The 144,179-nt window shown below is 31.0% G+C and overlaps 16 protein-coding genes, 1 long non-coding RNA gene and 3 pseudogenes across 20 annotated transcripts; 10 read left to right on the top strand and 10 right to left on the bottom strand.

Moving 5' to 3' along the window:
- Nucleotides 1-5,170: 5,170 nt before the first annotated feature.
- LOC124928559 (post-GPI attachment to proteins factor 3-like) lies at nucleotides 5,171-28,316 on the top strand. Of its 2 annotated transcripts, XM_047468799.1 has the most exons (6): nucleotides 5,171-5,461; nucleotides 7,395-7,629; nucleotides 7,714-7,816; nucleotides 27,393-27,486; nucleotides 27,633-27,820; nucleotides 27,895-28,316. In XM_047468799.1, the coding sequence occupies exons 1-6, from the start codon at nucleotides 5,358-5,360 to the stop codon at nucleotides 28,182-28,184; spliced, it is 1,014 nt and encodes a 337-aa protein (XP_047324755.1). In that variant the 5' UTR covers nucleotides 5,171-5,357; the 3' UTR covers nucleotides 28,185-28,316. The 2 variants fall into 2 exon arrangements, with proteins under 2 accessions (XP_047324755.1, XP_047324754.1); XM_047468798.1 differs by lacking the exons at nucleotides 27,393-27,486; nucleotides 27,633-27,820; nucleotides 27,895-28,316 and adding exons at nucleotides 8,057-8,244; nucleotides 8,319-8,740 and having other exon boundaries at nucleotides 5,173-5,461; nucleotides 7,714-7,910.
- LOC124928561 lies at nucleotides 8,741-9,907 on the bottom strand (annotated as a pseudogene).
- LOC124931478 lies at nucleotides 21,753-22,400 on the bottom strand (annotated as a pseudogene).
- Nucleotides 28,317-28,321: 5 nt separating the features above from the next.
- On the bottom strand, nucleotides 28,322-29,482 carry LOC124928560 (dehydration-responsive element-binding protein 1E-like). Its single transcript, XM_047468800.1, has one exon. It carries the CDS (start codon nucleotides 29,440-29,442, stop codon nucleotides 28,672-28,674), a length of 771 nt encoding a protein of 256 aa, XP_047324756.1. The 5' UTR covers nucleotides 29,443-29,482; the 3' UTR covers nucleotides 28,322-28,671.
- Nucleotides 29,483-40,482: 11,000 nt separating this feature from the next.
- Nucleotides 40,483-41,352, bottom strand: LOC124932270 (ethylene-responsive transcription factor ERF027-like). The gene has a single exon (XM_047472886.1). It carries the CDS (start codon nucleotides 41,316-41,318, stop codon nucleotides 40,584-40,586), a length of 735 nt encoding a protein of 244 aa, XP_047328842.1. The 5' UTR covers nucleotides 41,319-41,352; the 3' UTR covers nucleotides 40,483-40,583.
- A 3,132-nt stretch (nucleotides 41,353-44,484) lies between these two features.
- Nucleotides 44,485-48,437, top strand: LOC124932439 (serine/arginine-rich splicing factor RS31-like). 2 transcript variants are annotated; one of them, XM_047473065.1, is made up of 6 exons: nucleotides 44,485-44,623; nucleotides 45,178-45,288; nucleotides 46,225-46,337; nucleotides 46,436-46,671; nucleotides 46,800-47,693; nucleotides 48,104-48,437. In XM_047473065.1, the coding sequence occupies exons 2-6, from the start codon at nucleotides 45,183-45,185 to the stop codon at nucleotides 48,153-48,155; spliced, it is 1,401 nt and encodes a 466-aa protein (XP_047329021.1). In that variant the 5' UTR covers nucleotides 44,485-44,623; nucleotides 45,178-45,182; the 3' UTR covers nucleotides 48,156-48,437. The 2 variants fall into 2 exon arrangements, with proteins under 2 accessions (XP_047329021.1, XP_047329022.1); XM_047473066.1 differs by lacking the exons at nucleotides 44,485-44,623; nucleotides 45,178-45,288 and adding an exon at nucleotides 45,299-46,046.
- Nucleotides 48,438-55,400: 6,963 nt separating this feature from the next.
- Nucleotides 55,401-57,060, top strand: LOC124929597 (protein DETOXIFICATION 49-like). The gene has a single exon (XM_047470002.1). The coding sequence runs from the start codon at nucleotides 55,462-55,464 to the stop codon at nucleotides 57,058-57,060; it is 1,599 nt and encodes a 532-aa protein (XP_047325958.1). The 5' UTR covers nucleotides 55,401-55,461.
- Nucleotides 57,061-70,478: 13,418 nt separating this feature from the next.
- LOC124929452 (BAG family molecular chaperone regulator 3) lies at nucleotides 70,479-72,719 on the bottom strand. Its single transcript, XM_047469813.1, has 4 exons — nucleotides 71,806-72,719; nucleotides 71,470-71,726; nucleotides 71,245-71,391; nucleotides 70,479-71,169 (listed from the first exon to the last, which is right to left on the bottom strand). The coding sequence occupies exons 1-4, from the start codon at nucleotides 72,023-72,025 to the stop codon at nucleotides 70,816-70,818; spliced, it is 978 nt and encodes a 325-aa protein (XP_047325769.1). The 5' UTR covers nucleotides 72,026-72,719; the 3' UTR covers nucleotides 70,479-70,815.
- A 10,021-nt stretch (nucleotides 72,720-82,740) lies between these two features.
- On the bottom strand, nucleotides 82,741-84,689 carry LOC124932902 (E3 ubiquitin-protein ligase BIG BROTHER-like). Of its 2 annotated transcripts, XM_047473611.1 has the most exons (8): nucleotides 84,647-84,689; nucleotides 84,239-84,438; nucleotides 83,996-84,167; nucleotides 83,818-83,915; nucleotides 83,676-83,729; nucleotides 83,428-83,597; nucleotides 83,226-83,334; nucleotides 82,741-83,096 (listed from the first exon to the last, which is right to left on the bottom strand). In XM_047473611.1, the coding sequence occupies exons 2-8, from the start codon at nucleotides 84,362-84,364 to the stop codon at nucleotides 83,064-83,066; spliced, it is 762 nt and encodes a 253-aa protein (XP_047329567.1). In that variant the 5' UTR covers nucleotides 84,365-84,438; nucleotides 84,647-84,689; the 3' UTR covers nucleotides 82,741-83,063. The 2 variants fall into 2 exon arrangements, with proteins under 2 accessions (XP_047329567.1, XP_047329566.1); XM_047473610.1 differs by lacking the exon at nucleotides 84,647-84,689 and having other exon boundaries at nucleotides 84,239-84,590.
- A 6,152-nt stretch (nucleotides 84,690-90,841) lies between these two features.
- Nucleotides 90,842-93,981, top strand: LOC124929236 (protein IQ-DOMAIN 23-like). Its single transcript, XM_047469538.1, has 2 exons — nucleotides 90,842-91,430; nucleotides 92,698-93,981. Exons 1-2 carry the CDS (start codon nucleotides 91,062-91,064, stop codon nucleotides 93,730-93,732), a joined length of 1,404 nt encoding a protein of 467 aa, XP_047325494.1. The 5' UTR covers nucleotides 90,842-91,061; the 3' UTR covers nucleotides 93,733-93,981.
- A 293-nt stretch (nucleotides 93,982-94,274) lies between these two features.
- LOC124929596 (putative non-specific lipid-transfer protein 14) lies at nucleotides 94,275-94,628 on the bottom strand. The gene has a single exon (XM_047470001.1). The coding sequence runs from the start codon at nucleotides 94,626-94,628 to the stop codon at nucleotides 94,275-94,277; it is 354 nt and encodes a 117-aa protein (XP_047325957.1).
- Nucleotides 94,629-103,261: 8,633 nt separating this feature from the next.
- LOC124930970 lies at nucleotides 103,262-107,875 on the top strand (annotated as a pseudogene).
- A 1,810-nt stretch (nucleotides 107,876-109,685) lies between these two features.
- On the top strand, nucleotides 109,686-111,184 carry LOC124929467 (protein ROOT PRIMORDIUM DEFECTIVE 1). Its single transcript, XM_047469834.1, has one exon. It carries the CDS (start codon nucleotides 109,726-109,728, stop codon nucleotides 111,067-111,069), a length of 1,344 nt encoding a protein of 447 aa, XP_047325790.1. The 5' UTR covers nucleotides 109,686-109,725; the 3' UTR covers nucleotides 111,070-111,184.
- Nucleotides 111,185-116,528: 5,344 nt separating this feature from the next.
- Nucleotides 116,529-120,579, top strand: LOC124931979 (leucine-rich repeat receptor protein kinase EMS1). Its single transcript, XM_047472572.1, has one exon. The coding sequence runs from the start codon at nucleotides 116,605-116,607 to the stop codon at nucleotides 120,493-120,495; it is 3,891 nt and encodes a 1,296-aa protein (XP_047328528.1). The 5' UTR covers nucleotides 116,529-116,604; the 3' UTR covers nucleotides 120,496-120,579.
- Nucleotides 120,580-121,500: 921 nt separating this feature from the next.
- On the bottom strand, nucleotides 121,501-124,514 carry LOC124931636 (protein phosphatase inhibitor 2-like). Its single transcript, XM_047472150.1, has 5 exons — nucleotides 124,377-124,514; nucleotides 123,513-123,583; nucleotides 122,795-122,907; nucleotides 122,084-122,266; nucleotides 121,501-121,968 (listed from the first exon to the last, which is right to left on the bottom strand). Exons 2-5 carry the CDS (start codon nucleotides 123,515-123,517, stop codon nucleotides 121,742-121,744), a joined length of 528 nt encoding a protein of 175 aa, XP_047328106.1. The 5' UTR covers nucleotides 123,518-123,583; nucleotides 124,377-124,514; the 3' UTR covers nucleotides 121,501-121,741.
- Nucleotides 124,515-127,273: 2,759 nt separating this feature from the next.
- Nucleotides 127,274-128,595, bottom strand: LOC124933026. Its single transcript, XR_007098806.1, has 3 exons — nucleotides 128,439-128,595; nucleotides 128,119-128,250; nucleotides 127,274-127,621 (listed from the first exon to the last, which is right to left on the bottom strand). It is a non-coding gene; the product is annotated as an uncharacterized LOC124933026 (long non-coding RNA).
- Nucleotides 128,596-129,258: 663 nt separating this feature from the next.
- Nucleotides 129,259-132,589, top strand: LOC124930802 (single-strand DNA endonuclease 1). The gene is made up of 13 exons (XM_047471160.1): nucleotides 129,259-129,488; nucleotides 129,633-129,790; nucleotides 129,912-129,973; nucleotides 130,059-130,189; nucleotides 130,261-130,312; nucleotides 130,401-130,473; nucleotides 130,547-130,620; nucleotides 130,694-130,753; nucleotides 130,828-131,078; nucleotides 131,193-131,275; nucleotides 131,393-131,493; nucleotides 131,679-131,812; nucleotides 131,990-132,589. Exons 1-13 carry the CDS (start codon nucleotides 129,421-129,423, stop codon nucleotides 132,483-132,485), a joined length of 1,743 nt encoding a protein of 580 aa, XP_047327116.1. The 5' UTR covers nucleotides 129,259-129,420; the 3' UTR covers nucleotides 132,486-132,589.
- A 3,766-nt stretch (nucleotides 132,590-136,355) lies between these two features.
- On the top strand, nucleotides 136,356-137,718 carry LOC124931150 (WD repeat-containing protein RUP2-like). Its single transcript, XM_047471546.1, has one exon. The coding sequence runs from the start codon at nucleotides 136,418-136,420 to the stop codon at nucleotides 137,606-137,608; it is 1,191 nt and encodes a 396-aa protein (XP_047327502.1). The 5' UTR covers nucleotides 136,356-136,417; the 3' UTR covers nucleotides 137,609-137,718.
- A 1,899-nt stretch (nucleotides 137,719-139,617) lies between these two features.
- On the top strand, nucleotides 139,618-141,558 carry LOC124931686 (pre-mRNA cleavage factor Im 25 kDa subunit 2-like). The gene is made up of 7 exons (XM_047472210.1): nucleotides 139,618-139,792; nucleotides 139,899-139,944; nucleotides 140,616-140,709; nucleotides 140,814-140,887; nucleotides 140,989-141,075; nucleotides 141,201-141,311; nucleotides 141,387-141,558. Exons 1-7 carry the CDS (start codon nucleotides 139,674-139,676, stop codon nucleotides 141,456-141,458), a joined length of 603 nt encoding a protein of 200 aa, XP_047328166.1. The 5' UTR covers nucleotides 139,618-139,673; the 3' UTR covers nucleotides 141,459-141,558.
- Nucleotides 141,559-141,886: 328 nt separating this feature from the next.
- LOC124932780 (transmembrane ascorbate ferrireductase 1-like) lies at nucleotides 141,887-143,848 on the bottom strand. Its single transcript, XM_047473458.1, has 4 exons — nucleotides 143,652-143,848; nucleotides 143,008-143,056; nucleotides 142,740-142,939; nucleotides 141,887-142,355 (listed from the first exon to the last, which is right to left on the bottom strand). Exons 1-4 carry the CDS (start codon nucleotides 143,844-143,846, stop codon nucleotides 142,047-142,049), a joined length of 753 nt encoding a protein of 250 aa, XP_047329414.1. The 5' UTR covers nucleotides 143,847-143,848; the 3' UTR covers nucleotides 141,887-142,046.
- Nucleotides 143,849-144,179: the final 331 nt, after the last annotated feature.

Here is a 144,179-nt window from a genome sequence, read left to right as displayed (position 1 = left end):
CTAAAGGATTCCACAATCTCATAACTCTTGTATCACTCTTTCTCCTATTTTTTTAAAGTTAATTAAGTTAAAATGATATCGTTTTATCCTTTGAAACACTCTGGTACATTAAATTTGGGATAGAGGATTTCATCCACGCACCAAACAGATCGGTTTTATTACACACAAAAAATGATAGATATAATTTTTTTCTGACATCTTACTATCTTACTATCCCCTAGAGCAGTGCCGTTCTTGAAATTTTTTAGGCCTTAGGCGAAAGCACGAAATTGAGGCCCTACGCATAAACTTTAATTGTGTTTCACCATTGATCTTCAATAACCTTCCAATATCTACAAAGATGCAACATAAATTGTCAACGAAAGTGACTTATTCTTGCATTTTTAGATGCAAAATCATTGATAATTGTATCGTAATCAATATATTCCAAAAAATCTTTTTCAATACATAAAATAGCAAATTCATTCAATCTATCTTGAGACATCGAAGATCTTAGATAATTTTTCAATAATTTTAACTTAGAAAAACTTTTTTCGGCAGAAACTACCATAACAGACAATGTTAGTAAAATTCGATATACAATAGAGACATTAGGATAACAATCTATTGACATTACAAAATCAAGAATTTCAGCAGCGGGCATATCTAAACTAAGTAAAACAACTAGCTTTTATTCTTTTAACAAACTTGTCAAGCGCACCACTTTGAGATTTAACAAATTGTTCTTCTAATTTTTTCCTTTTTCGTTTTTCATATCCAGATAAATATTTTTTCGGCGCCATCAAACAAGTAACTATTTTCAAAGATCTTTACGGCTTAACCACACAAATACACAATCTCAAAACAAAACATAAAAATAAATAACAATCAAACTCTAATGTTGAATTTTCACTTTTAATGGTTAAACCTTACCTCAAGGCTCAACCCAGCGAAACAGAGCCACCGTCGAAATTATTTTGTTGTCGGTTTCGTTGTCGGTTTCGTTGTGAGTTTCGTTGTCGGTTTCGTTGTCGATGTAGGATATAGAGACAGAGAGAGACAGACAGTGAGACAGACAATAGGATTTTCAATTTTTTGTTCTGATAGTGTTAGTTTGTTTCTCTATTTGACTATAGAGCCATGAGCCAAAAAATCTAACATAATAAAAAAAAAAATTAAAAAATAAGAAACTAAAAATCCTTACTAATACTTAGCATATATAAAAAAATGGGCCCCTTTGAGGTCCTTGGCCCTAGGTCGTGGCCTAGGCTGCCTACCCCTCCGGGCCGGGCCTAGAGTGAGTTCATGGTGTGCAGACAAAAATTAGGAACAAAACATAAATGGATAAACATATAAGATTTTTTTAGTGTGAAATTGTTGTTATATAAGTAGAACTCTTTTCAATGTTACTTGAGCTAAACTGTCTGGTAAGAATGTTTCATCCCAAATTATGTTTATTATAGATAGTCATTTGTGGGGGAGAGAATTTTGTTAACCCTTTTATGAGAAATAAATATATATTATTGTTAGGGGCCGAATCTATTGTCCCAAGCTATGTCTTCAAATCATGTCACTTCCTCATTCTTAAAAACATTTTAAAATCATATAGAGACAATAACTTTTCATTAAGAGAGAAAATAATTTTAAAGTATTTTTAAGAATGTGACATGTCCCGTACTTCAAAACTGGAAAAAATTACACATTAAATATGGATGTGGAACGGAACCCACATTAATTCTAAAATGAACTAAATTTTGAAATGTAGGACACATAGACATAGAGACAACAGATTTACATCTATAACTCACTGAGTCAAGTGATAATAATGATTCTTAAAAAATCAAAAGTTATGAGTTTAATTCTAATCTAAACATAACTTACTACAATTTAGGTTCATGTTAGTTTTCTACCTTTAATCCAATCGGTTTGCTCTAGTGCAGTAGGATCAAACCAAGAATTAGTACAGAGCTAGATAGTTTAAATTTTTCACTAAAATTTGTTATTATTCTTCCTTCCAATTTTTTTTTTATATTTTAATTTTTTTCACAATTCATTATGGTGTACCTAATTTAGGTTTTCGTTTCATATACCGGTCATTTAAAAAATATGAATAGAAAACGTCGGTTGATGATTCGATAAATAAAACAAATAAAAAAAAACTTACTCCTTCGTACACAAGTAACACAATGATTTGAATTTTTTAATGTATAAATTATAAATGGGTTTGACTGCTCTGTGTGTTTAGCTGTTGTTCAAAAAAACCCCATAGATTATGTCACTTTACTAGTGGTAATTGGTCTAATATTTTATTAACAAATAAAAGTAACAATACATTCAAATCATTTACAAATATAATTAAATTATAACAAGTGTTTTAATGATTATAATTTTTATATTATAACAAGAAGACTTTTTATTTTATTTTATTTTTTTATTTTTTTTCATAAATAACATTAATGTTGATAGAAATTATAATATGGGATAAAAAAATGTGGTCACAAGTAGTTAAAGATATAACCCGCAAACATACTTAATCATTTAACTAGACGCATAACTTACCGTCTGACGCACTCGAACCCGAGACCTCTCAAGGAGGCTGAGGATATCCATATCTTCTTGTGTTTGAGATTTTGTGTTTAACCCATTTTGGTATATATATATATATATATATATATATATATATATATATATATATATATATATATATATATATATATATATATATATATATATATATATATAAAAGAGTGGTTTATGCCAAAACCGTCAAAATTGAGAATTTAAGTAAAATCGTTGGTAAATTTTAACTCGTAAAATCTAGAGTTTAAATTAAAAAAATAATAATTATATATTATTATTATTTATATATATAATTAATTATTTTATACTTAGTCAATTTAAAAAAAATTATATATTTAAATATAAAATTAATAAAAAAAAGTAAATAATACTATAAAAAAAAATTATAGTTACAAAATTAATTATATTAATTAATTTATTTGAATAAATAATATTTTTAATTTTTAAATATAATTTATTTTTTAAACGTAAGATCGTATAAAATTGAAAATCGAAATTATTTATAATTTATAAATCATAAAATTTTGTTATCGTAAATTTAAAATTGTAATAATTACTTAAAATCGTTAATCTCATGTGAAATTGTAAGATTTTAAGAGTGAGCTCGAGATTTTATTAGTCTTGGTATAAGCATGACACTCACATCCATAACTTTTATGTAAAGCGTTTTAGGTGTGAATTAAATATGTGATATTTGGTCATTTAAAATACATTACAATTTTTTTTCTTGATTTAGTTTATACTAAACTTTTTACTTTATTCATTTATATTATTATTGGTTATAAACTTTATTATCATTGTTTATTACTTATATGTTCAACATAATCTATTTTTTTTTTTATCTATTGCATATTTTGTTATTTATTCATAGTTATTTATTTTCATATCATATCAAACAAATCTTCTTATAGACTGTGTTAATTAATTCTGGTTGTCATAATTTGAATTAAGCCCAATATTTGATAAAAATGTTTACTTTTATTAGTTATATTACTAGTTACGATTTAGTGTCGTTTTCAGCGTGACTATATATGCGTGGACGGTGGAACATGGTTTGGTATGTGTCATGTCATGTGGTTTATATCATTGCATCATAGATATTAAGTTATATATAATGTAGCTTAATAATAATATAATATAATTAATTCTTGGGTATCTCAATCTTAGATAAATTAGAACCACGACAAGTCTCATCTCCTAAAATATTTTTCTAAGAAATTATAAATATATTTGTTGATAATATACGAATGAAAAAGAAGTCAAACCCACACCCAAATTTGGTGTCTTACAAGGTAATAACACCAAAATGCACATGAGAATTGAGACCCGGCACCACAAAAGAAGAGTACAAACTAAGCTCTTGATTGATATGAGGTTATTTATTAACCAAGTGATTATTTAAATAATATTGTACTATGTAAGATATAGAAGACAAATTTTTCTACAAAATTCAGAAATCATAGTATTTTTAAATGGGACAATTTCTTAATGCATTTAGAAATTTTTGGTGCAAATCATGAACATACACCAATATCATAAATGATATACTTGATGAAAAATATTAATAAAAATGAGTGAATTACATAATTAATTAATTACCGATTTAAGAGACAAAAAAAATCACGAGTTCAATTTCATCTGAAATTGCTTTGAGTTTAAAGCGGGAAGTCATGACGGTGATGTGTCAAGCTAGCTCTCATTTATTCCCAAATAATAATAATAATTATTATTAATTAATTACAAATTGAGAGTCCTTGTGGTCAATTGAGATTTCAGACATTTTTTTTCAAATTTCACAATTTAGGGCTTCTTGATTTTAAAGTTATACAAAATCAAATATTATTTTAAAGATTTCAAACTCCATTAACTTATTATCTAGTGACATTTATAAATAATTAATTAATAACACTAATTTAACTACCGAATTTTATCGAATTAAGAATTTTGAGTTTTGACTATCAATTTTTTAAAAATTTGATAGTCAAAAACATTAATTCGCTAAAATTTGTTAGTCAAAAACATTAATTTTTTAAAATTATCTTTTATTTATTTATTTATAAATTATAACTGTCACATAAATAATAAGTTAACGTGTTTAAACTATTTAAGTAAAATCACGTTGTTTATAATTTTAAGAATGAGGAGCTCCACATTATAATTTACACATGAAATTCAATTTGACAACCATTAATCGATAAAGTCAAGTAAATATAAAATAAACATTTGAATAAAAGACATATTGCCTTAGATGCAATATTTTTAATGATCACCTCAATTATTCTAACATTCATCAATAAAATTATACTTGGATAATATTTTTGTATCAAGTAAATTAGAATATTCACCAAAATTAATTAGATTATTACCCATACAAATATATATTAAATTGAGAGAAAAGAAAAGTTTCATCAAAATTTTAAAAAAAGTATTGGGACATAAACTACTTTAAAAATATAAAAGTGGGGGCTTGAGTGCGCTTTGAGAAGTTAAGGTGAAACATTGGTACTAACGGTAAAATGAATGGGCTTTAACGACAAGTTAAATAAATAATGGGCGAAAGAAGTCGACGTTTCTTAAATATAAAATAAATAAAATAAAAATGGTATCTGTATCCCCTGACTCTGACTGACTGACTCCTCGCCGTCGCCCATTCGCCCTCACTGAGTTCATTACTTCCCTTCCGGCGGGCCAGAGGATCGATTGATCGATCGATCGATCGATCAATTACTTTTCTTCATTATAGATCTTTCTTTTCTTTCTATCTTCATACAACAAATTCCGTCTCTAATCTATCCTTTATGAATCGGATGGCACAATGTCGATTGTCTTTGCTTCTGTTCTACTCATGTTACCTCGCCGTTGCAATCCACGCAAGTGCTGGCGACGCCGATCCGCTTTACAGGCAAGCTTCTCTTCTCTTTTCTTCTCTTCTCTTCTATACTTTGTTAATATTTCATCGTTGACTACTTCTTCACACTTCGGATGTAAATAATACCGTCGATCTTTTCCTATTTCTTCTTAGTCTATTTACTTGATGCCAGTAATATGAAGCAGTCGCAATTAGTATAAAATGCTTGATAGATAAATGATGCTCTTCCGTCTTGCTGCAATTCTTTATTTGTATTTCCTTCAAAATAATAGGCTTCTTCATTTGTAGAAATTATTGGCACTCTTGATAGCTATGTATTTAGTTTTTCTGTGATATATAGTGGATTGCTATTGGTATAAAATTGACTTGTTGCAAAAGATTCTTCTTCTTCTTCCTAATCAAATCCTTGTAGTATTAAGCCAGATTGCTTGATTAGTTGTGTTACAGTACTTTGTTTCTTTGATTCCTTACAGTTTATAAAGGTGTACTTTATGTCATAATTGATGGTCCCATGCAAATACTGTAGAGTTCTTTCAGTTACTTCATATTCAATTTGGCTAGGTTTGCTTATTGATCTTGAAAATAAACTTGAAACTCCAGCTCAGACGTCCAGTTTAATGAAATTGCATATTGGAATTGATAATGAAATTGCGTATCATAATACCAAATTCCAAGTACAAACATTATAAACTGGCTGAGAAGATGAAGAGGTAAATGGTCCAAGCCAAATTAGAGCGAAGAGAGAATATAACATCACATAGATCCATTCTAAGGAAAGAAAGTTTTAAGAAAATATTATGAAATTTACAACTTTGTGATAATGGAACCACAAGGATTTGCTACTGATGGAAACAAAAAAAAGTATGAAAGATAATTAATGAATCTGCTTCATGGACTCATGCAAGGATCCCCAGGATGATACAATGTAATTGATGGGTTTTTTAATTAGTTAAGTTTCAGGAGGGACCTTCACTTTATGTCAAAGGATCAAGGTAAATATCAATATTGACTCTGTAGGTAACTAAGTGAATGACCTTATCTATATTAGGAGCAATGAGCACATGATGAAGACATTTGCTATTAATAATCTGATGCATTACTTCCTTGGAATAAAAGTAGATCCAGGAAATGTTGACATTTGTTTTCACAAAGAAAAGGATCAAAAGAAGCAGATGCCTATTCTACTAGAGTTTATTTGAAAGCTTGTTATGCATATGAATACTTAACTTTGCACTCATCATGCCCTGGTTGAGGAATTATTTTGTTTGCTTGGTACAATAAGGACTAAAATGAGATCTATCTAGATGACCACTTGCTTATCCAAAGGCTAGAAGCTAGTACCCATATGTCTCAGAATGTCCAGGTCATTACCCTGGAACCTAGATATGTTTTGTTGTTTTAGAACATTTTTTCTCTACCTAGAAGGCTGACTCTGTTACTTGACAATTTATTCCTTAAGCTCTGTTGTGGACTTCTACGATCTGGTAAATCTTTTTATTTTTGACGAGATGGAAGAGAAAATGAAACCTCGGCAATAAATGCCTTATTTCCCGTGATTGCAAAAGATTCTGATTATGTTACTGCATTTGTTGATTGCTTTCAACACTTCCAGGAACATCTTTTGGGAACTAGTTTCTTTCTATGTGTTATTAATTCAAGGTTTGTGGATTGATAAGCCTTAAATGAATCAAGTATTTGGTCATCCAATTATTTACCACTTACCTTGCATATTGAAGTTCCCTCTGATTTGCGGATAAATTTCATTAGTGATGATGGCTGTGTTTATTTGTTAGCCTTATTTCTTATCTTCCCATTATATTCAGTTCAATCTTTGATGTCCTTTCCCCTTATTGGTAACAGTTATTGAGGTTGAGATAGTTTTTTTCTTTCTCTTTTACAGCAACTGTCATTATATTATTGAAGTCTGTTTAACAATGGTTGATTTGTCATGATTTTTTTCTACCAGTAATTGTGTTGAGCAATGTCAGAAAACTGGATGCAAATTCTCTTCTGATGGAAAACCTATGGAAGGCCCTTGGTATCTGCAAGAACCAATGTACCTGCAGTGGAAACAATGGGACTGCCTTAGTGAATGCAGATACAACTGCATGCTTACCCTAGAGAAAAAGAGAAATAGCCTTGGTGGTATGCCTGTCAAATATCATGGAAAGTGGCCGTTCCAACGTGTTTATGGCATGCAGGTTTATTCATATTATATCTTTTCCCATTGTAGTATATATAATAACATGCTGCTTTTGCTTATCTTGAGAAAACATGATCTCTAGGAGCCTGTCTCTGTGGCACTGTCTGCTCTTAATCTTGCCATGCAATTTCATGGTTGGGTATCATTTTTCGTGTTGGTAAACTACAAACTTCCTTTGAGGCCAAATAAGAGTACATACTATGAATACACGGGCTTGTTACATGTTTATGCGATTTTTGCAATGAACTCTTGGTTATGGAGTGCTGTTTTCCATACCAGGTAAGTTTACTCAGCATTTGCTTTCTAATGAATAATTAGGGAGTTAGTTAATAGTAATCAGGTTGAATAGGATGATTTATGTTGGTGTTAAAAGAGGCAAATAGTTTGTGAAGCTTAACAACATTCATTCCGTTTGACTACGACAGAGATGTGGATTTGACAGAGAAGCTAGATTATTCTTCGGCAGTGGCCTTACTTGGGTACTCTCTTCTTCTCGCTGTACTACGAGCATTCAATGTGAGACTTGAGGCTGCCAGGGTAATGGTTGCTGCTCCGATAATTGCATTTGTGACAACCCACATCTTATACTTGAACTTGTACGAACTTGATTATGGTAAGTAAAGCCAGCCTCTTCATTTCTTCTTCTATTACGAATTTATGAGGCTGAGTGATTATAAAATGACACAGGATGGAACATGAAAATCTGCTTGGCTATGGGCATAGCTCAGCTTCTGGTGTGGGGAATCTGGGCGGTCATGAGCCGCCGCCACCCTTCAAGATGGAAGTTATTGGTGGTAGTTATGGGCAGTAGTCTGGCCATGCTTCTTGAGATTTACGACTTCCCTCCTTACGAGGGTTTTGTGGACGCTCACGCCCTTTGGCACGCCACGACGGTTCCCCTGACCTATATATGGTGGAGTTTTATCAAAGACGACGCCCAGTTCTGCACCACAAATCTGATCAAGAAGACCAAATAGTTATTCCTCTTTTTTCTTATTATTGATGATTGATTGATAGGATAAGTAATTCAATGTTCTTGCTATTTTCCACTTGTTTTCTTCATGTATAAATTTGTACTTCTCTATATTCTTCTTCAGTTGATTTTTGATCTCTCATTAATTACTGATCTAATAATTACGAAACTAGTATGGAGATTTGATCCCCTACATTCCTCTTAAAGTACGCAACATATACAACACCTTTATCCAGACCGTACTTATATCATTCAAAATCTATGTATAAGCACGGCCAAGGATAACGCTAGCGTTTGAATTTTCAGCAATCAAACGCTCTTCTTTCTCTCTCACACACACTCACTAGGATCACCTCCTTTTCATGGAGAGCTACTACAAGCTAGTAGTACAAAAGCACACTTATTTTTCACCTAAAAGTCCCACATAGTGACATGTTGACATCACCTACCCACCACGTCAGCTACTACAAATAGAAAAGCACGTTTTCCCCCTAAAAGTTCCATAGTGACACGTTGGCATCACCTTCCACGTCATCCGAATAAGAATGACTGTACTCTCCGACATTATTATAATTGTAGTCATAGTTATAGTTATTATTATTATTATTATAGTAGGAGTTATAAGGCGGTGGGGGCAGCATCATCCCTTCCGCCATATTGGCCATCAATCCCGGCATTCCAAAAACAGCCTCATCATCCACAAACATCTCTGCCGCCGCCGCAGTAACCTCCTCTGGATGATCAGCATTATTCCCAATTATGTTCTCCTCCTCCTCAACATTCACCATTAACATCCCACTACTCGACGGGCGGAATGCCTCAGCCGCCTCCAACGCCGCCCTCTGTATAACCTTCGGGTCGGTGGAATCCGGAATCCTCAGAGTCCGAGCAGAGTCAGCAAAGTTGAGACACGCGGACTTGCCCCTCAAGGCAAGAGCTGCCACGTCATGGGCGCGCGCAGCCATCTCCGCGGTTGGATATGTCCCCAGCCATATCCTCGACTGCTTACTCGGCTCCCGCAGTTCGCAAACCCACTTGCCGGAATCCCTGCGCCTCACTCCTCGGTAAACCGGGTGTCGGGTCTCCCTGAACTTCTTCCTGCCGGCCCGTTTTTTTCGGGTGGCTGGAGGCCAACATGATTTCGTCATGCGAGCCGGAGGTGCCTCCGCCGCCGCCGCCGTCGGAGTTGGGTGACAATGAATCGGAATCAGGGGATTCAAACTGGTGTGAATCGGAGGAGTAGTAGTGAGAGAAGAAGTCCATTGAAAAGAAACGGTTAAAGATTTTCAGTTAAGGAATCTAGTCAAAGTGGACACGCGTTTTTATATCATGAGAAAAAGAAATATATATATATTATAAGGCCTTGTACTTTTTATTTATTTATTTATATTTATTATACGCGAAGAACACGGTTAAGTTTAAAGCGCCAGCCTGGTACAGCTGGCGATTGTGATGGTGGCCCACTACCTATTGTTGCGAGAATACCACGTGTGATTTATTTTACATGCTGACGTGGTTGGCCACTTGGCCTATCTTTAATTTTCATTCTTTGGTCACCAAATCCACACAATAACTTTTATTTTATTTATTTTTTATATGAACCCGCATGTGTAAAAATATTATCAATTCAATTAAAAAAAATAATCTTTCCAATATTATTATATGGCGGTTTGGATTGTTTCTTCAGCGGAGGTAGTCGTTGTAGGGTCTCCTAACACAATATAGTATTAGTATTTTATTGAAAAAATTGAAAAAAATGGATTTTATTATATTGTCAACTATTTTACTTCTTTTGTAAGTTTCGTGTGTCAATGTGGAGGTCAAATTTTGTGTCTTCTTACATCTTTTGACTTTGAGGACTAGTTTCAAACTGCCCTCCCCTTTAAGGCAGAAAATAAAATAGATTAAGATACCTATGTATTATTAAGAGTTATTTTTAAAATATTATTCTTTCATTTTTTTTGAAATATAAAAATTATTTTAGTAATTCAAAATATTCAAAATCCAAACATTTTTTTTATAATTTTTTTTTATAAAAAATACACACTAAAAATCCCTAAATTACCAACATCAAACACGAGTTCTTTTGATTTGTACTTATTTGAAAAAAAAGAATTATGAATTCAAGATCTTATTTAATAAAAAATAAATTATTTAGATTAGATTATTAAAAAAATTATTTAACATTTCAATTATATAAAATAAATTAGGATTCATATAATAATTTTATTCATGATTTGATTGATAATAAAAAAAATCCAAACATTTAAATATTGATTTTATGTTGATTACTCTTAGACCTTGTTAGTTTTTGTTTTTATATGAAATATTAACATAGATTTACGTGTCAATATTTTTTATATTATTTTAAAAAATATATAAAAATATGTTTTAATATTTTGATATTAGTTATAATAATAATAATTAATTTTGATTAAATTTCAAATAACTTTTTTAATTTAAAATAATTAAATTAAAATTTGATTAAAAAATCTTTATTTTAAATGAATTAAAATAATTTATTTAAAAGATTATTTATTTTATAAGAGTCGCTAATTGATTTTTAAAATCATTAAAATTATACGTCCGCAAACGTATAATTGACCAGAGTCTCTTGTAGGTTCGATGTGTGGTGATACCCGGGAAAAATATTTTTGCACTATATTTTCCATACCCGTTAAAGAACGATTTTTACTTTATAAAGTCTTGCCTTTTGAAATTTTGGTTTTATAACGTTTTGTTTAATCAATTATTCTTCATGTCCTAGACATATCACAAGTTTTTCTTGTATTTAAAATTATTGAATAGTATTTAAATGCCGGTACCTAAGATTGATATCGATGATTTGATGAGGAAAATACCTGAAAAATATCAGTTAAAGCATTATGATCTACAAATAAATCACAAACATATCCTTATTAAAATATTTTTTTTGTAAAAATATTCTAAAATTATTTTGAAATCATTTTTTTTAGATTTTAAAAAATGGTTTGGGATTCTAAAATAAAAAAATTAATTTTGAAATTATAAAATTTAAACCAAATAGGCCCTAGGATCGGCCCTCTCGGTCTTGATTGCGATTTTCCTCGGTCGCGAGCTAAAACTCTTGGTTCTAGGTTGAGGTTCCTTGGTCAAGGTGCGGGAGGCTCTCTGTCTGGTGCGGGAGGCTCTCGGTCGGAGTGTGAAGAACTTTCGGTCATAGGTTAGAAATTCTCGGTCGGGTGTGAGATTCTCTGGTCGAGTTGTGAGGAGCTCTAGGTCCTAGGGTAGTAGTCTGAGGTGAGTTTCCTCGGTCGGGTCTAGGGAAGAGTTTGATTTTTTCGGTTCTAGATTGAACCATGGTTGAGCCCTCAGTCGAAGGTCAAGAACATCAAACTAGAGGTTTGATGTTTTAAACTGGGGCTTTAATCCTTTGATTCAAGGACATGAGAAACTTTACCCGGTCCTAGGGATCATTTATAACATCAACATGATGCATCATTCGATCGAAATGATGTCCCACTCAACTAAAACAACTTTGATTAAGAAACATGTTTTTGAGTTTTAAGGTTTGGTGAAGCATAAGAAGCTTGTCAATAGTTTCCTTATGTTTCATATGCTTGAATGAAACCAAAACATTAACACTGCATGTTTATTTTAACCAAATCAAAAAATATATTTTTTTTTATAAAAAAAATAGTTTTTGATCAAACATGATCAGGATGTCTTGGAATTGACTTGAATATATTCAAAACATCATTATAAACATAGTAGAAAGGTTTCTAGAATAGAAATCTGATTTTAGGAAATTTCAAAATCAAATTTTGGTATTTCTGATTTAGGTAGATTGGTTCTGTTTTGTTTTTATAGAAAGCTTACAAATAATCTTAAGATCATTTTCCAATCAAGAAATCAGATAATAAATGAATATATTTAACTAGTCGAACTAAAATGTAAAAATTTCAATTTAAACTTTTAGATTGAATTATAGTATGATTGGAAACTTATTGTGAGTTAGAGACCACTCCTTAACCCTTTTAGAAAATTCCTGAATGTTTGGATTTGAACTTTGCAGCCTTACACAAAATTTTCAAAATTTTAGAAAAGCATGAAGATCTTAAATGACGAATTTTTATTCGGGATTGATTGAGGGCTTGAGGATGGATCTCTTGCTTTCGGTTGATCGACCAAGTGGCTCGGATTCAAAAGACCATTAATGAAATTTTGTTTGATCTTTGGCCAGTTGCCCATATAGGCAATGATGCTGCCTCGGAGTATAGGGGAAATGGTCACCAGAGTAGTGTGATCATTTCACTTTTTGAACGAAGTAAAATGGTGGGAAAATGACAAAGTTCCATCTTTGAAAAATAAAAAGATGAAATTTGTTCTTATCTTTTTTGTCGTCGCAAAGAAGAAGACAAACTAGAAGAAACAATGTCTTTTCGGGCTAAAAAATGAACGCCTGATGCTCCGTCCACTTTTCGCACGCATTTGGACGTTCTGTTGCGTCTGGGCTAATGGCGCTGAAGCGCTAGCTCATTAGTTGATCCAGTGTTGTGCGGAAACATATATCTTTCTTCCGTTGCAGTGGGCTACGCGGTTGGCTAATGAGCGTTGGATGCTCATCTAATTGATTTGAGTTGTGTTGCACTGATCTCTTCTAATTTCGGTTGTAATAGATTTTGACCATTTTCTAGCCTTCGAAGCTTTTTTGAAATTAATTTTTTCAATATCTTTTTGCTCCATTTTCAAATAAATATGACATTTATTTTGCCCATTTATTTATTTTTAATTTTTTTTTTTTATGTTTTTCGGGTTTAATAAATAATTTATTTGAAATGAAATGGATATAACATTTATCCAAAATAATTTATTTTAGTTCCCTTTTATTTTCTTAAAATTATTTTAAGATAAAATGAGTAAAACATTTATTCCAAATTATTTTATTTATTTTTCTTGGTCAATACCTTAATTAACTTAGATTTAATTATTATAAAATTGTGAATTAAAATAATATGATATAAAATTGTGAATTGATAACAATTAAAAAGTATTTAATAATTGTAAATTATTTGTGTTTAATATAACATATCCATCCAAAGAAAGACAAACAAGTTGTAATAAATAAACTGATTGTTAATATACTATTAAAATAATAATAAGAATATACAGGTGCTTAATATAAGTTAGAAGTGGATAATGAAAGATAAAACCATAATAAAGTATTATTATTATTAATGAAACAGTAAACACGCAATCAACAGATTGCATACAACAGGCTATGATAAATTGTTGATTAAAAATGGAGCCAATAATTTGTTGGCAGTTGGCAGTGAAAGATTGAAGTAAATAAGGTTGACAGGTGGCAGTGTGGGGGAGTGTGACGTGGCAAAAACTGACAAAACGGTGCTTTCCATATCGTACGTTGAGAGTCAGTTAAAATCGCATGTACGGTATACATGACAGTTAATCGCTACCAGACAAATAATGGGCTTTTTCCGCGGAAACGTGTGGGACCATGTTTTCTACAAATCTCTTTTATGAGCTGTCTTTTAGACATGACATATTGATAATTATGATTTATGGATAATTCTTTTTTTCACTCTCAAATATTTTCATTTACTTTTTTTTCACTCTCAAATATATTTATTTACTCTTAAAATTATTAATTAATCATGAAAGCTACTGTTCTGCATTTTATTTTATATATATATTTTTTAAATCAAAGATCTACATTATTTCCTTAACAGGTTCAAATAAATTGACACCGATCACTATCTGAACTTTTTTTTGTAAAGTGCTCAGACAATAATAATAAATAAAACTATTTTAAGGTTTCTATAATGACATAAAACACCGAAAATAATTAATACAAACCACTATTGATGGATGAGTGACTATTTTTTTGTTCCAATGTTTTGTACAGAATTTATCATTATAACCTATTAGGATATATCAATTAAATTTAATCCATATTCAATTTTATTAAAAATGTTTTATTTTAAAATGATATGATCTAAAAAAATATGATTCAAGTTTCATTTTTCAGGCTAAGATATTTTGTATATAAAACAAGTTAAAATGTAGAATGTATAATGCAATTTCGTATTTCAAATAATATTGTAGAATGTAGTTAATTTGTTTACAACCGTAATTAATTTCAGTGCTTCATTAGGTGAAGTGATATTGAAAGTTCATTTTTTATGATTGAGGTAATGTGTCTAATCCTCAAAATCTTTTCATTACCAAATGTACATGTATTTATTTGATTAATTAATCTTGTGGTACAAAATTGAAACAAATTAACCTGGTTGTATGAATGTAATGAGTTATTTGAATAACTTTATTATTTTATAACGATTTGAAATATATATGGTAAATTGGATTGTGAGTTATTTGAAAATAAGTCGATCGAGATTAGACGAGGCCTAAGATATTATGATCAAATAATAAATGGCATGGAATGGGTCAGCAAATAATGAAAGGTAGGGGAAGATGGTTTTGTGGGAATGAATGATGGGTAGGTCGTATAATAAGGGATTTGTAGGGACAATTCTCAAGGTAAGTGAAAGTGAAAGCGATCTTTTACCTGTCAAAACCGAGTCTTCTAGTACCCACCCCTCCCCACAAACAATTAATGCATAACAAATATCTTTCTTTCTTCTTTATTTTTTTATACCAAAATTAGGAAAGTAAAAAAAAAACTATATACAGTTTTGATATTTGTAGATTCGGCTAACTAGTTTTCGATCGTTGTGTTGAAAAACCTTACAGCTCTGTAATTGACGTTATTTGTGTCTTAATTTGTTCATCTCATATATATTCTTATTTCACTCTCTCAAATAATACTTACTTTTTCATTAATTATGGATGAAATTAAAAAAAATTATTATCATAGAAGTGAAAATAGAAATCAATCTTAGGCTTTGTTTGACTAGTGTTATTGATGTGAAGCGAATAACATATATAATCACTTCACAGCTATTTTTTATTTACTATCTCGAACCAACCCAAGTGCTAATTCCAATTTCTTCATTCCAAATGTAAACCGAATTTTGAAAACCCAAAGTCAAGACCCGTATATATTGGCGAGTCAAGCGAAACAAGTATTTTACGCCCTTGATATGTCAGCCCGACCCGGTTGGAAGATTGTGACAAAAATAAAACCGCGGTTTACAAACATATAGTTCAGATTAATTAATTAGGTAGATTTATATTTTTTACTTTATATTCATTCTTATTACTATTTTATTTCAATTATTCACTCATTTTTATTAATGGTGTGCATTAAGAATGTCTGAAGGTCCTAAAACAACTTGGAAGAGTGTGAGGAAGACACCCAAGAAATTGGATAAAAGCTACCAAAACCTACTTGCCCAATCCGAATCCTTAAAGCACCGAGGATCGTCTTCTAGAGACCAACCACCTATTGCTGTGGTCCCGATAGCTACTGCTCCCCCAACAGACGAGGATGTTAAGGCTTCGGAGCTCCACGAGTTTATAGAGAGCACGTTTGCTGATATGGTGGATGACGATGAGGCTGAAGACGAGGGTCTCGAGGAGCCTATCGAGGAGGATGACGAGAAGGAGCACGGTTCCACTCCCGACCCATCATCGACAGGTAACTCGTTTACAAATTAGTTAGTGTTTTAATTGATTGACATATCTAATTATGATTTTGATAATTTTGAAGAATCTTCTGCCCGCAAGAGACGGGGGAAGAACAATAATATTGCGCTGTCTAAGAGGGTAGCGGGGACAATGATTCCTCTTACGTTTAGAGAGAAGGATGGGAGGCCAGGCGGTACAGACGTGGGAAGAACACGACGGTCTAGACATGTGGGGTCAATTATCCGGGACCCCGCAGCCGTCTCACACCATTTTCTAAAGTGGAAGGCTTTAAGTGCAGACCAATTGGATTCACTGTGGACTGCTATCAAGGTAATACTTATTACTTGATTATACATTACGTCATTAAATAATTATTTTTAACATTTGGATGTTATATTTTTCAAGTTCCGTTCGAAGCTACTAATGGTGATATTGAGTCTTTTCGAAACACCGGATTGGGACACGCCAATCAGATATGGGATAGATGTCGGTCAGATTTGAACAAAACATATATTCGTGTCCACAAAGGAGACGAGGCGGCGGTACTGGCTAATCCTCCACCAGACTACGATCGAGATGATTGGGAGTTTGTGTGTCGCAACCATTTCTTCACAGAAAAATTTAAGGTACGGTTTCATAATTCAAATAAAAGTTGATATTAATTAATCTAACTTCATTTTTTGTTTCAAATACAGAAAAACAGTCGTACAAATATTATTAACAGGAAGAAGCTGAAATTCCCACATCGAACGAGAAGTAGACCGTTTGCACAAATTGAAGAAGAGTTGGTAAGTACATTATTTGTAATAAATTAATCTAAAGATTGTTATTAATTATATAAATCATTTATTTCAACAGACGATTGAAATGGGACGGGCATCGTCTGTCATTGAAGTATTTAAGAAGACCCGTACCCCAAAACCGACAAAAGAAAACCCAACACCCGTCCCGAACGAACACGTGCAAGAGAAAATTGTAAGTGAATTGAATATGCCTAGTTTTTTATTATAGAAATGATACTTTATTTCAATTGTGCAGGTTGAGATGGAGGAGGTTGTTAGTAACGAACCGGGAATATCAGATTTTGAATTGACGGAGAGGGTGTTCGGACAACAAAAACACGGTGTAGTGTTCGGAATGGGATCAGGCGTCCGGCCCACACACTTTCGCGAGGATCGTCGAAGTGGAAACAGTTCACAGCGAAACAATGAGCGATTGTTAGAAGAGAATCAAATAATGAAGTTAAAGCTGGGGGAACTGGAGAAGAGAGATGAAGAAAGAAGGCGCAGAATGGAAGAAATGCAAGTGGAAAAGGAAGAAATTGTGACAAGAATGGAAAGTGAGAAGTTAGAGATGAACGCAAGAATGGAGAGAATCGAATTGTATATGAAGCAACAACCACCTCCTCCCCCCACAAGCTAAAGTTGTTTCGATTCAAAACATGTTTTCATTAGTAGTTGTGTCAATTTGAATTTATAACAGATTGTTCGGATTATTAGTTTGGTTGCGAATTTTGTAATGATAATGATCATTTAATGTGATCGTTTAATGTATGTGGCATTTCTTTTATTATTGATATATTGGTTTGGCTGAACAAGTTTTAGTTGCGAGGTTTTGGTTGCAAACAAAATAATCCGCACATTTTTAAAAATTTACGGGAAAAAATCCAAAGTAATATTGAAATCTCTAGGTTTTTCTTCAAATGGAAAAACCGAGAGTTATTTGTAAAACTCTCGTTTTTCCACAAAGAGGAAAACCGAAAGTTTTTCAATTACCTTTCGGTTTTACTCTAGGGTATCTAAACCGAAAACTCTACGATATCTCTCGGTAAATGCCCAATTGTTTTTAACGAAAGAGTCAATACCGAGGGATGGCGAGAGTTACCAAAACCTTCGGTAATGTGTCTATACCGAAAGTTATAGAGTCAAAAACCGAGAGTAAAAACTCTCGGTTTTGACCCCTTTTTCACCGGTGGTTGTTTCTTGCACATTACTTTGTTTATTTTTGTTTTGTAAATTTATATATACTATATTTTATTTTTATTTTTTTTTATGTTTGGGTTGCATTCTATTTATTGGTTTTATGCATCTTTTTTCAAAACTTTATTTTCCTATTTATTGATGAATATTTCTCAAAAAAAAAAAAGTAACCAAGCAACTTTAATACACATATAAATCCTGACTTCTTTAATATATATTAATAAGATAGCAAGTTTGGAGGACTCTACATTCTCAATTATTTCTCATAAATGAAAACACCATGACACAACAATAATATAATGACATAAAGAAATATAAATAATAAATAAAATTTAAGCCTAATATAAAAAGCACCCAATTCTTCTTTAATGGCCGGTTCTCTTTGAGTTTTAAAAAAAACTCAACCCAAATCAATTTTCAAATCAATCACTTCTCAACAATCACATCACTAAATTCATTAATCAAAATACTATAATACCCTCTATTTTAAATTATTATTTTTTATTTTACTTATATATATATCAATACCCTTTAAGTCTCCTTATCAAAAATAATCATCACCTCTTCAAAATTATCACCAATCATTATTTATTTTCTCCCTCTAGGTTTTTTAAAAAACTTGAATCCGAACAAGGCCTAAGCCCTCTAGGAAAATAACAATAAAAAAATTGGATTAATTCTCAAGTTTGAAAATTAGATATTTGACCTATAACATACATATATAAACCTTGGCCAATTCTTCAACGTATCAATATTAATCATAATATCAAATTTTGTAATGATAACTCATTTTTAGATTTTGGGCAATTTAGCCTATTTAAATAAGTTTGAGACTATATATTAAGTTGAACACAATAAAAATAACATTTTGGTTGATGAACCCTCCTCATATTCTACTTCTGCGTAGAGAAGGAAAATATATGGAGAGCTTTAGTCCGGCTTATTTTGGGCTAAGAGGCTACCAGCCTACAATGAAGGAAAATTTGAATGAATTTAATTTATTTATTTTATTATTTTGGCGGATGAACCCATCTTTATCTACCTCATCATTGTGAAGTGAAGGAAAATATTTCCGAGTTTTCAAATAAAAAATATATATAATTTAGGGGAGCTTGGTAGGCAATCATGAGGATCGTTTGAGCATCATATCAGCTTGTTTCAAGAAGTATTTTAAACATATGATATGTATAAAATAAACAGTACTCTTTTTTAAAAATCGCAGGACAAGCTATGAGATAATATACCGGTGAGTTTTGGATTGAAAATCACGACCAACGTTTACATGTGAATTGTCCAACTTCAATTGATCGTGCTTTTCACGCATTTATTTTAAGACTTTAAAAGCTTGTTTGGTTTGGGGTTATTTTAAAATCTTAGAGGGAGAAAAAAATAATGATTGGTGATGATTTTGAGGAGGTGATGATTATTTTTGATAAAAAAAAACTTAAAGGGTATTGATATATATAAATAAAATAAAAAATAATAATTTAAAATAGATAATATTTTAGTATTTTGGTTAATGATTTAAGTGATGTGATAGATAAAAAGGGGTGAAGTGATATTTGATTTTGTATGAGTTTTTTTAAAAACCTATACCGAATCAGGCCCAACTTTCAAGGCAATATGTACCCTTAATCAAGACATTATATTCAATTTCTAGTGACCTATACACTCTTATATGTAGTCTTCATTATAATTTCTATGTGTCTGACAATAACGACGGTAAATTATCGTCGTCATTGATGTTTCCCGTCACTAAAAAGTATTAGTGACTGTATACTTGGTTTGTTTAGCCCGGATAGATTTTTTTGATAAAGAATTAACCCGAGAAAATTTCAAATCCCGACTCCGCCGACGCCGCACCTGCATGTGAATGAATAACCACTAGTGATTTGGTTCAATCTCATCCTCAAATGCAATATGTAAATTAATTGATTGTTTTTTACTAACTCAAAAATAATATATTTTTCGGATATTATTAATTTATTTTATTTCTTTTGAAAAGAAAAAAAAGTTTCCAAAATATATAAATGGCGCTAGGGGAATTTGAGCAAATGACCCCACTGATAGGGCACAATAACCAATTGTGCAGGGATAATTTAAATAGCGCTGGTGACCCTCTTTTTTTAATGATAATTGTATTCTTGCGTAACGCAACTCTAGTTGCGTGAAGCAACCAGATTTTTTTTTTCAATTTTTTTTCGTCTCGCGATTGCGTAATGCGACTGGGGCATTTTCGTCCAAAAAAATTTTATAATTAAAATTTTTTGAAAAATAAAAAATTGCGTCACGCAACTGGGACATTTTCGTCCAAAAACAGTAAAAGGGGTCACTAACGCTTTTTTTTTTTTTTATCCTCTGCACTTTTTGTAATTCACCCATTTTTTAGGGTCATCTCCTCAAATTTCCCCAGGGACCATTTAAATTCTGATCCAATGGCGGTCTTGGTAAAGGTGGTGGTGATATATGAAAAAGAAGAAAGGAAGACCCTCCAAAAACAATCATTTTAATTTGTCCCCACTCCATAAAGAGAAAGTGTGAAGAACAAAATCTTATTTTTTACGAAACATGTCTCATTTCCCTCAATCATACAACACATACAGTCAAGGCCTAGTTTGATTCCTTCATATATATACATATATCAGCATTTAATTAATTTTTTAATATATATATATATAAGAGTAAACAAAGATATATAGAAGCTTTAATTTAGTAATTATATGCTGTCGACCTTAAATTACCTGCAATCGAAAATGATGGAATCAAACGTGGTGTTGATGAAACACGGTTGAAACCTTAATTCTTTCTACATCAGGAGCTTTGAAATTGATTTTTTATGGTTTTGTCTTTTAAATAATTAGTTTAAAAGGTTCTTCCCTATGAAAAAATATATATATATCAAAATACAAGTGAATCAAACTATGACTATGCCTTTATATATATATATATATATATATATATATATATATATATATATATATATATATATATATATATATATATATATATATATATATCAGATTCATTATTCAAAAGTGTCAACAACTACCATTATCTTCCAATAAATATTCATCAACAAACAAAAACAAATGACAGCACCTTTTATAATATATTATTATTTTTATTATTATATATATATGTGGGTCATCTTTAATATTTATATTATGTAAAATTTAAGGCTAGAAGATTCTAAACTCTTGGAGAAATGGGCAATATTCTAATATATATATTCACTCAATGTGTCTGAAATGCATCTTGCAAACTTCAGTTGGTCCCAATGCATTGCCAATGAACCAGCAGATTTTATGACACATTATTGTTGAGATTATTTTTTTTTTCATTTTCATTTTTCTTTGTGCTGATATAATATTTTAGAATATTCTTAATATAAAAAACAACAAACAAACACCCAAATGAGTTAATTTTATGGATATAAATCATGATCACATACGAAGCTCAATTAACGAAAATGAAACACACATGATATACAGTAGATGCTGATAGCCATATATATTTTTTGAAAATATATATATAGTGTATATGGGTTTTTAATTGAAATTAATTATGCATATTTTGTTTTTAAGGATAACTCCAAAGATCAGTTTCTTCGCCTGAGTTATCCTGCTGCTGCGGCGGCGTTTGTTCCATTCTGGGAGGGCTCACCAGCATTCCCTCTGCCATATCCTCCAGCAATTTCGGCATATTCAGCAGCCCTTCTTCATCAATAAACTCTTTCCTTGCCTCGTCCACGTCATCAATATCCGGCTTCAAGAGCAGGGTTTCTTCGCCGGCCGCCGCCACCGCCGTCGCCTCCGGTTTCATAAACCTAGTTGCCGCAGCTAAGGAGGCTGCAGCTCGTATATCAATAGCCGAGGGTGAAGCCGGAACAGGGTAGGATCGAAGAGATTCAGGAAAATTGAGTACGACTTCGTTTCCTTTGAGCGCTAGTGCCGCGACGTCGTATGCGGCTGCGGCCATCTCAGGTGTCGGATAAGTGCCAAACCAGATTCGTTTGGTCTTGCGTGGCTGTCGAATCTCGGAAACCCATTTCCCACTTCTCAGTCAGATGCCTCTGTATGTTTGGTGCTTTCCAGAGGCACCGCCGCCGGACGGCGAAGAAATGGCGGCGGACGACGAGGGTGGTAGCGATTTGGATTGTTGAGTTTGAGGAGGAGGGAGTTGTATAGAGAGAGAAGTGTTGGCCTTTGGGTCAGCCCAATTAGGCATTTAATAAAACAAGCAAAACCCTAAGAATGAGGAGAAAACATAGGAAGAAGAAGAGAAGGAGGCAGTAGATCTCTTACATTTTCACCTTCAGGTTTCAATCTCTTGTTATCTTATATCTAGACTAGCTTAAGTCTGAATGAATCTGGTTTCTCTGTTTGTATGTCTCAACTTTGGGTTTAAAATTGAGAAGAACATTTGTATCTGTTTCTTGTTTATAGTGAAATTTGCTGGTTGGCCCCGTGGTTTTTACCCTCCAGGTTGAGAGGGTTTTCCACGTAAATCTGGTGTTGTGTTTGATCTTCTGTTTTTGACTTGGATACCTGTGCATTTACACATCTCACATTGCTAGATTACAGTATAAAAATAATCTTCATTTCAAAATTCCCAACAAGTGGTATCAGAGCTGTTAGGTTTATTTTGAAGAGTGCTTTTGTAAGTTGAGATGGAAGGCAATAGCACAATGATCAGGTTGACAAATAATAACTGGCAGATTTGGAAATCCAAGATGGAGGATATCCTTTACTGTAAAAACTTGTATGAGCTAGTTGAAGGAGATAGTGCAAAGCCAAAAGAGATGGCTGAAGCTGATTGGATAAAACTGAATCGGAAAGCAGTCGGTACAATCAGACAATGGCTTGATGATAGCGTGTACCACCATGTAGCAAGTGAAAAGAGTGCACATGAGTTGTGGAAGATGCTGGAGCCATTGTATGAGCAGAAAACGGCAGGTAACAAAGCGTTTCTGATCCGAAAGTTGGTAAATCTGAAATTCAGAGAAGGTACAGGTGTTGCTGAGCATTTAAACGAGTTTTAGAGCTTGATTAATCAATTATCAAACCTTATTGCTATTGGGATCATTGTCTGACAGTTGGGAGACATTGGTTGTGACAGTTAGTAATGCAGCTCCGAATGGTGTGTTTACTATGAGTATAGTTACTAGCAGCTTGTTCATTGAGGAGACAAGAAGGAAGTCAACTAATACAAATAGTGCACAGGCCCTAGTCACAGAGAACATGGGAAGACCTGAACACCGACAACAATCAAGAGGCCATAGCAAGTCAAGAGGCAGATCAAAATCTAAGGGAAGAGAATGTTATCACTGTGGTAAAGAAGGTCACATGAAGAAAAATTGTAGAGCCTGGAAAAGACTACAAAATGAAGGCAAAAATCAGAAGAAAGATGATGCAAACAGAAATACCACAGCCACAGTAACTGTAGAGGATGTAGTTATTCTTTCTTGTGAAAAGGAACAATATCTGCATGTAGAAGATCACCAAGGAGTTGAGTGGATAGTTGATACAGGTGCTTGCTATCATGCTACACCGAATAAAGAGTTCTTCACCACGTACAAGGTTGGAGATCTTGGTACAGTGAAGATGGGTAATACTAGTCACTCAAGCATTGTGGGTATTGGTGACATTTATTTGCAGACAGAACAGGGGCATCGGTTAAAACTGAAAGATGTGCGCATATTCCTGATTTGCGTCTAAATTTGATATCAGGTGATGCATTGGACAAAGATGGATTCAAGCATTATCTTGGTGGTGGTGAATGGAAACTCAGCAAAGGATCAATGATTGTAGCAAAAGGGAAGTCGTGGCACTCATTGTACAGAACACATGTGAAGGTACTCAAAGATGATCTGAATGCAGTACAAGCTGAAAGCTCTCTAAATCTGTGGCATCAACGCCTTGGCCACATGAGTGAGAAAGGGCTGCGAATTCTGGTGAGGAAACTGCACATCCCCTCAACCAAAGATGATGTTCTGGATCTATGCGACTACTGCCCATTTGGTAAGCAACATCGAGTCTCTTTTAGTCAGACATCAGAAAGAAAACATAATGTGTTAGACTTGATTTATTCTGATGTGTGTGGTCCTTTTGAAGTGGAGTAATTGGGTGGCAATCAATATTTTTTAACATTTATTGATGATGCGTCTAGAAAGGTGTAAGTTTATTTTATAAGAACAAAAGACCAGGTATTCAATTACTTTCAAGAGTTCCATGTCATGGTCTTAAGAGAGACAGACAGTAAGTTGAAATGTCTTCGCTCTGATAACGGGGGAGAGTATACCTCCAAGGAATTTAAAGCATACTGTACCAAATATGGTATTCGACATGAGAAGACAGTGCCTGGAACTCCGCAGCACAATGGTGTGGCTGAGAGAATGAATCGCACCATTGTAGAAAAGGTGAGATGCATGCTGAAGATGGCAAAGTTGCCAAAACAGTTTTGGGGAGAAGCAGTTCGCACAGCCTGCTATCTCATAAACAGGTCGCCATCTGTTCCTTTGAAATTCGAGATACCAGAAACAGTATGGTCTAAGAAGAATGTTTCATACTCACATCTAAGGGTGTTTGGATGCAAAGCATATGTGCATATTCCAAAGGAACAAAGATCCAAGTTGGATGATAAAGCAACTCCATGTATTTTCCTTGGATATGGAAATGAAGAATTTGGGTACAGGTTATGGGACTCAGAAAATAAGAGAATTGTCAGGTGTAGAGATGTTGTGTTCTTTGAAGGTCAGATAGGGATAAGTCCAAAAATCAACGAGAATTCAGAGAGGGTTGATGAGTTCATAGAACTCATACCAGTTCCTTCATATGTACAGTCAGCAGTAACAAATGAAGATGAACATGATGAAGAAGTTACTGAAGAAACTTCTGACATGAATGGTAGTAATGATGATGATATTGTTAATGATGCTTCTATGCAGGGGGAGCAACATCATCAAGTGGAGCCAGAAGAGCCCCCAAGTAAGAAGATCAGAAAAAGAGCACAAACCTTCTAAAAGATACCCTTCTTCAGTGTATATCCTGTTGACAGAAGAAGGAGAGCCAGAAAGTTTTCAGGAGGCACAAGCTCATAAAGACAAAGTTAAGTGGCATGATGCAATGAAAGACGAGATGAAGTCATTGCAAGAAAATGACACATATGAGCTTGTGGAGCTTCCTAAGGGCAGAAAGGCCTTGAGAAATAAATGGGTGTTCAAGCTAAAGAGAGATGAAAATGGAGAACTTATGAAGTACAAAGCCCGACTGGTTGTAAAGGGTTTTGGACAGAAACAGGGCATCGACTTTGAGGAAATTTTCTCACCAGTGGTAAAGATGAATTCCATTCGTGCAGTGTTAGATCTAGTATCTGGCCTAGATCTTGAACTTGAACAACTTGATGTAATAACTGCATTCCTTCATGGTAACCTTGAAGAAGAGATCTATATGGTGCAACCAGAGGGATTTGAAGTGAAAGAAAAAGAGAACATGGTTTGCAAATTGAAGAAGAGTCTATATGGTTTGAAACAAGCCCCGAGACAGTGGTACAAGAAATTTGACTCCTTTATGATGAGTCATGGGTACCAGAAAACCAAGGCAGATCCATGTGTTTTCTTCAAAAGATTTTCTAATGGAAAATTTATAATCCTTTTACTTTATGTTGATGATATGTTGATTGCAGGACAGGATGCTTTGTTTATAGCTATGTTGAAGAAAGAGATGTCCAAGACATTTAAAATGAAAGACATGGGTCAAGCACGTCAGATATTGGGCATGAAGATTACTCGTGATAGAAAGGCTAAGAGACTTTGGTTGTCACAAGAGAAGTACATTGAAAGGATGCTTGAAAGATTCAACATGCAAGGAGCAAAGAAAGTAAGTTGTCCACTTTCTAGCCATTTGAAATTGAGCAAGAAGTTGTGTCCATCAACAGAAAAAGAAAAGGATGAAATGTCAAGTGTGCCATACTCCTCAACTGTAGGGAGTTTGATGTATGCAAAGGTTTGCACTAGGCCAGATATAACTTATGCATTCGGTGTGGTAAGCAGATTCCTTTCTAATCTAGAAAAACAACATTGGGAAGCAGTGAAATGGATTCTTAGATATCTAAGAGGCACTTCCAATTTGTGTTTGAGTTTTGGAAATGGTGAACATGTGCTAGAAGGTTACACTAATTCTGACATGGCTGGAGATCTGGATCACAGAAAATCCACTTCAGGTTATGTGTTTACTTTTGCAGGGGGAGCCGTGTCATGGCAATCCAAATTGCAGAAATGTGTGGCTTTGTCAACCACAGAAGCAGAATACATTGCAGTCACTGAAGCTGGTAAAGAGCTATTGTGGTTGATTAGATTTCTCTTGGAGCTTGGTATGCAACAAAAAGATGCAGTTGTTTTCTGTGATAGCCAGAGTGCTATAGATTTGAGCAAAAATGCTACATATCATTCCAGAACTAAGCATATTGATGTGAGATTTCATTGGTTAAGAGATGCAATAGAAAGCCAACAGATGAAGCTGAAGAAAATTCACACTGATAAGAATTCATCAGACATGTTTACGAAGATAGTTCCAAAAGACAAGTTTGAGCTTTGTTGTCGGCTTGTCGGCGTGAATACGAAGTGATGACTTGAAGATCGGTGTGCCTCTCTCCGTGGGCTAGAGGGGGAGATTGTTGGGCCTTTGGGTCCAGCCCAATTAGGCATTTAATAAAACAAGCAAAACCCTAAGAATGATGCTCATTCTATCACTTCTAGAGAGAGAAGTCATTCTGCAAAGAAGAGAAGAAACAGAGGAGAAGAAACATAGGAAGAAGAAGAGAAGGAGGCAGTAGATCTCTTACATTTTCCCCTTCAGGTTTCAATCTCTTGTTATCTTATATCTAGACTAGCTTAAGTCTGAATGAATCTGGTTTCTCTGTTTGTATGCCTCAACTTTGGGTTTAAAGTTGAGAAGAACATTTGTATTTGTTTCTTGCTTATAGTGAAATTTGCTGGTTGGCCCCGTGGTTTTTTACCCTCCAGGTTGAGAGAGTTTTCCACGTAAATCTGGTGTTGTTTTGTTCTGTGTTTGATCTTCTGTTTTAGACTTGGATAACCTGTGCATTTACCCATCTCACATTGCTAGATTACAGTATAAAAGTAATCTTCATTTCAAAATTCCCAACAAGAAGAGGGATTGGTTTTCGTGTTGGAAAACTACAAACTTCCTTTGAGGCCAAATAAGAGTACATACTATGAATACACGGGCTTGTTACATGTTTATGCGATTTTTGCAATGAACTCTTGGTTATGGAGTGCTGTTTTCCATACCAGGTAAGTTTACTCAGCATTTGCTTTCTAATGAATAATTAGGGAGTTAGTTAATAGTAATCAGGTTGAATAGGATGATTTATGTTGGTGTTAAAAGAGGCAAATAGTTTGTGAAGCTTAACAACATTCATTCCGTTTGACTACGACAGAGATGTGGATTTGACAGAGAAGCTAGATTATTCTTCGGCAGTGGCCTTACTTGGGTACTCTCTTCTTCTCGCTGTACTACGAGCATTCAATGTGAGACTTGAGGCTGCCAGGGTAATGGTTGCTGCTCCGATAATTGCATTTGTGACAACCCACATCTTATACTTGAACTTGTACGAACTTGATTATGGTAAGTAAAGCCAGCCTCTTCATTTCTTCTTCTATTACGAATTTATGAGGCTGAGTGATTATAAAATGACACAGGATGGAACATGAAAATCTGCTTGGCTATGGGCATAGCTCAGCTTCTGGTGTGGGGAATCTGGGCGGTCATGAGCCGCCGCCACCCTTCAAGATGGAAGTTATTGGTGGTAGTTATGGGCAGTAGTCTGGCCATGCTTCTTGAGATTTACGACTTCCCTCCTTACGAGGGTTTTGTGGACGCTCACGCCCTTTGGCACGCCACGACGGTTCCCCTGACCTATATATGGTGGAGTTTTATCAAAGACGACGCCCAGTTCTGCACCACAAATCTGATCAAGAAGACCAAATAGTTATTCCTCTTTTTTCTTATTATTGATGATTGATTGATAGGATAAGTAATTCAATGTTCTTGCTATTTTCCACTTGTTTTCTTCATGTATAAATTTGTACTTCTCTATATTCTTCTTCAGTTGATTTTTGATCTCTCATTAATTACTGATCTAATAATTACGAAACTAGTATGGAGATTTGATCCCCTACATTCCTCTTAAAGTACGCAACATATACAACACCTTTATCCAGACCGTACTTATATCATTCAAAATCTATGTATAAGCACGGCCAAGGATAACGCTAGCGTTTGAATTTTCAGCAATCAAACGCTCTTCTTTCTCTCTCACACACACTCACTAGGATCACCTCCTTTTCATGGAGAGCTACTACAAGCTAGTAGTACAAAAGCACACTTATTTTTCACCTAAAAGTCCCACATAGTGACATGTTGACATCACCTACCCACCACGTCAGCTACTACAAATAGAAAAGCACGTTTTCCCCCTAAAAGTTCCATAGTGACACGTTGGCATCACCTTCCACGTCATCCGAATAAGAATGACTGTACTCTCCGACATTATTATAATTGTAGTCATAGTTATAGTTATTATTATTATTATTATAGTAGGAGTTATAAGGCGGTGGGGGCAGCATCATCCCTTCCGCCATATTGGCCATCAATCCCGGCATTCCAAAAACAGCCTCATCATCCACAAACATCTCTGCCGCCGCCGCAGTAACCTCCTCTGGATGATCAGCATTATTCCCAATTATGTTCTCCTCCTCCTCAACATTCACCATTAACATCCCACTACTCGACGGGCGGAATGCCTCAGCCGCCTCCAACGCCGCCCTCTGTATAACCTTCGGGTCGGTGGAATCCGGAATCCTCAGAGTCCGAGCAGAGTCAGCAAAGTTGAGACACGCGGACTTGCCCCTCAAGGCAAGAGCTGCCACGTCATGGGCGCGCGCAGCCATCTCCGCGGTTGGATATGTCCCCAGCCATATCCTCGACTGCTTACTCGGCTCCCGCAGTTCGCAAACCCACTTGCCGGAATCCCTGCGCCTCACTCCTCGGTAAACCGGGTGTCGGGTCTCCCTGAACTTCTTCCTGCCGGCCCGTTTTTTCGGGTGGCTGGAGGCCAACATGATTTCGTCATGCGAGCCGGAGGTGCCTCCGCCGCCGCCGCCGTCGGAGTTGGGTGACAATGAATCGGAATCAGGGGATTCAAACTGGTGTGAATCGGAGGAGTAGTAGTGAGAGAAGAAGTCCATTGAAAAGAAACGGTTAAAGATTTTCAGTTAAGGAATCTAGTCAAAGTGGACACGCGTTTTTATATCATGAAAAAAAGAAATATATATATATTAAAAGGACCTTGTACCTTTTATTTATTTATATTTATTATAAGCGAACACGGTTAAGTTTAAAGCGCCAGCCTGGATTCATCTACAGCTGGCGATTGCGATGGGCCACTACCTGTTGTTGCAAGATTAACACGTGTGATTTATTTTCATTCTTTCTTTGGCCAGCAAATCCCCACGATAACTTTTATTTTATTTATTTTTTATATGAACCCGCATGTGTAAAAATATTATCAATTTAATTAAAAAAAATTAATCTTTCCAATATTAATATGGACACATTAGATGACGATTGGATTGTTTCTTCTGCGGAGGTAGTAGTCGTAGGGTCTCCTAAGACAATATAGTATTAGTATTTTATTGAAAAAAAAATATATATTTTATTTTATTGTCAACTATTTTACTTCTTTTGTAAGTTCCGTGGGTCAATGTGAGGTCAAATTTTGTGTCCTCTAATGTCTAGTTATTTTCTAACATCTTTTGACTTTTAGGACTAGTTTCAAACTGCTTCCCATTTAAGGCAGAAAATAAAATAGATTAAGATACCTATGTATTATTTAGAGTTATTTTAAAAATATTCTTCTTTCATTTTTTTTTAATTTAAAAATTTGAAATATAAAAATATTATAGTAATTCAAAATATTCAAAATTCAAACATTTTTTTTTGTAATTTTGTTTATAAAAAATACCTACTAAAAACCCTCAAATTACCAACATCAAACGCGATATCTTTTGATTTGGAGTTATTTAAAAAAAATGAATTATGAATTCAAAATCTTATTTAATAAAAAATAAATTATTTAGATTAGATTATTAAAAATTTATTTAGCATTTCAGTTATATAAAATAAATTAGGATTAATATAATAATTTTATTCATGATTTGATTGATAATTAAAAAAATTCAAATATTTAAATTTTGTTTTTATGTTTGTTAGACTTGAAACTTGTTATGTTTTTTTTTTTTTTTAAGATTTATATTAAAAATTTTAAGATTTACGTGTCAAAATACATTTTTAATAAAACAAGTTTTTAAAAGAAGAATAATTAATTTTTATAAAATTTCAAATAATCTTTTAGATTTAAAATAATTAAATTAAAATTTGATTAAAAAATATATATATTTTAAATTAATTAAAAATAATTAATTTATAAAATTATTTATTTGAGAAGAGTAGTTAATTGATTTTTAAAATCATTAAAATTATACGTTTGCAAACGTATTTTTGACCAGAGTCTCTTTTAGGTTCGATGTTTAGTGATACTCGGGAAAGACTTTCGCACTATTCTTAGTACCCGTTAAAGAACGATCTTAACTCTTTCAAGTCTCTACTTTTGAAAAATTTGTTTTATTACGTTTTGTTTAACCAATTATTCTTCAGGTGCTAGACATTATATAAGTTTTTTTGCATTTAAAATTGTGGAATAATATTTAAATGATGTTACCTAAGATTGATGTCGATGATTTGACGAGGAAAATACCGAAAAAGCATTAGTTAAGGCATTATGATCTAAAAATAAATCATAAATAGATCCTTATCAAAATATTTTTTATAAAAATATTTTGAAATCATTTTTATTTTTTCAGATTTTAAGAAAATGGATTGGGATTCCAAAATTTTAAAATAAATTTTAAAATTATAAAAGTTAAACCAAACAGGCCTTAGGACCGCCCTCTCGATCTTGATTACGATTTACTTCGGTCCTGGGCTACAACCCTCGGTCCTGGGTTGAGGTGCAGGAGGCTCTCGGTCGAAGTGTGAAGAGCTTTCAGTCATAGGCTAGGAATTTTGGTCGGGTGTGAGATTCTTCGGTCGAGGTGCGAGTAGCTCTAGGTCTTGGGGCTAGTCTGAGGCTATGTTTCCTCGGTCGGGTCTAAGGAAGGGTTTGATTTTTTTGGTTCTAGATTGAACCCTGGTTGAGCCCTAGGTCGGACGTTAAGAACATCAAACTGGAAGTTTGATATTTTTAATTGGGCTTACTTTGATTCAAGGACATGGGAAACTTCACTCAGTCCTAGGGATAATTTATAACATCAACCTGATGCATCATTCGATCGGGATGATGTCCCACTCAACTCGAACAATTTTGATAAAAAAAATATTTGAGTTTTAAGGTTTGGTGAAGCATAAGGAGCTTGTCAATAACTTCTTTATATTTCATATGGTTGAATAAACCAAAACACAAACACTACATTGCATGTTTGTTTTAATCAAATCAAGAAATGAAATTTTTATTTTTATAAAAAAATTAATTTTTGATCAAACATGATCTGGTTAACTTAAAATTGGCTTGAATATATTCCTAACATCATTAGAAACATATTAAAAAGGTTTTTGGAACCGAAACCCGATTTTCTCATTTTGAGAAATTTCAAAATCAAATTTGGGTATTTCTAATTTAGGTAGATTGGTTCTATTTTGTTTTTATAGAAAGTTTACGAATGATTTTAAGATCGTTTTCTAATAAAAAAAATTAGATAATCAAGGAATATATGAAACTGGTCGAACTGAAATATAAAAATTCAAATTTAAACTTGTAAATTGAATTATAGTATGATTGAAATCTTATTGTGAATTATAGAACATTCCTTAACTCTTTTAGAAAGTTCCTGAATGTTTGGATATGAACTTTGCAGCATTACACGTGGTTTTTAAAATTTCAGAAAAGCTTGAAGATCATCAATGACGTATTTTTGTTTGGGATTGATTGATGGCTTGTGGATGGATTTCTTGCTTTCGGTTGATCGATCAAGTGGCTCGGATTTAGTCAAAAGATCATTAATGATATTTTGTTTGATCTTCGACCAGTTGTTTGTATAGGCAATGATGCTGCCTTAGGGTGTAGAGATAATGATCACTAGAATAGGGTGATCATTTCACTTTTAGAACAAAGTAAAATGATGGAGTAACGACAAAGTTTTATCTTTGAAAAAACAAAGATGAAATTTGTTAGAGCATCTCCAACGCATGACCTGTGCCCGCATTGGACAGTGTGGAAAAGGGCAGGTCATTGGTTTTTTTCATTTTTTGCATTGTAGATAAAAGGAAAAGGAGGGCAGTGCCCTCTATGCCGGTCATGCCCTTTTCTGACTTTTTCATGATTATATAATATAATATATTATATAGTATAGGAATATTAGTTATATATTTAATTATAATATTTTTTTCTACTATTTTTATTTTTAAGTAATATTATAATAACATTAAATAAATATATATTCTAAAGTTTTACTATAAAATAGGAATATTAATTATATATTAAATTATAATAATATTATAATATATTTTAAATTATAAAAATATTTTATATTTTATTATAATATAGAAATATTAGTTATATATTCTCAAATTTTCCTATAATATAGGAATATTAGTTATATATTCTCAAATTTATTCTTATAATGTTTTTAATATTATAATATATTTTAAATTATAAAAATATTTTATATTTCAATTTATTTAATATTAGTTATATATATTTAATTAATAAATATATATTTCAAATAAATTAGTATATTTTTCTATTAATTATATTAACACGTTTTTAAAGTTTAAATTCTTAAATTTTCCTATAATATAGGAATATTAGTTATAATAGTATAAATTAGTTATTTATTTAAAACACCTTTAAATTATTTAGATAAGAGGGCGGGCAGAAGCATTGGAGTGTTTTGCCCAAGTTCAATATGTGCCCGCTTTATGCTGAGGTGGAACATTAATTTGACAAAATAAGAGGGCAGAGGTCATTTGCGCTGCGGATGCTCTTATTATCTTTTTTTCGTCACGGAGAAGAAGACAAACTAGAAGAAACGATCGATGTCATTTCGGGCTAAAAATCGAACGCCTGACGCTCTGTCCGCTTTTCGTCCATGTTTGAACGTTTCGTTGCGTCTGGGCTAATAGCGCTGAAGCGCTCGTTAGTTGATCTAGAGTTGTGAGGAAACATCTTTATTCCGTTGAAGTGGACTGCGCAGTTGGCTGATGAGCGTTTGATGTGAGGTGTGTTGCACTAATCTCTTCTGATTTCGGTTGGATTTTGACCATTTTCTAGTCTTGAAACTTGTCAGAAAATAATTTCTTTCAATCTCTTTTTGTTCCATTTTCAACCTACAAATATATTTTTAATAAATATGACATTTATTTTGTCTATTTATTTTATTTTTATTTTTATATATTTTTGGGGTTTAATAAAAAAAATTATTTGAAATGAAATGGATACAATATTTATCCTAAATTATTTATTTTAATTCTCTTTTATTTTCTTAAAATTAATTTGATAAAAAATAAGTAAAACATTTTTATCTCAAATTATTTTATTTATTTTTCTTGGTCAATACTTTAATTAATTGATATTTAATTATTACAATAATTAATTCAATTAATTATTTAATTATGTTTTGGCCTTAATTTTAATTATTTTAATTTTATTTATTTAAAATAATTTATAAATTGGATAACTAAAATTTCAGTGTTCACAAAATTTTAATTGATTTAATTATTAAAAAATATTTTTAAATTTATAATTAAAATTTAATAAAAGTATTTTAGTTTAATAGATTTGAGAGTTAATACTATATATAGGGCCGGATTGTCTATATTTTTTATTGTCCTAGGTATAGTTTAAAATTTTGATAAAAAATAATGATTTTGGTGAGGTTTGAATCCATAACCAAATAAAAATTATAAAATTTTATATTAAACCACTAAGCTATAATTTTTTTTTGTTTAAAAATACAATAGATTAAAATAAACATCTCAATACTTGAAATAAATGGACTGCCCTAGAGAGCGGGTTGCCCTAGCCCGAGTGCTTATCGGGTTTACCCCAGGGCCGGCTCTGTATATATATAGCATGACATCCCACCACCATGATTTTTACTTCCATCTAAAACGTTTTAAATAAAATTAAAATCGTGACATTTGATCTTTTAAGAATCATTCCTACCACTTGAATTATTTTAAAAAAATTATTAATGAAAAAGTTTAATAGAATAAGTAATTAGATAGTTAAAATGGTAATGTAATAGATATGATTTTTTTATAATAAATTATAGTAAAATTCCTATAAAAAAAATTCACATGAAGACGTGCTCATATAGGCCTTGTTTGAGGAAGGGTTTTTCTGGATTTTGTATAAGTTTTATCAAAAAAACCCTTGTTTGATAAAAATTAGGAAAAAACTGGTTTTTAAAATTTGAAGACTAATTTGTCCTTTGACTTTAGAAGATATGGTGTAGGTGAGAGAATGATGCTTTAGAGATAGAAGATAAAATTAGAGGATAATTTTGATATTTAAATGATAAAATTATTTGATTTGATGGTTGATAAGATGTTTGGGTTTTGGGATAAAAACTTGATTTTATCCCAAAAACCCCTTCATCAAACAAGGCCATAGATGATAGAGACATAGTTATGTTTTTTATTTATAATTAAACATGTCATAATTTTGTTCATGGTTCAAGCTACATTCATGATGTCATGAATCTATAAAAAAAAAATCATGTTTAAAGAAAAAGAAAAAGAAAAAAAAAGGAAAAATAGAAGAGTAAATCCAAATAACTCCAGCCAAGCTCTAATAAAATAATATGATATAAAGTTGCAAATTAATAACAATTAATTGTTAATTATTTGTCTTTAATATAACATATCCATTCAAAGAAAGACAAACAAGTTGTAATAAATAAATTGATGGTTAATATATAATTAAAATAATAATAAGAATATACAGATGCTTAATATATATAGGTTAGAAGTGGATAATGAAAGATAAACCATAATAAAGTATTATTATTATTATTAATGAAACAGTAAACACGCAATCAACAGATTGCATACAACAGGCTATGATAAACTGTTGATTAAAAATGGAGCCAATAATTTGTTGGCAGTTGGCAGTGTAATATTGAAGTAAATATGATTGACAGGTGGCAGTGTGGGGAGTGTGACGTGGCAAAACTGACAAAACGGTGGTGCTTTCCATATCGTACGGTTAGATTCAGTTAAAATCGCAGGTACGGCATACATGACAGTTAATCGCTAACGGACAAATAATGGGCTTTTTCCGCGGAAACGTGTGGGACCATGTTTTCTAAAAAAACTCTTTTATGAGCTGTCTGTTTTGGAGTTTCACCTCATCTTTCTAGACATATTATTGATAATTAATGATTTATGGATAATTCTTTTTTTCACTAATTTACTTTTTTTTTTCCACTCTCAAATATATTTATTTACTTTCAAAATTATTAATTAATCATGAAAGCTACTGTTCTGCATTTTATTTTATATTTTTTTTAAATCAAAGATCTACATTATTTCCTTAACAGGTTCAAATAAATTGACACCGATCACTATCAATTGAACTTTTTTTTTAAGGTTCTCAGCCAATAATAATAAATAAAATTCTATAAAGACATAAAACACCTAAAATAATTAATACAAACCATTATTGATGGTTGAGTGACTATTTTTTTTCAATGTTTAATTTGTATCGCTTCATTATATATATATCACAGAATTTAACATACTGATCTAATAAGATATATAAATTAAATTTAACACAGATAACACTTTTTTTTGAGATCTTATGAAATCTCGAGAAGGGTTGACTCCTTGAGAAATTGGGTTCGTCGACAAACCAACACCAACCCGGATCAAGACTTTATTAAAAATATTTAAAGTTAAAATGATAAGATTTAATATATATATATATATATATATATATATATGATTCAAGTTTCATTTTTTCAGGTTAATATATTTTGTATATTTTTTTTTTTTTTGTAAAATTGAAGAAGAACTAGAATGATACCCCACCGTCATGACTTTTGCTTAAACTTAAAAAGTTTTCAAATACAATCGAACCCGTGACATTTTGGTCTCTTAAGTCGACTTTTACCACTATACTACCTTGATGGGTAAGATATTTTGTATATAAAACAAATTAAAATGATAAACATTGTTTGTCTTGTGGACAATGCAATTTCGTATTTCAAATATTGTAAATGTAGTTTGTATACAACCATAATTAATTTCAGTGCTTCAATGGGTTAAAGTGATATTGAAAGTTCATTTTATGATTGAGGTAATGTGTCTTATCCTCAAAATTGTATTTATTTGATTAATTTTGTGGTACAAAATTGAAACAAATTTGGTTATATGAATGTAATGGGTTATTTGAATAACTTTATTATTTGAAACAAAGGTATATAATTATATTACGATTTGAACTATATATATGTGGTAAATTGATTGGTGAGTTATTTGAAAATAATTTAAAATAACCCAGATTAGACAAGGCCTAAGATATTATTATTATTATTATCAAATATATATATAGGCATGGAATGGGTCAGCAAATAATGAAAGGTAGGTGAGGATGGTTTTGTGGGAAAGAATGATGGATGGGTCTTATAATAAGGGATTTGTAAGGACAATTCTCAAGGTAAGGTAAGGTAAGTGAAACTGAAAGCGATCTTTTACCTATCAAAACCGAGTCTTCTAGTGCCCACTGTCCACCCCTCCCCACAAACAATTAATGCATAAAAAATATCTTTCTTTCTTTTTTTTTCTTTTTTTTAAGTTGTGTTGAAAAACCTTACAAGCTTGAAGCTCCGTAATTGGAAATAGAAATCAATGTTAGTCCTTGTTTGACCTAGTGTTGTTGGAGTGAAGTGAATAACATAATCACTTCACAACTATTTTTTACGGATTAAATAGTATCTTGAACCAACTCAAGTGCTAATTCCATGATTTCTTCGTATTAACTAATACCGGAGTCACCTCAATCTCGATATCTTCAATAATTCCCTTTATACATTTACATGTCTCAAACCAAACCAAACCGAGCTGAATCAATTCAGATCTTATTAAGTCGCGTAATGTTTTGATCTCTGATTACGACCTTGCTTCCTTATCTTTTCGAATCATTTTACTCAAACTAGTTTGTCTATTTACCATGTCATTACTTTTAACACGTCCCTTGAGCTCTATCCAATCCCCTTCGGTATGAAGTAGGTTCGATCCAAATTATCTAATCCCCTTGGTATGAGGTAGGTCATGTGCAAGGGTTATATATTGGGGAGACTCAAGTTGAGTTTGTAAGATTTTTTTGTCTATAAAAAGTGATTATTAAATTTGGTTATTTTTATGAATCATCTTATTCCAAAAAATAGGAAATCATTCGATGGCATGGCACGACAACACCATAATTTTGAGCTCCGTCTTGTGACATTGAATGAGGTGAGGACTTGATCATCTATAAGGAAAAATAATATCCCTATATATTGTGTTAGTGTGACTCGATAAGATGATGGACTTGGACAAAAGAAAAGAGAACAAATTTCCCATCAATAAAATGGAATAATTTCATTCACTATCCCATTGAATATTATTACTTGTCAAATATAGAATAAATTAATATGTTTCTCTTTCTTTTTACAAAGAGAATTGTTCCTAGAAAACCAAGTCAACTAATTTTACTTAAGTCAACTAATCTTACTTAAAACGAAAAGAATTGTTCCAAGTAATCCAAGTTAACCCATTTAATTACTAACAGGAGATAATATTTTTTTTTTCGAGATTTCATGTAACTAGGTTGTTTATGCCGTCGTTTATATTGTAAATATTCACATAAGTATAGGACACATTCCTGGTTGTTGTTTCTTGCACCTTCCTTTGTTTATTTTTGTTTTGTTATACTATATTCTATTTTTAATTTTTTATGTTTGGGTTGCATTCTATTTATTAGTTTTATGCATCTTTTTTCAAAACTTCTTTTCCTAATTATTGATGAATATTTCTTAAAAAAAAGCGTAACCAAGCAACTTTAATACACATAAATCCTGACTTCTTTAATATTAATAAGATAGCAAGTTTGGAGGACTCTCTATTCTCAATTATTTCTCATATATGAAAAAACCATGACACAACAATAATATAATGACACAAAGAAATATAAATAATAAATAAAATTTAAGCCTAATATAAAAAGCACACAATTCTTCTGCAAGCCCTAGGAAAAATAACAATAAAAAAAATTGGATTAATTTTGAAAATTAGATATATATATATATATATATATATATATATATATATATATATATATATATATATATATTATATATATATATATATATATATAAACCTTGGCAAATTCTTCAACCAAGGTATCAATATTTATATATAATATCAATTTTTTAATGGTATCTCATTTTTAGATGTTGGGCAATTTAGGGTATTTAAATAAGTTTGGGACTATATTAAGTTGAACACAATAAAATATTAGGGAAAATATAAAAATAACATTTTGGTGGATGAACCCTAGCTCCTCATATTCTACTTCTTCCTCCACGGTGAAGGAAAATATGTGAGAGCTTTTAGAGACTTATTTTGGGCTAAGAGGCTACCAGCCTACCATCAAGGAAAATTTAAATGAATTTAAAAAACTTAGAGACTGAATTAAGTTGAACACAATAAAAAATTTAATATTTTGGCGGATGAACCCATATTTACCTACTTCCTCATCGTGAAGGAAAATATTTCCGAGCTTTCGAGGTCAAAAACATATATTTATAGAGGAGTTTGGTAGACAATCATGTGAATTGTTCAAGCATCATGCCTTGTTTCAAGAAGTTTTTTAAACATGTGATATGTATAAAAATAAACAGTACTCTTTCCTCCAAATCCCGGGAAGCCATGAGATTAAAATACGGGTGAGTTGTGGATTAAAAATCATGACGAACGTTTTCATGTGAATTGTCCAACTTCAACCATTCGTGCTTTCCAGCATGGACTTCAACTTTCGAGGCAATATATGTACCCCTTAATCGAGACATTGCACGATCATATTGAGTTTCTAGTGACCACTCTTAAATGTATAGTCTTCATTCTCCTTTTTAAGAGTCCTCAACTATAACAACTTTTAATGTGAATGAATCAACACCTAATGATTTGATTCAATCTCATCCTCAAATGCAATATGTAAATTAATTGATAGTTTTTTATATAATTTTTCTGATATTTTTTTTTGGAAAGTAAAAAAAAAGTTCCAAATTATATAAATGGCACCAGGGCTCGGGACCACATCAAATGTGAGCTGCTGCTATCGGGGTCGTGGTAAAGGTGGTGGTGGTGATATATGAAAAAGAAGAAAGGAAGGCCCTCCAATACAATCATTCTAATTTGTCCCCATTCCAGAAAGAGAAAGTGTGAATTAGAACAAAATCTTATATTTTAGGAAATATGTCTCATTTCCCTCAATCATACAATACTACATACAGCCAAGGCCTAGTTTGATTCCTTCATATATATCAGCATTTAATTACTTTTTTATTATCAAAAGACATATATGTAAGCTTTAATTTATTAATTATATACTGTCGACCTTAAATTACCTGCAATCGAAAATAATGGAATCAAACGTGGTCTCAATATACAACGCAGCCGATGTCGGTTGAAACTTCTTTCTACACCAGGAGCTTTGAAGTTGGTTTTTGATGGTTTTGTCTTTTAAATAATTAGCTTAAAAGGTTCTTCCCTTTGAAAATACAAGTGAAACAAACTATGACTGTGTCTAGTGCCTTTATATATATATATCAGATTCATTATTCAAAAGTGTCAACAACTACCATTAATATCTTCCAATAATTATTCATCAACAAACAAAAACAAATGACAACACCTTTTATAATATAATACATTATTATATATAATGGGTCATCTTTAATATTTATATTATGTAAATTTAAGGCTAGAAGATTCTAAACTCTCAGAGAAATTGGCCATACTATTATATAATATTCATCTGAAAATGCACTGTTCAAATTTCAATTGGTCTCATATTTTGGAATACTTTTATAAAAAATAAAAACACCCAAATTAGCTAATTTTATGGATATAAATCATGATCACATACAGAGCTAAATCAACAAAAAATGAAACACACAGGGATAGTAGATGCTGCTAGCCATATATATTATATATATATATATTTTTTATTTGGAAAATATATATAGTATATATGGGTTAAATGAAATAAAATATGCATATTTTGTCGTTAAGGATAACTCCAAAAATCAGTTTCTTCGCCTGAGTTATCCTGCTGCTGCTGCGGCGGCGGCGTTTGTTCCATTCTGGGAGGGCTGACCAGCATTCCCTCTGCCATATCCTCCAGCAATTTCGGCATATTCAGCAGCGCCTCTTCATCAATAAACTCTTTCCTCGCCTCGTCCACGTCATCAATATCCGGCTTCAAGAGCAGGGTTTCTTCGCCGGCCACCACCGCCGCCGCCGCCGCCTCCAGTTTCATAAGCCTAGTTGCCGCCGCTAAGGAGGCTGCAGCGCGTATATCAATAGCCGAGGGTGAAGCCGGAACAGGGTAGGATCGAAGAGATTCAGGAAAGTTGAGTACGGCTTCGTTTCCTTTGAGCGCCAGTGCCGCGACGTCGTATGCGGCGGCGGCCATCTCAGGTGTGGGATAAGTGCCAAGCCATATTCTCTTGGTCATGCGTGGCTGCCGAATCTCGGAAACCCATTTCCCACTTCTCAGTCGGATGCCTCTGTATGTTTGGTGCTTTCCAGAGGCACCGCTTCCGGACGGCGAGGAAATGGCGGCGGACGGCGAGGGTGGTAGCGATTTGGATTGTTGAGTTTGAGGAGGAGGAGGAGGAGGGAGTTGTATAGAGAGAGAAGAGGGATTGTTTTGTTCGGAGGAAGAGGACAGAGTCTTATTATTAACTTCCAAGGGAATGGGTGGTTGATCGATTGGGCGTACGTTAGCAGGGTCTGCCATGCATAGTGTTAAATTGAGCCTGAAGAGAGATCTGAGAATGGATAAGGGTTTAAGGAGGAAGGGGGGGGGTTTAGTTTTGGTTTTTAAGGAGAAAATGAAAGTAACGGAAAAAGCGTGGGAAAATCGTGGCAACTGTAGGAGTGGGGGCCTTCCTGCCTGCCTTATGAGTAGTAATGGCTAAATAAGTATGATAAGATAGATAGATATATAGATGGGTGCGCACACGTTCCATTTCCAACCTCCAAAGCGCAAGCTAGCAATTAGCTGTTGCCTGCTCATCCATCCACGTCAGCATCATCAATTCTCTAACACATGGACTAATTCCTCATTTCTCTTTTATAACATATTAATCTAACTTGTCTTTATTTCATTTTTCATTTGTATCTTTCTTATTGATCTCTCCGCAATATTCCAAACAAGCTATACTCCTAATTCAAAAAAATTAATTAAATCTTATTATATTATATTTAAAAAGTATAACTTCAAAACAAATTCTAAAATAAGTACCTATTATCAAGTTATTTTCTCCTTTTCCATGTGTCAAGCTTAAGCTTATAGTATGGGTTACCTGAATCTTACAATTTGCTACCCAAAATAATGACCCAAAATAATGATGTGTGATAATTTTGAGAATTTGATATATTTTTGTTAAAATTATTTAAATGATATTGATATAGAATAATAGAATAAAAAATAATAATTTAAAATAAAGAGTATTTTAATATTTTGATTAATGGATTGAATGATGTAATTGATGAGACAAGGAACAAAATAATATTTGAGTGATTTGAGTTATTTAAATAACTCAAACCGAACAGTCTTTGGAGGTTCTCTATTTTTTAAGGCTTTTTTTATAACGTATCAGGACGAGTAAGTCAACGAATTCAGGTTTTTTCATTGGGATTGAGCATGGACGAGCCTCGACTGGGCCCTTACTCGATATTTCATAAACTAAGAATATGCATTTCCGGAATTAAAAGTTAAGGGCATGTTAGGATTTTAAGTTTCATAAGATCGTTTATGATTTTTCCGGCTAACAAAATCAAGTGCCAAAGTTTAATTTTCCGGTTTAAACTACTTATTTATCTAAAGGAGTGAATTTATATGAGAATTATTCATTCTTACATAATTTATGTTTAAACCATACTTAATATACCTTTAACATATTTAATCAACTAAATTATATAAAAAATAATAATTTATTACGATAAAATTCTTAATTTCTTTAATTTGATTTAAAATATATAAAATAAGAAAATAAGAAAATAAACATTTAGAAAATAATGTTTAATGCTTTTAATAGTAAATAAGTTTTTTTAGAATTTTTTTTTTATGTTGTATGACAGACATATTAACATAACATTAAACCAATTAAATTGTGTTATTTTTGTTAATGATAATATAAATTATTATATTTAATCAATCTAATATAAAATATAGCTAATAAAATAATAAAAAATAATAAATTTATTTATTTTTTACTTAGGTACCTCAAACTCCATATCCTTTTCAAAGACTATTCGATCTAAATACATTAACACAAACTTAAGTCTTTACTTAAGTCTTTATTAGATGTATTTTCATAAAAAAAAAAAAACGGCTTGTTTATAAAGGGTTTTATAAGATGATTTAAATTGTATAGCAAATAAAAGTGTAATAATTTTATATTTTTATTTAATTGATGAACTATTGATATTTTGACAAATATTGCGTCTAATAAAGTTAATTAATTTATTTCAAATATGTGATATGAATTGAAAATATAATTATTTGATGCAGGCTTTTCAAATAACCACATTTGTAATTTTGTTTGTTTTGGTTACCAACCGAACGAGCTCTATTGTCGAAAAAGGCGTTAAGCAGTCTCATAATACTAGGGGTGTAAACGAGCCAAGACGAGTTTAAACTAGCCCTGACTTGAGTTCGACTCGACTCGTTTTTTATTGGCTCTGCTCGATCGAACTTTGAATATTAAGGTCGAACTCGACTCGATCATATAATCAAAGGCTTGAGTTCGGCTCAAAAGACTCGAATTTAAATATATTTATATATTAATTTCTTTTATTAAAAAAACCATAATGGAAGTCGAGAGTTCATTCATCGGACCGTACAACCCTCAACATATTTTTTTGGTTTTACGCCTTAACTCTTCTTCAGCTAAGACTTGGTTCACGTAAAAATGACTTATTTGTTCTCATAAATTACACGTAGAATACTTAAGGGAGTTATTTATGTTCAAACAAGCTTGAGAAGAATATTTTTAAGTCGTCTATTGTACTTGAGATGAACTTAAAAATTTATTAGACTTTATTATGTTTATTTTAAAAAATAAAATACTTTAGGGTAAAATAAAAATAATTTTATATCTTATATAATATAATATATCGAAATATATTAAATAATATTACAATATAATTATATTTTGATATAATTTTCAAAAATTATGTTTTTACAATTAAATTAATATCAAATATATTTATTTCCTTATAACTTATAATTATTATATAATATATTTTTTAATTTATAAATATTATTTTAGTATATCTTGATAAATATTTTTATAGTGAAATAAAAATAGTTTTATATATTATAAAATATAATACATTAAGATTAAATATATTAAATAATATTACAGTATAATTATTTTAATTTAATTTTTAAAAATTATATTTATGTAATTAAATTAATACTAAATTTATTTATTTTCTTATAAATATTATATAACATATATTTTTTAATTTATAAATATATTTTGGGAAGGCTTGTAAACAATATATTCATAAATAGTTTTTTTAGGTATGTTTTAAATTTTGATCAAAAAATAAAATATAATAATTTTTTTATATGATTAGGTTCGAAAAAAGTAACGAGTCATCGAGTGAGTCTTATCTAAGCTCGAATTCGAATCTTAAACGAGCTGACTCGAGGTCGACTCTAATTCAATTTTGATCGAGCTCGAATTGAGCTTTGACCGAGTCACGGCTCGGCACCCCTACATAATACTAGAGAACTAACTTATTTATTAAATTAATTTTTATTGAAATATAAATTAAAATATTAATTATAATATTAAATTGATTTTGATTTTATTTATTATTTTATAAAATAAAAAATAAAACAACCCTAATTCAAACAAGTTGGCATTAGAAATGAATCCTCGAGGCCTGAGCGGCTCACATCCTATGTGAATAAAGGAAAACAGAGAAGATTGTATATCTCTTTGATATATAGGTCTTTTCTCACTCTCTCTCTCTCCAAAATCATCTAAGCCTTCGCCTGCAAGTAGGGCTTCCGGCATTGGAAAGGTAAGTGCAAGATCCATTCCTCTCTCAACATTATTGAAAACATTTGCTTTGCATTTCACGCGATTCATTTGTTTCTCGATGAAACGAGACAGAAATCTGTTCAAAATCATCTCTCCTGTTTCATATGGATCGGAATTACCGACTTAACAATTGCCGCTTCCTTCCTTCTGCTATCTGATTTGTTTAATTACATTTCCTTTGTTTTTCTTGATGCAATATTTCTATAATTTAAGACGATGAATTAAATGTTCTGTCTGGAGTCTGTTTTGCGGGCGAGATTAGTAGATTGCCTTTTGTTTAACATGCAACATGAAATTTAGGTTTAAATTTAGAAATTTATATATCGATGGAGTATGATTGTGTGTTAATCATTTCTTGCAAACAGATATACATACCTCTCCTGCTTTTTGTCACTGATATCTCTAATTCATTGATTGGGACATTTGAGGAGGCTTCTTCTTTTCAGATATTTTAGCATTTGGAAAAAAGGATATGAGCTGCCATGTTTTCTGTACTTGCATCTCTCAACAAGATGTTTTATGTTTGTATAATAGGTGAAATGAGGCCAATTTTCTGTGGAAACTTTGAGTTTGAGGCGCGCCAATCTGACCTAGAAAGACTTTTCAGAAAATATGGGAAGGTTGATAGGTTGGACATGAAGTCTGGTAATTTTAATCCATTCCTTTTGTAATCTTTATTTTAGTTTGTTGTTTCAATTGTTAGTTGTTTTGCACATACAATGGAAAATTCAATAAGCTCTAGCAAATATTGGTCTCCCTTGATGTAGCATCCTCCGTCAGAAGTTACCTTGATGACAAGCAATCTTAATCATTACCGCAGTTTGGGAATAGATGAACTCGATACCATTATCAACTAGATGTGGATGTAGTCGAGGATGGCTCAGTTAACTCAAGCTGTGGCAAATACTTCACGTATTTTAAATACAAGGCATAACTTGCAATCATACACATGAACTAATTTAACCATTGGTGTCACTTTCTACTAAAGGTGGAAGCTATTGGTGGTTTCATGGCAGCTCTTGCGTTTTGAGTGGGGCGTCAGGAAAAAAACATATATATTTCTGTAGTAAAACCCCCATACTCAATTAATTCTTTGGCGCAGGAATCCATGGAACTTCCTCACTTCCTGGTTGATGGACTGGACCTTCTATGCATTGCCTGGCTATGATGAACTTCTTTTTCTCTTGATCATCCCAGGAAGAGCCACTATGAATCAATGTGGCATCACAATCCCACATTTTCCTCAGACACTATTGCACTTCTCATACCTCATGTTTTTAGCTCAGACTTCATTTTGTTGGACATTTACCAACATGCAGCCGAATATATGCAGAATGAACCTCTGTTTTCGTTTATCTAGCATGAATTCCAAATGTGCTCTTGTTCCTTGACCACCACTTAAGGTCTGTCGCTGAATCTGCGCAGAATCAGTTTTTCTATTCACTAGAATTTTTATAATCCTAGTTTTCAGGAATAGAAGCATGCGCCATTTGATATGAGAGTTAGAGTTATTTTTGCTTGATTAATCTTAGGAAATGTAGTTATATTGTAATTGAGATTTGCTTCTCTTTTGGTGCACAGGGTATGCTTTTGTGTATATGGAAGATGAGAGGGATGCACATGATGCCATTCGGGGGCTGGATCAAATTGAATTTGGTAGAAAGGGTCGCCGTCTTCGTGTTGAGTGGACAAAGGTAATTTTTAATTTTTTTGCTCATTTTACTTGATGATTTGCTTTTAGTCCTGTTGTATACCTCTTACACCAGTTACCCCTTCAATGCCTATTGTTTAGGAAGAACGTTCTAACAGGAGACCTGTGAGTTCAAGGAAACCATCATCAAATCCAAGACCATCAAAGACCTTGTTTGTAATTAATTTTGATCCGTATCAGACCAGGTCAAGGGACTTGGAGAGGCACTTTGACAGGTATGGAAAAGTGTTGAATGTGAGGATTAGAAGGAATTTTGCATTCATCCAGTATGAAGAACAAGAGGATGCCACCAGGGCATTGGAAGCTACCAATTTAAGGTTCCTTTCCAATCCATACCTTTCTATCTAATTAATACTGTGGATTAAGCTTTATCTTTTTTCTTTGTGAGATCAATGTACGTCCTTTAAATTTTTGGTTCCCATTGTTCTTTTGTTGTATTGAGCAGTAAGTTGATGGATAGAGTTATTTCTGTGGAATATGCTGGCAAGGATGATGACCAAAGGAAAAATGGTAGCAGTCCTGACAGAGGTCGTGATAGGTCGCCAGGAAGAAGAGATTACAGGGGAGGGCGATCTCCAAGCCCCTACAGAAGAGTAAGAGCCAGTCCTAGTTATGGCCGAGCCCGAAGCCCAAATCAAGGTGAAAGGGCAAGTCCTGATTATGGTCATCGTCGCAGTTCTAATGGTTACCATAAATCAAAGGACAATGATTACCATGGTCGTAGTCCTCTTAGAGGGGGGAGGCTTAGTCCCAACAGTAAAGATGACGAAGCTGCTCCAAGAGAGAATAGTCGCAGCCTAAGCCTGAAAAGGGAGAGAAGTAGAAGCCCTTTAAGAAGGGGGAGGCTAAGTCCTAATGATAATGGTGTTGAACTTGCTCCGAGAGAGAATAGTCTTATCCTAAGCCCAAAAAGGGAGAGAAGCAGAAGTCCTCCAAGAAGAGGGAGGCCTAGTCTTAAATATAATGATGATGAACCTGCTCCGAGAGAGAATAATCTTATCCTAAGTCCAAAAAGGGTGAGAAGCAGAAGCCCTCCAAGAAGAGGGAGACCTAGTCTTAAATATAATGATGATGAACCTGCTCCAAGAGAGAATAGTCGTAGCCTAAGCCCGAAAAGGGAGAGAAGCAGAAGCCCTCTAAGAGGGGGGAGGCTTAGTCCTAATGATAATGATGATGAACCTGCTCCAAGAGAGAATATTCGCAGCCTAAGCCCGAAAATGGAGAGAGACAGAATCCCTAATGACAGTCATCAAAGTCCTAGCCCAGATTCAAGAATTGAAATGAGGACAAGCCCTACCGATTATGGAGCAGCTAGTCCGGAGGCAGTTGGATACAGGAGGTAAGAGTCCTTTTCTTGTCATTTTGCGCAATGGTTTCTATGTATACAGTAGTAATATAATTAATAATTTAGATTTTATACCAAGGCCTTGTTTGATTGGGACTTATTTAAATAACCAGGTGGTTATTTTCAAATAACCTCCCGTGTGATGTCTATTATCATGAACAAATTATTATTAATTTTTAAATAGAAGGTATTTTGGTTGATGATTTGAATGATGAGAAATTGAGTTATTAGGAAATAATTCCACATAATCCACACCAAACAAGGACCAAATTATTCATTTTGTTATGCATATGAAGGTCAGTCTGTCTGTCTAAACTTTGCTTTGGCAGCAGTTATTTCATCTACTTAATCTTCTAAAAAAAACCAATCTTGCCTAATGGGTTTTAGTCTTACTGATGGTGCAGTCAGTCTCCGGTGGAGGAGGAGCGTGAGGAGCGTGAACGTTCTCAATCTTGATGGGGCTGGAGAAGGAAGGAAGGAAGGAAAGATTGGCTGTTGTTATTTTAGTGGATAATCATTGTTTCATATGATGGCTCAATCTCTTGGAAATGGAATATTATTAGATATATTGGTATTTGGAACTTATGCATTTGGGATATTGTTTGGTGCAAAATATCTCCAACTGTTGTCTCATTTTCAATTAAATAGTCTGTTTGCTTCCTAAGTATTGGATTATATAGACTGGTGTAACTTGAAGAATTGTTTAAAGATTTAGCTCAACATAAGATTTTATGGTTTGTTTCCTATGAGTTTTGCTTTTGGTATTGAAATTTCCTTTTATGGTTGCATAGGTTATCTATATTTTTGTTTTAGCACTTCACAGTTAATTTGGATCCCTTATTAAATATTGATTTATTTATACTCACCAACTTCTTGTTCTAAATGTCTTTTGACTATGATTCCCAGAAATGTTTGTTTAGCTCGATGACTAGTTGTGTTGTGCCTAACTGTGAGTTGCCAAAGTATGATGTCTTTTTATGAAAATCCAGAAGTTCAGCATTACTCCTGCGCCATTGAAACCAACTCGGGTCAGACTGAGTCGGTTCATTAAATATGTGTTATTTAAAATTATTCTAACATTATGTTATGTATCTTCGTTGGGTTGATTCTTGAAACTGTGACTTCTAGGTTTTGATTATCAATGAGATGATGGTACTAGTTATTTTACAAGAATAAATTATCATATTTTTTTCAAATACTTCTATGGCCACCAATATAGACTAAACTGAGTCAAAAATTTGTGTGTTTTGTTTTACTAAACAATTCGAACTAGTGCAGTGCAGTTTGGTAGTGTAATCGCTAATTTATTTTCTTTCCTTCTTCAGTTTCAGTCACTATTACTATCACAAAAGGTTATTCATCTCGTTCTATATTCCTTCTTCATTCTTACCTGCATGCCGACTTAAAAATCAGTTTTGGATTAGTTCTTGTCGAGTTGTTTTAAAGTATTTTTAAGTTTAACTATGCAATATAACCTATTATTCCCAATAAATAAATTTTCCTTAATTTTAACCAAATCTTTTAACTTGTTAATTATTATTTTTTTTATATGTGAATATAAGGTTGACGATGCATAAATAAATTTAGATTTGTTCAAGTATATATAGATTTCTCCATTTAATATGCATTACTTTTATATTAACTAGGAAGATTCTCATGCGATACACACGAATAAAAATATATGGTTACAAAGTCCCGTGTTTATCAAATTTGGTGTTGAATTTAAAATATAAAGTGTTATTATCCTAATTGGTTAAAAAGATGTATTTGTTTGGTTAGGTTGCGAGTTCAAAACACACCTATAACTTTTTTTAATTTTATTTTTAACCGTTTTACGTTTATGGCGGGTCAACCAAAAATTCGATCCAAATATCCATTTACTCTCACATGTATATCCAAATTAACCACAACTCTCGACCCGGCAATCCTAACACTTTCAAAATTAAGCATCATTATATATATATTGATTAGTTAGTTAAAAATGTTTTGCGTTCATCAAATTTGATGTTGAATTTAAAATATAATGTGTTATTAGCCTAGTTGATTAAAGAGTTGTACTTGCTTTTGTTAAGTTGCGAGTTCGAAACATACTTATAACATTTTTAATTTTATTTTCAATTGTTTATGGACGGGTCAACTCAAAATCCGACACAAGTATCCATTTACTCTCACATATGTATTCAAATTAACCCAATTCTCGATCCGACAATCCGGATACTTTCAAAATCAAGCATCATCCTATATATATATATTATTTTATATTTTAAATTTTATAACATACAATTTTGTCTAATCTGGTTGCCCTAAACAATATTTTTTTATTATAAATGTTGACCCAGAAAAAAAGAAGGAGAGGGAAATGAAAAAAAATGAGAAAAGTTTTTTATTTTTTAATTTAAGTCATTAGATTGTTCTAGCCCATGGGCTTTCATTCTGGTTTACAAAATGATATTTCATGGTCTTATAAAGATTATGTAATGTTTATTAGCTTATTTAATAGTTCAGTCAAGTGTTTAATTATATAACAATTTTTTCATTTACTTGTTTTTGATAATTTTTATTTTACAAACAAAATATGACTAACTATCCAATTTGATTATAAATATAAATTTTTGTATATTTAAATTAAAATTGTAAAAATCCAAAGACAACTCCCTTAGTCAATTGGTCATATTATTATTTTATTGTGGTTGAGTTGAATAACAAAAAATTTTTCTTAAAAAAATATTTATTTATTATATATTATTGGGATTTAAAAAATAATATTTATTGAGAAAGAGTTGTTCTAACTATATTTATTATATATAATTAAGAATTTTAAGAAAACAATTTTTTAACCGATTGTTATTTTGAGGTAATGGTTTAAGTAAAATCGATAAACCAAATAATCAATTAGAAATAATTGTTGGCGAATGAATAATATTTGCCGTATTGACCGAATTAATTTTTAAACCGAACAAACCAACCCTATTAATAAATCGAAATCAACTACTTACCCCTAGTTTGATACTCGAACTTGTATGGTTTTCAATAAATGAGGCTTGAACTTCAAATTGCGATTATTATGCTCGAACTATCATAATTTTAACCATTTAAAATTTTGTCTCAAACAAACTAAACATCTTTACTCATAATTTTGTGTGAAATTTAAATAAATTCTCAAATTTTTTATTCTGTAAATAAAATGATATTTTTATTTTAAAAAATTAGTCTTTCAGTTAATCAAAACAATATGTTTTACAAAGTTGACAAAACCTATTTGAATTTGATTAACTATTTAAAATTTTGTCTCAAACAATTACTACTAATTAATTTTGTGTGACATTTAAAGGAAATTCTTAATTTTTCAATTCTGTAAATAAAATGATATTTATATTTTTTTTAAATGAGTCTTTCAATTAATCAAAACAATATGTTTTACAAAGTTGCTGAAACCTATTTGAATTTAAAATCAAAGACAATTTCACAAATAGAATGAATTTACAAGAAGGGACATTCGGTCAACAATGTTATAATACATTCTCTTTAATCTAAATATTTTCTTTATAGATGTAATAAATTATTTTTTTTCAAAAATAACACTAGTAAAAAATAAAAAAGTTATCGAGGATAAAACTTAAAATAATTAAAAACAAATCGATCTATATATAACAAATCAAAGTTCAAGTCTCATTTCAATAAAAATAACTCAAATTCGAACTTCAAATATCAATCTACCTTTTGTTTTTCTATGTATTATCTCTCTTTTATCATACAAAAGTTCTCTTCATCATAGAAAAATAAGTTAACTCAAAAGCATTAAGAAAAATGTTTCTTTTCTAGGTGAAACAATTTAAAAAATATATAACTAATTAGTTGTCAACCTAACATAGAAAAAGTTAAATACTTAAATATTATGCCCTAGATTAGTTCACTATCCTTAGATTAACACAACAAAGACTCACTTCTTATCACCACCAAAGCATAGTCCAAGATATTATAACATTCCAAAGATTTGTACCAGCTGCAAATCTAGCTCATGATTAGCTTGAAAATAGAGCTTGTTTTCACTAGGAAGTTAATGTCTTTTTTTATATATATATATTAAAACCACTTCAATTTAAAGAATGTCATAACAATGAGACGTGGAGTTAGTATTTTCAAAAAAATAAAATTTTGTTAATAAAATAAAATGTCAAAAACTGCAAATGAATAAGCAATATGGTTCTTAACAAGCCAATCCTAATATTATTTAGAAACAAACACTGTTATTAAAAGAGATACACTTTATTTTGTTGGTAATTTAAATTACAAGAGCTATGTAGTTTGTCCTAGAATATCCAAATGAGAGACTAATTAACATTGGTCACACTAGGTTTACAATTTGGAGATATGTATTAGACTGTGGGTTAAGACAACATAAGACAAAGATTAAGTAACAAGAAAGACAAGGATATATGAGTAAGCCTATGATCCAAACAAGATTTCATTACTACATTTGGATTTATATTAAACCAAAGACAATTTATATTTGGTTTTATACAAGATGTTAAGATAGTAAATTCTATCCTTATTAAGATTTTTTTATATATCTTTGTATTTTTTTTTTTAAATAAAGGTCTTATTTGTGTGATTTGTAGGATTTTAACTCTAGTTAAATAATAAAATTATTTGTAAACAAGTTTTTTATTTGTCAAAAAAAAGTTGCTCGGTAAATATATTTTTATTTTCATCTATTTCAATTACACCTCTTAATTTTAACAAATATTAACAAAATTATTTATATTTTTTACTTTAACAATTTAAAAAAATTATTATGAATGTAAATTTGTGATAATGATGAATTTGACAAAATAATATTTTTTTTAAATAATATTATTGATTTAAAATAATTTTGGATAAAATAATTATATAAAGTTGAGATTTATAAAAAATATATATATATACAATAAAGCTAAAATAAATCATGCCTAATACTAGGGTGACAATTTGTTATGTTCGAAAAAGTTAAAATAAACTAGTGCACCTAGCGAATGTATTTCATGCAGATTGAAAGAAAAATGATTATAACAAGTTTATTCTTTTAGTTCTCATAGTAAAAGTACTACAACAATACTAGTGTTATACTTGCACATTATATAATCCAAGTCCTTATACTGTTTTCTGAGAAATGTTTTAAGCACGGCATACCCTTGAGCCTTGACGTCTTATCGTATTCTTGCATATTGTATCCCTTGAAGTCCTAAATCTTATTTATGTCTATTGTTTCTATTCAAAAACTAATTTCAATTGTTTTTTATTGGAAACATTAATATATATATATATATATATATATATATATATATATTATATTTTTTTGGGAAATAACATTCTAAAATCTAAAATTACTAAGTTTAATAAATGACCAGTTATGTTTAATTATTATAATTTCATTATTACAGACTTAAATTATAATTATATAAATATTAAAAGTGTTATATCATTATTAATAGAAAATATTTAATATTATTAAATTTAAAATCATAAAATTAGTTATATGGAAAATTGACTTTTATAAATTGTCACGCCATATATCTGAAATTTCGAGAGAATAGTACATCCTATTGGGTTACACCGCTCGCATTTATTTCTAAACACGATCGATCACAATAGTGTCTTGTGTCAAACATTCCATTTGTCAAACTATACACATTGTAATTGAATTTGAGAAGAAAAAAAATGAAATTTTACAAAACCATTTTTTATCATCAAATTATGAAAGGCGTAAATCAGATTTTACAAAATAGTTATGTAGGACAAAATTATCATAATGATTGAGTTTATCATTCAATTAATTTATTGAAAATAAAGTACAAAATTGTTTGAAAGTTAAATTAAGCATTTTTGAATGGTTTCATTACACATTTTTTTTTGTAAACTAAATAAATTTGTTTAAAAAGATTAATAGATAATAATTTTATTATTTTGTTAAACTTAAACATAGTTGTCCGATTATAATTAGTGATATTATTGTTAGATATTTACATGTTGTCTTATTATAATTCGTAATATTTATTGTTAGATATATATAGAGTTGTCTGTATTATTAACACCGTTTCACATCGACAGTGTCGTACAGATGTCATCCAGATGAGAGGACACCACACCACTGTAATAAGAGGACACCACACCACTGTAATCTGTAATCGGTGTAAAATTAGGACTAATGAATGATCCATTTTTATTCACATAGCTTAATGAAACATTCTTTTCTTAGCCCTACATTGCGGCGCTGCTGCTCTGTTTTTATCAGAACTCTGTTTTTATCAGAACCTCCATCTATCGGTTGGATCTATCTGTCTATTTATAGTTCAGACTTATCCATCTATCTATATATAGATCAGACAGTAATTTATATTTTGGAAGATTCAAGAATAGTATTTTACTATAGTTTATCCTCTTTCAAATAAGTTGTTCTTAATTAAATTTAGAACTCAATTTTTCGAATTCAAACTCTTTCCAATTTAATCTCTTTCTTGATTGACTAATATTTCTTCCAAATTAACAAGTTTAAATCAACATAATCAATAGACTTAAAACATTAAAATTGATTTTCGCTATAGATTAAAATTTATGAAAAGTAAAAATAATTTTTTTTTTTATTTTAATTTTTAATTTTATAAATTTTATAAATACAATTATATAACCAACTCTTGATGAATAATTATGTAGCAATAAATTCTGAATATTAATTTTGTATAGCCAAATTAATTGAATTATATGTTCAACTAAATTATAAAAACATTCATGCATGTTTCATTCATCACCATTTTTTTAATTAATGTGTCATGCACTTTTATATATACTCATAGCCTCACATGATACTTTTTTTTAACAGAAATTAAGTATTCTATTAATGGACCTATCTAATTTAGTTTAACAAAAAAAAAATAGTCCATCCATTTAAAAAAGTTATTTTTTTTTATTTAAGACTTAAAATTTTATTAATTTAAAATTAATGAGTGGTCAGATTTATATAAATTCTCACCATTTTAAATTTATTATATTAAAATATTAGGAGCTTATAAATTATTTAAACTTTACAAATTTATTAGAATAAAGTGAATTTATATTTATATATTTAAATAATTATTACTTTTTAAATAAATTAATATAATTAATTTTATAATTATTATTATTATTAAAATTTGATTAATTATATATACAAATAATAATAATAATAATATATAACTAATAATTTTTTATCACTACTATTCAACCTTATAATTCAAAAGATTATAATTGTTTTTATGACAAGCTTATCTTATTTTTATCTCAAAGAAAACAAAAGCTCACATGAATAACATAGTTTGAAGCAATGACCTGAATTCCTTTCCATGTTTTAAGTTATTTCATTTTAATTTAATTTAATTTATACATTTATAAGTATTTATATATATGGTACTGTTTTTTGAATTTAAATATTGACATTAGATAAATGTAATTTTTTTTTTTTTACACTTTAGGTTTCTAGTGAATTATTATATATTTTTCTATCACCGAACAAAAAAGCCAATATCAAACAAGCTCTAGTCTGTTCTGTATGTCCATATGATGATAGGCATCACTCATGAATAGGATTAATTGAGTAAATAAATAGAATTAAAGAAGTAAACCAAACCGCTTCATAGTTCGTCCTTTATATAAGATGAGATGAAACATTTGATCTTTCCTTAAAACATCAATCCAGAAATTCTCTCCTTTTTCATTCTCTCTCTCTAAAAACAGAGAATAGGCCGAAAGAATGTGCCAACAACATGCCTCACCTCTCCCCTGCAAATGCGGTCTAGACCATCCATACCTTATCGCAGTTAAGGAAACAGATCAATCCGACATGTTCCAACTTTTGATCCCCAAAAACCCAACATCCCACCAACAAGAACCACTCTTGATCAGCCCAACTTTGCTAGCTCTCAGAGAAGCCAAATCTATTGCACAAATCGCCTTGCCCATGATTCTCACCGGTCTCCTTCTCTATTGCCGCTCCATGATCTCTATGCTCTTCCTCGGCCGACTCGGCCACTTAGCCCTAGCCGGCGGTTCACTAGCTCTGGGTTTTGCAAACATCACCGGATACTCTGTTCTCTCCGGTTTAGCCATGGGAATGGAGCCCATATGCGGCCAAGCATTCGGAGCTAAGAAATTCTCCCTTATTGGCATTTCTCTACAAAGAACTGTTCTTTTGCTCCTCTTAACTTCTTTCCCGATCGCATTTCTCTGGATTAATATGAAGACAATCCTTTTGTTTTTCGGACAAAAGGAATCGATTGCGATTGAAGCCCAATCTTACCTGTTTTTCTCTCTACCCGACTTGCTTGCTCAATCTCTGCTTCACCCACTGCGAATTTACCTTCGTACCCAATCCATAACTCTCCCTCTCTCCTTCAGCGCTTCCATGGCGACCTTTCTTCACGTACCCATTAACTATTATCTCGTAATTCACCTTGGAATGGGTACAAGGGGTGTCGCGTTAAGCTCTGTTTTATTCAACTTCAACATGGTAGGATTCTTAATAGCCTATATACTCATCTCCCGGATGTACAAGAAGACTTGGACGGGATTATCGATGCAATGCTTTAAAGAATGGAAATCTCTCCTCTGTCTTTCCATTCCCAGCTGTATTTCCGTTTGCCTTGAATGGTGGTGGTACGAAATCATGATTCTTTTATGCGGGTTGTTAGCGAATCCAGAGGCCAACGTCGCATCTATGGGGATTCTCATCCAAACGACGTCGTTAATTTACATATTCCCGTCTTCTCTTAGCTTCAGCGTTTCGACCAGAGTTGGGAACGAGCTTGGTGCCGGAGAGCCGGAGAAGGCGAAACGGGCTGCTACTATTGGTCTCTATTACAGTCTCGTGTTTGGATTATGTTCCCTGTTTTTCACGATAATGGTTCGGGGAATGTGGGCGATGATGTTTACAAATGACGGGGATATAATTGCTTTGACGAAGATGGTTCTGCCGATAATCGGGTTGTGTGAATTGGGGAATTCACCGCAGACGACTGTTTGTGGGGTTTTGAGAGGGACGGCGAGGCCGGCGGTGGGAGCTAATATAAACTTGGGGTGTTTTTATGGGGTGGGTATGCCGGTGGCGGTGGGACTGGGATTTTTCTTGGGGTTTGAAATGGAGGGATTATGGCTAGGGCTTTTGGCGGCGGAGATGGCTTGCGCCGCCGCGATGTTGGTGGTGTTGTGTCGGACCGATTGGGAGATTCAGGCAGGTAGAGCGAGAGAACTCACCGGAGGAGGAGGAGGAGGAGGTAATACAGATGGAGGAAGAGAGGAAGGTGATATCAACAAAGACTCTTGTTTTTCTTCAGACCAGCTTGATTTAGTTTAATTAGTAAGTAGAATCAATAATTAATCCTTTTTTTTTTTAACTCCCTACATGTACATCTAGAAAAAAAAAGGGTGTTTTTTTGTTGTTGTTACTTCATGTTTTTTTTCTTCTTAGTACTATATAGGTAGTAACTAGTTTTGGTAATCAAGATGTCTTAAATTTAGAGTTACTACTTTAAATGCAGGTAAAAATGTCTTTAATTACCGGGTTACTTGATATTCATTATATTTGTTTATGTTGAATGATGCAAGGAAGAATGATTCATATACAAAATTATTTAGAAAATAAAAGTAATTAAAAGATTAATTTTATATTTGAATCTGTTGAAAACATAAAAAGAGAGATTATTTAATTAAACGGATACATTGTCTTGACATCTTTATTAAAAATAATCAATTTAAGATGTTTAAGAAAGGTTAAATAGTAACTTTAACGTGTTGAATTAAGTTTGAAAATTGAATTTTAATTGAGCTAACGCATAGGCACTGCCGGCAAACGACTTGGTCCCTCCATTCCACATCTTTATTTTCTCATGGGATGTTAAATTTATTAATGACGTCATTCAATATTTTAAAGAGAAAAAATATAGATTTAATAGTGTTTAATATATAGCTTGATGTCATTCTGTTCTTCTACCTCATCTAGATCACAAAAAGAGGTTTTCTTGCATGCACGGCTGTCCGAGGTTCGAGTAACATTGGGTCTATACATTTTTTTTTTAAATAATATAGAAATTTATATTATTTTAATGTTAAAATAAATAAAAATAATTTGACTTGTTAGTTATATTATTTTTTAACCTTGTTAATATATGCGAAGGATATAAATTTTGAGATACATTTTTATAAGAAAAAAATATTTATTAATGTTTTTACATAGTTTTCTAGTTCGGAAGGAGGTGACGCTAGACTAATACATATGTTACATCACCTTTGGTGACTTTTCTAAATCGGTTAATACTCAAAATATTATAATAAAAGTAGAAATCTTCGTGTAAATATATAAGATAATCTAATTAGAAAAGATGAAAAAAAAACTTTCATTGCTCCTAAGTTTGTCAAGCTATATCTAACTAGTAAAAGAATCATTCATCTAACAACTTCTATTCTCCTTCCCTCTTCTAACATAGGGACGGGATATGAAGATTGGTCTCTTTCGTCTAATGATAAGGTCATCGTCTTTTCATATAGAAGACAATGAAATGGTCCAGGTCCTGGTCCTTGTAGTTTCTTTTGTCTACATCCTTATTAAGAATATGAATTATGATTTATTTTTTTAAGATTTATTCAATATGATATAAATAATAATAATAGTTTAAGTATAATGACAAAATAAATAAAAACTGTATAAGTACCTTTGGTTATCTTTCACTGTAGTTTTTAATGTTTATAAATATATATATATATATATTTTTAAAAAGGTTAGGTCTCATAAAACCCTTAAACAAACATCTTAAAGCACATATATATCAAATTATAAATTTGTACAAGTGCTTTTAAAGGTAGAACAAAGTGGATGCGATGGTCCCACTGTACATGAATGATAAGCAGGTGCACTTTTCTTTACAATTGATTTTAATTTTGGGTTATTAGAAAATTAATTTGTTTAATATAAAATTATATTATATAGATTAAATAATTAAAATATTATTAATTTATTTATAACTAATTATTATTTTGTTACAAAATAATTTTTAAGGGATTAAATGTCACATATATGAATATATTATTAATAATTCGTCTTTTAAAATATCATATAGAATTAAAATAATTTTAATTATGATTTAAATAATGATATTAAAAAATGACAGTGGATCAAATAGTATGTTTTCTAAAACCTAATGACCTGGAGACTTAAACTTATCCAACCACTCAAAAACTTCTACTTATAAAAATTAATATCAGTTAAACTATTAATCAAATTTAAACATGTTATATTTTTTAGAAAACATATCTATTTATTATATATCTACAGTAATAATATACATTTTACTAAACATTTATTTTAATATAATTTACATCAAACAAAATTATTTTAAAATGATTTAATTATTCAAATAACCTTCTAAAACAATATATAATGTCTTATAAATAATCTCAAATAACTCACTTAATGAAAATCTCATAAATTAGCTAATTGTTTTTTACAAAATCAACAACACAAATTGTCTCTTCTTTGTACGTACCTCAATTCAAATTAAAAAAAAAAAAAAAAAAAAAGAGCTTCAATTTGTATAGTTTACATATTTAGTATTATGTTTCAGCTAAATGTTCCACTTAGAAGATAACAAAAACAATAAGCCATTATTTTCTACAAACCTTCCACATTAGCAGCCCGATCTATGTTTCCTAACTAACTGTTCTCGACATGACCCAATGAATCTCGACAAATTCCATATGTTACGGCCTGACAATGTAAAAGGAACCGACTCCAAATTCTTGCAACACATGCTGACCATAATGAACCTCTTCTTCGTACACCCTGTCATCCATGAAATTTCGGTCATAAATTCATCCTTAAACACAAATGATCTATACTATATATGTATCACAAATTTATAAAAAAAAAAAAAAATAGTAGGACATAAAACTCCAATGAACAATCACATTCATCCCCCGAAATATGTGAAGCAATAGTAGATTATCCTTTTTTGATTTTTCAAAAATGCCAACAATGTATCTCGATCGATCCTACGTATGTAACCACATGCACCTCAGCTAAGCTAATGTAATGAAAATGACAACTAGATCCGAATCAATCTAATCAGATATATTGTTGTTATTCCTAAAAGATCTTCTATTCTTTTAAATCACACTATCAAATAATTGGTGAAATCTGATAATAGCAAAGATTCACTCATTCCACGTTAGGATCGAACTCTCTACATGGTTTCAAATCTTGTGGCACATGATATATTAGCAATGAAATAGAAGATGGCTTAAGCGAAAGACATACATATATATATATATTTATAAATAAAAATTAGCTAGCTAGATATGTACTAATTAGAATTTTAAAATAGAACATTGTTGCAGTGGTACTTGTAATGAGAGAAAATATTGAATAATGATATTTGTTTAGTATTTCCGTACGATTAATGAGAGATTAATTAATTACAAATGGAGGGTTTTGTGAGGCGAGGGATTAAGATTATAATGAAGTAAAGGGATCACTATTAACCCACATTTGGAGCTCTTGGGACATATGAGGAGACGAGTCAACCCTAAGGAAGGAACAGCTAATATACCCACATTTAATTGGAGATCTTGGGAGTTGGGACATCATCAAATCAAATTAATACTAATTTTATTGATATTTGTGACTAATCCCCCTGATTCTATATTATATAACCAATTAATTAAATCTTAGTTTGATATTACGAGAACAAGACTTCTCCTAAGAAACAGTTTGACTAATTAATCAATCTCAATAAATTTTTGTATCTATATATACTATGAAATTTATTTAATAAGCAAAATAGAACATCGACAAACCGTCTTATTTCATGCAGCCTATCGGGCAACGAAGAATCAACAAAGGATTATATATATATATGATAATCATTTATAGGATTATCATCACACAAAAATAAACTAACTAAATAAAGAAGTATAATGTCAATGATATTCAACATGATGTATACACACAAAGCAGATAGAGAATCACGCTTGATTATTTGCCAACCAATCCTTGCATTTTCAACCACAATTATTTATTTAGTATATATACTTGTCAAAGAGTATTTAATGATTCACTAATGCTTATTTATGGATAGTGGATATAAATAATTAATACATATATTGAATCAATTTAATTTCATAAAAAGCACATAGTTTAAAAATGACCTAAGCAACAAAAGACAAATATACATATAAAATAAATATAAAGGAGAACATTTTCGCGTCACATCTGTCTTCGCCACTCAAAAAGACCATTTCTCTTCTTACTTTATCATTCGTTCTAACTTATATATTTAAGTAGATCTACAATGAAACATGCACGTGGCTAGAGTACACAACACTTTAACTTGCACCTCAATTAATACGGTAAAGATGAAGCTCTAAATTATTCGGCTCAATTGGCTCATATTTGTAAAGATATCTGGTTACTCTCAAGTAAGATAACTCACCATGATTGCTTCGATCCATCTAAAAACTCTATAGTGTCATGTTATTTTGTAGTGTCTAACAAAAGTACTCGAGACGCATTAATGTAATGATATCATGGGTACATCTTTATGTACAATTTGAACATTTATAGAAACAACACTTTTGGATTAATGTCACAGCTTTCTAACCTCATTTTTTTTCTTATTCTTATTTTCCGTTCTGATTTATCTTTTTAAATTATAATGTTATTGGTATTATTCTACTATCAATTAAGAAACAATGTGGAGAAAAGAAAGAAGATGTGAATTCATAACCAATTAATTAATATACTAAACAATATAAATATATATAAATTGGTTCAATAATTGGTTTATATATATAATTATTTGCATTGTTTATGATTTGGCTTATAATGACTTTTTGGAGCTCTTTAAGGTGAAGATTCTGTAAAAGGGGTTACCTTTTCATGAACACGATCAACCATGAATGAATATTCTTTAATGTTGTTTTTGTTGTATGAAGCAAAGAGTATAAATATTTCATGTTGCTTACAAGATTGTTTTATTCACTTAAATTGTTTTTTAAATGTGATGGTAGTAGCTATATGGTGGAACATTAGAGAATTTGGCTCTACTAGGCCTGCAAATTAGTGAATTAAAAGGACAATGTAAAATCATACTTAATTTCAACCAATCAAATTGTAACATGTTCCATCCTAGGAATAATTCAGAATATACATTCATATATAAATACAGATTCGATCGATCTTGTTTATGATATGGATATAATATTCCCTAAACACAACCCTTTGAGGGATCGATCAATACAAACTAAATTGTTTAATCTTTGGTTAGACTAAACTTTCCAAAATACAATTAATAGAACAAGTTATGGAGGTGATTAGAATTGTATGACATTTTAATTACGTCTCTAATTAATATGAAATATTAAATTTTATTTATAAGATGAAAAGTTGGATTATTGAATCTAGATTTATATTATAGGAAAAATGATCTTCCTTCTTACAATTATAATCCTACCTCTTGAATAATTGGAGAGGCATATTTCCATTGAGGCCCTTTAGGACTAATCTGGGGCCTCATTTACCTAATTTTTTTCATTGACTATTTTTTATCTATGTCGACAGACAGAAAGGATCCCAGTTCAATTCAAAGGTACATTATGTTTACTATTTTTAATTTGCATGTTTAGTGTACTAAGCTTAATTATAATCACATCATCAACTTAGTTCGATAATAGAATCTTATTTAAAAATAAATAAATGCCGATCTCGTGTTCAAATTGCACTAATAATAATGCTTAATTTGATTTAAATGCTTGGATTTTGAAGGTGAAAATTGTGCTACCTCACTTTATAAAATAAACCATATATAATCATAATTCTTTTAATAATAACATGTTACAAGATCTCATTAAAAATAGACTAATAAATACCAACAAAATTATAATTCTCTTTATGGAATGATGACATTTTTATGGAGAAACTTCACTCCTTCAAACAACAACAAATTTTAAATTATTCCAACTAAGATTTTATTAAAAGAAAAAATTGGATTAATATTTAGAATTTGTTATAAAATCCCTGATACATTCTTAATAGGAGATCATTAGAGATATAAGATTGAAAAAGCAATGGTTATTATTTTCTTATTTGGATTATCAACTTTTTAACCATTGAAAAAACAATGGTTATTCTACATAATTTTTTAGTGACTTATTTGACTGTCAAATTTTCATAGAGGTTGGTAGAAGACGTTTTTGACTAATTCACGACTTAATTAATTATTATAATTCGGGATAAATTAAGGAATTAAAGTTGGAGTGAGCTTAAAATAAATTGTGACGGACTTAAAAAAATATAAAAGAGAAATTATGAATTAATAAAAGTATAAATGAACATATAGTTTGTCTTTTGTTTTGTGAATTTGTTAAACAAATGTTAAATTAAATTGAAAACAATTAATTATGTAAAATTACTGCCATACAAAATATATATATACTTGCTCTAGTTATAATAACTTTGTATGTATACTAGAAAACTTTATACATTGTTTTTAATTTTATAATATTTAAATTATCGTGCCATATATTTTAATCAGTTAGACTAATCACTTTCTCGTTTTATTGCTGGTCTTTAATTATTTTTATTTATTTTTATAAAAAATAAAATGGTGCTGTTCCAGTGAGAAAGCACGCCAATATTGCTGCCGCCCCTCAAGCAGAAATAGATAGATATTATTATGTTAACATACGCGGCGCCTATATATTTATTTTTTTAATAAAGAAGGTAGTAATACAATCAAAATGAGCTAAGTGATTACGTGGCAGAATACTTCAACTGGATTTTCATAAACATGATTAATTAAATCAATAACTAACCAATTAAGATTGGAAAAGATGGTCCCCTCACAATTACCTCTAGCTAGCTAAGACCTTACAAAAATAAAAATAAAAAAACTAGTTATTTCTTCATTAATAGAGACAGCGAAACAAACAGTCGGCACATAATAAACAACATAAGTCCCTCATTCCTGTCCTTTTCATTACATAGATCAATAAATCTCAACTTATGCATTTCTTTTATAAAGTTTGTAATATTCTGTTTAAAACAATCCCAAGTCGACATGCATGCTACTAATTAAAGATATGTTATAAGTAAGAGTTCCCACCTTAGAACAAACTCAAGTCGACAATGTTACTAATTAAATATATATATATATAACCTTATTATTAGCTAGTTCACATCTATAATTACTAATTTCTTTTTTTAATTAATATTTTTATTTTTTTATTATTTTAGCCTAATGAGAGATCAATTAAAGAATGCTTAAAACGATGTCACAATATTAATAAGTTAGAAATTTATTTTATTAGAATATTAGTTGTTTTTAAATTAAAAATTAAAGTATATTTTTATTTAATCATTATCAATATTATCTTTGAAAGATAAAATATAATGGTATATGTGAGTCAGAATTTGAAGGATTGAGAAATTATGGTTCGAATTGAGAGTGTAATTGTTAGTCACGAAATTAATATTACGAGAAGTCGATTGGGAAAGACCAAAAGTAAGGATAAAATCGGAACAAAATGATTGAAATGAAGTCTAATGAGAGATAGTTAGAGATTGTTTAAAACTTTAAAGTGAGATCACAAATAAGTTGAAGTTTATTTTGATGGAATATTATTTTTTTTTTAAATTAAATTTTTAACTATATTTTTGTTTTATCGTTTTATAACTATTTTTTTATATATAAAATAAGATATTTTATAAAAAAATTATTAATTAACTAACATGTTAATGAACCCGAATATTAGTAATAGCTAGCGAGGGTAAAATGTCATTACAAAATGTTCGAAGTGAAATAATGAGTAATATAAGATTAATTAAGACATATTTGAAGTAAAATAACGAATAATATGAGATTAATTAAGAAGTGTTTAAAGTGAAGTCACAAGATTAGTAAATTTTGAATTTATTTTGGATAGTAAAAAAATGATCAATATCATTTTCTAAATAAGAAATGAAAGAGTGTTTTTTACTAATTCTTTCTAAAAATAAAAAATTTAATTATTTTTTATTTAATATATTTATATATAAATAATATTTTATTTACATTTTTACTAGTGCAAACAAACTGTGTATGCCAATTATATTAAAGATTTTAGTAATATGCTCTTCCACAATTGACTAATTTGATTATACAAAAAAAAAAAATATTAATTATTGTAGTTGTTTGATCTTGAGTTTTTTGAGATTTAAAAAATAAATTATTCTAATTTGATTTATATTTTGAGAAAATGTAGAAAAAACTAAAATAGAATGCATAAAAGGAGGTCCATTATAGAGTGCTGGAATGCCAATCAACATGAGATACGTATCATCTGAGCAAGGACATTTATTCCACGTGGCACATTCAGAATCGTCAGATCGCCTCAACAATATATTGTAATATGAATGTACGGTAATGGGATGTGATGTAACTAATGTAGTAAAAGAACAAATATGCGTGCAGACTGCATATGCATAATATTATTTATACAAGGCTTGTTAGGTTTTTATTTGTTTTTTTTAATAATTAAATATCAGTTCATTGATTAAAATATTAAAATATGCTTTATTTATTTAAAATATATATTTTATGCATAACATATTTATACATTTTAAACAATTCAAGATTTATTAAAAAATTCAGTGCCGAACAAGCTGTAAGGGATGGATGATAGTGCGAGCGGGGGTCAGAGGCAACATTAAGGGCGAATGAATGGTGGTCAGACTGGACTGGAGAGAATCATCATTCATTCTTATCTCTTCTTCTTCATATTTACAGGTTAAAAATATAAGTCGTCGAATCTGGCCAAGTTAATTTATTATTAGTTGTTTGAGATGCAACCATTATTTGTATCAAGTTTGGATTGAAAAGGGTTCATAATTAATCAGCCAGGAAATTAGTGGGTGTTGCAATATGCACTATTAATAATTAGTGAAAAAACTAATTATGTTTTTGTTTCTTGCCAAAAATGGAATTAATGTCATCTGTCATCTTCATGATGAGCATATTGATCACCTCTCCTCGTATAGTTTAAACCATATTATATATCATTTTGAATAAAAGAAGAAAAAAAAAGTATATATGAAATCCGGGATACATGTTAAATATTATTGATCTCCAATATCCACTAATTATAATATGTCAAGAAATGCATGGTTATATATATGGGGAAAAGTCTTCACTTGACAAGATGTTTGCCTATATTATGTTTAGTACCGGCCCCTTTTTTCTCATAAAATGCCAAGGAAGAAGAATTCATCAAATACATTAATTAGAAATTGCTTGTGACCTAGCTAGCACTCATCAACAAATGTTGTGAGGTCCATTTTTACTACTCTTTCTCTAATAAATGAAGTACCTAGGCCCTAATTGCTGGGTACGTAGGGTCTAGGAATATATCTCCATATTATTGATTCCAAAATTAATTTGTCTCATTGCATATCTTTGTTTTTTCTTCTTAAAACAAATGTGTTTTTTATTTATTTTGTTTGAATATGTAAGTTATTTGAGTTTTAATTGATTAAATAAAATTTATATTTAAAATGTTTTAAGTTGAGGTGAAAGTAAATAATACTAGCTAGCTTCTTATATTAAAAAAAAAAAGAATTGGTTGAATTATTCTAATTCTTTTCATATTTAAAATTTATAAAAAAATAAAGTATTTGAGTTTTAATTAGTTGAATAAATTTACAATTAAATTGCCTTAAATTAAAAGGGATGTTATAGTTTATGATTCAACTTCCTTTATTAAAAAATAATTTGTTGAATTATTATAATATTGTTTTGTATTTAAAATTTATAAAAAAAAAGTAATTTTATTTGAGTTTTAATTTGTTAATTAAATTAACACTTAAAATGTATTAAGTTAGAGTGGAGGTAATAATTGTGGGATCCTTTTAACTTCTTGTATCTTGTATTAGAGGGAAAAAAATAATTGGTTGAGTTATTATAATATTGTTTTGTATTTAAAAATTATAAAAATAAAAATAAAAAAAAAGTAAGTTTTATTTGAGTTTTAATTTGTTAATTAAATTAACACTTAAAATGTATTAAGTTAGAATGGAGATAATAATTGTGGGATCCTCTTAACTTCTTATATTAGAAAAAAAAAATGGTTGAGTTATTATAATATTGTTTTGTATTTAAAATTTATAAAAAAATAAAATATAAGTTATGTGAGTTTTAATTAGTTGAATTAAATTCACACTTAAAATTAAAATGTATTAAGTTAGAATGGAAATAATAATTGTAGGATCTTGTTAACTTCTTATATTAGGGAAAAAAAACAATTAGTTGAGTTATTATAATATTGTTTTGTATTTAAAATTTATAAAAAATAAAATAAAATATAAATTATGTGAGTTTTAATTAGTTAAATTAAATTCACACTTAAAATGTTTTAATGTTGTAAGTTAGAGTGGAAAGTAACAGTAGACTTTTTATATTAAAAAATAAAAAAGAGTTTGTTGTATTATTATAATATTTTTTATATTTAAAATTTATAAAAAAATATTTAATTTATTTGAGTAGTAATTGGTTGAATTAAATCCTTACTTAAAAACTTTTTATGAATCCACACTGATGTTGAGCTTTACCAACAATATGATTTATTTTACAGCAGTTAAAATTCATAATTGTAAAGAATAGACTTCTTTATAGGCAAATTTATTTCTTTACAGTCAGTCATCCTTATCAGGTTTAAAAAATAAGGCCATGTTAGATTATGTTTATTCTTTTAATTTAACCATAAGTTTACTTAAATTTTAGAGCTTTATTCTTCACCTATTGTTTCACTATAGCAAGGTTTTGTTGAAATATCGTCTGTGACTGTTTTTTTTTTTTTTTTTTTTTTAACACAATTTCATCTATTTTTTTATCAATCATATTATTTTAATTCATTAAATAAAATATTAAAATACATATTATTTTAAAAATTATATTTTACCATTATATATTACTCCATTCTAAATATTTTTATAAAAAAAAACACCCCTTTAAAATTATTAACACTCAATAATTTTAAAATAAAACAAGATTTTTTTTATAACGTTGGGTATCGCTCCTCCTTAAACGCATAGTTCGCAAATCTACTCAACCAATTTATTAGATGAGCGAAACTTGTCGTCTGACGGACTCGAACTCGGGATCTCAGAGAGGCTGACCTGGGGTATTTACCTCTTTTTTCCGCTAGACTAGAAAAGAGGATAACAAGATTCATTTAAATAACTCAAAACGAAATAGTGTTTATTTATTAATGTATTAACGACAGTTTTTAGTTTCATTGTTAATAATCTGTTATTATAGACATTCTTTGTTACAGTTGATAATATAAAGAAATTGATGAATTTTAACCAAGATGATTTTTCAGTAGTAAAAAGATCATCATTAATAATTAATATGCTTTTACTCGTATAAGATTGTAAATAGTATATTAACGAGAACATAGTAACAAAAGGAAAAAATCAGTGTCTGCATGAACTTTATGCATATGAGATCACCTTCATATAGAAATTTAAGATTTAATTAATATAATTAGTTTGGAGGTAGGACTTCATGCATGTTTCTTAATTACATGGTTTATTTTTATGGGGGATTATTCTCCCAATATTTTTGTTTCATATACATTTAACCCTTTGTTATTTATTTATTAGCAATTAAAATAGCATCAATAAAAAAATAAAATATCAAAATAATATTTCAGTAGCAAATGTACTAAATGCATGGGAAGATGCACTAATCTCACCTCAATAATTTATTATTAATTTATGCACAGATGAGAGAGTTGTAAAGTTGCCGGCAATTAAATAATGGAAACGCGTTCATCTAATTAATTAATTACTTTAGTAAAATGTGATCAAACTATCAATTCATTTATAAGTACGAAACTAATTAAGATTAGATTCTCATTTAAAACTTCACTAAGTTAAAGTGGAGGGTTTTTCTAAAACACACACAAAAAAAAACTTATTTATTAATTATTAGAAAAATGTTATCAATCCACTTAAGGACCAAATAGTACTATTTTTTTATTAATAATATCTTAAAATCAAGTAAAAGTGCTCTAATTTCTTTAAAAAAAACTCCTCTTAATAATAAATTATGGATTTGAAAATATATTATAAAAAAAAATAATTGCGATCGACATAGAAATTATTTGAGAAGAATGGGCTGCTTTAGGTTTAATTTATAGATTTTGTATGGGTACATTATTAAAGCCCAAAATATATCCTTCTCTCTCGGCCCATTATAGGGAGGGAGAAAATCCCGCGTAAAGGAGACTTGCCCATTTAAATTCAGAACTGATCTCCGAAATTCTCTCCGATTCTCCGTCGCTGAATGCTTCTTTCTCGATAAAGATCTGTATCTCTGCCTTGATCGTGCATGCTGTGACGAAATTGCGATCCACTCAATTTCCTTTCTCTACAAGGTATAACTTCACCTGCGATCATCTGTTCATCTGTTTTTCCTTTCAGCTTAACAATTTTGTTCTATATATGAAATCATGTAAACGGAACCTCCAATGTATGCATAACTATTCACTTACGAAAAGCAGTTAATGAAAAGCTTAGCAAAAATGCATCCAATATAGAAGTAAACGGATCTAAGATGTAGTTTCGATAGTGTTATCTAAGATTATATGTGGATTTCGTAGCTATTTGCAGATTGTCTGAAATGATAATATTCAGAAATCCTCGACCTACTTTTGTTCGTCTTCTGTGAAATATCATGGAACTTCATCTACAACTACAAGTGGAGTATATATAGTTGTGGATCTGCCAGATAAAATTATTCAGTTCAATCATATAAATTCGGATATGGATTTTGTTTTTTCAGTGAAAGAAACTATGCTAGATCACAATTTGCTTATCTGTTGTAAAGTAAATTCCTGATGAAAGATTCCGAACTACTGCTTCAATAGAACATGACACTAGTTATATTGTATTTCAGAATATTTCACTATCTTCTAAACCTTAGAGTAACCTAATCTTATGGATATTCTTTTTCAGAATTTCTGGAGGCTTATATAACCTGTCAGTATCATGATCAGTCGACTCTCTTTATAGGTACGCATTTCATTATCTGTTTATTCTGCAATTTCCACAGATTATGCTATTATAGTATATTAAGACATATCAAAATGAAGAATCTAGTTCTTAGATTCAGATATCAGATTTCTCCTTTTATCAGATTGGTTCACTAGAAAATGAAGAATGGTCTAGGTTCAAAGATTAGAAAACCAGATTTCATTTCATTCAAATATTCTAACAAGTTCTTATGAAGTATGAGTTTAAAGATGACACCTAACAAATAGTTTTGGAGTTCGGTAGTTAGAATAGAACTTCACTAGAAAGAATTAAATAATGCACCGCCTTTATGTCTCAGCACAAGTTCATTAATTTAAATGCATCATCATGTCTTCTCATCATCATTTTAGTGGGTTAGTTAGAGCTGATTACAACCTTTTCCTTCCCCAATTTGTCCTTTTCGTCTGCTTGAATAAGACACATTAAGGGAGCTAAAAAGATTACCAATCATTGTACTGCCTCTACTAATTTAACTCTAGATAACCTATAAAAGCAAGATTTTTACATTTAAGCTAAGTAAATAATAAAACTACTAATTTCATAATAAATCAAAGTGATTTTTGAGAAGAAAATCAACACCAAATAAGGCCTTAGTGTCAGAAACAACATCAAATCCGGACAGACAGAAGTAGAAAGTAAGAGAATTTAGGTTCACATAAAAAGTGCACTACTATTTAAAGTGGTATAAACTAACAATTCACCAGTCTCTTAGCTGGAATCATACATGGCAATGACATAAATGAAACTGACAGAAAAATGAAGTAAGAAGAAGAAAGTATACTAATCCTAATAGACTATCCCAATTCACTTATTTCTGGACTCAAATGGCACAGATAAAGGGGATACTAACAATATCTAAATACAGAAAAGAATGGAGAATAAGCAACAAACCAAATTGGAGGAAAACAAAGCAAAACACTCATCCACGCCCCACCACTATCAGAAAGAACATAACAGAACAGAACAAATCCTTATCTCACAGGTTACTCAAAGCAAATCCCAATTGAATTTCTGGGAATGTGATGAGTTCGATGAGGTTGAATGGACTGGAATTAGAGGTGGCATCGAATCAAATGTCTCCCATTGCGTTGTTATAACGACAGGACCAGATGATGAATTTCTTTGTGGCTGTTTTTGCTGATGATAAGGTGGTGAAGGTGAAGGTGCAGGTGCAGGTTTCAGAGGCGAATGCCCAATTGAACGCCTTGTTTGCTGTTGTTGATTGTATTGCAATGGCGATGGAGGCTGTTGATTTTCATTGGCACCATCTAAACTAGATGGCATTGAGTTCTTTGTCTTCAATACATCTAGAGTCTCCACAAAATTCTGCACTCTTTTCACCTTTAGATTAAGAAAGCAATTTTAGCAGGTTTCATATATATACCGAACCCAGGAACAAAACAATAAAGTAAGTACCTGCATTTTTCTCTGAAGCTTAACATCCCCATCTGCTGTTATTCCATCCAATTTAAGCAGTTGATTCATCAACTGCTCAATCACATTCACCACATTCTTCTCTGGAACTCTCCCACCTTTAGAGATGACTAATTCTAGAGCTGACACCTATAAATTCCAATCACAAACCTTGAAATTCTGAATAAAATTTGACCCATGAAGGAGATTCAGTTGTAAATTCTATACCTGCCCCGCAAGCCTGTCGACCTCTAGGCTGATCTCAGAGATTGATTTGAAAGCCTTCTCCATTATAGCGTTCTTCCTCATCTCAAGGTACCTTTTTTCCTGGCTAATAGGATCCTCAATCACGACGAGCTTTGATTTTTCCTTAACACCAACAACGTCGAGGAAAGTGTTGTTGTCCCTCTCCTTGTCTTTGAATAATATCTTCTGCTCCTGGTGGTGCAATCCCGTCGGTGCAGACAACATCTTCTTCAATTCCCCTGAAATTCAGAGAGACAATGAGGAAAACAATTCGATTATTTTTAAAATGGAGTTGGAAATAGCTGTAGAAAGCTCTACCGAAGGTTGCTTGAGAGCTGATGTTGACTTCGTGGTAAATCGACCCGTATTTAACCCGAACCCGAATATTTGGTGGTGGTACGCGGTCCTTGTGTGAATCTGTCCTCTTCTGGACCAGCATTCCTCCAGGTCTCATTTCCCAAGCGCCGTCGCGTTCGCCGCCGGTGGAATTGCTGTTAATTGGCGACGGGACTGTCGTTCTGGTTGTCATCTCCATCATCTTCTTCTTCGAGTTTTTTTTTATTTTGTGTGGAGAAAAAAAAAGGGTTTGGTTGGCCGACTTTAGATCAAGACTTTGACCGTCGTCACGGGATCTACAGAATAATCGGATAAATCCACAGTAATCTCAGACAAAGCCAGTTTGACCCATATCCTAGTTATGGCTCTCTCGAACGCCAAGTCAGTAGACTCTTGTCCTCCACACAACCACGCGTGGGTAGAGAGGAAATCTTTAGCAATTCGTACACAGTTGAGAGAGAAAGGACAGCTGTGCTACCACACAAAAATGCTTCTTGTAAAATGAAAGGATCGGACAGGCGATTCGTTTAAAATGTTAATCGGCAAGGAAGTCGAAGAAAATTCGGATCACCTTTAATCCTAGCTAGCTAGCTAGCTAGCTGTAAGCAGCGAACCAAAAAAGCCGCCAAATCCTCCAAAAATGACTGAATCAGAACGACCTTAATCCAGAGATTTAGCCAATGAAATATACGCCGGAAAATGAATGTCCTGAGATCGGAACACCCGACCTCAAGAAAAGGGAGAATCTGAACTTTTTCTCTCTCTTCCCGCTTCTGAAGAAAACTCACGAGAAAGAGAGAGAGAAAGAGAAACTTCAAATGAATAAACTAAATGGACAGCGAACAGAACAAGGAACAGGGATCGCTACCACATGTATGAACATATGATAAAAAAGAACTCCCTTAGAAAGAGATCGGTACTTAAGTAGAGGCATATATAAGGGTATTTTTTTTTTTTGGTTAGAGCAACAAAACCAGTAGATTTTTATTTTATTTTTGCATATTCTAAATTGATTCCATATTACATTGAAAGCCGCCAAGTAGTTGTCTTCACAAGTTATAATAGTGAATTTGTGCAATTCCCGGACCACAAAGGGGAGAAGAAGTGAGGGGTGTTTTAGTCATTCGAGCTTAATCCAATCATTGTCAACTTATTATTAATGAGCAGCGTTAATGTATGGTGTTATGGGAAGTAATATTAGGTATCTAGTATAGCTAAGCTAGGATTAATTATATAAAGTTTAGTCAGCGACCAAAAGAAGAACCCTCTCTCCTCCTCCCTGTAGAAATTAGGAACCTGCCTCCATAACCGGTGGTGCATCCAAATCGGCCGCTCACATGGTTCGGTCATTTTTACACGTGTTACTACTTTTACGTTTCTAAGTCATTTTCTTCCAGCTTTCATTTCTTGCCCTAAAATGAATTGCCACCCTTTTTTTCCTCACATAATTAATTACCAGTTGATTTTATTATGAAATGTCACCTCACATGGTTCCATTTCATCTACTTTTTTTTAATACTTAAAGCTTCTTCATTTTTATATATAAATTATTTGAAATCTAACTATTAATTGTTATTTTTTTATAAATTATTTCAAAAATTAACATTACAAAATAGATGAATAAAATATTGTCATATATTTAGAGCACTGTTTTGATTTCGGAGAAGGGTTTTTGGTTTCTTTCCTCATGAAGTTTTAATGTGTATTTGTGCTCTTTGCTTATATAACTCATGACATATTATCATATATGAAATGACTTAATTGTACATCTTATTCTAGCTTTAACATAGTCAATGTGATATCTCGTTTAGAGCTACCACATTGATTTCAGCCAAAATAGCTAGAATCAAGGTATTCAAGAGTGGCCTGTTTGCTTTTATTATTAAAACTCTCTAATTCCTTTCATTTTAACTAGCTATTTACTATTTAGTGCACTAAATAATAATCAAAATGAGTTTCCAGCCAATGGATTCACACATGTGTGAGAATTTTAAATTATCTTAGGCATAACCCAATAAAGAATTAGCACGCATAATAAGGATAATATAATAATATGTCATATTTGATCCTTGAGACCAAGACAACACAACTCTCATTGCTGATCAATTGTCATTTTTTTACTAATCCTTACAATTTCAGACATTTTTGCCCTTGGTAAATACTTATATTTTTAAGAGCATAATGCTTGCTAAGGTTTCTAAACCACATCATAATACATTAACATTATATTAATACATTTGACTAAGTAATTTTTGTTAATTTATGATAAAATTTTAATTACATTTTTCTAATTTAACTTAAAATATATAAAGGGAAATAAAATATATATATATATATGTGAATAATGATATATGCAAAAATTTATATGTGAAAAATATAATTATCTTTTTCTTTTGTCTTTTTTTCTCTTAAGAAAATGATAAAGAAAAGAATTTAGAAGAATTAATGAAAAAAGAAATAACATGATGATGTAATCTAATTGATTGACAAGTATAAAAATTATCTTTCTTTTCTCACCTCATAATTTTCTTTTTTTCTTTTTTTCTTTTTTTCTCTCATAATTTCCTTTTCATATCACTCTCCTCTAAATTTTTTATTTTTCTTTATTTATAAATAGTGAATTCTCTCTCTCATTTCTTCTTTTCATCTCTCTCCCATAACAATAAAAAAAAATTAACTAAATAAAATTGCAAATAAATACCTTGTCTAAATAATTATGTTCTAAAATATATTAATAAATTTAATAAATTTATCAACTTTATTCCAGCTTTAGGTGTTTTAAAATAGTGTCAGTGTTACATAAAATATCTTAACAATATTAAGTTTGATATATGAAAATTCTAAATAAAAAATAATGTGCTACAATAATAAAATATACTCATATTCTAATACAAGTCTAACAAATTAAATTTACACAAATATGCGTTAATATTAAAGTAGCTAAAGTAAGAGAAATGTGTTTCATAACATTGACCACCAACAAAAGATAAATAAAAAATAAAATTAGTTAGATGTGAGATAAATACAAATAATATTATTCTTATAAATCTTACAATAGAATAAATTAAATCTTTTTCGAGTCTAGGCATGTTTTCTCATAATTTTTTCAACCACATATTATACGTCCTCGTGAGTGTATCATTTATTTATAGAATACGGACACTTTTTTAAACTTTTCGTCGTTTTGAGATATTAGTGATATATATATTTTTTCAACCATTGAGCCATATTGATGGCTCAAGATTAATAGCAATCATTTTTTCATTCACATATTTTAAAATTCAACTAATAGAGAATCCCAAGTTGTTGAATCTCATTTATCAAAAAAATGAAAGTTTTATGTCGATGTCTTTCTTACTCATGTTTCACATTTTTTCGCAATCGATCAATAAAATAGTTTTTAGAATCTCAATCACTCCCTTCATTATCAACACAGATAAAAATATGTGTGCAGAAAATATCTTGAAACTCAAACATTTTTTTGTAATGGTTCTTTATTTGTTGCTAAATATTTAGTTAGTTTTTAAAATTGGAATATGTCTTATCCAACTAAACTAGTTCAAGTAGAAAAAAGGATTCCTAAAAGATCAAATTTCTTTCTATTCCCACGAAAAGTGTAAGATATGATTATTTGGGTCAGGCTAGATTACTGAAAAGAAATTAAAAGTAAATAATCAAAAGAAGAAAAAAGAATTGGATTGTCTTCCTTTGTGTATAAATTTGGTTAGAACAAATATTTGAGAGGTATAGTGAAGCAATTTAGTGGTGGTCTACACAATACAATTATGAGCTAGCACCTACCGCCACAATGGAATATTGTTTGATTTAAGGCCGCGTGTTTTTAGCATGCCTATATATTTTATAAATAATAAGAATAATATTTTTATTAATATACTTTGCGTCTGTCTGTCTATACGCGTTTAGCAAAGGCTTTAATGTAATTTGCTTAATTAATTAAACATAAACATAATTGTTCCCGTTTCACTACGTACTCTTGCCTGATGGAATGGAATGTCGAATGTCCTTTAATAAGGGCACGCGGATTAGTATGAATCTCCATTGTTGGATGATTCGTCCTGAATCAGGCCCCTTCCTCCACTCCCTTTAAAAGGCACACAACTCTCATCCGTTGGATCATCATGCAACTTTTTATTGATGTCCCTTTAAAAATAGGTTTAACAGTTTGTTTCAATAATAATAGTATAGAATATTTGACTAATTAAAAAAGGAAAATAGAATGCAGTGAATAAAAGGATAGAGGTAGGGTAGGTGTAGGGGCCACTTATTTCGAAGCCTCTACCATGGCATGGCATGGCATGGCATGCAATGCATAGATGAGAGTCTTTGCTTGCAAGTGCCTTTAGTATGTATATATGTCAGGAAAGTAAACATGGGGTTGGTTCATTAGATGGTCCAATAAAAAAAGTTGCAGAGATTTATGTTTTCACATCTGGGTTATATTTATTACTTTTTCAGTTCTCCCTAGATTTTTTTCACCCAACAAACAAACAAACAAACAAACGAATAAGCAGTGCCACCGACAATTTTGAATTTTCTGACTTAAGATTGATTAGACCACAGGGCACTATATGTGATCTATCACCGTACACGTGGTTTAATCACAGTCGTAGGTCGGTCTTTGTTTAATTACTGTGGTTGTGGCCGGAATTAATCAATATTCTCTGCGTTGGTGTTTTATAAGTAGAAAGCGATGGCACAACAACAACTACGTACTTAACACTTGTGCACTACTAAGTAAGGAAATTAAGAGTTAAGACAATAGGGTCTCATGCAATTACTATTGATTGAACTCATTAATTTAATTAAAGTAAATTATCCTGTTAAAATCTATTTACAAATATATATAAATTAATTTAATGATAATATGATTAATTCAATGTACATTATTTGGTACAAAGGAGCCGACATAAGTACAAAACTCTGTGTACAATATTACAATAGTTAGGTTTGGGGAGCGAGATGGAGATCGCCTTTGTCGGTTTTTAATTCTAATATATATATTAAAATTAATGGCAATATTACTCAATGAGGTACCCACTTTTAACAGTCCCCTCTTCTCTTTAAATTACATTATCATTATACATTCATGTCCCATTTTTGTAATTTAAAATACTTGTGTGATGAGCCACATTTATGAATTTATATTATTTCTTCAAATATAATGTCATTATTTTGTATCAAAAGGCATATAATATACATTCACATTAAAAAATATATATGATATTTCAGCTCTATTTTGCCACTATTTAGTAAAGTTAAAGTTGGCTAAACATCATGCATGTTAATTGAACTAATTTTGATTATTTTTGGTTGCACAATCATCAAATTGATCAACCTCTAACATGTATTAGGGTGTATATATATTTGACTCTCTTGTAAAATCTAGAGAAAATATGAAAAATATTAACAAATGAAGATAGAAATCAATTGATCGAATCCAAGAAATAGATGGAACTAACTAGTTTAAATTCTAATCTTATTTAAAACATCTTAAGTTAAAGTGAAGATTATATTGTGTGGGGTTATATTAGTTTATTACAGTAACAAAAAAAAATAGTTAAACTACTTGTTCATTTACAATAGTATAAGACAATTTAAAAAATATTAAATTATAATCACATGTCCTAATAATTATATTTTAAATAAGAGATTGGTAATGATATTTTTTTCATTAATTAGTGAATGTCACTTTTGTCTTGTAATCTCTTTTTATTGATATCTTTTAAATTTCGTTATTAATTATTTTAATTGCATAACTATTTTGGATGGAGACCTAAGCAACAAATCTAAATAATAGGATCCTTAGGCCATTAACAAATTAATGTACGTGGCAATGTCCTTCAATGTTTAATTAAAATTATATTTAATTAATACAATAATTCATAATCCTATATATTATAACAAAAAAATTAAACACCTCTTTATCTCTCTTTGGGTTCTAAGCTCGTCTTAAACCATTAAATTAAGTAAATATTTTATGGAGGTTCATAAATTATTAATGTATGCGACCACTGGTTTTTTAATATTATTAATTGACTAATAAAATGACATGTTAACAAACCCTAATCTTATCTAATATTATTAACACTAATGGACAACTTCATTATTGTTAGGTTAGATAGTTTTATTTACTATTTTTTTTTTCTTGGTAAAAGAAATAGAAATCATCTTCTTCTTTAAAATAATAATAATAATAATAATAATAATAATGAAATCACATGAAAGAGGTCAACTTAGCAAATCAAGATAAAAGAATAGTTGAAACTTCAATCTAAAATTGATATACTCAATAATTCTCTTGTAATGGATTACAATTTTATGAAAATGAAGAATTTTTTTATTTTTGACTCTTAAAAATAATCATTATAAAAGAGTGGGTGACAATGAGAAAGTTTAAGAAAAACAATCAATATAAATGAAAGCAACAAAATAACAAAAAGACAAGTACTGAAACCAATGAAAAATAACCAAATTAATAGACCGACAAAATTACAAAACTATCCTTGAGCTTTTCCAAAAGATGGAATATATCACCTACCAGAGATAGAACAACTTTTTCAATTGATATTAAAGTTAAAAAATTGACCATACAAAACTCCTATTAACTTGTTCTTAATTGTGTATATTTTAGATGTTTCAAATGATGATGAACTTAATAAATTAGGTTATTTCGGTGAATGAAATATAGCATACCATCCACATGTCCAAAATATTTTTTACAAAGATGTAGTGAATAAATTAATTAATGAGATGCTACTATATATATAAAAACGTTAAAAACATGAAATATTCCCTCAAGATGAAGATACATTTTTTTTCTCAACATCTCATGGATTGTAAAATTTTATCACACATTACTCAATAAAAATATTTAAAAAAAAGTCTTAGCATTGCAGATCACGCCTCAAGTAAATGAAAACATACTTCACAATTTACACAATATTTATTATTCCATCAAAACTATAAAAGACAATAACATATTTGTCACATACATATAATTGATTTGATTGACAATATGTCAAAAACTACATACCATTCATATAATTATTTGATTGACAATATGAAAAAATACGAAAAAAAAAATAGAATCCTCCAAAACAAATAATTAGTTTAAAATCTTTATCTGAAAAGAGTGGTTTAAGTCTAGGATTGCTCAAATGTTTTTTTTTTTATTTAATTTAAACTTGTTCATTATTGTTGGGGGAGATTATGATAGTTATATTTTCTAGGTTTAATAATCGGTTAGGCAATGGGTTTATGTTTTTTCTTTTTTTTCTTTACTATCATACTTGTATTGTTGTGTTGAAATCACTCTCATCATCTTCTTAATTCTTATTGTATTTTTAACCTCTTATAAAATAGCCAAGAATATTTAAAAAAATCCTCTTCATTAATTATCATTCCCTAATTTGCCGATGTCTTCTTAATTAGTCGACTTTAGTGAAATATGAAAGATAAAAGGAACTAGTGGACATTTGAAAATTAAGTTTTACCAATTTAAATGTGAAAACTTGTATTGAAAATTATCCAAAGTCATAACTAATACAAAAGACTCGTGACATATATATACAAAGAATCAGATTTGAGAGATTATTATAATTATTTTTCCGACTATAGACAAAGGTAAAAAAAAATAGCAAGCTGCATCCCAAGATGTTTGTTGGGCACAAATTTTTTTTTTTGAGTTACATAATTTGGGGCTTATTAGAATTTTCATTTAAATAAAAACTTAGCTTCCATGAATGAAATATTGTCTTGTATAAATTAATAGCTAAAGTAAAAATAACTTTATTTAAAAATTTAAGACTCATATGTAATTTATATTTTTCATTTCATTAAAAATGTCCTAAAATAGGAAAACGATATAATTATGTTCGTTTGGAAAAAACAATATTTGTCTCAGTATTCAAAATTTTTAAATTGAAATTCATCAATTATATTGCAATGTTAAGAATAATACATAAAATAAATCTAAGTATTTTCTATGGGTGAATATTGTTATCACTCCAACTCCAACCTAATACATAATTTTTTTTCATACATCTACAATAATATTGTTGTTGAGATCTATTATTTTCTTTTGAAAGACTTAGAAAAACAAAATGCAAGAAATTAGAAAGAAAAAACAGAGAAACTAAATGCACATTAAATAAATTAAACAGAGTGAGTGATGGGAGGCTGTATAGTCAATTTGTCATAAATGTTTCTGGCAAATAATTATATTTTTATTTTTTTTGAGTGATGAAGAAAATATGAAAATGGTCCCCCATATTATAAATATTGATGGTTAGGAGTTTCTTAACTATCTATCACGAATTCTGATATTTTTACTTACTTTGATTTCTGTGGTCCATCATTCTTAAGTGTCTCTTTGCATGTCCCTTTACTCCAACTCTAAAACCATTTCAAATATGTCATTTTTTAACTTTTCAATGTATCATACATATGTTACTTCACTTTCATACCAAAATAAAATAAAATAAAATAAAATGAGCTGACTCTAGTGTATTTGTATTGTATTGAACTTAATAGTTTGAGATGATTGAATTCAATTTTGATTTTCAGTATATATTTTTGTGGCTTATTCAGATGATCTTTTAATAACACATAAATTTATTAAAAAAACAAAAGTAACAATAATAATTGAGAAAGAAAATGCATGTTTGACTAAGTCTAATTAAGAACACTTAAGAAAATGAGAAAAAAAAGCTCACTTAAACGTATATACTTGTACAACTAGCTCACTTAGACGTAGGTACTAATAAAAAATCATTTAAACATATGTACTATCAAAAATTGGCTCATTTAGCCTCTTTTAATAACCATGGTTAACTTTTATTTTTAAATTTATATATTTATTAATTAATTATTAATATATTTTCTCTCTCTTTCTTTTTCATTAATTAAATTAGATAATTTATTTTATTCTTAAATTTTTTATTATTTTAATATTAATTTCTCTTTTATATTTCATTTTTTTTATTAGTTTTTATTTCTCATATTTCTTAAATTCTCATTTTTTTTTAAAAAAATTTAATAATTTATTTATGAATTTTATGTTTTACTGTAATATTTTTATGAATGATTTTTTTCTTATTTATTTTAATATAATAAAAATGAAAAAGAGTTTTTTCTTATTTAGTTTAATATAAATAAAAATAAAATTAATAATTTTTTATTTAATTTTTATTCACGACTTATATTAGTAGTAAATGAATTGTTTTGTCTAATATTTGGTTATTACTCTTTTAGTCTTTTAGTGTTTGATGAATGAGTTTTTATTATTATTCAATTCTTAGTTATTAATTAATTTATTTTTGTGTTTGAAGGATTTTTATTGTTGAAAGAATTTTCATTGTTATATTCAATTATTGGGATCAAACAATTTTAAAATAATTAATGTGAATGTAAAAAATATATATAAAAAAAAGAATAAATATAGAGTTAAAATAATTAATGATGAATACTTATATATATATATATATAAAATAAAATTAAAATAATTAATCATAAATACACATATAAAAATAATAAAAAATTATAAATAAAAATAAAAATAAAGATTCATTTATTAGTAATAAATGAAATAATAAATGAAAAGGAAAGAGAGAAAAAATATATTAATATTTAATTAATAATTATATAAATTTAAAAATAAAAGTTAACCATAGTTTAAAAGAGACTAAATGAGCCAATTTTTTATAGTATGTACGTTTAAATGACTTTTTATTAGTACATACATTTAAGTGAGCTAGTTGTACAAGTACATTCATTTAAGTGAGCTTTTTTCCTAAGGAAATGTATAATGTTAGACCGTAAATCTTATAACTTGATTAGGTTGAAATCAACATTTTTTTGTATGACCGTGTTTATTTTTCAAGTGAGGTAAGTATATGGTTTGGGTTATTTTAGTTTCTATCTCAAATGGATCAACATCCAATACTAATACTACATCCTTTCATTTATTATTATACTTAAATCATCAACTAAAATATCAAAATAAAAATATATTTTATTTTTTAAAAAAATATTTTTTATTATATATTTATCCATTTAAATGTAGTTTTATTTAAATAACCTATTTTTTAATAATTCAAAAGTAATAAAGTATTTAAAAACAACCTATAAGCTGGATTCATTTATCATGACATACAATGATCAGTAATTTTATTTATTTTAAAATGTCATCATTAATCCAAAACAAACAAGACCAAGCCTTTCTTGAAAGCCAAAATTATTTTTTCTAAAAATCACAAAATAAAATTATCTGGTAAAAATTCTTCATCCATTTATTTTTATTGACTGATCTACAAAATTATATAAAAAAACATTATATAATTCTAACTTACAAAAAAGTTCAATGGAATTTGTTATATACTCATCCAAAAAGTATTTATAATGGTTCAAACTTAGGATATGTATGATCAATGTATATTGAGTGAGGGCAAATATGCTCGTATTTTTGTAAATGATTTTGTATTTTTATATTTTAAATCATTTTATATTCAATTGTATAATAATAATAATATATTATAATAATTTTGTATAAATTGTCGATTTTACGAATTTATAAGAATAAATACTTTAAATGGACCAAAATTGATAATTTATCACCGATTTACAACCCATTTTTATTTCCGACGTGGGCTTCCGTGTTTAAATTAGGTGACGACTGTGGAGTGTGGGATAGCATTGAGCCTTAATTTTTGTAGGCTCCTTTAGAGTCTTTAGAGTAGAGTAGTAATTTGGGCCTCTATATACTATGGGCCTTTTGTATTTTAGGTTTATAAATAACCCGTAAGAGCGCGACTCCAAATTGGTTATTATGATCATTAATTAACTTGTCTTTCTTTTTCTCATAATCATATTTAAAACGGAGAGGAGTGAGTAAAAATAAAAAATAATAAATAATTTGATAAATAAAACTTAAATCTAAGAGAGCTATCTATCGATATATATGTATGCCATCAATTTCCATGGTCATTGTCATTAGGAATGTGTATTAATAAAAAAAACAAGGAATTCAATAATACAAAATGTTTAGCATCAACATAAGCACTATATGAGAAGAAATATATATCATGGAGTTATTTTTAGTAGACTACAATGATAATAATATAAAACAAACAAAACAAATCAAATCTAGTTAGATCCATGTACAAAATATTTTGGGTCATCCAGACTACAAAGTCTTATTGGTAAATATGATGGCATTGCTCCTAGTGAATCTCCCGCTTACAAAGAGGGCAGTTCTGCATTTTGATTTAGAAAAAATAAAAATATTTTCAGTTAATGTACAATTAATTAAAATACCCTTCGTGTTACTTCAAATAAATATAATACAAGCTAGGCTTAATATATAATGGGGGTATGATACGTACCTTTCTTTTCATGAGCCAAGTATTGATACAATGGGTATGATACAAATGTTTACAAGGTAAAATTGTAAGCTTCTCTCCTTCTTTGTACGCCATGCAACATATAGGGCAACTGTTTAACAAAAACATCATAATTAATTAATGTCCCAAAATAAAAATAAAAAAAAAAAACAGGAGGATTGTCGATTATTGTTAATGTGTTTACTCTTTTTCTTTTTCTTCTTCTTCCTTTTCCTTAGTTTGTTTCTTGAATAACCAACGTCCGCCACCACCAGAGGAGGAGCTGCCAAACTTGGTTGTTTTGAGTTTGGATATGGCCTTTTTTGATAGTCCTCTGTTCTCTGTACCTACAGCTTCCCCAAGTGATTGCAGTTCCTAACAAAAACAACAACCAAAATTCAATTCAATTCAATTCATTCTTTCTTATAATATTATTATTATTATTATTATTACCTCATAACTCATGTTATCTGGATCAATACCATCTTCACCGACATGATCTGCACCCTGTGTATTCACAACAGAAATTAATTTTGACTTAATAATATGCATATATAAACAAAATCAATTCTAAGGGCTAGCTGTTCTGAATTACAACAGTGGCAGCCGTTTGTTGTTCTTCTTCTTCTGGGTGGTGGTGGTGGTGGTGGTGGACATGGTTATTTGGTTCTTGTGAAGGGCCATTTTCATGTTCTGAAGAATTATTTATTAGATAAAATTGAGAGTGATGTTAATTAATATTTATTTATGGGATTTAATTAGCTAGGGTTTACCAGTAGAAGAAGAAGAATATAGACTAAAATGTTCAAGTTGATTCTCCATATCCTGCAATGCTATAGCTAAAGCTTCATCCAAAGCTAGTTGTGAATCAATCAATTCATCGTTTTTGTTTAATTTTGTGCTGCTGCTGCTCTCAATTCCTTTCAGTGATTGGTACACACTTTCCTGTTCCATCCATTCATTCATTCATTATCATAGCCATTCATTCAAATTTCAACATACAGAAAAACACTTACCTGATGCTCTAAGAGTTCATCGTAATCAAGATCTCCATATTCAGGGCAAAGCTCCATCATCTTCTCCAAAACACCGGGAGGGATACCATTAGCATTAGAAGGCCCACCACCACCATTCCTCATCATTCACTACCTTACTAATTACTTAATTAGATCCCTAGTCAGAACCTTAATAATTTCTCCGTAAGTAATCGATGAATCTGAGAGATCAAATACTCATGAAATTAACAGAAGATATTATATATTTGGATATAGAATCTTTTATTAGCCATGCAAAGATCATAAATATTGATATGATTTAATATTGCCAAATCCATCGTATCATCGTCAAATCATGATTTCATTTAACAGAAATATATTATTAATAATATTGGTAAAAACAATTGATAATTATAAGTAAACTCTAACCTTTAAAGAGGTGTTTCGCAGCAGCAGAAGAAGAAGATGGGTGGATGAAGAAACACAGAGATATTATTATTATTATTATAAAGGAGTTGACGGTCTTTGTTTAAATGATATTTGCTCGTCCATGAAAAGGATGGCTTTTGTCGACTTTCCTCTCAATTTCATTATATATTATGATTATTATTATACAAAATATTTGGGTCTTTAGATTCCATGCTTCTTTCTTTCTTTTTTCTTTACACTAAGATTTTCTACTTTGACCGCGCAGACTCAAACTAACTGGTGGACTTTCAATACATATATATATAACTCATCACTAAATCATTTATAAATACAAATTAATTATTAATAATTTATATACTAGTGGATCATAAAAGTATACACAAACAAAGGGAACCCACTCCATTTATTAATTAATTAATTAATTAATTAATGGGAAATGTTGACTTTTCAATTGCAGCACTTTTGATTAGACTAAAAACCTAACAAAGATTTTTCAAACTTCTCCTTTTATATGGTCGTTTTCAACAAATAAATTTAAAAATGCCAAATATATATATAATTAACTTATAACCTTAGTAAAAAAATTAGACAGAAAAACAGCATGTAAATTTTTGGGTGGTTAACATGACCTCTTTAAATTAAAATATTTTTAATGTGTTAATATTAATAGGTTATAAATATCCCTTAAAAAATTGAAATGATAGAATAATGCGCATTTAATTAGCCTACATTTAAATCTACTGGTCGTCTAGAGGAAGATTAGGTTAAAAATTGTTGAATAATCAATTAATACACAAGCTAGTCCATGTTTACATGATGTATATGAGAAACAACCCAATTCTTCAAAAATTTATAAAAACAAGATGATGGGCTAGTTTGATTATGATTTTAAGTCTTAATTAATTAAAAACAATGTTAGACTAATTCTAGTGAATATGTGTATAAATAAAAACAAAAGTACCTGAGCATTTAATGTGAATAATAATTAAAATATAAAAAAATAAGTTGAAACTATTAAGAACTAGTATGTATCTCGTGCATTTGCACGAGTAATATTATAAAAAATCATGAAAAAAATTATTACGGTAAAAATATTTATGGACGGGTCAACCCACAATCCGACTCAAATATTTATTACTCTCACATATATATATTCAAATTAATCACAGCTCTCGACTCGACAATCCGAACACTTTAAAAATTAAGTATCATTATATATATAGATTAGTTAGTTAAAAAGTTGAACTTATATTGTTAAAATGTTCCGCGTTCATCACGTTTGATGTTGAATTTAAAATATAAAGTGTTATTAGCCTAGTTAGTTAAAAGGTTTACTTGTTTTGCTAGGTTGCAAGTTTGAACCATACCTATAGCATTCTTAATGTTATTTTTAACCGTTTTAAGTTTATGAGCTGGTCAACCCACAATCCGACCCAAGTATCTATTTACTCTCACATATATATCCAAATTAACCACAGCTCTCGACCCCGACAATCTGAACACTTTAAAAATTAAGCAGCATTATATATATATATATATATATATATATATATATATATATATATATATATATATATATATATATATATATATATATATATCATTTACACTAAAAAATAGTGATTGAAATAACTTAGTTGTCTCTCATTTCAATTTAAAATATTTGAATTATAAATCAAATTTAATAACTTTTCTTTAAAAACCATTCTTGTCACACTATCTTAACGGCTTAACTTAAATATTAATTATCATACATGTAGAAATGTTTAACAAATAAAATAGAACTAATAAGATCAAATAAACTAACCTAATAATTTGCACCCATATATTTACTATGTCAATTCAATCATAATATTCATGTTTAAAAGATTGATTATTTTATATTGACTCAAATTATTTTTATAGTTAATAGTTTACATTTGATACAATTAATATTTAAGATTCATTTTTATTAAATAAGTTCAAACTTAATTTGAATGGTGTAATTATCACATTTTTAATAATTTAAAATTATATTGAACATAAGTAACACATTTTCTTATTTTAGCCATATATATATATTTGTTATGTATCTAAATAAAACAATATTAAAAAACTAAAATAAAGAATAAAAGATTTTACCTTACAAAAATCATACCATTCGTGTTAAAAAAAATAAATACAATCTAATATTGTTGTTTGAGGATAGTGTGTTATTGTGCTATAAATGAAAAAACAGGCTGACATTGTACTAACTAATGGTAGATTGGGCTCAAAACTAGTGATCCACGTCACAAATTGTAGTACACCATGTCACCACCTATAAAAGCTTAAAAATAAATTAAAAAAGAAAAATAATAATATTTTTATAAATACAATTATTAAAAAAAAAAAGATTTATCCGACTTACCGGATTCAATTCAGTGACTACCAACTGAACTAAGGTTGGATTATATTTAAATTTTTATTTATAAATTATATAAGTAATAATTTTACATTTTTACCTAAATATGTTTTTTTTTCAAGGTCTCAACAACATAATTAAGCCATCAATCACAAATCCGAATAAGAAAAAAAACAAGATAATGAAAAACAGGAATAAAAGAAAAAAATAATGATAATTTAACAAAATAATAGAAGAACTATAAGCAGGAGTAATTATTTGAAGTTGCCCTCTAAGCCCATTAATTGGCCCACCGTCCCGGCCCGATATAGGCACGTGTGAACAGGCTCTATTAGGCTCAATTATTTTTTACTGTTGAGCACACCTTGGACGGACATGATTGTCTCACCACCAACTAGCTTAATATACAACCTCAATTAGAGATTCAGTTTAGATTTTTTATTTATTTATTAATTTATAATAAAAACATATCTAAAAACAAGTAGAAAAAAAAAATAATATTTAATTCATAATTTTATTAAATTGATTATTAAAGGAATATGAAAAATCTTAGCTTCTTAGTTGGATTTGAGTTTGGACAAAATTAAATTTCATTTTTTTTTTATTTTTTAAAATTTTATTAGGGTAGTAATTTATATTAAATAATATTTTAATTTCTTTGACTATGTATATAATAACAAATTTAATAGTATTAGTTCATTCAAATTCAACTTCACTATAATTAAAAATATTTTTAAACATGTCCAATATAAGTTTACATTGAAACCGAATGAGATGTTTATGCATAAAAAGTAATATGATTAATAATTATGTTGAAGTGATCAGTGATGTTCAATTGCTGGTATGATTGAAAGCCGAAAGGAAGAAGAACAGTTGGCTCATGTGTTTTCAATTAAATGTTGATTTTAATTGAAGAATTAAATTTGTATCATGATGCATGACAAATTATGGCCAATATTATCATAGATTGCACCACGATTGATGTAATTATGGGACTTTTGATGTACATAGTGATTAATGATTAATAGTTGATTTTAATTATAGGAAAAATTCATGATTAAGTAACTGTTTATGATTGGACTACTTGCATCTTAACTGTAAAGTGCAAAGACTATATATCTATAGTACTTATTAATTAATTATTGAATACTTAAATCTTAATTACTGTTTCAGGATAAAGTATTCAACTCCACAAGATTCTCCTCATAATTACTTATCAACTACAAAATCTCAATATTAACATATAATTTTTTAATATGTTTGTTTAAATGCTTATACTAATACTACAATGTAAGTGTTTTTATTTTATAAACAACAAAATAGAATAATGAAATGAAAATATGGTTTATAATTTTGTCCAAAATAAGTAAATTATTTTTCTTTGTATTTTGATTAAATTGGAAGTGGCTAACCACATTAATATATTGAAAGGATCTATCACTTTAATGTGACTTTCAATTAAATTTGACATTACATAGTTTGGTTTTGCTTTAGAATCATTGATGTTAGTTTTTTTTTCTTAAAAGATAAACTAAAATGCTAATTAAATTTTATTCCTTAAAAGAACTCGTTTATCATGATTAATTTTATTAATATATTTTAAATTATTTGATTTTTTTTATAATTTCCCTCACACCAATATCATTATAATCATTACATCAATATATTAATTAATATACCAAAATATCAACATTTTATTAAATTAAAAATATTTATCTTAAACAAATTTTAAATATTTTTTTTTTATTAGATAGTATTTTTGTTGTCAAAATCTATTAAAATCCTTAAAATACTTAAATTTGAAAAGATGTTTTCACGAGATATTTGAATCGAGTTCGATAAAAAGCTCGTTTGAGCTCGTTCATTAGTCTTAACGAGCCGAACTCGAGCTCGTTTAAAAGTTTAAAAATTTAAAGTAGTCAAGTTAGATCTTCTAGATATTCGACTCAACATCTCGCAAACATATTTGTTTAAAACCTCATTATATATTTATTAATAAATTGTATTTAATAACACCAAATAAAGATAAAACTATTCATTTAAAGTGAATCATTCTTCAAAGTTGTAAATGATCTTTTAACAAGCTCAAAACAATTCTTAGTATAGCTCGAACCGTTTATGAGCCCAACTAAATACACAAGCCGAATTCAAGCTCTAATATAAAAGTTTAATCCGAACTCGAATATAGGTTAAATGAGTCGAGTTCAAGCATGAAACTGTTTTACTTGGTTCTGACTCGTTTAACTCCTAGATAGACTATAAACTTGTTTAATAGTATGTTCTTTAAGATTTTTATACATTATTTTTAGAGATCAATAATAAAACAATGAAAATATTTTTTTAGTTTTTAATTATTTAAATTATAATAATATTTTTTATTTAAAATTCGTTAAAAAAATAAAGTAAATAAATATATATAGTATTTTTTAGAGGAGTGATAGAGAGAGGGAATTTGGTGAGAGAATGACTTGGCATCACATTTCATTTAGAAAATGTAAAAGTGAGAGAAAAATTATTTGATTTTTTCAGAATGCCAAGTCATTCCTCACCAAATTCCCTCACCTAATAATTTCTCTATTTTTTATTAATTAAATGGTTCAAATAAAATATAATCTTAATTTTTATTTATTTATTTTTGTAAAATGTTTAAAAAATTCAACCATTCGAGTTTTAAGAGTTGGTTTGATTTGGGCCAGTAGAAAATTTTGTTGAATTTTAAAAACTATATTGTTCTAAAAAAAATATATTATTTGAATTAATTATTATAAGAATATTTTGTATTTGAAATTAAAATTAAAATTTTACAAAAATAATGTAAACATATTTTGATTCAAAGATAAATATTTGGATAGTTGAAAAAAAGTATGATATGATAAACAAGTTTTGAGTAAAAAAATAAAATCAAACTAGCTCTAAATCCAAAGGCAAAAGCACTTTCTCCTTTAATTTTGGGGTATGAAAGAGTATTATTAATTTATTATTCCCTTGATTAAATTATAATCAGCATGCTTAAGAGTGAGGAGGATCTCTAATGAATAGCTAAATTATAACTAGGGTCCACTAATATTATATATATCTGTATTCTTCAATTTAATTTCATTCCCTCACTTTCACACTCCTTTATAATTAATAGAGAAATTAATTTATTCTCCATATATATTTTTACAGCTAAAAAAAATAAGGTCCATTTTATCAAAAGTTCTGAGCTGCCATCAATATACATAGACATTAACTTTTTAATGGCGAAAAATATAAATGACCGACACTAGCATAATTTGCAATATTTTAATTTTTGTTTTTTACATTTTAAAGTTAAGTTATTGTCAATCACACTATTTATAAATTAAAATATACTTGCTCACATCATAATCTAAGTACAAGATAGGCCCGATGTATTCAAACGGATAGGGACCATTCCAATAGTGTACCGGTAGATGAAAGTTTTTTTTACTATAATAATAGTTTGTTTGGGCAATATAATCATATATTAAATGTTAAATTATTGATTGTAAGTAACTAATTATAAATGAATAGAATTGCAATGTGTTATGTTCTGTTCTTATACAAAAATAAATATTATAGTAAAAAAAAAACAAATATTAGTTTGATGTAATTATTTATCTTAGGTACAAAACATTTCATTATTTTGTCTTTCTCATTGATAGAGTGACTTGGTGTATAGTAAAGAAAAAGAAATTGGGTGGTGTGTATAAATAATAAAAAATGCAATTTTTTATTTTTATTTATAATAATTATTATTTATTGTCATATCACTCTCTCTTGAGCTTATAATATCTATCTATCTCCAACTACCTCCACCTTCCTTCCATACAAATCTTCAGAGAAAGAGAGAGAGGGAAAGAGAGAGATTAGTGTGTGTTTGTGCGTGTATATTTGTATGAGATTTCCATTTCTTGTTCAATTTGGAGTCAAACATTGAGCTTTTGAGGTGGTTTTATAGAATGGAATTGCCGACAAAACCTGCCAATTGCAACGTATCTTCTATTTCGTCAATCGTTCGGCAATGACAGTATGGGTAAGACTTCGAGGTGGTTCCGTGCAGTTTTTGGAGTTAGCAAGTCCAAGGATAAGAAGGATCGGTCCAATTGCAGATCCTCTGACGGGAATGACGAAGATTTGTATCGGATTCCGTATCCAGAACCAATGGACGCCAACAAGCACGCCATAGCGGTGGCAGCGGCCACGGCGGCTGTTGCGGAGGCTGCTCTCGCGGCGGCGCAGGCTGCGGCTGAGGTCGTGAGGCTCACGAGTGGAGGCGGCGGCGGCGGCGGTGGTAGTGGAGTAGGGAATCGATTGGCGGCGATTGCGCATGCCAGAGGTTTTGACCGTAGGAGAGAATGGGCTGCTATCAAGATTCAATCCGCATTTCGAACTTATCTGGTGAGTCAATGTTCAATTCAGCAGTAATTCCATCTCAAATTTAGGTTAATAAAAGGTCCTTTTGAGTCAAATTAACCTACCTTTTTGCTCACTTAATTTCTAGGCTCTGCGTCTCATTTTTATCATCTTGAAAACCTTAGTTTGTCAAGAGATGCAAAGCTTCAAAAGCCCTAATTTGAACAATTTGTAGTCTGCTGCTTTTGAAGCCGCATCGTGTTCCTTACTACAAGTTTAAGGAGTTGATTTCCATTTTCACAGCTTAATTTCGACAAACCAAGTTGCAAATTTGATAAAAAAAATTAATACATTGTTTGGGAAGTCTCGATTCTTGTAGATGGTACAGCTAGTATATCATAAAGAGGCACTCATTTTATTACCAAAAAGGTGAAAATAAGCTTTTCAAAGGCATAATTCAGAGTGCCCTATAAGTCTCTGAAAAAGGAAACAAATTTGACTGGTGTTTGCAATTTTTCTTTCATAGAAGCTACCTACCACACATCATGTCATCATGAAATTGAATTGGCTTGAGTTTGTCTAAATCTATTAGTTAGTGGCATGTCAATATCTATGGAGGGTTAATCACTCTACCTATTCTTGATCAGTGAATTCTTGATAAACTCTCTTCTCTTTTCTAGAAACTGCAACTTTGAAGGAAAATGAAGAAATGCCATCTTTGATTTAGTTTTTAAACACTTATATGAACGAATTTGGATCCAGATTCGGAACCGACAATTAATTGTTGAATCTGGGTGACATTAAACATAGATACACCCTGTTTCTAAACATAATTCCGTCTGGATCCACATATGGATGAGAAAAATGATAGAAGTGGTGTTTGGAAATGAAGTCTAGCCTACTTAGTTAAAAAGCATGCAATGCATCCCCCTTTGTATTATTTACTTAATTCATCCATTTGGACACACTTTCTGGATCTGAATCCATTTGGATTCACCAGGTAAGAAACCGTAATAAATTTCTGAATCTTCTATTTTTGGACGTGATCTCATATAGATTCACATCTTGATAGGATAAAGTGTTTCCAAAGAAATTTATTTAGGATTTCTCGTTTGGATTCAGATCCAGATCCAAAAAGTGTTTCAGAATGGGTCAACCAACTAAAATCTGGGGTTTGAACCCCTAACAGATATCTGCTTGTACAATTTGTCTTGAAGTTCTTCAGCATATTTGCATTTTGACATTGATAATTGATTATTGTTGTTGCTGCTGTTTTTGAATTATTTGAAAAAAATAAAAATAAAAATTGAAGGCCAGGAGAGCTCTTAGGGCACTAAAAGGATTGGTTAAGCTGCAAGCATTGGTTAGAGGTCACATTGTAAGAAAGCAAAGTGCAGACATGCTTCGGCGCATGCAAGCCATGGCTCGAATTCAGGCCTTAGCCTGTGCAAATAGGGCTCAGGTGACGTCGCACTACACGCATCCTCCCATCAACAAGGGTTCTTACCGTTCCCAAAAGCCTAGAAGTCAATCAAAAGCAAACATGAAGGACATGACTGACTCAGAAAGAACAAATTTAAGTTCAAATTGGTTGGACCGATGGATGCAAGAGTGTACATGGAACAAAAACAGAGACGTCTCGTCTCTAACCGGTCGAACCGAGGAGGAGAAGAGCGACAAGATCCTTGAAGTGGACACTTGGAGACCTCACTTGAACAACAACGGCACTAGAACCTTCCAAGCTCCACAAGAAACGAGTCAATGGAATTACCACTCTTCATCTAGACACTATCAGAAGACAAACTCCATTAAACTTCCAAATGAAAAGGATGAAGCAGCAGCAGCTGGGGGACTGGTTTCCGAGAGCCCAGAACCGTATTCAGCTTCATCTAGACCGGGCAGCAGTGGGAGTCGAAAAGGCGGGCCATTTACTCCGGCAAGAAGTGAATGTTCGAGAAGTGTGTTTAGCGAGTACTGCATGGTCCACCCGAATTACATGTCGTACACAGAATCCTCGCGTGCAAAAGTGAGATCCCAGAGTGCTCCGAGGCAAAGAAGCAGCCAATTTGAAAAACCGAGTCCAGGGAAGAGGTATGTTGTTCAGAATCAGAATCAGGGTTACTGGGAGACAGACTCTGTTTCGGAGAAAGAGTCCTCTCTACAAGAGAATTTCAGTAGCAGAGCTTATCCGGGATCAGGCAGATTGGAGAACAGGCTTGAGATGATGTCATACGAAGCAAACAACAAAACAGCTAGCGCTGCTTCTGCTGCTGCAACAATAATCAGGAATGGTTCTGGATATGGCTATGGCAATGGCTATGGTTATGACTATGGGAGCCGGAATTGATGGAGTTGAGTTTCGCCGTCCTCATCTTGGTTGTGTGTGGATTCAGTGTTGTGTGAATACGATCAGTTATTATAGTATTAGTTCGAGTCTTTTCGAATGAATGCTGACTTTGTTGCTTTTGGTTTTTGTTTTGCCGTGCTTTGTTTTTCCGTGCTTTGTTTTGTGTGTATAAATATAACCAGTAGTACTGTTGAAGTGTTATGGTTTGATTTTTGTTTAATAAAATTAAAATAAGTCTGGCTTGCTTGCTTGCTTGCATGCATGATTAAATATAGCTAAAGATTATTTATGGGTTAATTATAACTGAAGATGGGATGGGATGGGAGAAAGGTCCATCGTCTTAAATTATTATTAGTATACAATAAGATAAACTAGTGGTGCTGCCGATGATGGTACAGGTATTTGAGTTTGATTCTGTTTCTTCCTTCACCACACGACCATATATCTATGTCTGAACGCTGCGGTTGAAGAGAAGAAGTAAAGTTATATAAAAATGAAATGGTATATATTGAAAAGGAAAGAAGGTAGTTAAATATTACTTACTAGTTGCAGTCGGTGTTGGGTGCAATGATGAAGCCTAGAGAAACGCCGCAGAAACCGGGCAAGGTAGCGATGGCGGTGGCGTTGGGATTGTAAACAGTAATGAGGCCCATCAAGCAACGGCAGATGGACTGGCGGTCGTGTCTGGAAGTGGCGAGGGTGTTGATGCTACCGACAGCCTGACAGCATGGGGTGCCAGGGATGGGGTCAGGGGACCCATAACTCACGAAGGTGGAGCATGCTGATATGAACGCCGTCACCGTGTTGCAATCTACGCTCCCCCTTGCCGATGCTATACAACCAACTCCGATCATTATCACCAACACTACCAACTTTCTCATCTGTTGCTTCATCATTTTGTACCTCTCTACGTATTGCATATAATGCACCAAAACTGGTGCCCATTTATCGCTGCTGCGGCTGCTGCTGTCACTCCAAGTTCATGAGGGCTCATAGGAGTGGGTGAAAAATGCCAAATCAATGTCCATGGCCATTATCACAAATCAAATGTAAAATAATAATTCACAATTTTTATTATTACTTTAAATATATGTAACATTTGTTTATTAATTAAAATATTTTAACTTTACTTTTATCAAATATATTATAATAATTTAATCAACTGAAATTTAAATAACTTATTTTTTATCAAAAAAAAAAAAATTATAATAATTTTTTTTTTAAATAACATTTTCAATGGACAAAAAATAAGTTGGTATTGCACAAGTTATAAATACTCAAATAAATTTGATTATAAATGGTATAGCAATTCACAATAATTACACAATTTGTTTCAAATGTTATGAATAACCTAATTAATACATAAATTAATTATTAAGATAAAACTAGAGTAATCAAGGATGAATAAGGTATACTCTATTCATATATACTTTGTTATTTATTTGGTCTTAAAATATAATTAAATTTGCGCCCAAATAAAAAAAAAAACTTAATTAAACAAGGTTTGGAGTTTGGACTATTGGGAACCAAAAGGCCAGGCCCAACTCGTCTCTATTCAAGAACAACCTAGATCATTTTTATGTATTCTTATTTAACGCTATATATTTAATTTAATATAATTTTTAATATTATGTTAAGCTCGAAACAATAATTTAGTTTTCCGAGTTTTTGATATCAAGAATCGGGTTATTGATAATTGAGACCGAGTTTGAAATTTTATACTCAAGCGCAGCGGATATAATGTGAGAAGAGAATTCGAGGTTAAGGAGAGAAGACCAAATGTGAGAAGAGAATACTACTAGAATACACCTATTAGTCCAAGATAAATGTTCAAGACCGAGAGAATAATTTAGAGTAACAACTTTCACAAACTTTCATTCATAGGCCAAAAAAGTGGGGTGGGCATCAGCATTTATAGCGGCTGAATTATCCAAGAGTACTCGGTTACAAACTTGTTACAACAACTTCAAAATAACAGAATTCGGTTTGAGAGAAATATAAGAGAATGGAAACAAAACAGAATTATTAAACAAAATATATAATCTAGCCCATGTGCACACTAAGACCGAGAAAAGGGTGCTGGAATTATTCTAGGACCGAGACCTTAATTTGTAGACCCTAACATTATCTCCCCCTTCAAAGTTCGTCGCCCTCGACGAAAAAGACCGTGGACTAGTCAGTTTTTAATGCGCATTCTCAAAACTTCAAGAAAGACTATTGCTTCGGTTGAACTTCAGCAAGGGTCGCAGCAAAGGACTGGACTTCTTAAAAAACTTTCGGCAGAATCGTTTCAATAGTGGAGCTGGTCGGGTCCTTGTAGTCTTTTGCACTGCCGGGTCACTCGCTATTCCGCCCATGTAAGAAATTTCTGTGCACCCAAAGTCGAGTTTTTCGTTGTTTAGATCTGAACTTTGTTGCTGCAATGTCGCCAAGACTTGGAGCAAATATATAAAACTTCTTCAAGTTTTGATTATACTCTATAGTGTCATCAAAAATTCAAGCCAAGTCTTTTTCCCGAACCAGCATAACAGGGGCAGCGAAAGAGCCATAGCTTCTAATTATTCTCCTAACTTGTTGTCGGTCTTCGGGTTGCTGGAATAGAGCATTGAACACTTCAAATAGTTCCTGGAGATCTTCAGGAATATCTTCCAAGATCATTGTCGCGAGGTAAACAGTTTGGCTTTCATGCTGACTATTTATTTGCACTTTGGCAGCAACACTACGTTCTTCCAAAGTTTTTTCCAGCTGGTTGCCATGCATTAGAGTGACCTGCGACCGAGGAATTCCCTTTAGGACCGTGGTTCTGCTTTGCTTCTCATAAGAAAGGGTCAGTTTTTCGAAGTTCCAAGATGAGGGACCTAAAGTAATCAGCAATTTAATGCCCAGCACAATATCATATCCGTCCATGGAAATTACCTTCATTTCTGTTTGATAGTCATTGCCTTCCATCGACCATTTCAAGTATTTGCAAATGCTAGAGCATAAAACATTGAATCCATCAACCACTCTAACCGATTGCACCTGGGTTTCCATGTTTTTGTGGTCTATTTTCTCCAAAATCCTGCTATTGATAAAATTGTGGGTGCTTCCTGTATCGATCAAGATCACTATCAGCAAGTTCTCGACTTTTCCAAAAATCTGTAGAGTTTGAAAAGTTTTAGAACCGGTCAATGCATGTAAGGATATGACTGGTTCTTCCCCTGCCCCGAGCAACAAATGTATATCATCAAAAACAGGTTTTTGAACGGGTTCTTGGTCTTCTTGATGATTGGCCGAGACCATGAATAACTTTGATTTACACCTATGGTTTGGTTGTCATTTTTCATTGCAAGTGTAGCATAGGCTCTTCTTTCTCTTTTCATTCATTGAGACCGGGTCTAATTGTTTAATGTGGCCCTGGTTTGTACTTGAAGAGGACCCATATGATGAATTATTGATGTTAGTATTGGTGCTCGGCCAGACTGTGTTAATATTGGATGGTTTGGGCAACAACGGTGCTTTAGCCTTGTACAGGTGCCCGTTGCACATTAGAGACCGATACGTTGCTTCTTGGACCTTAGCCATGGCCATGGCTTCGCTTAGAGAGTCGGGAAATCGCAATTTGATGCAGTTTGCAATCTCCTCTCTTAGACCGGACAAGTAGCAATCTATGACGTATTCTTTTTGCATGCTGTAGAGTTTTGGAGAGATCAACATGTATCGCAGATTATATTCTTGAACCGACTCAACCTGTTTCAAATTCATCAGTTGTCTCATTGGAGTGTCGTGTATAGAGGGTCTGAATTGCGTCATAAGGTCTCTCTTGAACACGTCCCAAGATAAGGTCTCCATATGGTTGCGATTCTGGAGATAAGATTCATACCACATTCTTGTTTCGCCATAAAAATGAATGGGTGCAATTTCTAGTTTCATGGTATCCCTAGTTTTGTCCACCCTGAAGAATTGTTCAACAGATATTAGTTAGTCCTCCACATCCGACCCATCAAATCGAGGAAAATCGACCTTGGTTAGCCGAGTTGGAGGAACATAGTGTGTGTCACGATTCTGGCCAAGGTGTTGGGGCCTAAACGGGGAAGGACCGTGGCAATAATTATCATCGTAGGGTCTGTGGCGGGGTTCTTGCATATTTCCAGATGCCCCGCTCTCAGAGGCTGCCATTCGTTCTTCAGCCGCATCCAATCTTCAGTCTATAGCAGTTTGCATCGCAGCTGTTTGTTGTGACCGATTTTTAATAAGGGCCTTAAGCGCATCCATTACTAACTGCTGGCGAGTTTCTATCATTCAGAGAATCGACCAACTCTGATACCCATATGTTAAGCTTGAAACAATAACTTAGCTTTCCGAGTTCTTGATAGTTAGGACTGAGCGTGAAATTCTATACTCAAGCGCAGCGGATATAATGTGAGAAGAGAATTCGAAGTTAAGGAGAGAAGAACCAAATGTGAGAAAATAATACTACTAGAATACATCTAGTAGACCAAGATAGAGGTCCAAGACCGATGGAATAATTTAGAGTAACAACTTTCACAAACTTTCATTCATAGGCCAAAAAGTGGGGTGGACATCAACATTTATAGCGGTTGAATTACCCTAGAGTATTCAGTTACAAACTTGTTACAACAATTTTAAAAATAACAGAATTCGGTTTGAGAGAAATATAAAAGAAGGGAAACAAAAAAGAATTATTAAATAAAAAACATAAACTGGCCCATGTGCACACTAGGACCGAAAAAATGGTGCTGAAATTGTTCTAAGACCGATGCCTTAATTTGTAGACCTAACATATTATTATAATGTTTTTTATATATATTATTTTTAAGTTTTATATCAAAATTAAATTTTGTATTAAACTTATCATTAATATCTACATAAATATTTTTTATTCTTAACAAAATTAAATTTTTATTTTTAAATACATAAATTTTATATTTGTTTATTTACTACTAGTTTTATATTAAAATCAATTACTTTAATTTATTATTCTTTATAATGTTATTATAATTTTTTATACGCTTTATCTTAAATTTTATATACAAAAATTTAAATTCTACACATTATTAATATTACTTTTCTATAACTATTTTATATGGTTCTTATAATTTAGATTTATTTTAATATTATATTACTTATTAATAAAGATGGCAATTATAAGCGGACGTTGTTTCGGCTAAATTTTTTAGATTAATTTGTATTTAACCGTGGAATGATATTAGTGTCTCTATCTTTATGTTGATTACATTTATATACTAATAAACAAAACTAATATATAGCATTATTAAAATATTTATTTATTTTTTATAATTTATAAAAGCTTTATGTTTATTTTTATAATAACATGTATTTTTAATGTAATATATAAACATATCTTTTAATATAATTTTTTATTTTTAAAATATGATATAATTTTTTTCATGTGAATTTTAAAAAATTGAATAAAACATGAATTATAGTAAAAAAAATTCTCCTAATAAAAAATAAAAATCTAATATTAAATTATGAATTAATGTCTTTTGGAGAAAGAATGATGCAATCTTATTGGATAAAAAAAATTAATAAAATTTATCCCTTTATTCTCTTTTCCTCTAACTTTTTTTATTTTTTAATTCAATTATGTCATTTTCTCCTCTGTTCATTTCCCATAACTCTGTTGTATAACATTGGAAATTGGTCCAAGTTTGAGTGAAAATATTTTTGGCCCAAGTTCTTTTCTTCTCCTGGTGGGGACGTGAAATTTATTTGGAATGAATCAGTTTTTTGGTTTGATTTAAGTTTAATTTTCTTTAATTTAAATTATTTATTGGAAAATATTTTGGAAAAATATATAAATTATTAATCAATTGAGGTATAGAACTGGTTATTTATTGTGAAAATGTAAATAATGAAAATAAAATTCAAGAAAATGGTAGTACAGTTTAGCTTGCACAAGTGTTTTAGATTATTTTTAACTCATGTTTAAATCTCAAAAGATAGGAAATGTCATTTCAAATATTAATTCATCTAACATTTTAAAACTCATTTCCAAACTAAAAAAATATTTTTAAAATATTTCTTTTTTCTACACTAACTTTTTAACCTTATTAATATTATCTATATATTTATCGACTTTACATGATTAATTCTAATATTTTCTCATTTCTTTAATAAAATTAAGATCAAATTAATTATATATCAATAATTCATACCAACAAAATAATTCAATAATATATTTACATAAACAAACATATTATATTAAAATTTAAATTATAAAATATAATGTAAAAATACAAAATAAATTAGATAAAATATTAAAGTATAATACAATTTAATAATTTAATTATATATTTAAAAAAATATTATAATTTTTTATCTTAAAATTAAAAGACCAAATATTTTAAATAATTTTTATAAACAAGTTTAATATTTAAATTAAAGAGTTTATATATTTCAATGTTTATTTGAAAATTTATAAAAAAAAATTAATGAACAATAAATTATGCGTTTTTTTTTAATTTTTTTTTAGAGGAGTGTAAATTCTCATTTTGCTGAGTTTGGTATGCGGTCCTACCAGAGATGGCTTTAAACAACTAATAAGATAAGATAGAGATATTTATTTATTAAAAAAAAAAAGTGAAAAAATAAATGGTTAAATTTTGGTTGGCTAACATTTAGGTCTGTCTTTGGGGTGTAAGAGAAAATCGAAATAGATAAAAGACAAATAATTAAAACATTTTTAAACATAGACCTGTTCAAGCCCACCATTCGGTTAAATCGAATAGAGGTATCGGTTTAAATAAAAACAACGATTTAGTTAACTTACCATATATTTCTATTTTAAATTTAATTATAAATTATTCTTTTAGTCTAGTTATAATTTTTAATTTTATTTATGTTTTGTTTAATATTTCAAATCTTGACACAATATTATGTTTGATTTTTTTCATACACTCATTTTTTATTTATTAATAGTAGTGATGTATTATATAAGGGCTCGATTGGATTGAAGCCCATCTTAAAGGACTTCTCGTTTTATGGTTCACATTCATTTAGAAGCGGATATCTATCAAGTTTTTTTTAGCATGTCCTATCAAAGTGGTTATTTTTTATAATTGAATAAAAGTGAGGAACTTTAATTTTATTGAGTTTAAGAAGCACGATAGTATTAGTTTCCTATCCATATCCCTAATATGACATTACTCTCTCATTCTTTTTTACGGTTAAAATGTGACAATACCTTTTAATTTAAAAAAAAAATCAATAAAATCATTATTTTGTTTGTTTAATTATTAAAAAAATGGTAAAACTTACGTTTATTTACTCGTTTTATCTAAAATTTGCTCGTTATTTATTTAAATCCAACTTAATTTTTTTTAAGCCCATTCCACTACAGAATTCTAGGTCCGTGTCCGGTTAATAGTTTAACTTGTTTTATTTGATTAAATAAATGGATATTTTTTTATAAAAAATTATTAATTTGTGAGAAAAGTTATGCAATTTATTAAAATTTTATCACTTTTTATTTAATGAAAAAAAAAACTTAAATAAAAAATAGTCATGCCTTGTTTGGTTATGGGTTTTTTTAAAACCAAGAGAGAGAAAAACTGAATAATGAGTGATAATTTTGAAATGATAATAATTATTTTTGATAAAAAAAACTTAAAAGGTATTGATATATATAAATAAAATATAAAATAATAATTTAGTGTTTTATTAATGAAATAAATAATGTGACGGTTAAGAAGCTATGAATTTAATTTGAATTTTTAAAATAATCCAGCCTTAAAATATTTTGAAAAGAGTCTGGACATATTTCTCTAGCTTCTTAGGAAACCGTTGTTCATTGTCAGCTACTCGCTCCTCTCTTACAGGAATACTAGTAAATTGATTTTTATTATTCGAATTTATTATTTTATATTTCATTGTTTTTTTTATTAATTCTTTAACTACTCACATTGATTAATATCTGAAATTTTAACCAATCATACTGAACCAATGTTGTCGATCGAGGGCTGGAGATTTTAATAAACTGATAATAAAACCAAACTGATTACACTTTTTGCTTTATTTTGTGTTTCTTAGGAGTCTTTTGAGACTCTCAGTCTCAATTATATTTTAGCAGTAGGAATTAAATGAAAATTAATTTTGGCCAACTTGCTCAATTTAAGTTTGAGATAATACCGGGTGAAATAAATTTTTTGAGAAAAAATAATTTCAAGTAGTTTAATTGTTCATTTTTTTTTTAATTTGTACCTTTTTAATATATTACAAAATGGGTGTCAAACTTTTGAATATAATATACATTTTGAATTTAAGCTAGTCATTTATTTTAAAATTGTAGATAATGAATGTAAATTCTCAAATCACAAAGAATAAAAATAAAAAATAAAACTAGTGTTATTGTCTAGCTCTTAAAATATAGAAAAACGAACTCAATCAATCAAAGTTTGAAACAATTATAAAACAACCCAACTGAAATCTGTACAATTCACTAATTTATGTTTTAAGTTTAGACAGTTCATTGACATATTAAAATGATAAAAATCAAACACATAATATCCAACAATATATTTGTATTTTTACATTTGATTATAAATTATCATTGTTCAATGTATTTTTATTTAAAATTTAAAGTTTTACATATATATATATATATATATATATATATATATATATTACTATGTGGCTTTTTTATTTCCCATTTAGTTTTGATTTGACTAACAATTTATTTATTTTATTAATTAATAAGTTTTATTTAGAATCTTATAATTTAGAAATAAATTTACTCAATCTATTATAATTTTTTTATGTTATATATATATATATATATTTATATATTTAATTTTTTTTTTTCTAATTACTAAAATTGATCAACCGATCAAATCAACTTTACAACACCAATCAAGCGATGACATGAATTTTTATATAAAAATCTGACATTGAAATGTATTATTTGAGGAGAGTATTTCTCATAGTAGTAGGGTGCTTAATAAAGTAGATAATTTTTCGTTAATAGAAAGTAAAATATAATAATAATAATAATAATAATAACAGTTACGGTTATGATTAAAAAATGTAAATAAGGTAAATAAAAAGAAAACATTCATATTGTTGTATGAATAAAATAAAACAGCTACTCGTTATATATGGCAAAATAAAAATCTACGCATATTTCACGCGCCAGAGGCTCAAAAGAGTGGGTCCCTCCTCCCCTTCATCATCTCTTCATCTTCATTCATTCACTCCCTTCTCACTCTCTCATTTCTATAAAAATAATAATAATCTATTCTTCTTCCCAAATCCCAATTGAAATAAATAATCAAAGAAGAAGAAGAATGCATGGAGACTTCCCTCCTTCTCTGGTTATAAATTTCTGTATAACGCTTCATCAACGGAGGAATCGAATAATGTGAATTAAAAAGACCCATTTCTTCAATTTCCATTTCTAATACTGTTCATACAGGTAAAAAGGTTTCTTCTTTCTTCTTTTTACTGCGACTTTCTTATATCCGTACTGTAGGTGGGTCTGGTTTGGATTAGATTATCTCAGCTGTCAGGCGATGGGGGGGGGGAGAGAGAGAGGATGAGTCAACTGGGTGTCTTTCTCTAATTTGGTATTATATGTGCCTTTTCTAAAGGTCTTGAAAAGTCATATATCAACGTCTTCTTCTCTTCTTCTTCTACCAGAATAGTGCTACTGGGATTTCCTTTTGCTCTTTTTATTGTTTAACCCATTTAGGATTTCTTGAATCCTTTTTCAGATTTGGTTTGCTTTGGTTTGGTTGGTGGGAGGCTGTCGATTTATTATTGGTTTCTTTCTTAGACTGCTTTGTGTGAAAAGGATTAATCCAGTTTCGGTACAAATGTTTTGTTTTGTTTTTGCCAATCCGAGAATGGAAATCCAAAAAATACCTCTTCTGAATACGATTGTGCCGTTTCTCTGTTCATATAACTAGCGATAATAATCTTAGCAAGGACAAATCTCTTCATTCGTCCATTCATCTCTTTCTCTTTCTCTTTCTCTCTACTGGAAAGAATGAGTCTTCGCGGCATCTTTGCCGACGGCGTCGGTGGGGACATGGGTAATAGTCCGTACAGTAATATGTCGGCGACTGCTGCTCTAATGGCGCAACCTGCCCTTCTCAGTCCACCCATTTCTCAGCCGGTTCTAAACTCCCCATCTCTATCTCTTGCCATTGTAGTCCCCATCGTCTCTGACCTCTTTTGTCACTGTTTTGTTTGCCTGATTTATTCAGATTGATTTTAATCATTTTACTTTTTTTTGCAGAACCCTAGAATGGAAGGTCAAAGAATGATGGCTCTTATGGGTGAAGGGTTTGAACCTACTCGTTTAAGAAGTAGGATGCGCGAAGCTGAATATGATAATCAAGATGCCGCTTCAGGTGATGATGATCAGGAATTTGCAGGCGACAAAACCTCTAAGAAGAAGAAGAAATACAACAGACACACCCCTCACCAAATTCAAGAACTTGAATCGTAAAAAACTCTCCTTATCTCTTTCTCTCCTTGAAACTTTAAAAGGCTGAAAGGTAATGAATATGATAAACCCTTTTTGTTTTTCAATAGTTTCTTCAAGGTGAATCAACATCCTGAAGAGAAAGACAGGTTGGAATTGGGTAGGAGATTATCATTGGACAGCAGACAGGTCAAGTTTTGGTTTCAAAATCGGCGCACCCAACTAAAGGTTTGTGATTTATGATTTGTTCTTATAAATTAGAGACTTTGTCTGATTTATGTTTTGAATCGAATAACAAACAAACAGACCCAAGTTGAACGTCATGAAAACAGTCTCCTTAGACGACAGAACGAGGAGCTTCTATTAGAAAACTTAAGAATGAAAGAAGTCCTAAGGAGCCCGGCCTGCACCAACTGTGGAGGACCAGCGATTCTTGGTGACCTCTCCGTAGAAGAACAACATCTAAGAATTGAAAATTCACGTTTAAGAGATGAAATAAACCGAATGTCTGCTCTAGCAGAGAGATTTCTTGGTAGGCCAGTTTCATCTTTGGTTGGCCCTTCTCTTGCTCCTTTCGATGTGTCCAATGGGTTAATAATAAGCAGCACCTCATTAGACACCAAAGAGATATCGGCTCCTCTTATGCCTTTCCATCCAGCTACTCCGCCTACCCATAACCCATTTGGAAAATCAATCTTTCTAGAGCTTGCAGAGAAATCTATGGAGGAATTGGTGAAATTAGTTCAAGTAGATGATCCTGTATGGATTCGCAGTGGAAACCGAGGAATTGAAACTCTTAATCTAGAAGAGTATGCCAGATGGGTCCTCCTTGTTTAAGAATCAAACCGGAAGGATATACGACCAATGCCACGCGAACATCTGGCACGGTTGTCGCCAGCAGCCTGTCGATTGCGGAGACCTTGATGGATGGGGTAAGTTTTCGGAAGAAAACATTTGATTTGGATGGTTTATGTAATAAATTTAATTTAAACTTCTGTCATTGTCCATATAGAATCAATGGGTAGATATGTTTCCATGTATAATTGGTAAAACTACCATTATAGACATGATTCAAAGAGGCAATAGTACCTGCACCATAGATGGAGCCTTGCAAATGGTAATCTTTTCTTCTTGTTCTTATAATTTTTGTGTTAATTTAACTCTAATAGATTGAGAGCTATTTCATTGTAGATGTACGCTGAGCTCCAAGGGCTGTCACCTTTAATCCCTGTTCGCCCAGTGAAGTTTCTACGGTATTGCAGACAGCTTGCAGAAGGGGTGTGGGGAGTTGTCGACGTGTCTGTGGATGGTTCCCACGAGGTTTCGGAATCCAATGCCTTTTTCAATTGCACGAGGCTTCCTTCTGGTTGTGTTGTGCAAGATTTGGCTAATGGTTGCTCTAAGGTAAGTAATTGATTAAGAGCTTGTTTTAGCGTAGGATTATAAAAAATAAATCATAATTGTTTTTTGATTGGGTGAATTGATTGATGATGGGAAATTACCCTTCTTCAAACAAGGATTTGATCATTTGAAAAAGAAATAAATGTTTAACATGAAGGGTATTTTAGTATTTTAGTTGAAGATTTGATTTATGATAAGATAAGAGGTTATGGTAAAAAGACCCTTCATTGATCCCTAAGAATATGGCCAAAAAGAATCTGATCTTAGGGATAAGAAATGCTTAAATGAATTGAATATTATTGTTGCATTACTTCCATGCACCAAACTTATCTTGAATTGAATATTATATGGTTACTGAGTTTTTATCGTTGATTGTGTCAAGATGCTTCTATTCTGATTTCTGATAGTCATTTCTCAATGCTCACACTCTCTTAGGTATTAAATAATTCTCCATATCTTCTTCTCTCTTACTCCTCGAATGGTGGAGTCATAAACAAATCCATGGAAACTAGCTTTTAAGAATGCAGCTGTTTTATAATTGAATTTAAGTGTTCCATCTTTTCTCCTGGTTTGACTTTAATTATTTGGCTTCCCAACTTATGCTTTATCTTATTTTACTTGCATTTTATAATAGAATTATCCAATTTGTCATTTTTTTTATTATTGTTTCCCAATGGTGCAATTTACGCAGGTTACGTGGGTGGAGCATCTGGAATACGAAGAGAATGGAATTCTTCATCCTTTACTTGGTTCCAGCTCTGCTTCTTGTTTTGGTGCTGAAAGGTGGCTCGCCTCCCTTCAAAGACAATGCCAATGCCTCGAGATTCTAACGTCTTCTCCTCCCATCTCTACTGAAGATCATCATCACCCTGGTACTTATTTAATCTTGGGTTATTTTAAAATAGTCTCGTTTGATGTAGATTATTGAAAATTAGGTAAAAACATTTTAAGAAAAAAGAAATAGAGGGTATTTTGGTAATTAAGTCGATGGATTGAATGATGTGGTTAATGATGAGATATTGACTTATTTGAGATTAATCTAATAACCTAAACCAAACCGAATATTGATACTAATGACATCCATGGATGGAGAAGAATAGGTGATAACTTGGATAATGAGTAGGATTTTTCAAAAAAATTGTCTTATTTGGTTAAAAAGACATTAACCAAGATCGATCATGGCCTAATTTGTTTCATTTTGGTGGTGGGGGCAGGGAATGTAATTATTACTCCGTCTGGCAAGAGAAGCATGATTAATTTAGCGCATAGAATGACACGAAGCTTCTGTTTTGGAGTGTGTTCGACCGTGCACCCATGGCAGTTAGTCCAGGTCAGCAACATGGGCGAGGAATCGAGGCTCACCATACGCAATAACAGCACCCACAATCCCGGGGAACCATCCGGTGTGGTATTGAGTGCCACAACTTCGGTGTGGATGTCTGTCTCCCATCAATGTCTCTTTGAATTCTTGAGAAGTGAACAGTTGAGAAGCGAGTGGGATGAGTTAGCTTACGACAGGCCTATGCAAGAGATGGCTCGAGTCAACAAGAATAACGATGGCCTCAACTGTGTTTCTCTTCTCCGCTCAACTGTAGGTCCTTACTTCTTAAAATCTCGTGAATTTTACTTGTCTTATTCCTGATTGGTTGTCTGTTGTGTTAGGTGCCTAATTCGTCGAATCAGAATGCGATGGTTATACTGCAAGAGACTCAAACGGATGGTTCGGGCTCGGTGATAGCGTACGCAGCTGTTGACGTACAGGCGATGCAGATGGTGATGGATGGTGGGGAATCGGGTTCTGTGGCAATTTTACCTTCAGGGTTTGCAATAATTCCAAATGATGGCAAAGAAGTATCGTGTTTGATGACGGTTGGATTCCAAATACTTGTGAATAGCCCTGCCAATGCTAAGCTTACCGTGGAGTCGGTTGAAACAGTTAACAGCCTTATGTTTCGCAGGATTCAGAGAATCAAATCTGCTCTTGGTTGCGCCTAGCAAATATTGCTATGCATTTAAATTTTATGCTATTGGGTTTCAATTTATTTTTGGTTTATTTTTGTGGGTCTTTACTTTGATTGAGTCAAGAACGAACCCAACCCGGTGAAAGGAATCCCTGCTGATGGTGGTTCGGGTATTGACTCGGTTAGACAAAACTTGGTTAACTGATCTTCTGACAGACTATTTTTGCTCATGTAATGGGAGTTATTATTAGAGATGGAAGAAATGTGATCTTTTTAATTATCAAATTGCATGCATCATGCATGCATATATGTTTATGTTTTCTTTTCATTACCTAAATTGCATGCATGTTAGGTTTTCTTTCATTTATTACCTTTGCAACATGTTTTTCCTGTCTACATGAATTGTCTCAAAGTTTCAATATGTTCAAAATTATTCTTGAGAGAAAGACTAGGCTTTGGAAAGTCCGAGACAATCAATTTTGATAGTTTTTTTCTCTTATTAAATATTTTTTATTCTCAATCATATGAATAGTTCATTTATTATTGGTAACAGCAGATTGGTTTATGTTTTTAGATTCAAAGAGAAGGATGTATGATTACGGTGGGTCTATACAATACCAAAAATTTCTATTTATATAGTATATTGTATCTAATTTTTCGGTATATAAAAAATTATATTTATACCACATTGGTATCTTGGTTCATAGTAACATGCCGAAAATTTATGGTATACCAAGATTTTGGTATCTTAAATCTATTTAGAGAAAAACGGATATAGTGAGATTAGAGAGAAAAGATAAAATACCTTAAAAGTTGTCAAATTTGTTCGAATAAATAATTTTTTTTATTAATATTAGATAATTTAATTCTGAAAAATAAAAATTGACTTAGTTATTTATAGTTTCATCCGACATTATTTATTTACTTATAAGTATTAAATATTTATTAATTTATAAATATTATTTCGGTATATATTGAAATTTTAAACATATATAATTTCGATATTTATATATATATAATGATGCTTAATTTTTAATGTGTTCGGATTGCTAGGTCGTGAGTTGTGGTTAATTTGGATACTTGGGTCGGATTGTAGGTTGACCCGTTTTTAAATTTAAAACGGTTAAAAATAAAATTAAAAATGCTAGAGGTATGTTTCGAACTTGCAACCTAACAAAACAAGTACAGCTCTTTAACCAACTAGGCTACAAAAACTTTATATTTTAAATTCAACACCAAATTTGATAAACGCGGGACGTTTTAATATTAATATAAGTTCAACTTTTTAACTAACTAATCTATATATATATAATGATGCTTAATTTTTAAAATGTCCGGATTACCGGGTCTAGAGTTGTGGTTAATTTGGATACTTGGGTCGAATTGTGGGTTGACCTGTTAAATTTAAAACGGTTAAAAATAAAATTAAAAATGCTAGAGGTAAGTTTCGAACTTGCAACCTAACAAAAACAAGTACAACTCTTTAACCAAATAGGCTACAAAGACTTTATATTTTAAATTCAACACCAAATTTGATAAACGCAAGACGTTTTAATATTAATATAAGTTGAACTTTTTAACTAACTAATATATAATGATGTTGAGTAAATTGATACTTCGGTCGGATTGTGGGTTGACCCACATTTAAACTTAAAACGGTTAAAAATAAAATAAAAAATGTTATCCGTATTTTTCATGGGCTAAATGCTAGTTGATATAATATCTTATTGATTTTTTCGGTATACCAAAAAAAAAAAAATTTGATATTTCATGGTACGGGAATTTTCAATATACTAAAAATATCAATAACTTTTTCACATATCCATTTTAGTTTGTGTTTGTAAATTCAAACTTATAATATTTTGCACCCACAATCAAAATATAGGTAAAATAAATAAAGGTTTAAAACAAAACAAATCATTTGAGTGAGTGAATTCATTTAAGCAAAACACACATCCTCCCACTCAATGACATGTTTTATTTCTAAATTAAGTACACATTCTGGCCTGTAATTTTTTCAAGCAATAGTTGGATTAAAAAAGTCTGTTTTCAGAAATGGGCTTTAGACAACGTATCCAGGGCCCAATAAACTGCATACCCGAAAGCCCTCTCTTCTCTATCGTGAAAGGAGAAGTTTGTGAAACTTCAAAACCCTAAACCTGAAGAACTTATTGCAGCAAAATGCGTGTGATTTTCACTTATTCAACTCAACTACTCAAGTCCAATTCCAAAATCTGCAAATTCAATTCCTTGTTCACAGCAAAAAATCTCGCCAAAACCGGCCATGGATTCTCCGAGTCAATCAGACCAATGTCTCAATCAACTTCCATTCCCAAGAAGCAGCAACGCATCCGAGATCATGGCTACGACGACTACATGGAGATCGACAAGAAAATACGTAAGGTCCTCAAGTTCTACGACTTAATCCTAACTCAACCCAATTCCATGCTCTCCATCTCCCGCCTCGACACCCTCTCCAGTCGTTTCGGCTACAAGCGCCTCGAAGCCGGCAAATTCATCCTTAAATTCCCCTTCGTCTTCGACATTTTCGAGCACCCAGTTCAGAGAGTCCTCTATTGCCGCCTCACCAGAAGGGCTATGCAACAGATCGATGGTGAAAACGAAGCCCTCCTAGCTCAAGTACCCGACGCTATTACCCGCCTTAGAAAGCTCCTCATGCTGTCCAACAATGGCAGACTTTTGCTTGAAGATGTGCGTATTGCCCGGAAGGACTTTGGGTTTCCAGATGATTTCGAATTCTCGGTAATTCTGAAATACCCACAATTCTTTCGTCTGTTTGAATCTGAGGAATCAAAGGAGAAATACATTGAGATAGTGGATAGAGACTCAAAGTTAGCTGTTTGTTCTATAGAGAGAGTTAGGGAGAGAGAATACAGAGAGAAGGGAATAGAAGCAGAAGATGTTAGGTTCTCCTTCATTATAAATTTCCCACCTGGATTTAAGCTGGGAAAGTATTACAAGATCGCAATGTGGAAATGGCAAAGGGTTCCTTACTGGTCCCCATACGAAGACATATCAGGTTACGATTTGAGATCATTAGAAGCCCAGAAGAGGATGGAGAAGAGGGCGATCGGTACAATTCACGAGCTGTTGTCACTTACGGTGGAGAAGAAGATAACCATGGAGAGAATTGCTCATTTTCGATCGGTGATGTATTTGCCAAAGAAGCTGAAAGATTTCCTCCTTCAGCACCAGGGGATATTTTACATATCTACTAGGGGTAATCGTGGGAAACTTCATACTGTGTTCTTGAGGGAGGCTTATAGGAAAGGAGAGTTGATACAACCGAATGGTTTGTATTTAGCAAGGAGAAAGCTTGCTGAGTTGATCTTAATGGGTCATAAGAGAGCTAACATGGAAAGCCCACTTGGTTATAGTTATTATAATAATAAGCAGCAGCATCATGGTTGTGATGTGAGAAAAACAGTGTATAATAATAATAATAATAACACTGATGATGATGAGGAGGAGGATAGCGGTTGTTATGAGGATGAAGATGATTGAGTTGATATTTGTGGGCTTTGAAGATGATCAAAGTTGAGAAATGGTACTACTTGTATTTTGATTATTCATTGTATTGTATCATTCATTATACATCTGAAAGAAGTTTTGTCACGTTTCTATGAGAGCCAATAATGATAATATCGGAAGGAAAGGGGGTGGGAGGCAGAAAAGGAATCATTGAAATTGGCTGAAAGACAAAAGTATAACCATCCATGAAAGAATCTTTCTCTTTCTGCCGAAGAAGTTAAAACTTTCACAAGAAAAGGGTGAGGGGAAAGGACTACTGTAAATAAATAAAGGAATCCACTTCAGTACTCCTCCTGTCAGCCAGTTGTTATTCGGAGAAGAAGAAGACTGAGAAGTTGAATCTTCTTCTTTTTATTTAATTATTGTAACTTGTAATGCAAATGAGGGTAACGTCTCAATCTCATTTCCTCTTCTATGTTTCGTCATCAAATCTCGATCAATCTTTTATGTTATTTTCTGATTCAATATACATCATCATAACTTTGGTATAGCTGGACATTGCATCATCAACTGGGATTTACAAGTCTAGCCTACTACCTAGCCTTCTCTATCGTCCTTGTGCTACTTGGGATTTTATTAAACATTCAATCTCAACCAACTTTGGACCAAAATATCATGTTTTTACTATAATCCTCCACTCACATACATGAGTGTGTAAAATGGGCATTCAATTGGTTTGAATCATATATACTCACCTGCATATATTTCTTCATAAATACACAGTTTTTGACTCAAGAATGATTAGGCTATTAGTCCCAACAATAACCCCACAAGCCTCGAAAACCCAAGTTTTTTTCTAGCCAAGCACAAATGGGTGGCAAAGTTGTGTTTGCTAAGTTTTCATCGAAAAAATCATATTTGTGAAATGTAATGTTAATTTCTATATATACAGTTCACTCTCAAATATCTTATATATATAAAAAAAATTATTAATCATGATATATATGAATTTGAGAGTGAAATTATGTAGTCTATAATAGGTTAAATTCTGAAGATATTAGTTTTGGCGTACAAGTAAAAAAGAAGATAAAGATTTATCTAAGCGTGCACGCCTAACACATCACTCACTACTGTCCCTATGATTTCTATATCACAGCCATTTATAGCGCTCAGTAATAACTAGTTATTATTTTGTATATATTTTTTTATCTTTTGGAAACTTTTTTTTATTAATGTTTGATAAATGATATTTGTAAAAAAAAAAAATAAGTTTGTTGCTAATGTTAACTTGTTTGATGTAATTTTAAAAACAATTGTTGAAATTGTTTTACCAAATTAACTTAAATATTTAAATATAATTATAGATTAAAAAATAACTAAAGAGCAAACATTATTATACCCGACATTTACTACCTGACAAAAATAAACACATCTCCACCGTCAATCTAGCTCATTACAACATTACTACACTACGGTATTCAGCTTTACATGTGATCAATTTCGGACTACTTTCAGTACCCTTAGGACTTGTTTGGGGGTATTTTTCTTAGATTGATTGATTACCCAAATAATATAAAATTTTGCATAGTTTTTCGAGTCGTATTTAAATTGCTAAAGTTCCATCTACTTAAATATTGATATTGGTTTATTTATTTATTTATTTATATTATTATTTTTAATTATTTCTTTCATTTACATATATTAAATCATTTAATTTATTAATTAAAATATTAATATTTTTAATTTATATATATATAATTTAAAATTTAAATATTTTATCTTTTAACAATTCATCTTTTTAATAATAAATAAATAATTTGTTTTTGAATAATTCATAAAAAAACCAATACAGTATTTAAATAATTTTTTTTTTATAAAGTATGTTTGAGTTATTTAAATAATGAGGAGTGATATAGTAAGGGAATTTGGTAAGGGAATGACGTGCCATCACCTTCATTGGTTGAAAAATGTAAAAGTGAGAGAAAAGAGAGAAATTATTTGATTTTTTCAGCAAATAAAATTATGTCACATCATTCCCTCACCAAATTCATTCACAAAATTCCCTTACCTAATCATTTCTCTTAAATAATTTTGTTTATTATAGAGTTATAAAAGGTTAGATTATTGAAAAAAATATTTAATAAAAAACTTATTTAAAATATATTATTTTAATATTTTGATTTATAAATCTCATATATTGAACTATTTTAATAACCAAATGATTTATTCAAAACATCTTTACCGAATCATGCATAAGATCAATCGAGCTCCTAAAACATTTTATAAAGTTGTATTTTGGTATTAATTTAAATTTGGACAAAAAGTAAAATGTTATAAATTCAAATTATACATCTAATTAGACTATAATCAAAAACATTATATTATCTGAATTAGCATGGAGAACATATATTTGAAAAAATAAAATATTCTAATAAAATGTGTCCCTGTCCAAACTCAGCTTTTAACTTAAGTTCTATAAATGTTTTCTAGATGGGTCCAATCCAACAAGTAAGGCTATTTGTGCTAAATAAATAAATAATAAAGTTATATGTTTATTACCAAATATGTGAACTTAATATTCCAAATTGTACATTAAAGTAAAAGAAAATGTATAAAAAAAACTCCATGGGTATTTGAGAACTCCATTAGATGTGTCATGAATTGTCCATGAGTCTCCCTCAAATAAGTGTTTGTTCAAAAGGACAACGTATATAAACTTAATAAAACAATATTTATTATATTTATTAAATACATGTATATATTTGCAGTTATGCTGAGTTATTTATTATTTTTATTGAGTTAAAAAAATATTATTTTGATCAAAATAAAAGTAGGTTATTTAAATTTGTAATTGTTTAATTTATTATATCTGTTTAAATTTTATAAAAATAAATTAATTATATTTTAATTAATGAAGTAAATTGAATGATTTTATGAGTAAAAAATTGATATATGAAAAATTTATAAAAATCAAATTAACAAATATTTTTATTAATATTTTTCTTAACCTACACTAATAAATTAACTTCAACTTTAACTTAAGTGAGAATGAATTGAAAAGTGTTTTTATTTATATGATTGTAAACTTTGATCACCACATTTTTTATTCATAATTTTGTGTTAACTTTTATATAAATCTCAAAATTGAATTATTTAAATAATTTATTTAAGTTAGGTAAATTATCTTATTTGGTATTAGATTATGGAAAGATGAGTTATCGATGAAATTTTATAAAATGTATTTTTATTTACTTAGAAAAATAAATATAAAATATTTTAGTAGTTTAATCGATAAATTAATTAATTTGAGTGATGAAGATAATGAAAGTATAGTAAATTATTTGAATAACCAAAATAACTTATAAAATTAGGGGTGAAAAAATTAACAATATCTTTAGTATATTGAAAATATTAAAAAAAATGGTAAAGTACGATACTATTATAAATATGTGATTTTTAAAATTTTGATATATCGATATATACTGAAATAATATATATAATACTTCTAAACAGCAAAAATTTAATTTTTATGAATTTATTCCCTCTATAGTGATTTTTTTTAGCATCGGAGGATGCCTTGTTTTTATTTTCATCATTTATATTTGAATTGCTGTTGTATTTTGTTCGATTTCCCATTATGTTTGGTTGGATTGAATTTTTTATCTCAAATTTTTATAATTCGAATAATACTTTATTTTTTGTGGGTCATTTGATGCTTGTATTTACCAATTGTTTTGATGATCTTTTATGAGTTTGTGTCCAACATCTTCTTAGTAGAAAAAAAAGATAAAGTTGCTAAATTTTGAGTTATTTTTATTTGTTTGATAATGAGTTTGAACTGATATTTTATTTAGAGGACTTTTTATAGTTATTTTCACTTGTTTTTAATATATATATATATATATATATATATATATATATATATATTTTTGGTGTTGTTTATTAACCACGGACAATAACAAATTTCATTGCACCCCATAATATTTAGTAGAGATTTTTCGACACCACTAAATTGGTTTATTCGGTTTGCTTATTTCTTCACTCATCCTTAATGACTAAACAAATTTGCCTGTGGATTCATCCTAAACAAAATGCAAGATTATTGGATATGTTTATTGTAATTTTAATTTTTGTAAAATTGATATATTATTAATATTTAGATTATCATTTAATCGTTTTGATTGTGTACATTATATTCTATAATTTGCAAATTAATTTTTGTATATGTAACTTTATTTTTAATTAATGAGAATTATTTTTTTTATAAAAATATAAAATAAAATAAAAATGATTTAGATTAAGCATTATGAACTTTTCAACAAAATGAAACAATTATTAATGAATCTAACTTATTTTATTTTTTAAATATATTTGAGCTTAACTCTAAAAATATATATATTTTTTATAACCTTAATAGATTTATTTTATATTCTAAACATATTTGATTTTAATTTAATTATATAAATTTAATTTTTGAAATCAAATCCAAATATAATTAAACTTTGATATCATTCGACATTATGATATAATATCAATAATGTGCCGAAATCGCGATATATTCGATATGAACAGTTTGTTAATTATAACATTTTGAATTTCTGTATACCCAAATAACAATAACGATAACATTATTATTATTTTTATACCAAAATTTTTACTATGGTATACTATAGGATGAAAAATTACTTTGTACAGTATGATGAACCTCTAATTTAAATAACATTCTCGAATTTATGATTGAATTATAACCTATAAGAAATAGAACATGAATGATATATAAGTGGCAGCCAGCCATGGCCCCCCACCCCCAAGAAAAATGGAATTATTTTTGTTTGCTCCCTTTGAAGAAACAACCATCTGCGAATCATGGCTTCAGCTTGAGGACCCCCCGGACCCCTCTATAAATATTTTATTTGTTACAATAATGAAATTATTTATTATTGAATTGGAAATCCAAAAATGCAATGCAACCAATAAATAAATATTATTATTATTATTTTTTTGTACAAAAAGTTGGTATAACAAAATTGGAAGGTGTACGGGAACTTGAGTCTGCGTGATATTCAAGGGGGTAACAAAATAAATGTCATTTTCGAGGGGCTTTTCGTCAATTCAACTGCCCCAAATGCAGCAGCCCAGCTTAGCTTTAGGGTACCCCGTACGTATATGTGTCCTATTCAATGCCGTTTCTGGTCCCCATAACACCAAACCACGTCGTTTCAACATTTCCTTAATACCTTCAAAACAAATAAATAAAATTAATTGGTATAATCTTCGAACCATCATCATTCAACCTCTAAATTAATATGGTTTGTAATGAAAATTGAATATATATCGATGACTCTTAAGTTTATATTTTTTTTCTTTCACAAATTAATTAATTTTATTTATTTATTTTGATGACCACAAAATTAATTCACATATATTTGCCCCCCAAGGTTGAAAGAGATTCACAACTCTTCAAATTCTCTCAAGAAAACACTTTTCTTCTCTCTCTCTCTCATGCAATTTCAATGATCGAAAACGTTCTCTAAGAATATTTCACTGGCAATCTTCTTCAATCCGGCGATGGCTAAACCCTATCTTCTCTTCATTCTTCATCTTCTTCTTCTTCTTCATTCTCTGTTTCTCGTCACCCACTCTGTAGTAGGATTGCAGAATGATCAAAACCCAGAAAGAAAACACTTGCTTTCCTTCAGAGATTCTCTTGAGAACCCATTCATTCTCTCTTCTTGGGACTCCGAACTTTCTCACTGTCAATGGAAAGGCATTGATTGTGAAAATGGCGTTGTTGTTGCACTCCTTCTTCCATCCCATTCTTTGAAAGGACAACTCCCCACCTCACTTTTCTCTTTATCCAACCTTCTCCTGCTCGACCTTTCTTCCAATCTTCTTTATGGAAACATACCGCCGGATATTGCTCGTTTACGCCGCCTCAAGAATCTTAACCTGAGTGGAAACCAGTTGTCCGGCGAGTTACCCACTTCCCTCGGCGGTTTTATACACCTCGAAACTCTTAAACTCGGCTCAAACTTTTTCACCGGAAAAATCCCACCGGAGATCGGGAATAGTTTTCATCTCCAGTGGCTTGACATCTCCGGTAATTCCCTATCCGGTAATATCCCGTCGAGTTTTCAAAATCTTGCCGGACTCCATTTCCTTGCACTTGGAAACAATTTGCTGACAGGTCCTCTTGATCCATTTCTATTATCTAATCTTACCTCTTTAACTTCGTTTGATGTCTCCAATAACTCACTTTCCGGGATAATCCCGCCTGAAATTGGAGCTCTGGTCAACCTCATTGATCTTTTCATTGGAATGAACCATTTTTCTGGGCGTTTGCCTCCCGAAATTGGTCGACTTACCAAACTTCAAAACTTCTTCTCTCCTTCCTGTTCTATTCAAGGGCCATTACCGGAAACGATGTCGGAATTAAAATCTCTTAGCAAACTTGATCTTTCTTATAACCCTTTGGCGTGTTCAATTCCAAAATCATTTGGGAAGTTGCAGAACTTGTCAATACTGAACTTGGGTCTCTCGGAGTTAAACGGATCCATTCCTTCGGAGCTCGGTAATTGTAGAAATCTGAAAACCGTAGTTCTCGCTTTCAACTCTCTCTCTGGTTCTCTTCCAGAGGAGCTTGTTAATTTACCGATGGTGTCATTTTCTGTGGAGAAGAATCAGCTTTCTGGGCCATTGCCATCTTGGCTCGGGCGTTGGGATCATATTGATTCACTTTTACTCACGTATAATCAGTTCTCAGGAACAATCCCTCCGGAAATCGGAAACTGTTCGATGTTGAGTCATATCAGTCTTTCTAACAATTTCTTGACGGGTCCTGTTCCAAGAGAGCTTTGCAATGCCGCGTCACTGTCGCAGATCGATCTTGACAGCAACTTCCTGACAGGCACGATTGATAATGTCTTTATCAACTGCCGGAATCTTACTGTGTTAAATCTGGATGACAATCATTTCGTTGGCTCGATTCCTGAGTATATCACCGATCTTCCATTGGTGGCTCTTGATCTCGATTTCAACAACTTCACGGGTCCAATTCCGAAGAAACTGTGGAGTATGTCAAGTCTGTTGGAGTTCACGGCTGTTAAGAACCGTATAGAAGGGATTCTCGGCCCTGAAATCGGCAATGCTGTCTCACTTCAGAGGCTGGCCCTTAACAATAATCGGATAAGAGGAAGTATTCCTAAGGAGATAGGTAATCTCACTAACCTCTCTGTGCTGAATTTGAATTCCAATTTCCTTGAAGGTGAAATCCCGAACGAGATTGGAAATTGCATTTGCTTGACAACGTTGGACTTGGGAAGTAACTCCCTCAACGGCTCTATTCCTGAGGAACTTACCGATCTTTCTCAGTTACAGTGTTTGGTTCTCTCCTACAATAATCTATCCGGTTCTATTCCTTCAAAAGAATCAAACTACTTCCGGCAGCTCAACATGCCGGATTCGAGCTACGTTCAGCACCACGGAGTATTTGACGTCTCAAACAACCTGATTTCCGGTGAAATACCAGAAGAGCTCGGGAACTGTTTGGTCATTGTCGAGCTTCTTCTCGGAAATAACCAGCTTTCCGGCGAGATTCCGGGTTCTCTATCTCGGCTGATGAATCTCACCACGTTAGATCTCTCCGGAAACTCGTTATCCGGCAATGTCCCCGATGAATTTGGTCAGGCAGTTAAGCTTCAGGGATTGTACCTCGACCAAAACAAGCTCGATGGTCGAATTCCCGAGAGCTTGGGGAAAATTTTGGGTTTGGTGAAGCTGAATTTGACAGGAAATAATCTCTCTGGCCAAATTCCGTCCAGTCTTGGCGATCTGAACGGTCTTTCACATTTAGATTTGAGTTCGAACGAGCTCAGCGGCACTCTTCCATCGTCGCTCTCGAGAATGGGGAACCTGATTGGCCTGTATCTCGACAACAATAAACTTTCTGGTCATATTCATCGTCTGTTCGTAAACCCTTTAATTTGGAGGATTGAGGTTGTTAATCTTAGCAATAACTTATTCGACGGAGTTTTGCCCCATACTCTCGGAAACATGTCGTACTTGACGTCGTTGGATCTACATGCTAATAAATTCTCCGGCCAGATACCGTCTGAATTAGGAAACCTTATACAGCTCCAGTTTCTAGATGTTTCCGGAAACATGCTTTCGGGTTTTATCCCGGAACAAATATGCAACCTGGAAAACATTTTCTCGCTGGACTTTGCCGATAACCGTCTCGAAGGATTGATACCGAGGAACGGGATTTGCGGGAACCTTTCTGGCTCTGTTTTTAACGGGAATAAGGATCTCTGTTTCAATAAATGTGTCCATAGGGGGGCATGGTTGAATGTTTGGTGGCTAGCGTCTGTAGTTGTCGGGTCTGCGACGATCGCCCTTTCCTTGGCGATTATATTCAAGCGTTGGCTTTGTAAAAATGTTGGTAAAAGCGATTGTGAGGAAAACGAGGAAAGAAAACTGAACAGCCCCGGCGATCAGAATCTGTATTTCTGGAGCAGCAGCCGTTCGAAGGAGCCGTTAAGCATAAACGTGGCTATATTTGAGCAGCCGCTCTTGAAACTGACTCTCGTCGACATTCTAGAAGCCACCAATAACTTTTGCAAGTCATGTATTGTCGGAGATGGCGGATTTGGAACCGTTTACAAGGCGATTCTAACTGACGGGAAGGCTGTAGCGGTTAAGAAGCTAAACCAGGCGAAAACGCAGGGCCATCGAGAGTTTCTAGCCGAAATGGAGACCCTGGGAAAGGTAAAGCACAATAATCTAGTATCCCTTCTGGGTTACTGCTCTTACGGGGAGGAAAAGTTGCTTGTTTACGAGTACATGATAAACGGAAGCTTAGATCATTGGTTGAGGAACCGGACGGGTGGGCTCGAGAAACTCGATTGGAACATGAGACTGAAAATTGCGACCGGTTCTGCCCGTGGGATTGCGTTTCTCCACCACGGGATCGTTCCTCATGTGATACATAGAGATATTAAAGCGAGTAACATTTTGCTTAGCCATGATTTTGAGCCGAAAGTGGCGGATTTCGGTTTGGCCAGGCTGATAAGTGCATGCGAAACTCACGTCAGTACTGATGTGGCTGGGACTTTCGGGTACATACCGCCGGAGTACGGGCAGAGCTGGAAATGCACGACTCGGGGAGACGTTTATAGCTTCGGGGTGATATTACTTGAGCTTGTGAGTGGGAAGGAACCGACGGGGCCGGAGTTTAAGGAAGTTGAAGGGGGGAATCTGGTGGGTTGGGCTGTACAGAAGATGAAGAAAGGAATGGCGGTTGATGTTCTTGATCGAGAGGTTTTGAATTCGGGATCGAAGATGACGATGTTACAGACGCTCCAGATTGCGGTTGTTTGTGTTTCTGAGAATCCGGCAAAGAGGCCTACAATGCTTAATGTGCTCAAGAGCCTCACGGGTATCAAACAAGCTCATATGTAATGTTAATTATTAAACTATGTCTTTTGTCAAATTATTATTAACTATGTTTTTCATGTGTTATGGAATATCGCAAGTGTGTGTAATCAAGGGATGTTTATTATTACTATTTCTTCTCATTTTTAATTGGTGAAAATTAGCAATCATGCAAACAAGTGTGTGTGTTACAACCACACAATTGTTTCTTTAAAAATTATTTTCAGTATTTTTTATCATCAATTTTCAAAGTAATTATCTTCAAACAATTGTATTTGACTTAATTATTTTGCATAAAATCAAGAATTTTTCTGACTTACAAAACCATTAATACTACATGCATAACCAAGTTCTGTATCAAATTAGAATTGAATTATTATATTTAGATATTTAAAACAAATCTTCTTTTAATTAACAAAAATACGTTGTTATTTTTCATTTAATAATAATATATATATACTGGGACCACCATGTCCATACTAAAACCATTGTACCATCTTTTTTTAGTGTGTTATTTGTCTTTTTCCCATATCAGAAAAAAAAAAAATTATGTGGAAACTGTAAAAAGGAAATTATTACCTATTAAATTTTTATATATCAAGAATATTTAAAATTTATAATAACTAACAGTCTAATACTTCTTAAGATAAATTTATGTCCAAGAATTTATTTGAGAGAACATTTTAAATTAGAAAATTTATTTAAAAAATATTACTTACACATTATAATTATTATATATAATTAAATATAAAATTAATGTAACGACAATAAATAAATAAATAAATAAGTTGTAATTATAAAATTAATTACATTAATTTAATTAATTATAATATTTTTTTATTTGAATTTGTAAATACAGTTTGTTTATTTATGTAAAATTGAAAATTTAATATAAGATTCATTTAAATGTATTTAAAACTTTTGGAGGAAAATTCAAAATTTTAAATGACTTGATCATGATAAAATATTTTTCATTTTATTGAAACACAACTTTCTAGTATCATATGCAAATGATTATAACAAAACAACCAATAAGAAAAAAATAGTTGATCTAGTTTATGATGATAAAATGATTCAATTCAATGAAAGAAACATCAAAAGGAAAAGATAACCAAGAAACATGTCAAGGTAAACCATATACAAACGCGAGAACATCCATCCGATGATTTCTTCTACTTCTTTTGTTTAGACAAAGGTTTAATTTCACGTTCAGTCAAAATGCTTTGAAATAGAATTTAGAGACCACAACCTCATAAATCCAAATTCAATCCACTTAAGCAACATGTTTAAACTGCTCTGGAACATGTCCACCACCATCTTCAATCTCAACATCTCTTCTTATTCTTTTTCCTTCACTTAATGATGATTTCTCATTCTCATTCCCATTCTCCTCGTCAGAACCACCCTCCAGTAAGGATTCTCTTCTTCGAAGTTCTTTCACTTTCTGGAATTCATCATAGTGAGCTCGTCTCTGCTGTTGAAAATTTGAACTGCTACTTTCTGTCTCAGAAAATTTGACAGGATAATAAATAAATAAAAAAGATGGTGATTAATGGTGTGTGTCGGAGAATGAGAATTTTCTGGGTGCAATAACAAAAATGACAGTAATTTGAACCTTCATCATCATCTTTATCTTGATCCATGGGGACAGTTTCATCATCTGACCATGTCCAGCCATCAGACTTGTGACATCTTTTCCCAGTAGAAGAAGTCATTTTGTTCAAAGCCGAACATATTGCTTCTGCATGCATGGCATCATCTGTGCAATCATCGAATCTACCATCCGGAGACAAGGAACCTGTAACACCATCAATTTCAGAGGCTAGTCAATTACTATTTACTTATTCAAATCAAATTTCTAAAGTTCTACATCAGGTCAGGCAGGACAATCTCTTTTAATTCATGTCCATTCTAAGGCCTTCTGAAGAGGGATTATTTGTGATTAATTCAAACAAAATAAAATACAATCTACTCATCATTTTTACCCAAATAACCTATGTCAAACAAGGTTAATTGGAAATAATCACTTAGTTATTCAAATAACCCTAGATCAAACAAGGCCATAGTCTTTCAAATGTATGAAGGTAGAGCATCATTAGAAACAACTGTCTTTGACTCCATGATCAATAGGAATTTTTCCAAAATATATTTCTACTAGGATTATATATGCAGAGCAAAAAAATAACTAATCCTCTAGTATCAATTCTAGCCCTTTGTAGCATCAAATCAATAAAGTGTGAAACTAAATGCAGAAATAAAACTTAACAAGGTCCCAAATGAAGCAAAACATATGTAGATAATAGATTGAATTCATAATTGAACTTACCATTGTCATCGTTCCAGGGGTGATATGGTGTCTTGGGTTCAGTTATTTTCTGCCTAACAGGTTTGTTTTTCTCAATATCCCCAATATTTGCTTCGTCCCATTTCACACGGCCCCTAGACATAGGAAAAAGCACTAGGTTTAGCATAACTTTCAGATTAAGGGACAGAACACAATTAATATCACAGAGCTAATACAGCCAGAAAAAAACAGTCAATTAAACATATGAACCAACACTAAGCATGCCATCTGTAAAAGGGTATAATATAATGAAGGCAGTGCAACCCACCACAGTGATGCTTAGTCAAATAGGAAATAAAAAATCTTCAAATGTCAGGAAGAATATCCAGATGGTTTTTGAGAAGGGTCTTAATCCCTAGAGATGCATACTAAATAAAAGAAAAAACAGTGAAAGATGTTGCTAAAAGCCTATACTCTTGACAAGAAATATAAGCGTGAAGTTGTTTTTTCGTGGGGAGAAATGCACCGGTACATAGTTTCGATAACATCAGCATATGATCCTTTACAAATTGCAGGTGATCATCAATTTTCTGGACACCCGACCAATGCAAGACTTGTAGATTCTGTAAGCTAATATTTATTATCCACAATAATTCATGGCATCTACAGCCTTTCCAAAATAATAACTAGTGAAAAGCGCTTTCTTCAGAGACCGGCAAAGTTAGCTGAAAAAATGAACTATAATTCAACATAAACATACTTCATAGTGTAAGATACGATTGGTTGTCAGTTCCCCCCTACTTATGATAGACGCCACCACTCCCTGTTACCCTGAAACAGTGACAAAGAAATTCTCACATTAAACACAAAATATTTGGCTTAATTTCTTTACTGAATGCTACAAAAACTGAACCACGATCACATTAGCTCAAATACAACTCAACTAAAACCATTTTCTGGATTATTTGGGATTAGCTATAGCCTATAGGGATACAGGATACTAAATCTTCCATGGTCTCAAATCTCAATCATGTGCTATATCTTGGTGAGCATTAAGTTGAACATTTTATTTGTAACTACTAATATAATCATGATGTATCCTTCTCCGAGACATTCCTTGTAAAACTGAAGCAGCAACATGTGGAGTCATAAGTGGATTTATTTTACATACATCATCCGCAACATGATTCATTTCAAATTTTAAACATTTGTCCAGCAGTATCATGTGAAATAATTCTAAAATGTTTTAACTAAACAGATTTTCAACTTAAGATCAATAACTTAGATTTTCATTATTCTACAAGAACAACATCAGAAAACTAATAGTTGCTAGCTGTTCAAAATCATATACATAAGCACAGAGCCATCACCAAGAGCTAGTTTGTGGTGAATTATTTGGGATTGTTTCCAAATAGACCACCCTCTCATCAGCTATCATTTCCTCAGACTCATATATCAAATCTAAAGTGGTACGTATCTATAATGAAAAATCTCGAAATCAGCAATATATTATGTGCAATCAATCAATCAATCAATCAATCAATCAAACAGGATATCAATCCGTCGGCAAGTTCAATCAAACATGCAAACTAGATTACAGGCAGCAGCAATATGAGGAACATACCTTGGAAAAATCTACACACAAAGTGGCGGCGGAGAGAAGATTTTCAGTTTGCTTGGCTCCTAAATTCCGACTTCTCGATATCTCTCTAACTCCGAAACTGCCCCTCTTTATCACTCAAACTACCACCCTGTCCTTATGAATGTTTAAATCCCTAGGTTTCACTTTTTTATTTATGTTATCCTTTATTTTTATAAAATGCTTAAATAATCTAATCCATTTTTTTTTATATGTACTAGAGCTGGATTATAAATAGAGACATTTTTATTTTTTTAATGTGTCAATTTGCACTACCTAATCCCTTAAAAGAGATATCATTTTTTTATTCTTTTTATCTCATAAACTGAGAGACTTCAAAAATAAAGGGTTAGATGAAATGAAAAGCAATCAAATTTGATAATAGTTGTACATATGTATGAATGAATTGCCACTCTAAACAAAATCCCAACTAGTTATGAAGTGGATTAGGACCCTCGGGAACCAACCTACGTGAAACCACCTTCATCGAGCCAGAGTTCTTCTTGGCGCGGCTTTGATCGAGTAGCGTCGTTGCAACCTTACCCACAAACGCCGAGCCTCCTTCTTTGGACATGATGATTTCTTTCTCGATTAATCTTCTGCAGGTGGACATGTGAACCATGAAGGATAACCCTAGTAAAAATATGAACAACATACAATTCAAATTTGGAGCTCTCATGTCTCAAAGCCTGCTAGCAGATGAATTAAGTAATGGTCAAGAGAGAGTGTTATTAATTTAAGTAGCTAATCTATCTACTTATAATGAGAAATCGAGCCTGCTGGGTTGGTTGTATTTTATTATTTTAATGGCTTAATATTAATTATTTATGGATGGGAAATACAAGTTTAATATTAATTGACCATTTTTTCTTAACCTAACATGCTGGATACAGTGAACTGGCATGTAGTAGTACGTAATAGTGATTTTATTTTCAACCATGAGCGGTTGACTTTATAAATTGTTGTTATATATATATGGTGAACTTAATAATAATATATGAACAATAAGTCAATAATATATATATATAATTAGCCGCCTTAAGAGAATAAAATAACAAATGTCATAAGTGCCATTTGGAATGCCATTGCAATTAGTGTCATTTATTCATGTTAATCAGCCTGCTCACATTTTCTTCAATTAAGATTATTTGAATAATATTTTAATAATTCTGTCTTTTCACTCAAATAAAAGGTAAATGGTCTAGATAGAAAAATAAAATAAGTTCGAAAAAAGATGAGTTAATCCTCGTTAAAAGTGTGTTTTCATCTATGCCACATATATAATATCTCTATTCATTCTCCCAAAGAGTGTGCCGATGAAAAAAAGAGAGAATAATGTGTAAATTTATATGAGAATCTTCTAATTCATCGTTTTGTCATCTACTTAATTAGTTGAGATGATGTTAAATGTTTTAAAGATCAAGAAAGTCTAGATATTCTAGATCTTATTTTTTTAATAAGGCTCTTCTATCAAAATGATGTAGTAGATTTTCAACGGAACCGAATAGTAATGATTGATGTGATTGGTTCACCAAAATGTCTATTTATCTAGTGAAGTGTATCATTTGGAGGGGAATTTATTCGATGTATAAAAGTTTCGTGAGTAGTCTAGATTTATTATGAGGGATGGTTCTTCGATTAGATTTTGGTATGACATTTGTTGTAGTGTCAAAAGTCTAGTTACAATGTATCATGAACTTTCTTACATTGTTATATGTATAAATATCATAATTAATGATATGTTTGATTCTCGATCTAGTAGTTTTGCTAGCCGAATTAGATATAAAAGAAGATGAAATATTATTGGAATTTCGTCCCATAATAGAGTTACTTTTGGTAGGACACAAACAAATGTCCCCGTTTGAACAAGACGTTATACGTTGACAAAATATGGATAATTTTCATGTGAGACATTGCTACAAGTTGTTCACTAAGATTATTTTATATAATTTGTGTTGGATAAACTTTGGGAGTCAAATATTCCATCAAATATCTCGTTTTTTGACGGAGCGTTATTCATGGTAAAATTCTAACGGATGATATGTAGATGAAATAATGTTATATTATGCATAGTCGTATGTGTCACGAAAATGTTAAATCAACAACGCACTTATTTTTGCATTGTCGAGGGGTGACTAATATTTAAGGTCTTTTGTAGAATATTACTGAAATTTATTGAGTGATGCACGAGTCTTTGGATAATTGCTGAAAAGTTTGGATCGATGCAGTTGATATGACAGACTTACATATTTTAGTTATCATCCAAATTATATTTTGGTGGACTATCTAATTGGGGAGAAATCATCGAATTTTCATTGATCGTAGTCGTATGATGCATATCATTCATAATATTATTATAATTCTGAAATTCGTATAGGAAAATTAGTAGAATCTATTTGATAGTTAATCGTTCTTCTAAAAAAATTTACGAGTTCGATAATTTATTAAGTACCGTTTATTTTTTTTTATATCATGCTTTTTCGTTGTTTTAAATGTTTTTTTTTCATTTTAATGTAAATAAACTTTTTTAAAAATAAAAATAAATAAATAAAATAATAAAATAATTTGTCTTTTCAACTATTTCCTTCTAATCATATCAAGTAAAGAAATATTTTATCAATATATTATTACATTCCATAATTTCAATTCAAATCAACTTATTATTTAATGTGAATCAGACCAAAGGTTAGTTAGCATCTTGTGCAGGCTGATAGAGTTTGACAATTACTTGTATCTATAATATTATAAACTCTACAATATATTTGTCATTCTCTCCCTTCCATTATTAATTTTCGCTTTATTTATAGAAAATATATGTTATCAATTACAAAATAAAATAAAATATCATAATTTGAAAGTCCTCTATTATTATACACCCCATCTAAATTTTAAAGTTGAACGGTTTCAATAAAACTAGATAAGACAAATTCATTATAAGGTTTTGCTTCCAAATTGAACAGCATACAACACCCTATTATTCTTCACATAAAATTCAAAGCTAAAACAAACTTACTGACATGAGCTAACAGTTCATTGAAATCTCAAATCTCTGCAATTTAAAACAAAGCTTATAATCTGAATTTTATTTGTGATCAAATGAACGATTTAAGATTCGTTCTCTTGTTGTGCTTCACGGTTCCTCCAAGGATTAAGGGCGTTTCGCATCGCCTGAGCTTCCTCTGAATTTTCCCAACTTCTCTTCTCCGATTCCAAAACTGTTACTTTGTCATCTGCGAGACAGCAAAGAGGGTCCTTCATCAAAATGTTTATCATTGTATATTGATGTTGCATCTGGTTAAGCTAGCTAATAAGCATTACGGGTTACAATTGAATCTGTACAGCAAATCTACTCTAAAACAAACAAACAAAGAAACAAAAAATGTTGAAAATTTAACTTGAATTCCCATTCAAAACAAGTTAAGCAAACAAGTTGTCACTAAAAAAATCATGTATTATAATAGTGAGAAAAACTCAAGAACAATATATAAGTCCTCTAGGCAGCTTCTCTTCCATGAGAGGTTCTCCATTATCATTCATACAACAAGTGCAGTTCAAAATGGCAAGTAATTGAAAGTGTAGTTCTTGCCCTAATTAATATACCCATTGGTCATTTTAGCTAAGTAGTTAGAATAACACTGAAAGCTCAAAACTTGATAATGAGAATGGAAAGAGATTAAAAAAAAATGAAAATTAGAGTAGGTAGATGGAGAAAGGAAGATTCTCACACAGAAACCGGTTTTGATCATGAAAAGCTCCATAGAAGCTCCGATAAAGGCTGAAACTGCAGCAACCTTTATATACCAGCCTTGATGCTTCATTTTACGAGATTGATTGATACAAATGTTGGTCGGTCGATCAACTGAAAATTGCACCCAACAAGATGCAATGTGAGTTTATGAGAAAACTCAAATTATCTATTATGAATTAATGCAATTTCACAAAGATTTCGAGTGGAGATCCAAAATCGCATTTTGAGACTAACCAAGCAATGTATGCTAATTAATAATCAAGGCATCAATCAGTTAGTTGATGAAGCAAGCAACTTACCAAGCAAAAAAAAGGTCGGTGGTCGCGAAGATTGCTGAAGCGAAAGCCCCTATTTCTGTCTCGCGGCACCGATCAGATCAGAGCCATGGATCATCAGATTCGGGAGTTGGACAATGGGGCGAGAGACGAACAAGGAACTTGGGATGGGCTGAAACCCCTCTATTTTTGACCCGGTCCGGATGAATCAGACCCGACCGCCAGCTACGTATATACCCAGTTTGCCGTGATTAGCCTGCTAACAACGTTATATATATATATATGTTTACTTTTAATCTATTCCTATTTAAATTTTTATTGTGAGTTAATTTTTCAATTATTTTATCATTAATTTTTAAAAATATCCTATAAATAAAAAATAATTACAAAATAATGTCAAATAAATATATAATAAATTTGTCAAAACTATAATTCAAAATAGATCTAGACTAAGCTGGTAAAAAAAATGATTAGTAATAATTTTAATAAACGAATAATTTTATAAAAAAATAAATTTAAGATAGTATTAATATATAATGATATAATAAAGTAAAAAATACTTACAAAACATTTATTATTAAAAAATTTAGAGATCACAAATTAAGGGTGTAATAAAAGTTCTAATATTAAGTACGAAGTAAAGTTAATTTTAATTAATTAAAGGAGCAAAATCATATTTTATTAGTGGGATGGCAAAAAATGTGGTCAGTTGTTAGTTAGAGGGGCAAAACTAAAATTAATTTAAAACTAAAATTTGAAAATTTATAATCACAAATTTGTATGAGCGTGTATGTTCAAATTCATGGTCCGATGTTTAACGTCTCCTCCTGCCCTAAAATAAGGACATTCAAAATATCCTCAGATCTGCTTCATTCGTCCCCTCTCTCTCTTAAGATACTCACCAACGTCTTTCTTGACATGGGTTTGACGGCAGAAGAGTTTTAACCGGGTAGAAAAGGCAGTGCCCCGAAGGAGAACAACTGAGGGCATAAGAGCGGGATAGGCTATGGGTGTAAAGAACTTATGGGACATCTTAGAATCTTGCAAGAAAACTTTCCCTCTTCATCATCTACAGTTAGTAATCTCACATTATTATTATCCATTTCTTCTATCTTCGATTATATATATCTTTCATGTACTGAAATCCAAAAGATAATTCTCGCATATATATTTATTGGGCTGTGTCAAAATTTGGAGCTTTTTTTTTGGGTGTCGCAGGAACAAGAGAGTGTGCATTGATCTCTCTTGTTGGATGGTTCAATTTCAAAATGTCAATAAATCTCACTCTGCCCTGGCGGATAAGCTTCATCTAAGAGGTCTCTTTCACCGCCTTAGAGCTTTAATAGCTTTGAATTGCAGTCTTATCTTTGTAACAGGTAAACCCATTTCTTCTTCAAATACTTAAGCTTTTGTTGGTTGGTTGGTTGGCCCTTGGTATGACTGTACTGCATCATATTCATATATTTTTGTTTTAATGGCGTCTGGTTTGATGCATAGATGGTGCAATTCCCGCTATTAAATTATCCACCTACAGAAGACGCCTCAATCTTGGTTTTGAGGTATGAGTGTTGATGTCATATCTTGACTTATCTGTTGAATGGAGTTCTTTATTTTATTAATTGAAATTTCTTAACCCAAGATTAGCCCATACAAGATGAAACAAATTCCCAGAAACGGCCTTCTTCTCTAAGGAGAAATGAAGGATCAGATTTTTCTCGTATGATAAAAGATGCTAAGCTACTTGGGCTGGCACTAGGGATTCCTTGTCTAGACGGGTAAGATGGATTTAGATTGAGGCTATTTTTTGTTAACAAAATTGAAGAAGAAACTAACATTAAATATTCAGGATAGAGGAAGGTGAAGCACAATGCGCTCTCTTGAACTCAGAGTCACAATGTGTAAGTAGTAAAACATGTATACATTTTTTTCCCTGTACCTGAAAGCTATCTTGTCTCACTATGATCATCTTTTTAACTATTCCACCAGGATGGATGTTTTACTACAGATTCAGACGCGTTTCTCTTTGGTGCAAGAACAGTATACCGAGATATATGCCTTGGTGAGTCCATCCACTTCTCTTAAGATTTTCATCATCTTAGATGCATACCATTGATTCATCCTTGCCAATTTAGGGGAAGGCGGTTATGTTGTTTGCTATGAAATGGCTGATATCCAAAGAAAACTCGGGTTTGGAAGGAACTCCTTGGTAAATTTTCTACTAATCACTAAAAAACTTTAGCTTAGTTATGATTTATTTAATTAGATTTGTGTGTCTTCAGATTGCCTTGGCGATTATTCTTGGCAGTGATTACTTCCCGGGAGTTCATGGCCTTGGTCCGGTAAGTGGTTTAATTTAATATTTGAAGTATTAAACATTTTGTTGAACTTATGGTTGTAACATTTTGAATAATAGGAATCAGCATGCCAGATTGTCAAAACAGTTGGTAATGATGCCATTCTCCATAAGATTGCAACAGAGGGGCTGTTAATTGGGAAGAAGAAGAACAAGTCAAAGAGACAAGAGGATAGTAGCAATCTGATATGCAATAATAACAAAGAGAATGAATCAAGCATCAATGGTCCTGGGAAGGAACAGTTAGAGAAAGTAATCAACGCATACATGAAGCCAAAATGCCACACTGCTGAATCCAAGGCTGTTCAGAGGTCAAGTATAGAGCTTTTCTAACTCTTTAGATATATGTTGCTGTTACTAAAGATTATGCTGATTCAACAAATAAAAATATATTGGGTTGCGATTGAGTTGTAATAATTATGCAGGGTTCTAGTTTCCTTCCCATTCCAACGTGCCAAACTGCAGGCGATATGTTTCAACTTCTTTGAGTGGCCCTCAGAGAAAACAGGTCTCTCATTCTATAATCAAGTTCTCGATTTTGTGCTGTTAGTTATATTTACCTTTATTAGTTAGAAACAAGAAGAGTTTCTCAGGGGTCTTTAGTCATTTTTAAAACCCTCTTCAGATGAATATATTTTGCCCAAGATTGCTGAAAGAGATCTAAGGAAGTTTGCTAATTTACGTTCTACATCAACCGAGCAGGGAGTTCAGCTACCACTTCACAAGGTGTACCTTTTCTTTATGGTTTCTGATTGTCTGAGAATTAAAAATAAATACTCTATGTTTCTGAATCTGAATTCGGATCCTGATCAAGATGAGAAACCGCCATATATATATGAATTTTGTTTCCAATTGTTTCATTCTTCAAACTACATTGGTTTGACTGATATTCCCCAATTGTTGTTGTGTAGATGCCAGTGAAATGCCCTGTTTCTGCAATAATCAAGCGTCGAATAGTCCAGGGAATTGAATGCTTTGAAGTTTCCTGGGAACAACGTGATGATGGTCTTAAAACATCCATAGTTCCAGCTGATCTACTCGAGAGGTAGTAACACAAACAGCCTTGTTTGATCTATCTAGGGCTAGTTGATTAATTATAATTAGGTGGTTATTTCTAAATAATATTGCTCATTAGGTAGTTGGTTATTTGAAATAAATCTTAAATAACCCACATCAAAACAATGCCTCGATTATTTAACTCTCCTATTTGTTTTCTGAATAGTGCTTGTCCAGAAAAGATTTTGGAGTTTGTGGAAAGTAGAGCTCTAGGGAAGAAACAGAAACCTAAACAACAAAGGGAAAAGAAGTCTGACAAGGTGGCACATGAGGATGTAGTCGATCTACAACTGAAAAATCTGGTTCTTGAAATTGAAAGAGATAGTGAAACAATTCAGACTTCAACTTTCGCTCGTTTCCCCATTGGAACTATGCAGATCAGACGCCCATTAGCAGATATGACCAACAACAAAATCACGTTTGGCTCCTCCCCCTCCAAGCCGACGATAAAGAAGGATTCTTCGTACGTGGACATTATCGATTTATGCAGCAGCCCTGAAGGGCAAGTAGCCCGGCCATGTGTTTCCAAACATGAACGGGCTAAAGTTGAAGTCATCGAGCTGATTGACTCGAGTGAGTCTGAAAGCGAGGCATTATCCCCCGAACATGCAAAGAAGGCGAGAGATCTGAGGTTGTTCTTAGGAAACATATGTGTAAGTTAACGTACTCATCCATATTAATTATTTTGAGTTTTTGATTCAGAAACAAAATGTGTCTTTCATATTAATGTTTTAAGTTCAAATAAAAAATAAAAATTATCTGCCAACTGTGATGACTATGATAGAAGGGCCAGGTGGATTGGGTAAAATTGAATCCCATAATAATGTGATAAGGAATCTTTTGTATATATAGTTGATGGAGACTGAAAACAACGTCCAATATATATTAGATAGAATATGACAAACAATTCTTATCCATTATCAATCACTTCATTGTTTAAATTTGCCTATCTCCTCCATTACCATGCATGATCTTCATGTCATCAAGAACTGGAAATCAAAAGGTAAGGTGTGGAATTTGTTTACATCTTTTCTTTGTCCGATGTTAGAGCCATGACAAATTATATGATTGTAACCTTGAAAAGGAATTGGGTTCATGAAAACTTGTTTCACTATTTTAAAAAAATGTATATTTTCAATTTAATATATATATTTTAAAATCCAAAATATTTCAAGTTTTAATTTCAGTAAGACCTGGTTCAGTTTTGGGATTAATGAAATAATCTATAGAGGTAAAAAATGTTAATTGATGATAGTTTTTTTTTTTTTTTTAAAAAAAAAACTTAAAAAGTATTGATATATATAAATAAAATAAAAAATAATAATTTATAATATAGAGTATTTTAGTATTTTAATTAATAAATTAATTGATTTGATAGATGAGAATGAAAGTGAAGTGATATTTAATTTTTGTAATTATTTGAATAATTCAAAACCGAACTAGGCCTAAGAATGTATTGAAGGACCGTGCAATTTTTTTCTAAACAACAAGCCTTTCTCTAAAAAGAAAAGAAACATCTTTTAAGTATTATGTATTATTAGACTTAAATTTTAAATTATTTTTTGTTGTTATTATAGTTGAAGGGGTAAGAGTGAATGTCTAATAGAGATAAAATGTAGGAATGATAATGGATATCCTATCCGTCAAAAAAATCATCCTCTAACTCTCATGGTAGTGAAATATTCGTCTCCAAATTCAATTTTTATTTTACTATCTGATACGTCGAGTGTTTTTTATTTAGATTCATTCCCGACTCGCCGGATACCTGATTCTCGACATGTACTTTTTTACCCGATTAAATATTTATAAGATTGTAGAGGTTAAAGAAAAATAAATATAATTAAAGAAAGTGTGCATAGGTGACCATAATCGAAGAATATAACAATTTTATTGGTAATAGAGTTAAAAAAAAGTTAATGAAAAGATTGAAAAAATTTTAAGTTAAAGATTGACTAATAGTAATGCACTAATGCATGATATAGAAATAATAATTTTGGGAATGTTTGGAGTGTGAGTAAAAATAAAATAAATGAAATATTTATTGTGATAATTGTCATGATTTGACACATAAAGGTCGCACTAATATAGTCGGGTATCGAGTTTAGATTTAACACGCTATTCATCCCCGATTCTGAGTACAATCATGTACCTTCTCTACTCTTTTATTTCCTACCACAGTATAAAATACATGAATTCAATTATCGGATATCCATGAGTATCGTATACATGTACCATTGTCATCTCTAATCAAAAGTGACAAATTCGGTTTTCAATAAACCATTTTAAACTTCCTAAATTAAAAAAAAAAATTGAAATATTAAAACATAAAATATATATAATAATAATAATAATAATAATAAAAAAAAAAGCAATTTGAAAGAGATACAAACCTACTTTCTTTTTTATTATTTATGATTATGCCTAATTTTTGTTAGTATTAATTTCATGCAAGTATGGATTCCACTAGCTCATCCATACAAGAATATACTCTTCTTTTTTTTTTCAGTTTTGAGAAATAATACTTCATGTATATATAAATCAATAATTTGTACAAGTTGTATCAATTATTGATTACTCAGAAGAAAAATAAATTGTGATGTACATACATGATGATGAGATGATAAAAAAGGAAAGTATATAAATATCTATTGATCAAATAAAGGTTGATAAGATAAAGAGAAAGGCTTTGGCATGACATGGTCCACGTAATAACCTGATGAAGAGTGGTGAGGATGGCACTTCATGATGAGGCACACAACCAAACACCACACCTTTATTCTTCCTACTTTATACTATTCAATATATTTTTATTAATTTTAAATAATATATTTTTATTATTATATGTAATTAAATATTCTATTATTATTATTATTATTATTATTATTTATAGGTATCTTTCTCCACCACATTCACTCTTAGTTATCATAGTAAACACTACTACATGAGATATATTAATCCTCTTCTCTTTATTGCAAAGTTTTATTTATAAAAAAATAAATTATAAAGTGATTTACATTATATGCATTCCTTAAAGTCATCCAATCAAATCAATTAATATGCAGATACATCATCTAAGTAATAACTCAGCATTTGAATAGATTGAAAAAATAATAAAAATAAAAATAGAGCCTCACTCTACATTCTATATTTGTATTTTGTACATGTCATTGTTATAAAAAAAAAGTTTTCTTGTTTAAAGGTTATGAGAAAATGAGGAATTTATATAAAAAAATTACTTAAAATTAATAATACAATATTTTTTTTAAAACAAATATAGAGATAATTTTGATTTAATTTTATTAATTTGATTGATGAGACTCATGAGAGATAGATAAAAAGATTGTGAGCTATTTAAATAATTTTAACTAAATAAGAATTTATAAAATGAAAAGTTGGGGCTAAATATTATTTTAAAATAAATAATTGTAATAGTTTATGTTTTATACTTAAAAATCATAAAAAAAAATTATTGGAATTACTAAATTAAGTGAAATTGTCCAATAATTTAATTATTATTTTTCCATAAATGTGACACTCTATTGGCAATGATGATTTGCTTATTTTTGAACATATTAGTTGAATACAAATAATTCCAAATAATAATAGAAAACACAAAAACAAAGAATGAAAAAGACAAAAAAAAAGAAAAAGAAAAAGAAAAAAAAAGAATATAGTTGTGGATCATAAAATCTTCTCAAATAGAATTTTATCTTGATTCGTTCCATAAACAAATTTTTTTATCAAAACAAATGGTAACTAACCTATTATAATTTGAGTTTAATTTAAATCCTTATTAAATTATTGTTCAGAATAATACTATATAGAGTTTGTTTATGACTTAGGCTTCTCGTTTTGATCAGGTTATTTAAATAATTTAGAGGAAGAAAATAATAATTATGGGTGATGATTTTGAAAAAATAAGGATATTTTTTTAGTAAAAAGATTTAAAAGATATTCATATATATAAATAAAATAAATAATAATAATTTAAATAATGAGTATTTTAGTATTTTGGTTAATGAATTGATTGATTTGATTATTAAAAATGGAGTGATGTGATAATTGATTTTGTTGAGTTATTTGAAAATTTTGATTAAGATCCAGGCTTATTAAACAAAATATGATTTAAGGTTTTTTTTTTCAACTTTTACATTTAATTTCATAATTAGTTTTTTTTAGTAAAAAATGTTAACTTTTGGTTGATTTTTGACACAACCAATTTATTTTGGTATGAAATTGCAATTTAATTGTATTATAAACAATTTTACACAAAATAACAATCTTATTTTGAGGTAGATGAGATTGAATTTTGATAGTAACAAAGCCACAAAGGGACATGGCATCTATTTAATTAATTAGCAAGATTGGCAGGTATCAAAACGTGGAACTTGGATGTTCTTTCTTTAGTCGACCAGAAAAATAAAAATAAAATATCAGAATAAAATAAAATAAAATAAAAATGTAACACCTCCTTGAGTTAGCTAGGATATAACATTTAACAATATATTAATAAGTTAGCCAAGACATTTTGCAGCCTCTCATTGGCCACAAATCTTAAAGAAGATCTATCTAACAACAGAGTAGTTCCTATGAAATGAAAGGAAATGAGAAACTTTTTCGCCTCTCCCTCTCTAACCTTAATGAACTAAATCCATCAGAATTACCGCCACCATTAGATTTACATGTACTAAACGAACAAAAAGATCAAATCTTTGTCGATCAAGATCAAGAACCAGCCAGAATTGAGTGGGATTTCTCTCTCTCCGCCGTCGTCTCTTCCTCTTCCGCCGCCGGCGCTGTCTCAGACACGCTCGGAGTCGTCGAATTTGACCAATCAAATACCCTCTTTGCCACCGGTGGCATCGCCCGGAAAATTCGGGTCTATAACTGGACTTCTCTGTCGACCGATGTAAACGCACCCGAGCATGCCGGCGCGTGCGATTACTTCATCTGCACTCCGGCGAAGCTAAGCGGTTTACGGTGGAAGCCTCAGTCGTCGAGTCGGGTTATCGGATCGTGTGACTACGACGGAGTTGTAACCGAATATGACCTCGAGAAACGGGTGCCGGTTTTCGAAAGAGACGAGCACGGTGGTCGTCGGGTATGGGCAATGGATTATTCTAATTCGGATCCGGTAATAGGCGGGTCGGCTTCCGACGACGGGTCAATGCAAATGTGGGATACACGATGCGAGGGTGGGAATTCCATCGCGATAATCCGACCCGGGAATCCGAACTGTAGCTCGGTTTGTTCAGTTGAATTCGACCCGTCATGTGGGCAATTGGTTGCCGTTGGATGTGCTGATCGGAAGGCCTACGGGTTTGATATACGTAAACTGTCGGAACCGGTTTTCCGGCTCCAAGGGCATAACAAAACGGTGGCTTACGTAAGATTCATCGATAATGAGACGATAGTGACGTCGGGTACTGACGGATGTTTGAAGCTCTGGCGCACAGCGGATCAGAGCCTGATTCGGACATACGTGGGCCATGTTAACACCAGAAGATTTGTGGGCCTATCTGGATGGAGAAGTGGTGGGCTATTGAGCTGTGGGTCAGAAAATAATAAAGTTTTTGTGTATGATAAAAGATGGGGCGAGCCCATTTGGTGTAACGGCATTGGGACCGACGACCACCACGGCGGCGCCGCCGCCTTCGTCAGCTGTGTCTGCTGGCGGCAGACGACGGCAGCAGCTGAGGATCAATGTACGCTGGTCGCCGGTGGATGGAATGGTGTTTTGCATGTCTATCAAGGCAAGAGAAAAATTATTCATTCACTAAACTAGCTATATAGAGAGAGAGAGGGGGTAATATTATTTATTTTATTTTCTACATTAATTTAATATGAAATCTATAATTATATATGGTTTGTTGCATAAAATTAGTTTCACTACCATGAAGCAATTAGTTATTAATTCATTACATGCTTACACATTATTGTATCTTTGCTATTTAAATAATATTATACCTAATTTTTCTTTTTAAATTTGTAGGAAATTAGAACATACCCATATTAATTGTGGACTTCAACTTATTCTTGATTACTAGAATAATCTTCATTTTAACTTAAGACATTTTAAATGAGAATCGAACATTTATTCTAGTGAGTTATTTATTCAATAACTTTGTGCTCATTAAATTAGGTTAAATTGGTAAAGAAAACTTATTATATTGTTTGATTATAGATATGAGAGTATATATTTTTATATGATATTATATAGTTATCATGTTTATTTTTGTGTGAATTATATTAGCAATAATGATTTTTTAATAGATTTATGTAAAAATGGGAAACCAGTACGTATACTATATTTTATATAAATATGAGAATGATTGATATTTGAATTCTGATCGGTTTGGTATATTGCAAACTGCAATCCTTTGGATGGATGATTTTGTGATGATAAGGGTTGGTTTGTTTAGGTGGTATTTGAATCAATTTAAATTATTTAAAAATTATATTTAGTGTTAATTTTGAGAAAGTAAGTTTTTATGGTAAAATATTTAATGGTATTATTGATATATATGATGAAATATATGTTTTAAATGAAATAATTATAAAAAAAATATTTTAATTAATGAATTGAGTAATGTAATATATGAAATAATTTTATTTTATTTATAAAAATAACAATTTTAAAAAATAAAATATTGAAACATAACTATATTGGGAAGAAGTCACTTACCTCTTGGTAGTTGATATAATATAATAAGTTTGGACTATTATATGATTTAATTTGAGATAATAATATTAATTGTTAGTATTTTTATTTTTTAGAAACACTTTAAAAATAACAAACATTTATACTATATATAAATACCTTTAAACCACTCTTATAAGGAGTTTACGTTAATTATTGAAAATGTGGTATGTATAGACTGATTTTAAAGTCTAATATTTCACAATGAGATAACATATAAGTTACCGTTATAATCAACCTATTACCGAATTGTTTTAAAATTTTATGTGCTGCCAACCTTTAAAAATAATTGAGAAAGCTAAATATTAAAATTTAATCATATTTTAGTTACAATATTGTTAATACATAATCGAGTTTATATATTAGATTGTATTAACTTGATTAATGAAAATCTAGTTAGTGGGCAACAATAATAGAATGATAAAAGACAAATATAACATATAAGCAATAATATTTAGCTCCAACCTGAAGATGCTATCAGAGAATCGAGAATTTGATAAACAAAAAATAATCACTGACATTTATATTTATTTATCAAAATTTTATCTGTTATAACTCTAAAATTAGAAACCAGGGTAAGTAATCTATTGATTTATGATGATAATGAAAAGTTCTCATTCAATTTCAGATTCTTGAAGTGTTTGGACACGTTGAGTGGATGAAAGTGTTTTGTGTGTCGTTTTTATACGAGTAATTTGTGGAGTGTAATATTATTGACACTCCTCAATATTCATACATTATAGTATTGAAACTATTTAAGCAGCTCGTTCCTGTTTGGAAACTTCACTAATGAGCTAAAGTTGTGTTTTTGGTTTAATAATATTTATTCATTTAAATCTAATGACTTAATAATATTTGTTTATTTAAATCTAATTTCAAAAGAGACAATACTTTTTCTTTACCTTTCCATAAAAAACGGGTCAGAACCCTAGAGTAAAGATTGATGGGTATCATTTTTAAGGGAATTATCTTAAAAGTTGAAAGTACAAAATGAATATTTGGCAAAAGAGTAGGTGCTAAATGTATGTTTTGCACATACTTGAATGAGAATTGGGTCGGGTCTTGATCCGAAATATAATATTCGGAAATGCTTCCTAAAACCTCTGTTCTCCCCTGACGCTCGCGAATTCTAGGAGACCGAGAAGAGAAAATGGTGTCTTCTCCGGTGGTAAACACCTATCCACTCTCGAGCTACACATTCGGGACGAAGGAGCCAAAGTTGGAGAAGGACACTTCTGTAGCTGATCGCTTAGCTCGTATGAAAGTCAAGTAAGTTCATCTCTGCGTGTAATTGAATCAGAAACCCTAGATAAAATGCTTTAACTCTCAGATTCAACCCTAGATGTATCATTCTATACCTTTTCTTAATTGGCAGCTATGCGAAAGAAGGCATGCGAACCAGTGTCGAAGCGATTCTGCTGGTAATCTTCTCTCCCTTATTGAAAGACTCAAAAACGACTGATTACAAAACCTATTTGTTCACATTCAACTGATGTTTTTCGACCTTTTCTTCTTTATGAATCTTATTCGTGATGAAGCTTTGAGTTACAAGGATCTGAACATCTGTAATATAACACAAAGTATTACTTCATGAAACATTATACTTCATACTCAAGTATTAAATTTCCATTAGAAAGGATGATATGAAGGTACTAAACCTATCCCAGCACAACCTGTTTAAATAATCCTTGTAAATGATCACTTGAAATATCCTTAAAACTAAATTGTTTGGAACTTAAGGAACAGTACTTACTATATTGATTGGCATTTTATTATTTGTATTGCTTGTTTACAGACGTCTTCATTATTCATGTATGTGATGATCCTGGGGGATCTTTTTTCTTCTATATAGCTACTGATGAATACAAGATTATTATGAGATTAGGCTTGAATCTGATATTTATTTTACTATATTTGTAAGTGCTTATGGACTTATGCATGTAGATTTCTGTCTGTGTGACCTTCATCTTCGTGTTCAGTATGAACTTGTTTTTTTTTGGTAGTATCTGCTTTATCCTACTGTATGTAAAATTGGAAGCATTAGCACTCATTTGTCTCATGATTCTTCAAATGGATGGCTTAATTTTGGCAGGTTCAGGAACATAATCATCCACACGTCCTCCTCCTGCAAATTGGAAACACATTTTGCAAACTTCCTGGTGGTCGCTTGAAACCAGGGGAGAATGGTAACATCAAATCAATACTCTTTAGTTAAATGGTGATGGGAAAATTTTCAGAGCTGCCACCTGCCATGTCATTTTTGGGAATTCATTTGTTTTTTTGGTTACAGATATTGAGGGTTTGAAAAGAAAACTTAATAGCAAACTTGGTGCAACTCAACCTGGTCTTGAACCAGACTGGCAGGTATTATTCTCTGTTGTAATTAATTGTTTTGTAATAGTTTGAATGATCTTCCTTGTAGTTTTTTCCCTTTCATTAAATACGGAACTGCATATTTGCTGCAGATAGGGGAGTGTGTGGCCATGTGGTGGAGGCCTAATTTTGAAACCATAATGTACCCTTACTGCCCTGCCCACATTACGAAGCCTAAGGTAAAATGCAGCCTGGTTTCGCACACTCATCCTATTATACATATTTGTTGTTTTGTTGTTATATCACATTTAGATTAGACTAAGGTTGCTTTTTGCACATAACGTTTATATTTTTGGTTATGCAGGAATGCAAGAAACTTTTTGTAGTTCACCTTTCTGAGAGGGAATACTTTGCAGTGCCTAAAAACTTGAAGCTTCTAGCTGTTCCATTGTTCGAGCTCTACGATAATATTCAGGTTAGACAAAAGCTTAAGTTGCTGTATCTACGATAATATTCAGATATAAATGCTGATAATGATGTTGGTTTGCAGCGATATGGGCCTGTTATATCTACAATCCCACAGCAGTTGTCTAGGTATCACTTCAACATGATCGAGAAGTAAATTTGTATGTTTTTTTAGAGTTAACTGCCAAACCAAATCAAACTGGACTTGACATTTGTGATTTTAATGTTTTAGAGCTCAACTTTCTAGTTTTCCTTGATCTCTATAATGTTGGCCGGAGCTTCTTTCACAAAGACAATGTAGTTAAATGTTATTTCAACATATATAAACTTGTCAAGTATCATATCAAAACTCAAATGATTTTACTACCTTAGATGTGTTTTTAACAACTTTTTATATGAACCAAAAATAGATAAAGGCCTAAATTTGATTGATTTTGGGTTTCGAAAAGTTGAATTAAATAATATTAATATTTAATAAAAATATTTTTTTATGTTGATGGAAAAATTGTAAGGATGATTTTTTTAAAAAATATTTAAATAATTTTTTTTCGAATAAGGCCCAATTAATCTCAAGTGCTTCAGTCTAAGAATATAAAAACAATCTAACCTTTGATCAGCCGCCTTAAATCTACTGATCCCTTATATTTGTAGTCAAAATTATCTCATTCATATACAAAAGAAGTGTTTTACTTATCCTCCCATTCATATACAAAAGTGTTTTGAAATAAATGGTATGAACCAAATTTCAAATTACAGAGTAACTGTAATCTTCTTCCACTTCATGAATTGGCTGAGATACTGCAGCAACGAGGATAACAAATATGCCAAATAATATAGTGACAATGGCTGTGAAGTTGATGAGAAAGGCCTCAGGTCCGAATTTGGCTAATCCAGAATTCTCGAGAAACGTTAACTTCTCCAAAAACCCTAGAGCAGCCGTGGAAACCGCTAAAAGGAATACAAAACTTCCTACTAGCATGTGCCAAGGAAGGGACTCAGCCTTGATGCCAGTAGCAGCCCCGGGATAGAAAAACACCACGAATCCATATATCCACTGCCAATTGAATAATAAAAAAACGTCACTTTAAAAAGAAAATAAATAATATTTATAATATTAATAATATATATATATATACATACTAAATTATTATTATAACATAAAGTTGATATGGCCGAGTTGGTCTAAGGCGCCAGATTAAGGTTCTGGTCCGAAAGGGCGTGGTTTCAAATCCCACTGTAAACATATATTTTTGTTCCTTTTTTTTTTTATAAAGAATATTGACATTATACCTAAATTTGTTTTACTAAGTAATCTCTCATATTATATGAATCCACATCTAGACTAGATACTTGACAATAGTAATATTTTGTTTTAAAAACTGCCAAGTAATCTTATGTTATTTGGATGTACATCCAGATTCCAGAATAGAGTAGGTACCTGAAGACCATAGAGGATAATGACTACAAGTCCAAACCACGAGTGGGAGCTGTATAAATTGGCAATGTTGCTCTCATTGTGATACTTAAAAGCAGCGTAAATACCAATAATGCCAAGCATGAGAGCTATCCCATGTAGAAGAAGATGGATTAGTTTCTTGGTTTCTTTCTTCAGAGCTAAAGCCCTGTAGCTCATTATGGCTGCAAAGAACCAGAAACAATAACAGGCATGTAATTGAATAAATATATATATAGATACAAAAATATACCTTCACCACCAAGAATGATCAACCCAATCAACATCAAAACTGGATGAATCTGAGAAGGACCCCAAAACACAAAAAAAGAAAACAATGTTAAATCACAACAAATACTTATTATAAGGACACAAGGCATTTCAAAGACCATTTATTAGCACTTTGTTTGGTCCTGAAACCAAAAAATGGCAATATTATATTTGGCTTGTTATTTTTTTTTTGTGTGACCGGTTTTATTGTGCTGGCTAGCATGACCCTCAGCCAAAAAAACAAACAAACATTAAACTGACATTTTGTTTAAATTTGAGAACAATTGAAACATTTATACACCTTGAAAAAACTACAATGGATTCAGATGATCGAGTACTCAAATTACTATCATCTTATAAGAGTTGTTTTTTCTAGTTATTTATGAAAGAAAAGCTATTAGCTTGCAAAAGAAGGTCATATAAATGACATCAAAATTCAGTGGATAATAAACAACAGCTTCGAACATTTTTAGACTGATGAAAGCTGTTGGATCATGGATGCAAAATATAACCCACCAAAGTTTCAACAACCAAAAGATAGATGAAAGAGGAAAGAATACATAAAAAATGGAGATTCAAATAGAAGAGAAGAGAATAGATTTCAATATATAAAAAAAGAAGACTTACATTGAAGATAAGAGCTTTGTTTGTAGATTCCCAGGCTAAGCCTCCCCTGAAATGTATGCACCAGACGAGAACCATAACAGTGCCGGCTACGGCCAGTACATGTGCAATCATCGACACATGCAGTGCCTTAAGTGCTCCACCCATTTCTTTAATTCTCTCTCTCTCTTCTCTATTGGCTATTTTATGTCGCACCATTATAATCTGTCTCTTAAATAAAACTGTCTACTTTTCAACATCTGGTCAAATTCTGATACCCCTCCATCTCCATCTATCTGTCTCTTGTCGTTGACCGTTAGATAAGAGTGTATTTCCAAATTAATATTTCTTTCCCATTGTAAAATAACGTTTAACTTTCCTAGTTTCGTTTGCAAATTCCCATTCTTCACTGGATGACAAGCTTTTACACAACCCATTTTGTCAATGATGTCTAAAATATTAAGAATTTGGAGTTCCATCTAGTAGGACAACTAAGAACCAAAATTTTAACATAATTCATAGGATATTATGTCCGATTTCCTCTCTTTTGTC

This window comes from Impatiens glandulifera, chromosome 3, assembly GCF_907164915.1.
Source record: "Impatiens glandulifera chromosome 3, dImpGla2.1, whole genome shotgun sequence".
NCBI classification, from domain to species: domain Eukaryota; kingdom Viridiplantae; phylum Streptophyta; class Magnoliopsida; order Ericales; family Balsaminaceae; genus Impatiens; species Impatiens glandulifera.
This window is presented reverse-complemented; position numbering and strand designations above follow the sequence as displayed.

Bases quoted from the DNA above. Each gene is read 5' to 3' on its own strand.
- LOC124932439 (XM_047473065.1), top strand. From the start codon at position 45,183: ATGAGGCCAATTTTCTGTGGAAACTTTGAGTTTGAGGCGCGCCAATCT. The intron at 45,289-46,224 runs GTAATTTTAATC...TTTGGTGCACAG, and splicing joins TAGGTTGGACATGAAGTCTG to GGTATGCTTTTGTGTATATG. The intron at 46,338-46,435 runs GTAATTTTTAAT...CCTATTGTTTAG, and splicing joins TTCGTGTTGAGTGGACAAAG to GAAGAACGTTCTAACAGGAG.
- LOC124929597 (XM_047470002.1), top strand. From the start codon at position 55,462: ATGTGCCAACAACATGCCTCACCTCTCCCCTGCAAATGCGGTCTAGAC.
- LOC124929467 (XM_047469834.1), top strand. From the start codon at position 109,726: ATGCGTGTGATTTTCACTTATTCAACTCAACTACTCAAGTCCAATTCC.
- LOC124932780 (XM_047473458.1), bottom strand. From the start codon at position 143,846: ATGGTGCGACATAAAATAGCCAATAGAGAAGAGAGAGAGAGAATTAAA. The intron at 143,057-143,651 runs GTAAGTCTTCTT...GGTCCTTCTCAG, and splicing joins ACAAAGCTCTTATCTTCAAT to ATTCATCCAGTTTTGATGTT. The intron at 142,940-143,007 runs GTATATTTTTGT...GGTTCTTTGCAG, and splicing joins GATCATTCTTGGTGGTGAAG to CCATAATGAGCTACAGGGCT.
- LOC124932270 (XM_047472886.1), bottom strand. From the start codon at position 41,318: ATGGCAGACCCTGCTAACGTACGCCCAATCGATCAACCACCCATTCCC.
- LOC124929236 (XM_047469538.1), top strand. From the start codon at position 91,062: ATGGGTAAGACTTCGAGGTGGTTCCGTGCAGTTTTTGGAGTTAGCAAG. The intron at 91,431-92,697 runs GTGAGTCAATGT...TAAAAATTGAAG, and splicing joins CCGCATTTCGAACTTATCTG to GCCAGGAGAGCTCTTAGGGC.
- LOC124930802 (XM_047471160.1), top strand. From the start codon at position 129,421: ATGGGTGTAAAGAACTTATGGGACATCTTAGAATCTTGCAAGAAAACT. The intron at 129,489-129,632 runs GTTAGTAATCTC...TGGGTGTCGCAG, and splicing joins TTCCCTCTTCATCATCTACA to GAACAAGAGAGTGTGCATTG. The intron at 129,791-129,911 runs GTAAACCCATTT...TTTGATGCATAG, and splicing joins CAGTCTTATCTTTGTAACAG to ATGGTGCAATTCCCGCTATT.
- LOC124929452 (XM_047469813.1), bottom strand. From the start codon at position 72,025: ATGATGGAGATGACAACCAGAACGACAGTCCCGTCGCCAATTAACAGC. The intron at 71,727-71,805 runs GTAGAGCTTTCT...TCTGAATTTCAG, and splicing joins CAGCTCTCAAGCAACCTTCG to GGGAATTGAAGAAGATGTTG. The intron at 71,392-71,469 runs GTATAGAATTTA...TGGAATTTATAG, and splicing joins TCGACAGGCTTGCGGGGCAG to GTGTCAGCTCTAGAATTAGT.
- LOC124928559 (XM_047468799.1), top strand. From the start codon at position 5,358: ATGAATCGGATGGCACAATGTCGATTGTCTTTGCTTCTGTTCTACTCA. The intron at 5,462-7,394 runs GCAAGCTTCTCT...TTTTTCTACCAG, and splicing joins GACGCCGATCCGCTTTACAG to TAATTGTGTTGAGCAATGTC. The intron at 27,821-27,894 runs GTAAGTAAAGCC...AAAATGACACAG, and splicing joins CTTGTACGAACTTGATTATG to GATGGAACATGAAAATCTGC.
- LOC124929596 (XM_047470001.1), bottom strand. From the start codon at position 94,628: ATGATGAAGCAACAGATGAGAAAGTTGGTAGTGTTGGTGATAATGATC.
- LOC124928560 (XM_047468800.1), bottom strand. From the start codon at position 29,442: ATGGACTTCTTCTCTCACTACTACTCCTCCGATTCACACCAGTTTGAA.
- LOC124931150 (XM_047471546.1), top strand. From the start codon at position 136,418: ATGAAAGGAAATGAGAAACTTTTTCGCCTCTCCCTCTCTAACCTTAAT.
- LOC124931686 (XM_047472210.1), top strand. From the start codon at position 139,674: ATGGTGTCTTCTCCGGTGGTAAACACCTATCCACTCTCGAGCTACACA. The intron at 139,793-139,898 runs GTAAGTTCATCT...CTTAATTGGCAG, and splicing joins TTAGCTCGTATGAAAGTCAA to CTATGCGAAAGAAGGCATGC. The intron at 141,076-141,200 runs GTAAAATGCAGC...TTGGTTATGCAG, and splicing joins CCCACATTACGAAGCCTAAG to GAATGCAAGAAACTTTTTGT.
- LOC124931979 (XM_047472572.1), top strand. From the start codon at position 116,605: ATGGCTAAACCCTATCTTCTCTTCATTCTTCATCTTCTTCTTCTTCTT.
- LOC124931636 (XM_047472150.1), bottom strand. The intron at 122,267-122,794 runs GTAAGTTCAATT...ATGGTGTTACAG, and splicing joins CCCCTGGAACGATGACAATG to GTTCCTTGTCTCCGGATGGT. The intron at 121,969-122,083 runs GTTCAAATTACT...TTTCTGAGACAG, and splicing joins AGATAAAGATGATGATGAAG to AAAGTAGCAGTTCAAATTTT.
- LOC124932902 (XM_047473611.1), bottom strand. From the start codon at position 84,364: ATGATGAGGAATGGTGGTGGTGGGCCTTCTAATGCTAATGGTATCCCT. The intron at 83,598-83,675 runs GTAATAATAATA...TGTTTTTGTTAG, and splicing joins CAGATAACATGAGTTATGAG to GAACTGCAATCACTTGGGGA. The intron at 83,335-83,427 runs GTAAACACATTA...TTTGTTAAACAG, and splicing joins GAAGAAGAAAAAGAAAAAGA to TTGCCCTATATGTTGCATGG.